A 143,537-nucleotide genomic window follows, 5' to 3' on the forward strand; every position below is an offset into this window, starting at 1 on the left:
GTGGACTCTGTATCCCCACCACCAGAACACACATGAAGAAGTTTTCTGCTATCCTGAGTGTGGGCTGGCAATTTCAGGTGACAGAAGCGGCTGGGTTCTAATAGAATCCCTTAGCTTGTAATTCCTGAGTGTTTCCCTAGGACTGACTCTGAGAGAAACCTGGGGGTTGGGCTTTGAGGCCAAATAGTAGCGAGTGTCCCCGATGGACTGAGGAAGTATTTAGATGAATTCTCCATAAAGGGAAACACCTGAGCACCCATTCATCTGCGTGGAGTGGGGCTTCAAATCTCCCCACCACACAAGGTTGGGTTCCAGTATCCTGAGGGTGGGGTAGTTCCTCCAACTGACATCAGCGTCTTGGTTTGAATAGAATCCCTTTGCTTGTCTTCCCTGATGGTTTGCCTAGGCCAGTGTGTGGTTGAAAGTGGGATTTGGGATCTAAAACTAAGTATTAGCGTGTGCCTCTCCATGGGTAGTGGAGATGTTTAAACTACAACCCACAACTTGGGAATTACTGTGACCCCTGAAAAATGCGTGTGCTATGTTTCCCCACGTCCAGCACACACAGGAAGAAGTGTTCTGGGGTTGTGAGTGTGGGGAGGTTCCTCCAACAGACAGCAGCACCTGGGTTGTAATAGAATCCCTTAGCTTGACTTCCCTAAGTGTTTTCCTAGGCCTAGCAGTAAGCGATGGTGGGGGATGGGCTCTAAAGCCAAGTATTAGCGAGTGCATCTCTGTGGGTACTGGAGGGTTTTAAACTACTTCCCCAACCTTGGAACACCTGTGCCCCATAAAGATGCGTGGAATCTGTTTCCCCACCTCCAGCACACACACGGAGACGTGCTCAGGTATCCTAATTGTGGGGAGGCTCCTCCAAATGACAGCAGGGCCTGGGTTCTAAAAGAATCCCTTAGCTTGACTTTCCTGATGGCATGCCTAGGCTGGAGAGTGGGGGAAAGTGGGGGTTGGGCTCTTAACCAAGTTATAGCGAGAGCCTATCCATGGGATGTGGGTTTTTAACCTACAACCCACAACCATGGAATAAATGTGCCCCCTGAAAGATGCTTTGACTGTTTCCCTACATCCAGCACACACACGAAGATGTGTTCTGGTATTCTGAGTGTGGGGAAGATCCTCAAACTGACAGCAGCACCTGGATCCTATTAGTATCCCTTAGCTTCTGTACCCTGAGTGTTTTCTTAGACCAGGCCATGAGGGAAAGATGGGGGTTGGGCTTGGAGGCCACGTAGCATTGAGTGCCCCCTGATCCATTGAGGAAGTACTTAGAGGACTTCTCCCTAAACGGAACACCTTTTCCTGCATTCATCTGGGTGCAGTGGGGCTGCACATCTCTCCCACACCTAAGAATGTGTTCTGGAATTCTGAGTGCAGGGAAGTTCCTCCAACTGACAGCAGCGCCTGGGTTCTAATTGAATTCCTTTGCTTGTCTTCCCTGATGGAAAGCCTAGGCGGGAGTGCGGGGGAAAGTGTGGTTTGGGCTCCAAAACCAAGTATTTGCGATGACCTCTCTATGGTTTGTGGAGGTGTTTAAACTACATCCCTAACCTGGGAACACCTGTGCCCCCATAAAGATCTGTGGAGTCTGTTTCCACACCTCCAGCACACACACGAACACTTGCACAGTTATCCTGAGAGTGGGCAGCCTCCTCCAACTGAGAGCAGGGCCTTGGTTCTTATAAAATCGCTTAACTTGTCTACCCTGTTTGGTTGCCTGATACGGAGTGCTGGGGAAAGGGTGGGTTGGGCTCTAAATCCAAGTATTAGCGAGTGCTTCTCCATGGGATTTGGAGGTTATTAACCAAAAGCCCACAACATGGGAATACCTGTGCTCCTTGAAAAAAGCGTGGACTCTGTATCCCCACCACCAGAACACACATGAAGAAGTTTTCTGCTATCCTGAGTGTGGGCTGGCAATTTCAGGTGACAGAAGCGGCTGGGTTCTAATAGAATCCCTTAGCTTGTAATTCCTGAGTGTTTCCCTAGGTCTGACTCTGAGAGAAACCTGGGGGTTGGGCTTTGAGGCCAAATAGTAGCGAGTGTCCCCGATGGACTGAGGAAGTATTTAGATGAATTCTCCATAAAGGGAAACACCTGAGCACCCATTCATCTGCGTGGAGTGGGGCTTCAAATCTCCCCACCACACAAGGTTGGGTTCCAGTATCCTGAGGGTGGGGTAGTTCCTCCAACTGACATCAGCGTCTTGGTTTGAATAGAATCCCTTTGCTTGTCTTCCCTGATGGTTTGCCTAGGCCAGTGTGTGGTTGAAAGTGGGATTTGGGATCTAAAACTAAGTATTAGCGTGTGCCTCTCCATGGGTAGTGGAGATGTTTAAACTACAACCCACAACTTGGGAATTACTGTGACCCCTGAAAAATGCGTGTGCTATGTTTCCCCACGTCCAGCACACACAGGAAGAAGTGTTCTGGGGTTGTGAGTGTGGGGAGGTTCCTCCAACAGACAGCAGCACCTGGGTTGTAATAGAATCCCTTAGCTTGACTTCTCTAAGTGTTTTCCTAGGCCTAGCAGTAAGCGATGGTGGGGGATGGGCTCTAAAGCCAAGTATTAGCGAGTGCATCTCTGTGGGTAGTGGAGGGTTTTAAACTACTTCCCCAACCTTGGAACACCTGTGCCCCATAAAGATGCGTGGAATCTGTTTCCCCACCTCCAGCACACACACGGAGACGTGCTCAGGTATCCTAATTGTGGGGAGGCTCCTCCAAATGACAGCAGGGCCTGGGTTCTAAAAGAATCCCTTAGCTTGACTTTCCTGATGGCATGCCTAGGCTGGAGAGTGGGGGAAAGTGGGGGTTGGGCTCTTAACCAAGTTATAGCGAGAGCCTATCCATGGGATGTGGGTTTTTAACCTACAACCCACAACCATGGAATAAATGTGCCCCCTGAAAGATGCTTTGACTGTTTCCCTACATCCAGCACACACACGAAGATGTGTTCTGGTATTCTGAGTGTGGGGAAGATCCTCAAACTGACAGCAGCACCTGGATCCTATTAGTATCCCTTAGCTTCTGTACCCTGAGTGTTTTCTTAGACCAGGCCATGAGGGAAAGATGGGGGTTGGGCTTGGAGGCCACGTAGCATTGAGTGCCCCCTGATCCATTGAGGAAGTACTTAGAGGACTTCTCCCTAAACGGAACACCTTTTCCTGCATTCATCTGGGTGCAGTGGGGCTGCACATCTCTCCCACACCTAAGAATGTGTTCTGGAATTCTGAGTGCAGGGAAGTTCCTCCAACTGACAGCAGCGCCTGGGTTCTAATTGAATTCCTTTGCTTGTCTTCCCTGATGGAAAGCCTAGGCGGGAGTGCGGGGGAAAGTGTGGTTTGGGCTCCAAAACCAAGTATTTGCGATGACCTCTCTATGGTTTGTGGAGGTGTTTAAACTACATCCCTAACCTGGGAACACCTGTGCCCCCATAAAGATCTGTGGAGTCTGTTTCCACACCTCCAGCACACACACGAACACTTGCACAGTTATCCTGAGAGTGGGCAGCCTCCTCCAACTGAGAGCAGGGCCTTGGTTCTTATAAAATCGCTTAACTTGTCTACCCTGTTTGGTTGCCTGATACGGAGTGCTGGGGAAAGGGTGGGTTGGGCTCTAAATCCAAGTATTAGCGAGTGCTTCTCCATGGGATTTGGAGGTTATTAACCAAAAGCCCACAACATGGGAATACCTGTGCTCCTTGAAAAAAGCGTGGACTCTGTATCCCCACCACCAGAACACACATGAAGAAGTTTTCTGCTATCCTGAGTGTGGGCTGGCAATTTCAGGTGACAGAAGCGGCTGGGTTCTAATAGAATCCCTTAGCTTGTAATTCCTGAGTGTTTCCCTAGGACTGACTCTGAGAGAAACCTGGGGGTTGGGCTTTGAGGCCAAATAGTAGCGAGTGTCCCCGATGGACTGAGGAAGTATTTAGATGAATTCTCCATAAAGGGAAACACCTGAGCACCCATTCATCTGCGTGGAGTGGGGCTTCAAATCTCCCCACCACACAAGGTTGGGTTCCAGTATCCTGAGGGTGGGGTAGTTCCTCCAACTGACATCAGCGTCTTGGTTTGAATAGAATCCCTTTGCTTGTCTTCCCTGATGGTTTGCCTAGGCCAGTGTGTGGTTGAAAGTGGGATTTGGGATCTAAAACTAAGTATTAGCGTGTGCCTCTCCATGGGTAGTGGAGATGTTTAAACTACAACCCACAACTTGGGAATTACTGTGACCCCTGAAAAATGCGTGTGCTATGTTTCCCCACGTCCAGCACACACAGGAAGAAGTGTTCTGGGGTTGTGAGTGTGGGGAGGTTCCTCCAACAGACAGCAGCACCTGGGTTGTAATAGAATCCCTTAGCTTGACTTCCCTAAGTGTTTTCCTAGGCCTAGCAGTAAGCGATGGTGGGGGATGGGCTCTAAAGCCAAGTATTAGCGAGTGCATCTCTGTGGGTACTGGAGGGTTTTAAACTACTTCCCCAACCTTGGAACACCTGTGCCCCATAAAGATGCGTGGAATCTGTTTCCCCACCTCCAGCACACACACGGAGACGTGCTCAGGTATCCTAATTGTGGGGAGGCTCCTCCAAATGACAGCAGGGCCTGGGTTCTAAAAGAATCCCTTAGCTTGACTTTCCTGATGGCATGCCTAGGCTGGAGAGTGGGGGAAAGTGGGGGTTGGGCTCTTAACCAAGTTATAGCGAGAGCCTATCCATGGGATGTGGGTTTTTAACCTACAACCCACAACCATGGAATAAATGTGCCCCCTGAAAGATGCTTTGACTGTTTCCCTACATCCAGCACACACACGAAGATGTGTTCTGGTATTCTGAGTGTGGGGAAGATCCTCAAACTGACAGCAGCACCTGGATCCTATTAGTATCCCTTAGCTTCTGTACCCTGAGTGTTTTCTTAGACCAGGCCATGAGGGAAAGATGGGGGTTGGGCTTGGAGGCCACGTAGCATTGAGTGCCCCCTGATCCATTGAGGAAGTACTTAGAGGACTTCTCCCTAAACGGAACACCTTTTCCTGCATTCATCTGGGTGCAGTGGGGCTGCACATCTCTCCCACACCTAAGAATGTGTTCTGGAATTCTGAGTGCAGGGAAGTTCCTCCAACTGACAGCAGCGCCTGGGTTCTAATTGAATTCCTTTGCTTGTCTTCCCTGATGGAAAGCCTAGGCGGGAGTGCGGGGGAAAGTGTGGTTTGGGCTCCAAAACCAAGTATTTGCGATGACCTCTCTATGGTTTGTGGAGGTGTTTAAACTACATCCCTAACCTGGGAACACCTGTGCCCCCATAAAGATCTGTGGAGTCTGTTTCCACACCTCCAGCACACACACGAACACTTGCACAGTTATCCTGAGAGTGGGCAGCCTCCTCCAACTGAGAGCAGGGCCTTGGTTCTTATAAAATCGCTTAACTTGTCTACCCTGTTTGGTTGCCTGATACGGAGTGCTGGGGAAAGGGTGGGTTGGGCTCTAAATCCAAGTATTAGCGAGTGCTTCTCCATGGGATTTGGAGGTTATTAACCAAAAGCCCACAACATGGGAATACCTGTGCTCCTTGAAAAAAGCGTGGACTCTGTATCCCCACCACCAGAACACACATGAAGAAGTTTTCTGCTATCCTGAGTGTGGGCTGGCAATTTCAGGTGACAGAAGCGGCTGGGTTCTAATAGAATCCCTTAGCTTGTAATTCCTGAGTGTTTCCCTAGGACTGACTCTGAGAGAAACCTGGGGGTTGGGCTTTGAGGCCAAATAGTAGCGAGTGTCCCCGATGGACTGAGGAAGTATTTAGATGAATTCTCCATAAAGGGAAACACCTGAGCACCCATTCATCTGCGTGGAGTGGGGCTTCAAATCTCCCCACCACACAAGGTTGGGTTCCAGTATCCTGAGGGTGGGGTAGTTCCTCCAACTGACATCAGCGTCTTGGTTTGAATAGAATCCCTTTGCTTGTCTTCCCTGATGGTTTGCCTAGGCCAGTGTGTGGTTGAAAGTGGGATTTGGGATCTAAAACTAAGTATTAGCGTGTGCCTCTCCATGGGTAGTGGAGATGTTTAAACTACAACCCACAACTTGGGAATTACTGTGACCCCTGAAAAATGCGTGTGCTATGTTTCCCCACGTCCAGCACACACAGGAAGAAGTGTTCTGGGGTTGTGAGTGTGGGGAGGTTCCTCCAACAGACAGCAGCACCTGGGTTGTAATAGAATCCCTTAGCTTGACTTCCCTAAGTGTTTTCCTAGGCCTAGCAGTAAGCGATGGTGGGGGATGGGCTCTAAAGCCAAGTATTAGCGAGTGCATCTCTGTGGGTACTGGAGGGTTTTAAACTACTTCCCCAACCTTGGAACACCTGTGCCCCATAAAGATGCGTGGAATCTGTTTCCCCACCTCCAGCACACACACGGAGACGTGCTCAGGTATCCTGATTGTGGGGAGGCTCCTCCAAATGACAGCAGGGCCTGGGTTCTAAAAGAATCCCTTAGCTTGACTTTCCTGATGGCATGCCTAGGCTGGAGAGTGGGGGAAAGTGGGGGTTGGGCTCTAAACCAAGGATTAGCGAGAGCCTATCCATGGGATGTGGGTTTTTAACCTACAACCCACAACCATGGAATAAATGTGCCCCCTGAAAGATGCTTTGACTGTTTCCCTACATCCAGCACACACACGAAGTTGTGTTCTGGTATTCTGAGTGTGGGGAAGATCCTCAAACTGACAGCAGCACCTGGATTCTATTAGTATCCCTTAGCTTCTGTTCCCTGAGTGTTTTCTTAGACCAGGCCATGAGGGAAAGCTGGGGGTTGGGCTTGGAGGCCACTTAGCAGTGAGTTCCCCCTGATCCATTGAGGAACTACTTAGAGGACTTCTCCCTAAAGGGAACACCTTTTCCTGCATTCATCTGGGTGCAGTGGGGCTGCACATCTCTCCCACACCTAAGAATGTGTTCTGGAATTCTGAGTGCAGGGAAGTTCCTCCAACTGACAGCAGCGCCTGGGTTCTAATTGAATCCCTTTGCTTGTCTTCCCTGATGGAAAGCCTAGGCGGGAGTGCGGGGGAAAGTGTGGTTTGGGCTCCAAAACCAAGTATTTGCGATGACCTCTCTATGGTTTGTGGAGTTGTTTAAACTACATCCCTAACCTGGGAACACCTGTGCCCCCATAAAGATCCGTGGAGTCTGTTTCCACACCTCCAGCACACACACGAACACTTGCACAGTTATCCTGAGAGTGGGCAGCCTCCTCCAACTGAGAGCAGGGCCTTGGTTCTTATAAAATCGCTTAACTTGTCTACCCTGTTTGGTTGCCTGATACGGAGTGCTGGGGAAAGGGTGGGTTGGGCTCTAAATCCAAGTATTAGCGAGTGCTTCTCCATGGGATTTGGAGGTTATTAACCAAAAGCCCACAACATGGGAATACCTGTGCTCCTTGAAAAAAGCGTGGACTCTGTATCCCCACCACCAGAACACACATGAAGAAGTTTTCTGCTATCCTGAGTGTGGGCTGGCAATTTCAGGTGACAGAAGCGGCTGGGTTCTAATAGAATCCCTTAGCTTGTAATCCCTGAGTGTTTCCCTAGGACTGACTCTGAGAGAAACCTGGGGGTTGGCCTTTGAGGCCAAATAGTAGCGAGTGTCCCCGATGGACTGAGGAAGTATTTAGATGAATTCTCCATAAAGGGAAACACCTGAGCACCCATTCATCTGCGTGGAGTGGGGCTTCAAATCTCCCCACCACACAAGGTTGGGTTCCAGTATCCTGAGGGTGGGGTAGTTCCTCCAACTGACATCAGCGTCTTGGTTTGAATAGAATCCCTTTGCTTGTCTTCCCTGATGGTTTGCCTAGGCCAGTGTGTGGTTGAAAGTGGGATTTGGGATCTAAAACTAAGTATTAGCGTGTGCCTCTCCATGTGTAGTGGAGATGTTTAAACAACAACCCACAACTTGGGAATTACTGTGACCCCTGAAAAATGCGTGTGCTATGTTTCCCCACGTCCAGCACACACAGGAAGAAGTGTTCTGGGGTTGTGAGTGTGGGGAGGTTCCTCCAACAGACAGCAGCACCTGGGTTGTAATAGAATCCCTTAGCTTGACTTCCCTAAGTGTTTTCCTAGGCCTAGCAGTAAGCGATGGTGGGGGATGGGCTCTAAAGCCAAGTATTAGCGAGTGCATCTCTGTGGGTAGTGGAGGGTTTTAAACTCCTTCCCTAACCTTGGAACACCTGTGCCCCATAAAGATGAATGGAATCTGTTTCCCCACTTCCAGCACACATACGGAGACGTGCTCTGGTATCCTGATTGTGGGGAGGATCCTCCAAATGACAGCAGCGCCTGGGTTCTAAAAGAATCCCTTAGCTTGTCTTCCCTGATGGCATGCCTAGGCTGGAGAGTTGGGGAAAGTGGGGGTTGGGCTCTAAACCAAGTATTAGCGAGAGCCTATCCATGGGATGTGGGTTTTTAACCTACAACCCACAACCATGGAATAAATGTGCCCCCTGAAAGATGCTTTGACTGTTTCCCTACATCCAGCACACACACGAAGATGTGTTCTGGTATTCTGAGTGTGGGGAAGATCCTCAAACTGACAGCAGCACCTGGATTCTATTACTATCCCTTAGCTTCTGTTCCCTGAGTGTTTTCTTAGACCAGGCCATGAGGGAAAGCTGGGGGTTGGGCTTGGAGGCCACTTAGCAGTGAGTGCCCCCTGATCCATTGAGGAAGTACTTAGAGGACTTCTCCCTAAACGGAACACCTTTTCCTGCATTCATCTGGGTGCAGTGGGGCTGCACATCTCTCCCACACCTAAGAATGTGTTCTGGAATTCTGAGTGCAGGGAAGTTCCTCCAACTGACAGCAGCGCCTGGGTTCTAATTGAATTCCTTTGCTTGTCTTCCCTGATGGAAAGCCTAGGCGGGAGTGCGGGGGAAAGTGTGGTTTGGGCTCAAAAACCAAGTATTTGCGATGACCTCTCTATGGTTTGTGGAGTTGTTTAAACTACATCCCTAACCTGGGAACACCTGTGCCCCCATAAAGATCCGTGGAGTCTGTTTCCACACCTCCAGCACACACACGAACAGTTGCACAGTTATCCTGAGATTGGGCAGCCTCCTCCAACTGAGAGCAGGGCCTTGGTTCTTATAAAATCGCTTAACTTGTCTACCCTGTTTGGTTGCCTGATACGGAGTGCTGGGGAAAGGGTGGGTTGGGCTCTAAATCCAAGTATTAGCGAGTGCTTCTCCATGGGATTTGGAGGTTATTAACCAAAAGCCCACAACATGGGAATACCTGTGCTCCTTGAAAAAAGCGTGGACTCTGTATACCCACCACCAGAACACACATGAAGAAGTTTTCTGCTATCCTGAGTGTGGGCTGGCAATTTAAGGTGACAGAAGCGGCTGGGTTCTAATAGAATCCCTTAGCCTGTAATTCCTGAGTGTTTCCCTAGGACTGACTCTGAGAGAAACCTGGGGGTTGGGCTTTGAGGCCAAATAGTAGCGAGTGTCCCCGATGGACTGAGGAAGTATTTAGATGAATTCTCCATAAAGGGAAACACCTGAGCACCCATTCATCTGCGTGGAGTGGGGCTTCAAATCTCCCCACCACACAAGGTTGGGTTCCAGTATCCTGAGGGTGGGGTAGTTCCTCCAACTGACATCAGCGTCTTGGTTTGAATAGAATCCCTTTGCTTGTCTTCCCTGATGGTTTGCCTAGGCCAGTGTGTGGTTGAAAGTGGGATTTGGGATCTAAAACTAAGTATTAGCGTGTGCCTCTCCATGGGTAGTGGAGATGTTTAAACTACAACCCACAACTTGGGAATTACTGTGACCCCTGAAAAATGCGTGTGCTATGTTTCCCCACGTCCAGCACACACAGGAAGAAGTGTTCTGGGGTTGTGAGTGTGGGGAGGTTCCTCCAACAGACAGCAGCACCTGGGTTGTAATAGAATCCCTTAGCTTGACTTCCCTAAGTGTTTTCCTAGGCCTAGCAGTAAGCGATGGTGGGGGATGGGCTCTAAAGCCAAGTATTAGCGAGTGCATCTCTGTGGGTAGTGGAGGGTTTTAAACTCCTTCCCCAACCTTGGAACACTTGTGCCCCATAAAGATGAATGGAATCTGTTTCCCCACTTCCAGCACACACACGGAGACGTGCTCAGGTATCCTGATTGTGGGGAGGCTCCTCCAAATGACAGCAGCGCCTGGGTTCTAAAAGAATCCCTTAGCTTGTCTTCCCTGATGGCATGCCTAGGCTGGAGAGTTGGGGAAAGTGGGGGTTGGGCTCTAAACCAAGTATTAGCGAGAGCCTATCCATGGGATGTGGGTTTTTAACCTACAACCCACAAGCATGGAATAAATGTGCCCCCTGAAAGATGCTTTGACTGTTTCCCTACATCCAGCACACACACGAAGATGTGTTCTGGTATTCTGAGTGTGGGGAAGATCCTCAAACTGACAGCAGCACCTGGATTCTATTAGTATCCCTTAGCTTCTGTTCCCTGAGTGTTTTCTTAGACCAGGCCATGAGGGAAAGCTGGGGGTTGGGCTTGGAGGCCACTTTGCAGTGAGTGCCCCCTGATCCATTGAGGAAGTACTTAGAGGACTTCTCCCTAAAGGGAACACCTTTTCCTGCATTCATCTGGGTGCAGTGGGGCTGCACATCTCTCCCACACCTAAGAATGTGTTCTGGAATTCTGAGTGCAGGGAAGTTCCTCCAACTGACTGCAGCGCCTGGGTTCTAATTGAATCCCTTTGCTTGTCTTCCCTGATGGAAAGCCTAGGCGGGAGTGCGGGGGAAAGTGTGGTTTGGGCTCCAAAACCAAGTATTTGCGATGACCTCTCTATGGTTTGTGGAGGTGTTTAAACTACATCCCTAACCTGGGAACACCTGTGCCCCCATAAAGATCCGTGGAGTCTGTTTCCACACCTCCAGCACACACACGAACACTTGCACAGTTATCCTGAGAGTGGGCAGCCTCCTCCAACTGAGAGCAGGGCCTTGGTTCTTATAAAATCGCTTAACTTGTCTACCCTGTTTGGTTGCCTGATACGGAGTGCTGGGGAAAGGGTGGGTTGGGCTCTAAATCCAAGTATTAGCGAGTGCTTCTCCATGGGATTTGGAGGTTATTAACCAAAAGCCCACAACATGGGAATACCTGTGCTCCTTGAAAAAAGCGTGGACTCTGTATCCCCACCACCAGAACACACATGAAGAAGTTTTCTGCTATCCTGAGTGTGGGCTGGCAATTTCAGGTGACAGAAGCGGCTGGGTTCTAATAGAATCCCTTAGCTTGTAATCCCTGAGTGTTTCCCTAGGACTGACTCTGAGAGAAACCTGGGGGTTGGGCTTTGAGGCCAAATAGTAGCGAGTGTCCCCGATGGACTGAGGAAGTATTTAGATGAATTCTCCATAAAGGGAAACACCTGAGCACCCATTCATCTGCGTGGAGTGGGGCTTCAAATCTCCCCACCACACAAGGTTGGGTTCCAGTATCCTGAGGGTGGGGTAGTTCCTCCAACTGACATCAGCGTCTTGGTTTGAATAGAATCCCTTTGCTTGTCTTCCCTGATGGTTTGCCTAGGCCAGTGTGTGGTTGAAAGTGGGATTTGGGATCTAAAACTAAGTATTAGCGTGTGCCTCTCCATGGGTAGTGGAGATGTTTAAACTACAACCCACAACTTGGGAATTACTGTGACCCCTGAAAAATGCGTGTGCTATGTTTCCCCACGTCCAGCACACACAGGAAGAAGTGTTCTGGGGTTCTGAGTGTGGGGAGGTTCCTCCAACAGACAGCAGCACCTGGGTTGTAATAGAATCCCTTAGCTTGACTTCCCTAAGTGTTTTCCTAGGCCTAGCAGTAAGCGATGGTGGGGGATGGGCTCTAAAGCCAAGTATTAGCGAGTGCATCTCTGTGGGTAGTGGAGGGTTTTAAACTCCTTCCCCAACCTTGGAACACCTGTGCCCCATAAAGATGAATGGAATCTGTTTCCCCACTTCCAGCACACACACGGAGACGTGCTCTGGTATCCTGATTGTGGGGAGGCTCCTCCAAATGACAGCAGCGCCTGGGTTCTAAAAGAATCCCTTAGCTTGTCTTCCCTGATGGCATGCCTAGGCTGGAGAGTTGGGGAAAGTGGGGGTTGGGCTCTAAACCAAGTATTAGCGAGAGCCTATCCATGGGATGTGGGTTTTTAACCTACAACCCACAACCATGGAATAAATGTGCCCCCTGAAAGATGCTTTGACTGTTTCCCTACATCCAGCACACACACGAAGATGTGTTCTGGTATTCTGAGTGTGGGGAAGATCCTCAAACTGACAGCAGCACCTGGATTCTATTAGTATCCCTTAGCTTCTGTTCCCTGAGTGTTCTTTTAGGCCAGGCCATGAGGGAAACCTGGGGGTTGGGCTTGGAGGCCACGTAGCAGTGAGTGCCCCCTGATCCATTGAGGAAGTTCTTAGAGGACTTCTCCCTAAAGGGAACACCTTTTCCTGCATTCATCTGGGTGCAGTGGGGCTGCACATCTCTCCCACTCCTAAGAATGTGTTCTGGAATTCTGAGTGCAGGGAAGTTCCTCCAACTGACAGCAGCGCCTGGGTTCTAATTGAATCCCTTTGCTTGTCTTCCCTGATGGAAAGCCTAGGCGGGAGTGCGGGGGAAAGTGTGGTTTGGGCTCCAAAACCAAGTATTTGCGATGACCTCTCTATGGTTTGTGGAGGTGTTTAAACTACATCCCTAACCTGGGAACACCTGTGCCCCCATAAAGATCCGTGGAGTCTGTTTCCACACCTCCAGCACACACACAAACACTTACACAGTTATCCTGAGAGTGGGCAGCCTCCTCCAACTGAGAGCAGGGCCTTGGTTCTTATAAAATCGCTTAACTTGTCTACCCTGTTTGGTTGCCTGATACGGAGTGCTGGGGAAAGGGTGGGTTGGGCTCTAAATCCAAGTATTAGCGAGTGCTTCTCCATGGGATTTGGAGGTTATTAACCAAAATCCCACAACATGGGAATACCTGTGCTCCTAGAAAAAAGCGTGGACTTTGTATCCCCACCACCAGAACACACATGAAGGAGTTTTCTGCTATCCTGAATGTGGGCTGGCAATTTCAGGTGACAGAAGCGGCTGGGTTCTAATAGAATCCCTTAGCTTGTAATCCCTGAGTGTTTCCCTAGGACTGACTCTGAGAGAAACCTGGGGGTTGGGCTTTGAGGCCAAATAGTAGCGAGTGTCCCCGATGGACTGAGGAAGTATTTAGATGAATTCTCCATAAAGGGAAACACCTGAGCACCCATTCATCTGCGTGGAGTGGGGCTTCAAATCTCCCCACCACACAAGGTTGGGTTCCAGTATCCTGAGGGTGGGGTAGTTCCTCCAACTGATATCAGCGTCTTGGTTTGAATAGAATCCCTTTGCTTGTCTTCCCTGATGGTTTGCCTAGGCCAGTGTGTGGTTGAAAGTGGGATTTGGGATCTAAAACTAAGTATTAGCGTGTGCCTCTCCATGGGTAGTGGAGATGTTTAAACTACAACCCACAACTTGGGAATTACTGTGACCCCTGAAAAATGCGTGTGCTATGTTTCCCCACGTCCAGCACACACAGGAAGAAGTGTTCTGGGGTTGTGAGTGTGGGGAGGTTCCTCCAACAGACAGCAGCACCTGGGTTGTAATAGAATCCCTTCGCTTGACTTCCCTAAGTGTTTTCCTAGGCCTAGCAGTAAGCGATGGTGGGGGATGGGCTCTAAAGCCAAGTATTAACGAGTGCATCTCTGTGGGTAGTGGAGGGTTTTAAACTCCTTCCCCAACCTTGGAACACCTGTGCCCAATAAAGATGAATGGAATCTGTTTCCCCACTTCCAGCACACACACGGAGACGTGCTCTGGTATCCTGATTGTGGGGAGGCTCCTCCAAATGACAGCAGCGCCTGGGTTCTAAAAAAATCCCTTTGCTTGTCTTCCCTGATGGCATGCCTAGGCTGGAGAGTTGGGGAAAGTGGGGGTTGGGCTCTAAACCAAGTATTAGCGAGAGCCTATCCATGGGATGTGGGTTTTTAACCTACAACCCACAACCATGGAATAAATGTGCCCCCTGAAAGATGCTTTGACTGTTTCCCTACATCCAGCACACACACGAAGATGTGTTCTGGTATTCTGAGTGTGGGGAAGATCCTCAAACTGACAGCAGCACCTGGATTCTATTAGTATCCCTTAGCTTCTGTTCCCTGAGTGTTTTCTTAGACCAGGCCATGAGGGAAAGCTGGGGGTTGGGCTTGGAGGCCACTTAGCAGTGAGTGCCCCCTGATCCATTGAGGAAGTACTTAGAGGACTTCTCCCTAAAGGGAACACCTTTTCCTGCATTCATCTGGGTGCAGTGGGGCTGCACATCTCTCCCACACCTAAGAATGTGTTCTGGAATTCTGAGTGCAGGGAAGTTCCTCCAACTGACAGCAGCGCCTGGGTTCTAATTGAATCCCTTTGCTTGTCTTCCCTGATGGAAAGCCTAGGCGGGAGTGCGGGGGAAAGTGTGGTTTGGGCTCCAAAACCAAGTATTTGTGATGACCTCTCTATGGTTTGTGGAGGTGTTTAAACTACATCCCTAACCTGGGAACACCTGTGCCCCCATAAAGATCCGTGGAGTCTGTTTCCACACCTCCAGCACACACACGAACACTTGCACAGTTATCCTGAGAGTGGGCAGCCTCCTCCAACTGAGAGCAGGGCCTTGGTTCTTATAAAATCGCTTAACTTGTCTACCCTGTTTGGTTGCCTGATACGGAGTGCTGGGGAAAGGGTGGGTTGGGCTCTAAATCCAAGTATTAGCGAGTGCTTCTCCATGGGATTTGGAGGTTATAAACCAAAAGCCCACAACATGGGAATACCTGTGCTCCTTGAAAAAAGCGTCGACTCTGTATCCCCACCACCAGAACACACATGAAGAAGTTTTCTGCTATCCTGAGTGTGGGCTGGCAATTTCAGGTGACAGAAGCGGCTGGGTTCTAATAGAATCCCTTAGCTTGTAATCCCTGAGTGTTTCCCTAGGACTGACTCTGAGAGAAACCTGGGGGTTGGGCTTTGAGGCCAAATAGTAGCGAGTGTCCCCGATGGACTGAGGAAGTATTTAGATGAATTCTCCATAAAGGGAAACACCTGAGCACCCATTCATCTGCGTGGAGTGGGGCTTCAAATCTCCCCACCACACAAGGTTGGGTTCCAGTATCCTGAGGGTGGGGTAGTTCCTCCAACTGACATCAGCGTCTTGGTTTGAATAGAATCCCTTTGCTTGTCTTCCCTGATGGTTTGCCTAGGCCAGTGTGTGGTTGAAAGTGGGATTTGGGATCTAAAACTAAGTATTAGCGTGTGCCTCTCCATGGGTAGTGGAGATGTTTAAACTACAACCCACAACTTGGGAATTACTGTGACCCCTGAAAAATGCGTGTGCTATGTTTCCCCATGTCCAGCACACACAGGAAGAAGTGTTCTGGGGTTGTGAGTGTGGGGAGGTTCCTCCAACAGACAGCAGCACCTGGGTTGTAATAGAATCCCTTAGCTTGACTTCCCTAAGTGTTTTCCTAGGCCTAGCAGTAAGCGATGGTGGGGGATGGGCTCTAAAGCCAAGTATTAGCGAGTGCATCTCTGTGGGTAGTGGAGGGTTTTAAACTCCTTCCCCAACCTTGGAACACCTGTGCCCCATAAAGATGAATGGAATCTGTTTCCCCACTTCCAGCACACACACGGAGACGTGCTCTGGTATCCTGATTGTGGGGAGGCTCCTCCAAATGACAGCAGCGCCTGGGTTCTAAAAAAATCCCTTTGCTTGTCTTCCCTGATGGCATGCCTAGGCTGGAGAGTTGGGGAAAGTGGGGGTTGGGCTCTAAACCAAGTATTAGCGAGAGCCTATCCATGGGATGTGGGTTTTTAACCTACAACCCACAACCATGGAATAAATGTGCCCCCTGAAAGATGCTTTGACTGTTTCCCTACAACCAGCACACACACGAAGACGTGTTCTGGTATTCTGAGTGTGGGGAAGATCCTCAAACTGACAGCAGCACCTGGATTCTATTAGTATCCCTTAGCTTCTGTTCCCTGAGTGTTTTCTTAGACCAGGCCATGAGGGAAAGCTGGGGGTTGGGCTTGGAGGCCACTTAGCAGTGAGTGCCCCCTGATCCATTGAGGAAGTACTTAGAGGACTTCTCCCTAAAGGGAACACCTTTTCCTGCATTCATCTGGGTGCAGTGGGGCTGCACATCTCTCCCACACCTAAGAATGTGTTCTGGAATTCTGAGTGCAGGGAAGTTCCTCCAACTGACTGCAGCGCCTGGGTTCTAATTGAATCCCTTTGCTTGTCTTCCCTGATGGAAAGCCTAGGCGGGAGTGCGGGGGAAAGTGTGGTTTGGGCTCCAAAACCAAGTATTTGTGATGACCTCTCTATGGTTTGTGGAGGTGTTTAAACTACATCCCTAACCTGGGAACACCTGTGCCCCCATAAAGATCCGTGGAGTCTGTTTCCACACCTCCAGCACACACACGAACACTTGCACAGTTATCCTGAGAGTGGGCAGCCTCCTCCAACTGAGAGCAGGGCCTTGGTTCTTATAAAATCGCTTAACTTGTCTACCCTGTTTGGTTGCCTGATACGGAGTGCTGGGGAAAGGGTGGGTTGGGCTCTAAATCCAAGTATTAGCGAGTGCTTCTCCATGGGATTTGGAGGTTATTAACCAAAAGCCCACAACATGGGAATACCTGTGCTCCTTGAAAAAAGCGTGGACTCTGTATCCCCACCACCAGAACACACATGAAGAAGTTTTCTGCTATCCTGAGTGTGGGCTGGCAATTTCAGGTGACAGAAGCGGCTGGGTTCTAATAGAATCCCTTAGCTTGTAATCCCTGAGTGTTTCCCTAGGACTGACTCTGAGAGAAACCTGGGGGTTGGGCTTTGAGGCCAAATAGTAGCGAGTGTCCCCGATGGACTGAGGAAGTATTTAGATGAATTCTCCATAAAGGGAAACACCTGAGCACCCATTCATCTGCGTGGAGTGGGGCTTCAAATCTCCCCACCACACAAGGTTGGGTTCCAGTATCCTGAGGGTGGGGTAGTTCCTCCAACTGACATCAGCGTCTTGGTTTGAATAGAATCCCTTTGCTTGTCTTCCCTGATGGTTTGCCTAGGCCAGTGTGTGGTTGAAAGTGGGATTTGGGATCTAAAACTAAGTATTAGCGTGTGCCTCTCCATGGGTAGTGGAGATGTTTAAACTACAACCCACAACTTGGGAATTACTGTGACCCCTGAAAAATGCGTGTGCTATGTTTCCCCACGTCCAGCACACACAGGAAGAAGTGTTCTGGGGTTGTGAGTGTGGGGAGGTTCCTCCAACAGACAGCAGCACCTGGGTTGTAATAGAATCCCTTAGCTTGACTTCCCTAAGTGTTTTCCTAGGCCTAGCAGTAAGCGATGGTGGGGGATGGGCTCTAAAGCCAAGTATTAGCGAGTGCATCTCTGTGGGTAGTGGAGGGTTTTAAACTCCTTCCCCAACCTTGGAACACTTGTGCCCCATAAAGATGAATGGAATCTGTTTCCCCACTTCCAGCACACACACGGAGACGTGCTCAGGTATCCTGATTGTGGGGAGGCTCCTCCAAATGACAGCAGCGCCTGGGTTCTAAAAGAATCCCTTAGCTTGTCTTCCCTGATGGCATGCCTAGGCTGGAGAGTTGGGGAAAGTGGGGGTTGGGCTCTAAACCAAGTATTAGCGAGAGCCTATCCATGGGATGTGGGTTTTTAACCTACAACCCACAAGCATGGAATAAATGTGCCCCCTGAAAGATGCTTTGACTGTTTCCCTACATCCAGCACACACACGAAGATGTGTTCTGGTATTCTGAGTGTGGGGAAGATCCTCAAACTGACAGCAGCACCTGGATTCTATTAGTATCCCTTAGCTTCTGTTCCCTGAGTGTTTTCTTAGACCAGGCCATGAGGGAAAGCTGGGGGTTGGGCTTGGAGGCCACTTTGCAGTGAGTGCCCCCTGATCCATTGAGGAAGTACTTAGAGGACTTCTCCCTAAAGGGAACACCTTTTCCTGCATTCATCTGGGTGCAGTGGGGCTGCACATCTCTCCCACACCTAAGAATGTGTTCTGGAATTCTGAGTGCAGGGAAGTTCCTCCAACTGACTGCAGCGCCTGGGTTCTAATTGAATCCCTTTGCTTGTCTTCCCTGATGGAAAGCCTAGGCGGGAGTGCGGGGGAAAGTGTGGTTTGGGCTCCAAAACCAAGTATTTGCGATGACCTCTCTATGGTTTGTGGAGGTGTTTAAACTACATCCCTAACCTGGGAACACCTGTGCCCCCATAAAGATCCGTGGAGTCTGTTTCCACACCTCCAGCACACACACGAACACTTGCACAGTTATCCTGAGAGTGGGCAGCCTCCTCCAACTGAGAGCAGGGCCTTGGTTCTTATAAAATCGCTTAACTTGTCTACCCTGTTTGGTTGCCTGATACGGAGTGCTGGGGAAAGGGTGGGTTGGGCTCTAAATCCAAGTATTAGCGAGTGCTTCTCCATGGGATTTGGAGGTTATTAACCAAAAGCCCACAACATGGGAATACCTGTGCTCCTTGAAAAAAGCGTGGACTCTGTATCCCCACCACCAGAACACACATGAAGAAGTTTTCTGCTATCCTGAGTGTGGGCTGGCAATTTCAGGTGACAGAAGCGGCTGGGTTCTAATAGAATCCCTTAGCTTGTAATCCCTGAGTGTTTCCCTAGGACTGACTCTGAGAGAAACCTGGGGGTTGGGCTTTGAGGCCAAATAGTAGCGAGTGTCCCCGATGGACTGAGGAAGTATTTAGATGAATTCTCCATAAAGGGAAACACCTGAGCACCCATTCATCTGCGTGGAGTGGGGCTTCAAATCTCCCCACCACACAAGGTTGGGTTCCAGTATCCTGAGGGTGGGGTAGTTCCTCCAACTGACATCAGCGTCTTGGTTTGAATAGAATCCCTTTGCTTGTCTTCCCTGATGGTTTGCCTAGGCCAGTGTGTGGTTGAAAGTGGGATTTGGGATCTAAAACTAAGTATTAGCGTGTGCCTCTCCATGGGTAGTGGAGATGTTTAAACTACAACCCACAACTTGGGAATTACTGTGACCCCTGAAAAATGCGTGTGCTATGTTTCCCCACGTCCAGCACACACAGGAAGAAGTGTTCTGGGGTTCTGAGTGTGGGGAGGTTCCTCCAACAGACAGCAGCACCTGGGTTGTAATAGAATCCCTTAGCTTGACTTCCCTAAGTGTTTTCCTAGGCCTAGCAGTAAGCGATGGTGGGGGATGGGCTCTAAAGCCAAGTATTAGCGAGTGCATCTCTGTGGGTAGTGGAGGGTTTTAAACTCCTTCCCCAACCTTGGAACACCTGTGCCCCATAAAGATGAATGGAATCTGTTTCCCCACTTCCAGCACACACACGGAGACGTGCTCTGGTATCCTGATTGTGGGGAGGCTCCTCCAAATGACAGCAGCGCCTGGGTTCTAAAAGAATCCCTTAGCTTGTCTTCCCTGATGGCATGCCTAGGCTGGAGAGTTGGGGAAAGTGGGGGTTGGGCTCTAAACCAAGTATTAGCGAGAGCCTATCCATGGGATGTGGGTTTTTAACCTACAACCCACAACCATGGAATAAATGTGCCCCCTGAAAGATGCTTTGACTGTTTCCCTACATCCAGCACACACACGAAGATGTGTTCTGGTATTCTGAGTGTGGGGAAGATCCTCAAACTGACAGCAGCACCTGGATTCTATTAGTATCCCTTAGCTTCTGTTCCCTGAGTGTTCTTTTAGGCCAGGCCATGAGGGAAACCTGGGGGTTGGGCTTGGAGGCCACGTAGCAGTGAGTGCCCCCTGATCCATTGAGGAAGTTCTTAGAGGACTTCTCCCTAAAGGGAACACCTTTTCCTGCATTCATCTGGGTGCAGTGGGGCTGCACATCTCTCCCACTCCTAAGAATGTGTTCTGGAATTCTGAGTGCAGGGAAGTTCCTCCAACTGACAGCAGCGCCTGGGTTCTAATTGAATCCCTTTGCTTGTCTTCCCTGATGGAAAGCCTAGGCGGGAGTGCGGGGGAAAGTGTGGTTTGGGCTCCAAAACCAAGTATTTGCGATGACCTCTCTATGGTTTGTGGAGGTGTTTAAACTACATCCCTAACCTGGGAACACCTGTGCCCCCATAAAGATCCGTGGAGTCTGTTTCCACACCTCCAGCACACACACAAACACTTACACAGTTATCCTGAGAGTGGGCAGCCTCCTCCAACTGAGAGCAGGGCCTTGGTTCTTATAAAATCGCTTAACTTGTCTACCCTGTTTGGTTGCCTGATACGGAGTGCTGGGGAAAGGGTGGGTTGGGCTCTAAATCCAAGTATTAGCGAGTGCTTCTCCATGGGATTTGGAGGTTATTAACCAAAATCCCACAACATGGGAATACCTGTGCTCCTAGAAAAAAGCGTGGACTTTGTATCCCCACCACCAGAACACACATGAAGGAGTTTTCTGCTATCCTGAATGTGGGCTGGCAATTTCAGGTGACAGAAGCGGCTGGGTTCTAATAGAATCCCTTAGCTTGTAATCCCTGAGTGTTTCCCTAGGACTGACTCTGAGAGAAACCTGGGGGTTGGGCTTTGAGGCCAAATAGTAGCGAGTGTCCCCGATGGACTGAGGAAGTATTTAGATGAATTCTCCATAAAGGGAAACACCTGAGCACCCATTCATCTGCGTGGAGTGGGGCTTCAAATCTCCCCACCACACAAGGTTGGGTTCCAGTATCCTGAGGGTGGGGTAGTTCCTCCAACTGATATCAGCGTCTTGGTTTGAATAGAATCCCTTTGCTTGTCTTCCCTGATGGTTTGCCTAGGCCAGTGTGTGGTTGAAAGTGGGATTTGGGATCTAAAACTAAGTATTAGCGTGTGCCTCTCCATGGGTAGTGGAGATGTTTAAACTACAACCCACAACTTGGGAATTACTGTGACCCCTGAAAAATGCGTGTGCTATGTTTCCCCACGTCCAGCACACACAGGAAGAAGTGTTCTGGGGTTGTGAGTGTGGGGAGGTTCCTCCAACAGACAGCAGCACCTGGGTTGTAATAGAATCCCTTCGCTTGACTTCCCTAAGTGTTTTCCTAGGCCTAGCAGTAAGCGATGGTGGGGGATGGGCTCTAAAGCCAAGTATTAACGAGTGCATCTCTGTGGGTAGTGGAGGGTTTTAAACTCCTTCCCCAACCTTGGAACACCTGTGCCCAATAAAGATGAATGGAATCTGTTTCCCCACTTCCAGCACACACACGGAGACGTGCTCTGGTATCCTGATTGTGGGGAGGCTCCTCCAAATGACAGCAGCGCCTGGGTTCTAAAAAAATCCCTTTGCTTGTCTTCCCTGATGGCATGCCTAGGCTGGAGAGTTGGGGAAAGTGGGGGTTGGGCTCTAAACCAAGTATTAGCGAGAGCCTATCCATGGGATGTGGGTTTTTAACCTACAACCCACAACCATGGAATAAATGTGCCCCCTGAAAGATGCTTTGACTGTTTCCCTACATCCAGCACACACACGAAGATGTGTTCTGGTATTCTGAGTGTGGGGAAGATCCTCAAACTGACAGCAGCACCTGGATTCTATTAGTATCCCTTAGCTTCTGTTCCCTGAGTGTTTTCTTAGACCAGGCCATGAGGGAAAGCTGGGGGTTGGGCTTGGAGGCCACTTAGCAGTGAGTGCCCCCTGATCCATTGAGGAAGTACTTAGAGGACTTCTCCCTAAAGGGAACACCTTTTCCTGCATTCATCTGGGTGCAGTGGGGCTGCACATCTCTCCCACACCTAAGAATGTGTTCTGGAATTCTGAGTGCAGGGAAGTTCCTCCAACTGACAGCAGCGCCTGGGTTCTAATTGAATCCCTTTGCTTGTCTTCCCTGATGGAAAGCCTAGGCGGGAGTGCGGGGGAAAGTGTGGTTTGGGCTCCAAAACCAAGTATTTGTGATGACCTCTCTATGGTTTGTGGAGGTGTTTAAACTACATCCCTAACCTGGGAACACCTGTGCCCCCATAAAGATCCGTGGAGTCTGTTTCCACACCTCCAGCACACACACGAACACTTGCACAGTTATCCTGAGAGTGGGCAGCCTCCTCCAACTGAGAGCAGGGCCTTGGTTCTTATAAAATCGCTTAACTTGTCTACCCTGTTTGGTTGCCTGATACGGAGTGCTGGGGAAAGGGTGGGTTGGGCTCTAAATCCAAGTATTAGCGAGTGCTTCTCCATGGGATTTGGAGGTTATTAACCAAAAGCCCACAACATGGGAATACCTGTGCTCCTTGAAAAAAGCGTCGACTCTGTATCCCCACCACCAGAACACACATGAAGAAGTTTTCTGCTATCCTGAGTGTGGGCTGGCAATTTCAGGTGACAGAAGCGGCTGGGTTCTAATAGAATCCCTTAGCTTGTAATCCCTGAGTGTTTCCCTAGGACTGACTCTGAGAGAAACCTGGGGGTTGGGCTTTGAGGCCAAATAGTAGCGAGTGTCCCCGATGGACTGAGGAAGTATTTAGATGAATTCTCCATAAAGGGAAACACCTGAGCACCCATTCATCTGCGTGGAGTGGGGCTTCAAATCTCCCCACCACACAAGGTTGGGTTCCAGTATCCTGAGGGTGGGGTAGTTCCTCCAACTGACATCAGCGTCTTGGTTTGAATAGAATCCCTTTGCTTGTCTTCCCTGATGGTTTGCCTAGGCCAGTGTGTGGTTGAAAGTGGGATTTGGGATCTAAAACTAAGTATTAGCGTGTGCCTCTCCATGGGTAGTGGAGATGTTTAAACTACAACCCACAACTTGGGAATTACTGTGACCCCTGAAAAATGCGTGTGCTATGTTTCCCCATGTCCAGCACACACAGGAAGAAGTGTTCTGGGGTTGTGAGTGTGGGGAGGTTCCTCCAACAGACAGCAGCACCTGGGTTGTAATAGAATCCCTTAGCTTGACTTCCCTAAGTGTTTTCCTAGGCCTAGCAGTAAGCGATGGTGGGGGATGGGCTCTAAAGCCAAGTATTAGCGAGTGCATCTCTGTGGGTAGTGGAGGGTTTTAAACTCCTTCCCCAACCTTGGAACACCTGTGCCCCATAAAGATGAATGGAATCTGTTTCCCCACTTCCAGCACACACACGGAGACGTGCTCTGGTATCCTGATTGTGGGGAGGCTCCTCCAAATGACAGCAGCGCCTGGGTTCTAAAAAAATCCCTTTGCTTGTCTTCCCTGATGGCATGCCTAGGCTGGAGAGTTGGGGAAAGTGGGGGTTGGGCTCTAAACCAAGTATTAGCGAGAGCCTATCCATGGGATGTGGGTTTTTAACCTACAACCCACAACCATGGAATAAATGTGCCCCCTGAAAGATGCTTTGACTGTTTCCCTACAACCAGCACACACACGAAGACGTGTTCTGGTATTCTGAGTGTGGGGAAGATCCTCAAACTGACAGCAGCACCTGGATTCTATTAGTATCCCTTAGCTTCTGTTCCCTGAGTGTTTTCTTAGACCAGGCCATGAGGGAAAGCTGGGGGTTGGGCTTGGAGGCCACTTAGCAGTGAGTGCCCCCTGATCCATTGAGGAAGTACTTAGAGGACTTCTCCCTAAAGGGAACACCTTTTCCTGCATTCATCTGGGTGCAGTGGGGCTGCACATCTCTCCCACACCTAAGAATGTGTTCTGGAATTCTGAGTGCAGGGAAGTTCCTCCAACTGACTGCAGCGCCTGGGTTCTAATTGAATCCCTTTGCTTGTCTTCCCTGATGGAAAGCCTAGGCGGGAGTGCGGGGGAAAGTGTGGTTTGGGCTCCAAAACCAAGTATTTGTGATGACCTCTCTATGGTTTGTGGAGGTGTTTAAACTACATCCCTAACCTGGGAACACCTGTGCCCCCATAAAGATCCGTGGAGTCTGTTTCCACACCTCCAGCACACACACGAACACTTGCACAGTTATCCTGAGAGTGGGCAGCCTCCTCCAACTGAGAGCAGGGCCTTGGTTCTTATAAAATCGCTTAACTTGTCTACCCTGTTTGGTTGCCTGATACGGAGTGCTGGGGAAAGGGTGGGTTGGGCTCTAAATCCAAGTATTAGCGAGTGCTTCTCCATGGGATTTGGAGGTTATTAACCAAAAGCCCACAACATGGGAATACCTGTGCTCCTTGAAAAAAGCGTGGACTCTGTATCCCCACCACCAGAACACACATGAAGAAGTTTTCTGCTATCCTGAGTGTGGGCTGGCAATTTCAGGTGACAGAAGCGGCTGGGTTCTAATAGAATCCCTTAGCTTGTAATCCCTGAGTGTTTCCCTAGGACTGACTCTGAGAGAAACCTGGGGGTTGGGCTTTGAGGCCAAATAGTAGCGAGTGTCCCCGATGGACTGAGGAAGTATTTAGATGAATTCTCCATAAAGGGAAACACCTGAGCACCCATTCATCTGCGTGGAGTGGGGCTTCAAATCTCCCCACCACACAAGGTTGGGTTCCAGTATCCTGAGGGTGGGGTAGTTCCTCCAACTGACATCAGCGTCTTGGTTTGAATAGAATCCCTTTGCTTGTCTTCCCTGATGGTTTGCCTAGGCCAGTGTGTGGTTGAAAGTGGGATTTGGGATCTAAAACTAAGTATTAGCGTGTGCCTCTCCATGGGTAGTGGAGATGTTTAAACTACAACCCACAACTTGGGAATTACTGTGACCCCTGAAAAATGCGTGTGCTATGTTTCCCCACGTCCAGCACACACAGGAAGAAGTGTTCTGGGGTTGTGAGTGTGGGGAGGTTCCTCCAACAGACAGCAGCACCTGGGTTGTAATAGAATCCCTTAGCTTGACTTCCCTAAGTGTTTTCCTAGGCCTAGCAGTAAGCGATGGTGGGGGATGGGCTCTAAAGCCAAGTATTAGCGAGTGCATCTCTGTGGGTAGTGGAGGGTTTTAAACTCCTTCCCCAACCTTGGAACACCTGTGCCCCATAAAGATGAATGGAATCTGTTTCCCCACTTCCAGCACACACACGGAGACGTGCTCAGGTATCCTGATTGTGGGGAGGCTCCTCCAAATGACAGCAGCGCCTGGGTTCTAAAAGAATCCCTTAGCTTGTCTTCCCTGATGGCATGCCTAGGCTGGAGAGTTGGGGAAAGTGGGGGTTGGGCTCTAAACCAAGTATTAGCGAGAGCCTATCCATGGGATGTGGGTTTTTAACCTACAACCCACAACCATGGAATAAATGTGCCCCCTGAAAGATGCTTTGACTGTTTCCCTACATCCAGCACACACACGAAGATGTGTTCTGGTATTCTGAGTGTGGGGAAGATCCTCAAACTGACAGCAGCACCTGGATTCTATTAGTATCCCTTAGCTTCTGTTCCCTGAGTGTTTTCTTAGACCAGGCCATGAGGGAAAGCTGGGGGTTGGGCTTGGAGGCCACTTAGCAGTGAGTGCCCCCTGATCCATTGAGGAAGTACTTAGAGGACTTCTCCCTAAAGGGAACACCTTTTCCTGCATTCATCTGGGTGCAGTGGGGCTGCACATCTCTCCCACACCTAAGAATGTGTTCTGGAATTCTGAGTGCAGGGAAGTTCCTCCAACTGACTGCAGCGCCTGGGTTCTAATTGAATCCCTTTGCTTGTCTTCCCTGATGGAAAGCCTAGGCGGGAGTGCGGGGGAAAGTGTGGTTTGGGCTCCAAAACCAAGTATTTGCGATGACCTCTCTATGGTTTGTGGAGGTGTTTAAACTACATCCCTAACCTGGGAACACCTGTGCCCCCATAAAGATCCGTGGAGTCTGTTTCCACACCTCCAGCACACACACGAACACTTGCACAGTTATCCTGAGAGTGGGCAGCCTCCTCCAACTGAGAGCAGGGCCTTGGTTCTTATAAAATCGCTTAACTTGTCTACCCTGTTTGGTTGCCTGATACGGAGTGCTGGGGAAAGGGTGGGTTGGGCTCTAAATCCAAGTATTAGCGAGTGCTTCTCCATGGGATTTGGAGGTTATTAACCAAAAGCCCACAACATGGGAATACCTGTGCTCCTTGAAAAAAGCGTGGACTCTGTATCCCCACCACCAGAACACACATGAAGAAGTTTTCTGCTATCCTGAGTGTGGGCTGGCAATTTCAGGTGACAGAAGCGGCTGGGTTCTAATAGAATCCCTTAGCTTGTAATCCCTGAGTGTTTCCCTAGGACTGACTCTGAGAGAAACCTGGGGGTTGGGCTTTGAGGCCAAATAGTAGCGAGTGTCCCCGATGGACTGAGGAAGTATTTAGATGAATTCTCCATAAAGGGAAACACCTGAGCACCCATTCATCTGCGTGGAGTGGGGCTTCAAATCTCCCCACCACACAAGGTTGGGTTCCAGTATCCTGAGGGTGGGGTAGTTCCTCCAACTGACATCAGCGTCTTGGTTTGAATAGAATCCCTTTGCTTGTCTTCCCTGATGGTTTGCCTAGGCCAGTGTGTGGTTGAAAGTGGGATTTGGGATCTAAAACTAAGTATTAGCGTGTGCCTCTCCATGGGTAGTGGAGATGTTTAAACTACAACCCACAACTTGGGAATTACTGTGACCCCTGAAAAATGCGTGTGCTATGTTTCCCCACGTCCAGCACACACAGGAAGAAGTGTTCTGGGGTTCTGAGTGTGGGGAGGTTCCTCCAACAGACAGCAGCACCTGGGTTGTAATAGAATCCCTTAGCTTGTCTTCCCTAAGTGTTTTCCTAGGCCTAGCAGTAAGCGATGGTGGGGGATGGGCTCTAAAGCCAAGTATTAGCGAGTGCATCTCTGTGGGTAGTGGAGGGTTTTAAACTCCTTCCCCAACCTTGGAACACCTGTGCCCCATAAAGATGAATGGAATCTGTTTCCCCACTTCCAGCACACACACGGAGACGTGCTCTGGTATCCTGATTGTGGGGAGGCTCCTCCAAATGACAGCAGCGCCTGGGTTCTAAAAGAATCCCTTAGCTTGTCTTCCCTGATGGCATGCCTAGGCTGGAGAGTTGGGGAAAGTGGGGGTTGGGCTCTAAACCAAGTATTAGCGAGAGCCTATCCATGGGATGTGGGTTTTTAACCTACAACCCACAACCATGGAATAAATGTGCCCCCTGAAAGATGCTTTTACTGTTTCCCTACATCCAGCACACACACGAAGATGTGTTCTGGTATTCTGAGTGTGGGGAAGATCCTCAAACTGACAGCAGCACCTGGATTCTATTAGTATCCCTTAGCTTCTGTTCCCTGAGTGTTCTTTTAGGCCAGGCCATGAGGGAAACCTGGGGGTTGGGCTTGGAGGCCACGTAGCAGTGAGTGCCCCCTGATCCATTGAGGAAGTTCTTAGAGGACTTCTCCCTAAAGGGAACACCTTTTCCTGCATTCATCTGGGTGCAGTGGGGCTGCACATCTCTCCCACACCTAAGAATGTGTTCTGGAATTCTGAGTGCAGGGAAGTTCCTCCAACTGACAGCAGCGCCTGGGTTCTAATTGAATCCCTTTGCTTGTCTTCCCTGATGGAAAGCCTAGGCGGGAGTGCGGGGGAAAGTGTGGTTTGGGCTCCAAAACCAAGTATTTGCGATGACCTCTCTATGGTTTGTGGAGGTGTTTAAACTACATCCCTAACCTGGGAACACCTGTGCCCCCATAAAGATCCGTGGAGTCTGTTTCCACACCTCCAGCACACACACAAACACTTACACAGTTATCCTGAGAGTGGGCAGCCTCCTCCAACTGAGAGCAGGGCCTTGGTTCTTATAAAATCGCTTAACTTGTCTACCCTGTTTGGTTGCCTGATACGGAGTGCTGGGGAAAGGGTGGGTTGGGCTCTAAATCCAAGTATTAGCGAGTGCTTCTCCATGGGATTTGGAGGTTATTAACCAAAATCCCACAACATGGGAATACCTGTGCTCCTTGAAAAAAGCGTCGACTCTGTATCCCCACCACCAGAACACACATGAAGGAGTTTTCTGCTATCCTGAATGTGGGCTGGCAATTTCAGGTGACAGAAGTGGCTGGGTTCTAATAGAATCCCTTAGCTTGTAATCCCTGAGTGTTTCCCTAGGACTGACTCTGAGAGAAACCTGGGGGTTGGGCTTTGAGGCCAAATAGTAGCGAGTGTCCCCGATGGACTGAGGAAGTATTTAGATGAATTCTCCATAAAGGGAAACACCTGAGCACCCATTCATCTGCGTGGAGTGGGGCTTCAAATCTCCCCACCACACAAGGTTGGGTTCCAGTATCCTGAGGGTGGGGTAGTTCCTCCAACTGATATCAGCGTCTTGGTTTGAATAGAATCCCTTTGCTTGTCTTCCCTGATGGTTTGCCTAGGCCAGTGTGTGGTTGAAAGTGGGATTTGGGATCTAAAACTAAGTATTAGCGTGTGCCTCTCCATGGGTAGTGGAGATGTTTAAACTACAACCCACAACTTGGGAATTACTGTGACCCCTGAAAAATGCGTGTGCTATGTTTCCCCACGTCCAGCACACACAGGAAGTAGTGTTCTGGGGTTGTGAGTGTGGGGAGGTTCCTCCAACAGACAGCAGCACCTGGGTTGTAATAGAATCCCTTCGCTTGACTTCCCTAAGTGTTTTCCTAGGCCTAGCAGTAAGCGATGGTGGGGGATGGGCTCTAAAGCCAAGTATTAACGAGTGCATCTCTGTGGGTAGTGGAGGGTTTTAAACTCCTTCCCCAACCTTGGAACACCTGTGCCCAATAAAGATGAATGGAATCTGTTTCCCCACTTCCAGCACACACACGGAGACGTGCTCTGGTATCCTGATTGTGGGGAGGCTCCTCCAAATGACAGCAGCGCCTGGGTTCTAAAAAAATCCCTTAGCTTGTCTTCCCTGATGGCATGCCTAGGCTGGAGAGTTGGGGAAAGTGGGGGTTGGGCTCTAAACCAAGTATTAGCGAGAGCCTATCCATGGGATGTGGGTTTTTAACCTACAACCCACAACCATGGAATAAATGTGCCCCCTGAAAGATGCTTTGACTGTTTCCCTACATCCAGCACACACACGAAGATGTGTTCTGGTATTCTGAGTGTGGGGAAGATCCTCAAACTGACAGCAGCACCTGGATTCTATTAGTATCCCTTAGCTTCTGTTCCCTGAGTGTTTTCGTAGACCAGGCCATGAGGGAAAGCTGGGGGTTGGGCTTGGAGGCCACTTAGCAGTGAGTGCCCCCTGATCCATTGAGGAAGTACTTAGAGGACTTCTCCCTAAAGGGAACACCTTTTCCTGCATTCATCTGGGTGCAGTGGGGCTGCACATCTCTCCCACACCTAAGAATGTGTTCTGGAATTCTGAGTGCAGGGAAGTTCCTCCAACTGACAGCAGCGCCTGGGTTCTAATTGAATCCCTTTGCTTGTCTTCCCTGATGGAAAGCCTAGGCGGGAGTGCGGGGGAAAGTGTGGTTTGGGCTCCAAAACCAAGTATTGGCGATGACCTCTCTATGGTTTGTGGAGGTGTTTAAACTACATCCCTAACCTGGGAACACCTGTGCCCCCATAAAGATCCGTGGAGTCTGTTTCCACACCTCCAGCACACACACGAACACTTGCACAGTTATCCTGAGAGTGGGCAGCCTCCTCCAACTGAGAGCAGGGCCTTGGTTCTTATAAAATCGCTTAACTTGTCTACCCTGTTTGGTTGCCTGATACGGAGTGCTGGGGAAAGGGTGGGTTGGGCTCTAAATCCAAGTATTAGCGAGTGCTTCTCCATGGGATTTGGAGGTTATTAACCAAAAGCCCACAACATGGGAATACCTGTGCTCCTTGAAAAAAGCGTGGACTCTGTATCCCCACCACCAGAACACACATGAAGAAGTTTTCTGCTATCCTGAGTGTGGGCTGGCAATTTCAGGTGACAGAAGCGGCTGGGTTCTAATAGAATCCCTTAGCTTGTAATCCCTGAGTGTTTCCCTAGGACTGACTCTGAGAGAAACCTGGGGGTTGGGCTTTGAGGCCAAATAGTAGCGAGTGTCCCCGATGGACTGAGGAAGTATTTAGATGAATTCTCCATAAAGGGAAACACCTGAGCACCCATTCATCTGCGTGGAGTGGGGCTTCAAATCTCCCCACCACACAAGGTTGGGTTCCAGTATCCTGAGGGTGGGGTAGTTCCTCCAACTGACATCAGCGTCTTGGTTTGAATAGAATCCCTTTGCTTGTCTTCCCTGATGGTTTGCCTAGGCCAGTGTGTGGTTGAAAGTGGGATTTGGGATCTAAAACTAAGTATTAGCGTGTGCCTCTCCATGGGTAGTGGAGATGTTTAAACTACAACCCACAACTTGGGAATTACTGTGACCCCTGAAAAATGCGTGTGCTATGTTTCCCCACGTCCAGCACACACAGGAAGAAGTGTTCTGGGGTTGTGAGTGTGGGGAGGTTCCTCCAACAGACAGCAGCACCTGGGTTGTAATAGAATCCCTTAGCTTGACTTCCCTAAGTGTTTTCCTAGGCCTAGCAGTAAGCGATGGTGGGGGATGGGCTCTAAAGCCAAGTATTAGCGAGTGCATCTCTGTGGGTAGTGGAGGGTTTTAAACTCCTTCCCCAACCTTGGAACACCTGTGCCCCATAAAGATGAATGGAATCTGTTTCCCCACTTCCAGCACACACACGGAGACGTGCTCAGGTATCCTGATTGTGGGGAGGCTCCTCCAAATGACAGCAGCGCCTGGGTTCTAAAAGAATCCCTTAGCTTGTCTTCCCTGATGGCATGCCTAGGCTGGAGAGTTGGGGAAAGTGGGGGTTGGGCTCTAAACCAAGTATTAGCGAGAGCCTATCCATGGGATGTGGGTTTTTAACCTACAACCCACAACCATGGAATAAATGTGCCCCCTGAAAGATGCTTTGACTGTTTCCCTACATCCAGCACACACACGAAGATGTGTTCTGGTATTCTGAGTGTGGGGAAGATCCTCAAACTGACAGCAGCACCTGGATTCTATTAGTATCCCTTAGCTTCTGTTCCCTGAGTGTTTTCTTAGACCAGGCCATGAGGGAAAGCTGGGGGTTGGGCTTGGAGGCCACTTAGCAGTGAGTGCCCCCTGATCCATTGAGGAAGTACTTAGAGGACTTCTCCCTAAAGGGAACACCTTTTCCTGCATTCATCTGGGTGCAGTGGGGCTGCACATCTCTCCCACACCTAAGAATGTGTTCTGGAATTCTGAGTGCAGGGAAGTTCCTCCAACTGACTGCAGCGCCTGGGTTCTAATTGAATCCCTTTGCTTGTCTTCCCTGATGGAAAGCCTAGGCGGGAGTGCGGGGGAAAGTGTGGTTTGGGCTAAAAAACCAAGTATTTGCGATGACCTCTCTATGGTTTGTGGAGGTGTTTAAACTACATCCCTAACCTGGGAACACCTGTGCCCCCATAAAGATCCGTGGAGTCTGTTTCCACACCTCCAGCACACACACGAACACTTGCACAGTTATCCTGAGAGTGGGCAGCCTCCTCCAACTGAGAGCAGGGCCTTGGTTCTTATAAAATCGCTTAACTTGTCTACCCTGTTTGGTTGCCTGATACGGAGTGCTGGGGAAAGGGTGGGTTGGGCTCTAAATCCAAGTATTAGCGAGTGCTTCTCCATGGGATTTGGAGGTTATTAACCAAAAGCCCACAACATGGGAATACCTGTGCTCCTTGAAAAAAGCGTGGACTCTGTATCCCCACCACCAGAACACACATGAAGAAGTTTTCTGCTATCCTGAGTGTGGGCTGGCAATTTCAGGTGACAGAAGCGGCTGGGTTCTAATAGAATCCCTTAGCTTGTAATCCCTGAGTGTTTCCCTAGGACTGACTCTGAGAGAAACCTGGGGGTTGGGCTTTGAGGCCAAATAGTAGCGAGTGTCCCCGATGGACTGAGGAAGTATTTAGATGAATTCTCCATAAAGGGAAACACCTGAGCACCCATTCATCTGCGTGGAGTGGGGCTTCAAATCTCCCCACCACACAAGGTTGGGTTCCAGTATCCTGAGGGTGGGGTAGTTCCTCCAACTGATATCAGCGTCTTGGTTTGAATAGAATCCCTTTGCTTGTCTTCCCTGATGGTTTGCCTAGGCCAGTGTGTGGTTGAAAGTGGGATTTGGGATCTAAAACTAAGTATTAGCGTGTGCCTCTCCATGGGTAGTGGAGATGTTTAAACTACAACCCACAACTTGGGAATTACTGTGACCCCTGAAAAATGCGTGTGCTATGTTTCCCCACGTCCAGCACACACAGGAAGAAGTGTTCTGGGGTTGTGAGTGTGGGGAGGTTCCTCCAACAGACAGCAGCACCTGGGTTGTAATAGAATCCCTTCGCTTGACTTCCCTAAGTGTTTTCCTAGGCCTAGCAGTAAGCGATGGTGGGGGATGGGCTCTAAAGCCAAGTATTAACGAGTGCATCTCTGTGGGTAGTGGAGGGTTTAAAACTCCTTCCCCAACCTTGGAACACCTGTGCCCAATAAAGATGAATGGAATCTGTTTCCCCACTTCCAGCACACACACGGAGACGTGCTCTGGTATCCTGATTGTGGGGAGGCTCCTCCAAATGACAGCAGCGCCTGGGTTCTAAAAAAATCCCTTTGCTTGTCTTCCCTGATGGCATGCCTAGGCTGGAGAGTTGGGGAAAGTGGGGGTTGGGCTCTAAACCAAGTATTAGCGAGAGCCTATCCATGGGATGTGGGTTTTTAACCTACAACCCACAACCATGGAATAAATGTGCCCCCTGAAAGATGCTTTGACTGTTTCCCTACATCCAGCACACACACGAAGATGTGTTCTGGTATTCTGAGTGTGGGGAAGATCCTCAAACTGACAGCAGCACCTGGATTCTATTAGTATCCCTTAGCTTCTGTTCCCTGAGTGTTTTCTTAGACCAGGCCATGAGGGAAAGCTGGGGGTTGGGCTTGGAGGCCACTTAGCAGTGAGTGCCCCCTGATCCATTGAGGAAGTACTTAGAGGACTTCTCCCTAAAGGGAACACCTTTTCCTGCATTCATCTGGGTGCAGTGGGGCTGCACATCTCTCCCACACCTAAGAATGTGTTCTGGAATTCTGAGTGCAGGGAAGTTCCTCCAACTGACAGCAGCGCCTGGGTTCTAATTGAATCCCTTTGCTTGTCTTCCCTGATGGAAAGCCTAGGCGGGAGTGCGGGGGAAAGTGTGGTTTGGGCTCCAAAACCAAGTATTTGTGATGACCTCTCTATGGTTTGTGGAGGTGTTTAAACTACATCCCTAACCTGGGAACACCTGTGCCCCCATAAAGATCCGTGGAGTCTGTTTCCACACCTCCAGCACACACACGAACACTTGCACAGTTATCCTGAGAGTGGGCAGCCTCCTCCAACTGAGAGCAGGGCCTTGGTTCTTATAAAATCGCTTAACTTGTCTACCCTGTTTGGTTGCCTGATACGGAGTGCTGGGGAAAGGGTGGGTTGGGCTCTAAATCCAAGTATTAGCGAGTGCTTCTCCATGGGATTTGGAGGTTATTAACCAAAAGCCCACAACATGGGAATACCTGTGCTCCTTGAAAAAAGCGTCGACTCTGTATCCCCACCACCAGAACACACATGAAGAAGTTTTCTGCTATCCTGAGTGTGGGCTGGCAATTTCAGGTGACAGAAGCGGCTGGGTTCTAATAGAATCCCTTAGCTTGTAATCCCTGAGTGTTTCCCTAGGACTGACTCTGAGAGAAACCTGGGGGTTGGGCTTTGAGGCCAAATAGTAGCGAGTGTCCCCGATGGACTGAGGAAGTATTTAGATGAATTCTCCATAAAGGGAAACACCTGAGCACCCATTCATCTGCGTGGAGTGGGGCTTCAAATCTCCCCACCACACAAGGTTGGGTTCCAGTATCCTGAGGGTGGGGTAGTTCCTCCAACTGACATCAGCGTCTTGGTTTGAATAGAATCCCTTTGCTTGTCTTCCCTGATGGTTTGCCTAGGCCAGTGTGTGGTTGAAAGTGGGATTTGGGATCTAAAACTAAGTATTAGCGTGTGCCTCTCCATGGGTAGTGGAGATGTTTAAACTACAACCCACAACTTGGGAATTACTGTGACCCCTGAAAAATGCGTGTGCTATGTTTCCCCATGTCCAGCACACACAGGAAGAAGTGTTCTGGGGTTGTGAGTGTGGGGAGGTTCCTCCAACAGACAGCAGCACCTGGGTTGTAATAGAATCCCTTAGCTTGACTTCCCTAAGTGTTTTCCTAGGCCTAGCAGTAAGCGATGGTGGGGGATGGGCTCTAAAGCCAAGTATTAGCGAGTGCATCTCTGTGGGTAGTGGAGGGTTTTAAACTCCTTCCCCAACCTTGGAACACCTGTGCCCCATAAAGATGAATGGAATCTGTTTCCCCACTTCCAGCACACACACGGAGACGTGCTCTGGTATCCTGATTGTGGGGAGGCTCCTCCAAATGACAGCAGCGCCTGGGTTCTAAAAAAATCCCTTTGCTTGTCTTCCCTGATGGCATGCCTAGGCTGGAGAGTTGGGGAAAGTGGGGGTTGGGCTCTAAACCAAGTATTAGCGAGAGCCTATCCATGGGATGTGGGTTTTTAACCTACAACCCACAACCATGGAATAAATGTGCCCCCTGAAAGATGCTTTGACTGTTTCCCTACAACCAGCACACACACGAAGACGTGTTCTGGTATTCTGAGTGTGGGGAAGATCCTCAAACTGACAGCAGCACCTGGATTCTATTAGTATCCCTTAGCTTCTGTTCCCTGAGTGTTTTCTTAGACCAGGCCATGAGGGAAAGCTGGGGGTTGGGCTTGGAGGCCACTTAGCAGTGAGTGCCCCCTGATCCATTGAGGAAGTACTTAGAGGACTTCTCCCTAAAGGGAACACCTTTTCCTGCATTCATCTGGGTGCAGTGGGGCTGCACATCTCTCCCACACCTAAGAATGTGTTCTGGAATTCTGAGTGCAGGGAAGTTCCTCCAACTGACTGCAGCGCCTGGGTTCTAATTGAATCCCTTTGCTTGTCTTCCCTGATGGAAAGCCTAGGCGGGAGTGCGGGGGAAAGTGTGGTTTGGGCTCCAAAACCAAGTATTTGTGATGACCTCTCTATGGTTTGTGGAGGTGTTTAAACTACATCCCTAACCTGGGAACACCTGTGCCCCCATAAAGATCCGTGGAGTCTGTTTCCACACCTCCAGCACACACACGAACACTTGCACAGTTATCCTGAGAGTGGGCAGCCTCCTCCAACTGAGAGCAGGGCCTTGGTTCTTATAAAATCGCTTAACTTGTCTACCCTGTTTGGTTGCCTGATACGGAGTGCTGGGGAAAGGGTGGGTTGGGCTCTAAATCCAAGTATTAGCGAGTGCTTCTCCATGGGATTTGGAGGTTATTAACCAAAAGCCCACAACATGGGAATACCTGTGCTCCTTGAAAAAAGCGTGGACTCTGTATCCCCACCACCAGAACACACATGAAGAAGTTTTCTGCTATCCTGAGTGTGGGCTGGCAATTTCAGGTGACAGAAGCGGCTGGGTTCTAATAGAATCCCTTAGCTTGTAATCCCTGAGTGTTTCCCTAGGACTGACTCTGAGAGAAACCTGGGGGTTGGGCTTTGAGGCCAAATAGTAGCGAGTGTCCCCGATGGACTGAGGAAGTATTTAGATGAATTCTCCATAAAGGGAAACACCTGAGCACCCATTCATCTGCGTGGAGTGGGGCTTCAAATCTCCCCACCACACAAGGTTGGGTTCCAGTATCCTGAGGGTGGGGTAGTTCCTCCAACTGACATCAGCGTCTTGGTTTGAATAGAATCCCTTTGCTTGTCTTCCCTGATGGTTTGCCTAGGCCAGTGTGTGGTTGAAAGTGGGATTTGGGATCTAAAACTAAGTATTAGCGTGTGCCTCTCCATGGGTAGTGGAGATGTTTAAACTACAACCCACAACTTGGGAATTACTGTGACCCCTGAAAAATGCGTGTGCTATGTTTCCCCACGTCCAGCACACACAGGAAGAAGTGTTCTGGGGTTGTGAGTGTGGGGAGGTTCCTCCAACAGACAGCAGCACCTGGGTTGTAATAGAATCCCTTAGCTTGACTTCCCTAAGTGTTTTCCTAGGCCTAGCAGTAAGCGATGGTGGGGGATGGGCTCTAAAGCCAAGTATTAGCGAGTGCATCTCTGTGGGTAGTGGAGGGTTTTAAACTCCTTCCCCAACCTTGGAACACCTGTGCCCCATAAAGATGAATGGAATCTGTTTCCCCACTTCCAGCACACACACGGAGACGTGCTCAGGTATCCTGATTGTGGGGAGGCTCCTCCAAATGACAGCAGCGCCTGGGTTCTAAAAGAATCCCTTAGCTTGTCTTCCCTGATGGCATGCCTAGGCTGGAGAGTTGGGGAAAGTGGGGGTTGGGCTCTAAACCAAGTATTAGCGAGAGCCTATCCATGGGATGTGGGTTTTTAACCTACAACCCACAACCATGGAATAAATGTGCCCCCTGAAAGATGCTTTGACTGTTTCCCTACATCCAGCACACACACGAAGATGTGTTCTGGTATTCTGAGTGTGGGGAAGATCCTCAAACTGACAGCAGCACCTGGATTCTATTAGTATCCCTTAGCTTCTGTTCCCTGAGTGTTTTCTTAGACCAGGCCATGAGGGAAAGCTGGGGGTTGGGCTTGGAGGCCACTTAGCAGTGAGTGCCCCCTGATCCATTGAGGAAGTACTTAGAGGACTTCTCCCTAAAGGGAACACCTTTTCCTGCATTCATCTGGGTGCAGTGGGGCTGCACATCTCTCCCACACCTAAGAATGTGTTCTGGAATTCTGAGTGCAGGGAAGTTCCTCCAACTGACTGCAGCGCCTGGGTTCTAATTGAATCCCTTTGCTTGTCTTCCCTGATGGAAAGCCTAGGCGGGAGTGCGGGGGAAAGTGTGGTTTGGGCTCCAAAACCAAGTATTTGCGATGACCTCTCTATGGTTTGTGGAGGTGTTTAAACTACATCCCTAACCTGGGAACACCTGTGCCCCCATAAAGATCCGTGGAGTCTGTTTCCACACCTCCAGCACACACACGAACACTTGCACAGTTATCCTGAGAGTGGGCAGCCTCCTCCAACTGAGAGCAGGGCCTTGGTTCTTATAAAATCGCTTAACTTGTCTACCCTGTTTGGTTGCCTGATACGGAGTGCTGGGGAAAGGGTGGGTTGGGCTCTAAATCCAAGTATTAGCGAGTGCTTCTCCATGGGATTTGGAGGTTATTAACCAAAAGCCCACAACATGGGAATACCTGTGCTCCTTGAAAAAAGCGTGGACTCTGTATCCCCACCACCAGAACACACATGAAGAAGTTTTCTGCTATCCTGAGTGTGGGCTGGCAATTTCAGGTGACAGAAGCGGCTGGGTTCTAATAGAATCCCTTAGCTTGTAATCCCTGAGTGTTTCCCTAGGACTGACTCTGAGAGAAACCTGGGGGTTGGGCTTTGAGGCCAAATAGTAGCGAGTGTCCCCGATGGACTGAGGAAGTATTTAGATGAATTCTCCATAAAGGGAAACACCTGAGCACCCATTCATCTGCGTGGAGTGGGGCTTCAAATCTCCCCACCACACAAGGTTGGGTTCCAGTATCCTGAGGGTGGGGTAGTTCCTCCAACTGACATCAGCGTCTTGGTTTGAATAGAATCCCTTTGCTTGTCTTCCCTGATGGTTTGCCTAGGCCAGTGTGTGGTTGAAAGTGGGATTTGGGATCTAAAACTAAGTATTAGCGTGTGCCTCTCCATGGGTAGTGGAGATGTTTAAACTACAACCCACAACTTGGGAATTACTGTGACCCCTGAAAAATGCGTGTGCTATGTTTCCCCACGTCCAGCACACACAGGAAGAAGTGTTCTGGGGTTCTGAGTGTGGGGAGGTTCCTCCAACAGACAGCAGCACCTGGGTTGTAATAGAATCCCTTAGCTTGTCTTCCCTAAGTGTTTTCCTAGGCCTAGCAGTAAGCGATGGTGGGGGATGGGCTCTAAAGCCAAGTATTAGCGAGTGCATCTCTGTGGGTAGTGGAGGGTTTTAAACTCCTTCCCCAACCTTGGAACACCTGTGCCCCATAAAGATGAATGGAATCTGTTTCCCCACTTCCAGCACACACACGGAGACGTGCTCTGGTATCCTGATTGTGGGGAGGCTCCTCCAAATGACAGCAGCGCCTGGGTTCTAAAAGAATCCCTTAGCTTGTCTTCCCTGATGGCATGCCTAGGCTGGAGAGTTGGGGAAAGTGGGGGTTGGGCTCTAAACCAAGTATTAGCGAGAGCCTATCCATGGGATGTGGGTTTTTAACCTACAACCCACAACCATGGAATAAATGTGCCCCCTGAAAGATGCTTTTACTGTTTCCCTACATCCAGCACACACACGAAGATGTGTTCTGGTATTCTGAGTGTGGGGAAGATCCTCAAACTGACAGCAGCACCTGGATTCTATTAGTATCCCTTAGCTTCTGTTCCCTGAGTGTTCTTTTAGGCCAGGCCATGAGGGAAACCTGGGGGTTGGGCTTGGAGGCCACGTAGCAGTGAGTGCCCCCTGATCCATTGAGGAAGTTCTTAGAGGACTTCTCCCTAAAGGGAACACCTTTTCCTGCATTCATCTGGGTGCAGTGGGGCTGCACATCTCTCCCACACCTAAGAATGTGTTCTGGAATTCTGAGTGCAGGGAAGTTCCTCCAACTGACAGCAGCGCCTGGGTTCTAATTGAATCCCTTTGCTTGTCTTCCCTGATGGAAAGCCTAGGCGGGAGTGCGGGGGAAAGTGTGGTTTGGGCTCCAAAACCAAGTATTTGCGATGACCTCTCTATGGTTTGTGGAGGTGTTTAAACTACATCCCTAACCTGGGAACACCTGTGCCCCCATAAAGATCCGTGGAGTCTGTTTCCACACCTCCAGCACACACACAAACACTTACACAGTTATCCTGAGAGTGGGCAGCCTCCTCCAACTGAGAGCAGGGCCTTGGTTCTTATAAAATCGCTTAACTTGTCTACCCTGTTTGGTTGCCTGATACGGAGTGCTGGGGAAAGGGTGGGTTGGGCTCTAAATCCAAGTATTAGCGAGTGCTTCTCCATGGGATTTGGAGGTTATTAACCAAAATCCCACAACATGGGAATACCTGTGCTCCTTGAAAAAAGCGTCGACTCTGTATCCCCACCACCAGAACACACATGAAGGAGTTTTCTGCTATCCTGAATGTGGGCTGGCAATTTCAGGTGACAGAAGTGGCTGGGTTCTAATAGAATCCCTTAGCTTGTAATCCCTGAGTGTTTCCCTAGGACTGACTCTGAGAGAAACCTGGGGGTTGGGCTTTGAGGCCAAATAGTAGCGAGTGTCCCCGATGGACTGAGGAAGTATTTAGATGAATTCTCCATAAAGGGAAACACCTGAGCACCCATTCATCTGCGTGGAGTGGGGCTTCAAATCTCCCCACCACACAAGGTTGGGTTCCAGTATCCTGAGGGTGGGGTAGTTCCTCCAACTGATATCAGCGTCTTGGTTTGAATAGAATCCCTTTGCTTGTCTTCCCTGATGGTTTGCCTAGGCCAGTGTGTGGTTGAAAGTGGGATTTGGGATCTAAAACTAAGTATTAGCGTGTGCCTCTCCATGGGTAGTGGAGATGTTTAAACTACAACCCACAACTTGGGAATTACTGTGACCCCTGAAAAATGCGTGTGCTATGTTTCCCCACGTCCAGCACACACAGGAAGTAGTGTTCTGGGGTTGTGAGTGTGGGGAGGTTCCTCCAACAGACAGCAGCACCTGGGTTGTAATAGAATCCCTTCGCTTGACTTCCCTAAGTGTTTTCCTAGGCCTAGCAGTAAGCGATGGTGGGGGATGGGCTCTAAAGCCAAGTATTAACGAGTGCATCTCTGTGGGTAGTGGAGGGTTTTAAACTCCTTCCCCAACCTTGGAACACCTGTGCCCAATAAAGATGAATGGAATCTGTTTCCCCACTTCCAGCACACACACGGAGACGTGCTCTGGTATCCTGATTGTGGGGAGGCTCCTCCAAATGACAGCAGCGCCTGGGTTCTAAAAAAATCCCTTAGCTTGTCTTCCCTGATGGCATGCCTAGGCTGGAGAGTTGGGGAAAGTGGGGGTTGGGCTCTAAACCAAGTATTAGCGAGAGCCTATCCATGGGATGTGGGTTTTTAACCTACAACCCACAACCATGGAATAAATGTGCCCCCTGAAAGATGCTTTGACTGTTTCCCTACATCCAGCACACACACGAAGATGTGTTCTGGTATTCTGAGTGTGGGGAAGATCCTCAAACTGACAGCAGCACCTGGATTCTATTAGTATCCCTTAGCTTCTGTTCCCTGAGTGTTTTCGTAGACCAGGCCATGAGGGAAAGCTGGGGGTTGGGCTTGGAGGCCACTTAGCAGTGAGTGCCCCCTGATCCATTGAGGAAGTACTTAGAGGACTTCTCCCTAAAGGGAACACCTTTTCCTGCATTCATCTGGGTGCAGTGGGGCTGCACATCTCTCCCACACCTAAGAATGTGTTCTGGAATTCTGAGTGCAGGGAAGTTCCTCCAACTGACAGCAGCGCCTGGGTTCTAATTGAATCCCTTTGCTTGTCTTCCCTGATGGAAAGCCTAGGCGGGAGTGCGGGGGAAAGTGTGGTTTGGGCTCCAAAACCAAGTATTGGCGATGACCTCTCTATGGTTTGTGGAGGTGTTTAAACTACATCCCTAACCTGGGAACACCTGTGCCCCCATAAAGATCCGTGGAGTCTGTTTCCACACCTCCAGCACACACACGAACACTTGCACAGTTATCCTGAGAGTGGGCAGCCTCCTCCAACTGAGAGCAGGGCCTTGGTTCTTATAAAATCGCTTAACTTGTCTACCCTGTTTGGTTGCCTGATACGGAGTGCTGGGGAAAGGGTGGGTTGGGCTCTAAATCCAAGTATTAGCGAGTGCTTCTCCATGGGATTTGGAGGTTATTAACCAAAAGCCCACAACATGGGAATACCTGTGCTCCTTGAAAAAAGCGTGGACTCTGTATCCCCACCACCAGAACACACATGAAGAAGTTTTCTGCTATCCTGAGTGTGGGCTGGCAATTTCAGGTGACAGAAGCGGCTGGGTTCTAATAGAATCCCTTAGCTTGTAATCCCTGAGTGTTTCCCTAGGACTGACTCTGAGAGAAACCTGGGGGTTGGGCTTTGAGGCCAAATAGTAGCGAGTGTCCCCGATGGACTGAGGAAGTATTTAGATGAATTCTCCATAAAGGGAAACACCTGAGCACCCATTCATCTGCGTGGAGTGGGGCTTCAAATCTCCCCACCACACAAGGTTGGGTTCCAGTATCCTGAGGGTGGGGTAGTTCCTCCAACTGACATCAGCGTCTTGGTTTGAATAGAATCCCTTTGCTTGTCTTCCCTGATGGTTTGCCTAGGCCAGTGTGTGGTTGAAAGTGGGATTTGGGATCTAAAACTAAGTATTAGCGTGTGCCTCTCCATGGGTAGTGGAGATGTTTAAACTACAACCCACAACTTGGGAATTACTGTGACCCCTGAAAAATGCGTGTGCTATGTTTCCCCACGTCCAGCACACACAGGAAGAAGTGTTCTGGGGTTGTGAGTGTGGGGAGGTTCCTCCAACAGACAGCAGCACCTGGGTTGTAATAGAATCCCTTAGCTTGACTTCCCTAAGTGTTTTCCTAGGCCTAGCAGTAAGCGATGGTGGGGGATGGGCTCTAAAGCCAAGTATTAGCGAGTGCATCTCTGTGGGTAGTGGAGGGTTTTAAACTCCTTCCCCAACCTTGGAACACCTGTGCCCCATAAAGATGAATGGAATCTGTTTCCCCACTTCCAGCACACACACGGAGACGTGCTCAGGTATCCTGATTGTGGGGAGGCTCCTCCAAATGACAGCAGCGCCTGGGTTCTAAAAGAATCCCTTAGCTTGTCTTCCCTGATGGCATGCCTAGGCTGGAGAGTTGGGGAAAGTGGGGGTTGGGCTCTAAACCAAGTATTAGCGAGAGCCTATCCATGGGATGTGGGTTTTTAACCTACAACCCACAACCATGGAATAAATGTGCCCCCTGAAAGATGCTTTGACTGTTTCCCTACATCCAGCACACACACGAAGATGTGTTCTGGTATTCTGAGTGTGGGGAAGATCCTCAAACTGACAGCAGCACCTGGATTCTATTAGTATCCCTTAGCTTCTGTTCCCTGAGTGTTTTCTTAGACCAGGCCATGAGGGAAAGCTGGGGGTTGGGCTTGGAGGCCACTTAGCAGTGAGTGCCCCCTGATCCATTGAGGAAGTACTTAGAGGACTTCTCCCTAAAGGGAACACCTTTTCCTGCATTCATCTGGGTGCAGTGGGGCTGCACATCTCTCCCACACCTAAGAATGTGTTCTGGAATTCTGAGTGCAGGGAAGTTCCTCCAACTGACTGCAGCGCCTGGGTTCTAATTGAATCCCTTTGCTTGTCTTCCCTGATGGAAAGCCTAGGCGGGAGTGCGGGGGAAAGTGTGGTTTGGGCTAAAAAACCAAGTATTTGCGATGACCTCTCTATGGTTTGTGGAGGTGTTTAAACTACATCCCTAACCTGGGAACACCTGTGCCCCCATAAAGATCCGTGGAGTCTGTTTCCACACCTCCAGCACACACACGAACACTTGCACAGTTATCCTGAGAGTGGGCAGCCTCCTCCAACTGAGAGCAGGGCCTTGGTTCTTATAAAATCGCTTAACTTGTCTACCCTGTTTGGTTGCCTGATACGGAGTGCTGGGGAAAGGGTGGGTTGGGCTCTAAATCCAAGTATTAGCGAGTGCTTCTCCATGGGATTTGGAGGTTATTAACCAAAAGCCCACAACATGGGAATACCTGTGCTCCTTGAAAAAAGCGTGGACTCTGTATCCCCACCACCAGAACACACATGAAGAAGTTTTCTGCTATCCTGAGTGTGGGCTGGCAATTTCAGGTGACAGAAGCGGCTGGGTTCTAATAGAATCCCTTAGCTTGTAATCCCTGAGTGTTTCCCTAGGACTGACTCTGAGAGAAACCTGGGGGTTGGGCTTTGAGGCCAAATAGTAGCGAGTGTCCCCGATGGACTGAGGAAGTATTTAGATGAATTCTCCATAAAGGGAAACACCTGAGCACCCATTCATCTGCGTGGAGTGGGGCTTCAAATCTCCCCACCACACAAGGTTGGGTTCCAGTATCCTGAGGGTGGGGTAGTTCCTCCAACTGACATCAGCGTCTTGGTTTGAATAGAATCCCTTTGCTTGTCTTCCCTGATGGTTTGCCTAGGCCAGTGTGTGGTTGAAAGTGGGATTTGGGATCTAAAACTAAGTATTAGCGTGTGCCTCTCCATGGGTAGTGGAGATGTTTAAACTAAAACCCACAACTTGGGAATTACTGTGACCCCTGAAAAATGCGTGTGCTATGTTTCCCCACGTCCAGCACACACAGGAAGAAGTGTTCTGGGGTTCTGAGTGTGTGGAGGTTCCTCCAACAGACAGCAGCACCTGGGTTGTAATAGAATCCCTTAGCTTGACTTCCCTAAGTGTTTTCCTAGGCCTAGCAGTAAGCGATGGTGGGGGATGGGCTCTAAAGCCAAGTATTAGCGAGTGCATCTCTGTGGGTAGTGGAGGGTTTTAAACTCCTTCCCCAACCTTGGAACACCTGTGCCCCATAAAGTTGAAAGGAATCTGTTTCCCCACTTCCAGCACACACACGGAGACGTGCTCTGGTATCCTGATTGTGGGGAGGCTCCTCCAAATGACAGCAGCGCCTGGGTTCTAAAAGAATCCCTTAGCTTGTCTTCCCTGATGGCATGCCTAGGCTGGAGAGTTGGGGAAAGTGGGGGTTGGGCTCTAAACCAAGTATTAGCGAGAGCCTATCCATGGGATGTGGGTTTTTAACCTACAACCCACAACCATGGAATAAATGTGCCCCCTGAAAGATGCTTTGACTGTTTCCCTACATCCAGCACACACACGAAGATGTGTTCTGGTATTCTGAGTGTGGGGAAGATCCTCAAACTGACAGCAGCACCTGGATTCTATTAGTATCCCTTAGCTTCTGTTCCCTGAGTGTTCTTTTAGGCCAGGCCATGAGGGAAACCTGGGGGTTGGGCTTGGAGGCCACGTAGCAGTGAGTGCCCCCTGATCCATTGAGGAAGTTCTTAGAGGACTTCTCCCTAAAGGGAACACCTTTTCCTGCATTCATCTGGGTGCAGTGGGGCTGCACATCTCTCCCACTCCTAAGAATGTGTTCTGGAATTCTGAGTGCAGGGAAGTTCCTCCAACTGACAGCAGCGCCTGGGTTCTAATTGAATCCCTTTGCTTGTCTTCCCTGATGGAAAGCCTAGGCGGGAGTGCGGGGGAAAGTGTGGTTTGGGCTAAAAAACCAAGTATTTGCGATGACCTCTCTATGGTTTGTGGAGGTGTTTAAACTACATCCCTAACCTGGGAACACCTGTGCCCCCATAAAGATCCGTGGAGTCTGTTTCCACACCTCCAGCACACACACGAACACTTGCACAGTTATCCTGAGAGTGGGCAGCCTCCTCCAACTGAGAGCAGGGCCTTGGTTCTTATAAAATCGCTTAACTTGTCTACCCTGTTTGGTTGCCTGATACGGAGTGCTGGGGAAAGGGTGGGTTGGGCTCTAAATCCAAGTATTAGCGAGTGCTTCTCCATGGGATTTGGAGGTTATTAACCAAAAGCCCACAACATGGGAATACCTGTGCTCCTTGAAAAAAGCGTGGACTCTGTATCCCCACCACCAGAACACACATGAAGAAGTTTTCTGCTATCCTGAGTGTGGGCTGGCAATTTCAGGTGACAGAAGCGGCTGGGTTCTAATAGAATCCCTTAGCTTGTAATCCCTGAGTGTTTCCCTAGGACTGACTCTGAGAGAAACCTGGGGGTTGGGCTTTGAGGCCAAATAGTAGCGAGTGTCCCCGATGGACTGAGGAAGTATTTAGATGAATTCTCCATAAAGGGAAACACCTGAGCACCCATTCATCTGCGTGGAGTGGGGCTTCAAATCTCCCCACCACACAAGGTTGGGTTCCAGTATCCTGAGGGTGGGGTAGTTCCTCCAACTGACATCAGCGTCTTGGTTTGAATAGAATCCCTTTGCTTGTCTTCCCTGATGGTTTGCCTAGGCCAGTGTGTGGTTGAAAGTGGGATTTGGGATCTAAAACTAAGTATTAGCGTGTGCCTCTCCATGGGTAGTGGAGATGTTTAAACTACAACCCACAACTTGGGAATTACTGTGACCCCTGAAAAATGCGTGTGCTATGTTTCCCCACGTCCAGCACACACAGGAAGAAGTGTTCTGGGGTTGTGAGTGTGGGGAGGTTCCTCCAACAGACAGCAGCACCTGGGTTGTAATAGAATCCCTTCGCTTGACTTCCCTAAGTGTTTTCCTAGGCCTAGCAGTAAGCGATGGTGGGGGATGGGCTCTAAAGCCAAGTATTAACGAGTGCATCTCTGTGGGTAGTGGAGGGTTTTAAACTCCTTCCCCAACCTTGGAACACCTGTGCCCAATAAAGATGAATGGAATCTGTTTCCCCACTTCCAGCACACACACGGAGACGTGCTCTGGTATCCTGATTGTGGGGAGGCTCCTCCAAATGACAGCAGCGCCTGGGTTCTAAAAGAATCCCTTAGCTTGTCTTCCCTGATGGCATGCCTAGGCTGGAGAGTTGGGGAAAGTGGGGGTTGGGCTCTAAACCAAGTATTAGCGAGAGCCTATCCATGGGATGTGGGTTTTTAACCTACAACCCACAACCATGGAATAAATGTGCCCCCTGAAAGATGCTTTGACTGTTTCCCTACATCCAGCACACACACGAAGATGTGTTCTGGTATTCTGAGTGTGGGGAAGATCCTCAAACTGACAGCAGCACCTGGATTCTATTAGTATCCCTTAGCTTCTCTTCCCTGAGTGTTTTCTTAGACCAGGCCATGAGGGAAAGCTGGGGGTTGGGCTTGGAGGCCACTTAGCAGTGAGTTCCCCCTGATCCATTGAGGAACTACTTAGAGGACTTCTCCCTAAAGGGAACACCTTTTTCTGCATTCATCTGGGTGCAGTGGGGCTGCACAACTCTTCCACACCTAAGAATGTGTTCTGGAATTCTGAGTGCAGGGAAGTTCCTCCAACTGACAGCAGCGCCTGGGTTCTAATTGAATCCCTTTGCTTGTCTTCCCTGATGGAAAGCCTAGGCGGGAGTGCGGGGGAAAGTGTGGTTTGGGCTCCAAAACCAAGTATTTGCGATGACCTCTCTATGGTTTGTGGAGGTGTTTAAACTACATCCCTAACCTGGGAACACCTGTGCCCCCATAAAGATCCGTGGAGTCTGTTTCCACACCTCCAGCACACACACGAACACTTGCACAGTTATCCTGAGAGTGGGCAGCCTCCTCCAACTGAGAGCAGGGCCTTGGTTCTTATAAAATCGCTTAACTTGTCTACCCTGTTTGGTTGCCTGATACGGAGTGCTGGGGAAAGGGTGGGTTGGGCTCTAAATCCAAGTATTAGCAAGTGCTTCTCCATGGGATTTGGAGGTTATTAACCAAAATCCCACAACATGGGAATACCTGTGCTCCTTGAAAAAAGCGTCGACTCTGTATCCCCACCACCAGAACACACATGAAGAAGTTTTCTGCTATCCTGAGTGTGGGCTGGCAATTTCAGGTGACAGAAGCGGCTGGGTTCTAATAGAATCCCTTAGCTTGTAATCCCTGAGTGTTTCCCTAGGACTGACTCTGAGAGAAACCTGGGGGTTGGGCTTTGAGGCCAAATAGTAGCGAGTGTCCCCGATGGACTGAGGAAGTATTTAGATGAATTCTCCATAAAGGGAAACACCTGAGCACCCATTCATCTGCGTGGAGTGGGGCTTCAAATCTCCCCACCACACAAGGATGGGTTCCAGTATCCTGAGGGTGGGGTAGTTCCTCCAACTGACATCAGCGTCTTGGTTTGAATAGAATCCCTTTGCTTGTCTTCCCTGATGGTTTGCCTAGGCCAGTGTGTGGTTGAAAGTGGGATTTGGGATCTAAAACTAAGTATTAGCGTGTGCCTCTCCATGGGTAGTGGAGATGTTTAAACTACAACCCACAACTTGGGAATTACTGTGACCCCTGAAAAATGCGTGTGCTGTGTTTCCCCACGTCCAGCACACACAGGAAGAAGTGTTCTGGGGTTGTGAGTGTGGGGAGGTTCCTCCAACAGACAGCAGCACCTGGGTTGTAATAGAATCCCTTAGCTTGACTTCCCTAAGTGTTTTCCTAGGCCTAGCAGTAAGCAATGGTGGGGGATGGGCTCTAAAGCCAAGTATTAGCGAGTGCATCTCTGTGGGTAGTGGAGGGTTTTAAACTCCTTCCCCAACCTTGGAACACCTGTGCCCCATAAAGTTGAATGGAATCTGTTTCCCCACTTCCAGCACACACACGGAGACGTGCTCAGGTATCCTGATTGTGGGGAGGCTCCTCCAAATGACAGCAGCGCCTGGGTTCTAAAAGAATCCCTTAGCTTGTCTTCCCTGATGGCATGCCTAGGCTGGAGAGTTGGGGAAAGTGGGGGTTGGGCTCTAAACCAAGTATTAGCGAGAGCCTATCCATGGGATGTGGGTTTTTAACCTACAACCCACAACCATGGAATAAATGTGCCCCCTGAAAGATGCTTTGACTGTTTCCCTACATCCAGCACACACACGAAGATGTGTTCTGGTATTCTGAGTGTGGGGAAGATCCTCAAACTGACAGCAGCACCTGGATTCTATTAGTATCCCTTAGCTTCTGTTCCCTGAGTGTTTTCTTAGACCAGGCCATGAGGGAAAGCTGGGGGTTGGGCTTGGAGGCCACTTAGCAGTGAGTGCCCCCTGATCCATTGAGGAAGTACTTAGAGGACTTCTCCCTAAAGGGAACACCTTTTCCTGCATTCATCTGGGTGCAGTGGGGCTGCACATCTCTCCCACACCTAAGAATGTGTTCTGGAATTCTGAGTGCAGGGAAGTTCCTCCAACTGACTGCAGCGCCTGGGTTCTAATTGAATCCCTTTGCTTGTCTTCCCTGATGGAAAGCCTAGGCGGGAGTGCGGGGGAAAGTGTGGTTTGGGCTAAAAAACCAAGTATTTGCGATGACCTCTCTATGGTTTGTGGAGGTGTTTAAACTACATCCCTAACCTGGGAACACCTGTGCCCCCATAAAGATCCGTGGAGTCTGTTTCCACACCTCCAGCACACACACGAACACTTGCACAGTTATCCTGAGAGTGGGCAGCCTCCTCCAACTGAGAGCAGGGCCTTGGTTCTTATAAAATCGCTTAACTTGTCTACCCTGTTTGGTTGCCTGATACGGAGTGCTGGGGAAAGGGTGGGTTGGGCTCTAAATCCAAGTATTAGCGAGTGCTTCTCCATGGGATTTGGAGGTTATTAACCAAAAGCCCACAACATGGGAATACCTGTGCTCCTTGAAAAAAGCGTGGACTCTGTATCCCCACCACCAGAACACACATGAAGAAGTTTTCTGCTATCCTGAGTGTGGGCTGGCAATTTCAGGTGACAGAAGCGGCTGGGTTCTAATAGAATCCCTTAGCTTGTAATCCCTGAGTGTTTCCCTAGGACTGACTCTGAGAGAAACCTGGGGGTTGGGCTTTGAGGCCAAATAGTAGCGAGTGTCCCCGATGGACTGAGGAAGTATTTAGATGAATTCTCCATAAAGGGAAACACCTGAGCACCCATTCATCTGCGTGGAGTGGGGCTTCAAATCTCCCCACCACACAAGGTTGGGTTCCAGTATCCTGAGGGTGGGGTAGTTCCTCCAACTGACATCAGCGTCTTGGTTTGAATAGAATCCCTTTGCTTGTCTTCCCTGATGGTTTGCCTAGGCCAGTGTGTGGTTGAAAGTGGGATTTGGGATCTAAAACTAAGTATTAGCGTGTGCCTCTCCATGGGTAGTGGAGATGTTTAAACTACAACCCACAACTTGGGAATTACTGTGACCCCTGAAAAATGCGTGTGCTATGTTTCCCCACGTCCAGCACACACAGGAAGAAGTGTTCTGGGGTTCTGAGTGTGGGGAGGTTCCTCCAACAGACAGCAGCACCTGGGTTGTAATAGAATCCCTTCGCTTGACTTCCCTAAGTGTTTTCCTAGGCCTAGCAGTAAGCGATGGTGGGGGATGGGCTCTAAAGCCAAGTATTAACGAGTGCATCTCTGTGGGTAGTGGAGGGTTTTAAACTCCTTCCCCAACCTTGGAACACCTGTGCCCAATAAAGATGAATGGAATCTGTTTCCCCACTTCCAGCACACACACGGAGACGTGCTCTGGTATCCTGATTGTGGGGAGGCTCCTCCAAATGACAGCAGCGCCTGGGTTCTAAAAGAATCCCTTAGCTTGTCTTCCCTGATGGCATGCCTAGGCTGGAGAGTTGGGGAAAGTGGGGGTTGGGCTCTAAAACAAGTATTAGCGAGAGCCTATCCATGGGATGTGGGTTTTTAACCTACAACCCACAACCATGGAATAAATGTGCCCCCTGAAAGATGCTTTGACTGTTTCCCTACATCCAGCACACACACGAAGATGTGTTCTGGTATTCTGAGTGTGGGGAAGATCCTCAAACTGACAGCAGCACCTGGATTCTATTAGTATCCCTTAGCTTCTGTTCCCTGAGTGTTTTCTTAGACCAGGCCATGAGGGAAAGCTGGGGGTTGGGCTTGGAGGCCACTTAGCAGTGAGTGCCCCCTGATCCATTGAGGAACTACTTAGAGGACTTCTCCCTAAAGGGAACACCTTTTTCTGCATTCATCTGGGTGCAGTGGGGCTGCACAACTCTCCCACACCTAAGAATGTGTTCTGGAATTCTGAGTGCAGGGAAGTTCCTCCAACTGACAGCAGCGCCTGGGTTCTAATTGAATCCCTTTGCTTGTCTTCCCTGATGGAAAGCCTAGGCGGGAGTGCGGGGGAAAGTGTGGTTTGGGCTCCAAAACCAAGTATTTGCGATGACCTCTCTATGGTTTGTGGAGGTGTTTAAACTACATCCCTAACCTGGGAACACCTGTGCCCCCATAAAGATCCGTGGAGTCTGTTTCCACACCTCCAGCACACACACGAACACTTGCACAGTTATCCTGAGAGTGGGCAGCCTCCTCCAACTGAGAGCAGGGCCTTGGTTCTTATAAAATCGCTTAACTTGTCTACCCTGTTTGGTTGCCTGATACGGAGTGCTGGGGAAAGGGTGGGTTGGGCTCTAAATCCAAGTATTAGCAAGTGCTTCTCCATGGGATTTGGAGGTTATTAACCAAAAGCCCACAACATGGGAATACCTGTGCTCCTTGAAAAAAGCGTGGACTCTGTATCCCCACCACCAGAACACACATGAAGAAGTTTTCTGCTATCCTGAGTGTGGGCTGGCAATTTCAGGTGACAGAAGCGGCTGGGTTCTAATAGAATCCCTTAGCTTGTAATCCCTGAGTGTTTCCCTAGGACTGACTCTGAGAGAAACCTGGGGGTTGGGCTTTGAGGCCAAATAGTAGCGAGTGTCCCCGATTGACTGAGGAAGTATTTAGATGAATTCTCCATAAAGGGAAACACCTGAGCACCCATTCATCTGCGTGGAGTGGGGCTTCAAATCTCCCCACCACACAAGGTTGGGTTCCAGTATCCTGAGGGTGGGGTAGTTCCTCCAACTGACATCAGCGTCTTGGTTTGAATAGAATCCCTTTGCTTGTCTTCCCTGATGGTTTGCCTAGGCCAGTGTGTGGTTGAAAGTGGGATTTGGGATCTAAAACTAAGTATTAGCGTGTGCCTCTCCATGGGTAGTGGAGATGTTTAAACTACAACCCACAACTTGGGAATTACTGTGACCCCTGAAAAATGCGTGTGCTATGTTTCCCCACGTCCAGCACACACAGGAAGAAGTGTTCTGGGGTTGTGAGTGTGGGGAGGTTCCTCCAACAGACAGCAGCACCTGGGTTGTAATAGAATCCCTTAGCTTGACTTCCCTAAGTGTTTTCCTAGGCCTAGCAGTAAGCGATGGTGGGGGATGGGCTCTAAAGCCAAGTATTAGCGAGTGCATCTCTGTGGGTAGTGGAGGGTTTTAAACTCCTTCCCCAACCTTGGAACACCTGTGCCCCATAAAGATGAATGGAATCTGTTTCCCCACTTCCAGCACACACACGGAGACGTGCTCTGGTATCCTGATTGTGGGGAGGCTCCTCCAAATGACAGCAGCGCCTGGGTTCTAAAAGAATCCCTTAGCTTGTCTTCCCTGATGGCATGCCTAGGCTGGAGAGTTGGGGAAAGTGGGGGTTGGGCTCTAAACCAAGTATTAGCGAGAGCCTATCCATGGGATGTGGGTTTTTAACCTACAACCCACAACCATGGAATAAATGTGCCCCCTGAAAGATGCTTTGACTGTTTCCCTACATCCAGCACACACACGAAGATGTGTTCTGGTATTCTGAGTGTGGGGAAGATCCTCAAACTGACAGCAGCACCTGGATTCTATTAGTATCCCTTAGCTTCTGTTCCCTGAGTGTTCTTTTAGGCCAGGCCATGAGGGAAACCTGGGGGTTGGGCTTGGAGGCCACGTAGCAGTGAGTGCCCCCTGATACATTGAGGAAGTTCTTAGAGGACTTCTCCCTAAAGGGAACACCTTTTCCTGCATTCATCTGGGTGCAGTGGGGCTGCACATCTCTCCCACTCCTAAGAATGTGTTCTGGAAATCTGAGTGCAGGGAAGTTCCTCCAACTGACAGCAGCGCCTGGGTTCTAATTGAATCCCTTTGCTTGTCTTCCCTGATGGAAAGCCTAGGCGGGAGTGCGGGGGAAATTGTGGTTTGGGCTCCAAAACCAAGTATTTGCGATGACCTCTCTATGGTTTGTGGAGGTGTTTAAACTACATCCCTAACCTGGGAACACCTGTGCCCCCATAAAGATCCGTGGAGTCTGTTTCCACACCTCCAGCACACACACGAACACTTGCACAGTTATCCTGAGAGTGGGCAGCCTCCTCCAACTGAGAGCAGGGCCTTGGTTCTTATAAAATCGCTTAACTTGTCTACCCTGTTTGGTTGCCTGATACGGAGTGCTGGGGAAAGGGTGGGTTGGGCTCTAAATCCAAGTATTAGCGAGTGCTTCTCCATGGGATTTTGAGGTTATTAACCAAAAGCCCACAACATGGGAATACCTGTGCTCCTTGAAAAAAGCGTGGACTCTGTATCCCCACCACCAGAACACACATGAAGAAGTTTTCTGCTATCCTGAGTGTGGGCTGGCAATTTCAGGTGACAGAAGCGGCTGGGTTCTAATAGAATCCCTTAGCTTGTAATCCCTGAGTGTTTCCCTAGGACTGACTCTGAGAGAAACCTGGGGGTTGGGCTTTGAGGCCAAATAGTAGCGAGTGTCCCCGATGGACTGAGGAAGTATTTAGATGAATTCTCCATAAAGGGAAACACCTGAGCACCCATTCATCTGAGTGGAGTGGGGCTTCAAATCTCCCCACCACACAAGGATGGGTTCCAGTATCCTGAGGGTGGGGTAGTTCCTCCAACTGACATCAGCGTCTTGGTTTGAATAGAATCCCTTTGCTTGTCTTCCCTGATGGTTTGCCTAGGCCAGTGTGTGGTTGAAAGTGGGATTTGGGATCTAAAACTAAGTATTAGCGTGTGCCTCTCCATGGGTAGTGGAGATGTTTAAACTACAACCCACAACTTGGGAATTACTGTGACCCCTGAAAAATGCGTGTGCTATGTTTCCCCACGTCCAGCACACACAGGAAGAAGTGTTCTGGGGTTGTGAGTGTGGGGAGGTTCCTCCAACAGACAGCAGCACCTGGGTTGTAATAGAATCCCTTAGCTTGACTTCCCTAAGTGTTTTCCTAGGCCTAGCAGTAAGCGATGGTGGGGGATGGGCTCTAAAGCCAAGTATTAGCGAGTGCATCTCTGTGGGTAGTGGAGGGTTTTAAACTCCTTCCCCAACTTTGGAACACCTGTGCCCCATAAAGATGAATGGAATCTGTTTCCCCACTTACAGCACACACACGGAGACGTGGTCTGGTGTCCTGATTGTGGTGAGGATCCTCCAAATGACAGCAGCGCCTGGGTTCTAAAAGAATCCCTTAGCTTGTGTTCCCTGATGGCATGCCTAGGCTGGAGAGTTGGGGAAAGTGGGGGTTGGGCTCTAAACCAAGTATTAGCGAGAGCCTATCCATGGGATGTGGGTTTTTAACCTACAACCCACAACCATGGAATAAATGTGCCCCCTGAAAGATGCTTTGACTGTTTCCCTACATCCAGCACACACATGAAGATGTGTTCTGGTATTCTGAGTGTGGGGAAGATCCTCAAACTGACAGCAGCACCTGGATTCTATTAGTATCCCTTAGCTTCTGTTCCCTGAGTGTTTTCTTAGACCAGGCCATGAGGGAAAGCTGGGGGTTGGGCTTGGAGGCCACTTAGCAGTGAGTGCCCCCTGATCCATTGAGGAAGTACTTAGAGGACTTCTCCCTAAACGGAACACCTTTTCCTGCATTCATCTGGGTGCAGTGGGGCTGCACATCTCTCCCACACCTAAGAATGTGTTCTGGAATTCTGTGTGCAGGGAAGTTCCTCCAACTGACAGCAGCGCCTGGGTTCTAATTGAATTCCTTTGCTTGTCTTCCCTGATGGAAAGCCTAGGCGGGAGTGCGGGGGAAAGTGTGGTTTGGGCTCCAAAACCAAGTATTTGCGATGACCTCTCTATGGTTTGTGGAGGTGTTTAAACTACATCCCTAACCTGGGAACACCTGTGCCCCCATAAAGATCCGTGGAGTCTGTTTCCACACCTCCAGCACACACACGAACAGTTGCACAGTTATCCTGAGATTGGGCAGCCTCCTCCAACTGAGAGCAGGGCCTTGGTTCTTATAAAATCGCTTAACTTGTCTACCCTGTTTGGTTGCCTGATACGGAGTGCTGGGGAAAGGTTGGGTTGGGCTCTAAATCCAAGTATTAGCGAGTGCTTCTCCATGGGATTTGGAGGTTATTAACCAAAAGCCCACAACATGGGAATACCTGTGCTCCTTGAAAAAAGCGTGGACTCTGTATCCCCACTACCAGAACACACATGAAGAAGTTTTCTGCTATCCTGAGTGTGGGCTGGCAATTTCAGGTGACAGAAGCGGCTGGGTTCTAATAGAATCCCTTAGCGTGTAATCCCTGAGTGTTTCCCTAGGACTGACTCTGAGAGAAACCTGGGGGTTGGGCTTTGAGGCCAAATAGTAGCGAGTGTCCCCGATGGACTGAGGAAGTATTTAGATGAATTCTCCATAAAGGGAAACACCTGAGCACCCATTCATCTGCGTGGAGTGGGGCTTCAAATCTCCCCACCACACAAGGTTGGGTTCCAGTATCCTGAGGGTGGGGTAGTTCCTCCAACTGACATCAGCGTCTTGGTTTGAATAGAATCCCTTTGCTTGTGTTCCCTGATGGTTTGCCTAGGCCAGTGTGTGGTTGAAAGTGGGATTTGGGATCTAAAACTAAGTATTAGCGTGTGCCTCTCCATGGGTAGTGGAGATGTTTAAACTACAACCCACAACTTGGGAATTACTGTGACCCCTGAAAAATGCGTGTGCTATGTTTCCCCACGTCCAGCACACACAGGAAGAAGTGTTCTGGGGTTGTGAGTGTGGGGAGGTTCCTCCAACAGACAGCAGCACCTGGGTTGTAATAGAATCCCTTAGCTTGACTTCCCTAAGTGTTTTCCTAGGCCTAGCAGTAAGCGATGGTGGGGGATGGGCTCTAAAGCCAAGTATTAGCGAGTGCATCTCTGTGGGTAGTGGAGGGTTTTAAACTACTTCCCCAACCTTGGAACACCTGTGCCCCATAAAGATGCGTGGAATCTGTTTCCCCACCTCCAGCACACACACGGAGACGTGCTCAGGTATCCTGATTGTGGGGAGGCTCCTCCAAATGACAGCAGGGCCTGGGTTCTAAAAGAATCCCTTAGCTTGACTTTCCTGATGGCATGCCTAGGCTGGAGAGTGGGGGAAAGTGGGGGTTGGGCTCTAAACCAAGTATAAGCGAGAGCCTATCCATGGGATGTGGGTTTTTAACCTACAACCCACAACCATGGAATAAATGTGCCCCCTGAAAGATGCTTTGACTCTTTCCCTACATCCAGCACACACACGAAGATGTGTTCTTGTATTCTGAGTGTGGGGATGTTCCTCAAACTGACAGCAGCACCTGGATTCTATTAGTATCCCTTAGCTTCTGTTCCCTGAGAGTTCTTTTAGGCCAGGCCATGAGGGAAAGCTGGGGGTTGGGCTTGGAGGCCACGTAGCAGTGTGTCCCCCCTGATCCATTGAGGAAGTTCTTAGAGGACTTCTCCCTAAAGGGAACACCTTTTCCTGCATTCATCTGGGTGCAGTGGGGCTGCACATCTCTCCCACTCCTAAGAATGTGTTCTGGAATTCTGAGTGCAGGGAAGTTCCTCCAACTGACAGCAGCGCCTGGGTTCTAATTGAATCCCTTTGCTTGTCTTCCCTGATGGAAAGCCTAGGCGGGAGTGCGGGGGAAAGTGTGGTTTGGGCTCCAAAACCAAGTATTTGCGATGACCTCTCTATGGTTTGTGGAGGTGTTTAAACTACATCCCTAACCTGGGAACACCTGTGCCCCCATAAAGATCCGTGGAGTCTGTTTCCACACCTCCAGCACACACACAAACACTTACACAGTTATCCTGAGAGTGGGCAGCCTCTTCCAACTGAGAGCAGGGCCTTGGTTCTTATAAAATCGCTTAACTTGTCTACCCTGTTTGGTTGCCTGATACGGAGTGCTGGGGAAAGGGTGGGTTGGGCTCTAAATCCAAGTATTAGCGAGTGCTTCTCCATGGGATTTGGAGGTTATTAACCAAAATCCCACAATATGGGAATACCTGTGCTCCTTGAAAAAAGCGTCGACTCTGTATCCCCACCACCAGAACACACATGAAGGAGTTTTCTGCTATCCTGAGTGTGGGCTGGCAATTTCAGGTGACAGAAGCGGCTGGGTTCTAATAGAATCCCTTAGCTTGTAATCCCTGAGTGTTTCCCTAGGACTGACTCTGAGAGAAACCTGGGGGTTGGGCTTTGAGGCCAAATAGTAGCGAGTGTCCCCGATGGACTGAGGAAGTATTTAGATGAATTCTCCATAAAGGGAAACACCTGAGCACCCATTCATCTGCGTGGAGTGGGGCTTCAAATCTCCCCACCACACAAGGTTGGGTTCCAGTATCCTGAGGGTGGGGTAGTTCCTCCAACTGACATCAGCGTCTTGGTTTGAATAGAATCCCTTTGCTTGTCTTCCCTGATGGTTTGCCTAGGCCAGTGTGTGGTTGAAAGTGGGATTTGGGATCTAAAACTAAGTATTAGCGTGTGCCTCTCCATGGGTAGTGGAGATGTTTAAACTACAACCCACAACTTGGGAATTACTGTGACCCCTGAAAAATGCGTGTGCTATGTTTCCCCACGTCCAGCACACACAGGAAGAAGTGTTCTGGGGTTGTGAGTGTGGGGAGGTTCCTCCAACAGACAGCAGCACCTGGGTTGTAATAGAATCCCTTAGCTTGACTTCCCTAAGTGTTTTCCTAGGCCTAGCAGTAAGCGATGGTGGGGGATGGGCTCTAAAGCCAAGTATTAGCGAGTGCATCTCTGTGGGTAGTGGAGGGTTTTAAACTCCTTCCCCAACCTTGGAACACCTGTGCCCCATAAAGATGAATGGAATCTGTTTCCCCACTTCCAGCACACACACGGAGACGTGCTCTGGTATCCTGATTGTGGGGAGGCTCCTCCAAATGACAGCAGCGCCTGGGTTCTAAAAGAATCCCTTAGCTTGTCTTCCCTGATGGCATGCCTAGGCTGGAGAGTGGAGGAAAGTGGGGGTTGGGCTCTAAACCAAGTATAAGCGAGAGCCTATCCATGGGATGTGGGTTTTTAACCTACAACCCACAACCATGGAATAAATGTGCCCCCTGAAAGATGCTTTGACTGTTTCCCTACATCCAGCACACACACGAAGATGTGTTCTTGTATTCTGAGTGTGGGGATGTTCCTCAAACTGACAGCAGCACCTGGATTCTATTAGTATCCCTTAGCTTCTGTTCCCTGAGTGTTCTTTTAGGCCAGGCCATGAGGGAAAGCTGGGGGTTGGGCTTGGAGGCCACGTAGCAGTGATTCCCCCCTGATCCATTGAGGAAGTTCTTAGAGGACTTCTCCCTAAAGGGAACACCTTTTCCTGCATTCATCTGGGTGCAGTGGGGCTGCACATCTCTCCCACTCCTAAGAATGTGTTCTGGAATTCTGAGTGCAGGGAAGTTCCTCCAACTGACAGCAGCGCCTGGGTTCTAATTGAATTCCTTTGCTTGTCTTCCCTGATGGAAAGCCTAGGCGGGAGTGCGGGGGAAAGTGTGGTTTGGGCTCCAAAACCAAGTATTTGCGATGACCTCTCTATGGTTTGTGGAGGTGTTTAAACTACATCCCTAACCTGGGAACACCTGTGCCCCCATAAAGATCCGTGGAGTCTGTTTCCACACCTCCAGCACACACACGAACAGTTGCACAGTTATCCTGAGATTGGGCAGCCTCCTCCAACTGAGAGCAGGGCCTTGGTTCTTATAAAATCGCTTAACTTGTCTACCCTGTTTGGTTGCCTGATACGGAGTGCTGGGGAAAGGGTGGGTTGGGCTCTAAATCCAAGTATTAGCGAGTGCTTCTCCATGGGATTTGGAGGTTATTAACCAAAAGCCCACAACATGGGAATACCTGTGCTCCTTGAAAAAAGCGTGGACTCTGTATCCCCACCACCAGAACACACATGAAGAAGTTTTCTGCTATCCTGAGTGTGGGCTGGCAATTTCAGGTGACAGAAGCGGCTGGGTTCTAATAGAATCCCTTAGCGTGTAATCCCTGAGTGTTTCCCTAGGACTGACTCTGAGAGAAACCTGGGGGTTGGGCTTTGAGGCCAAATAGTAGCGAGTGTCCCCGATGGACTGAGGAAGTATTTAGATGAATTCTCCATAAAGGGAAACACCTGAGCACCCATTCATCTGCGTGGAGTGGGGCTTCAAATCTCCCCACCACACAAGGTTGGGTTCCAGTATCCTGAGGGTGGGGTAGTTCCTCCAACTGACATCAGCGTCTTGGTTTGAATAGAATCCCTTTGCTTGTGTTCCCTGATGGTTTGCCTAGGCCAGTGTGTGGTTGAAAGTGGGATTTGGGATCTAAAACTAAGTATTAGCGTGTGCCTCTCCATGGGTAGTGGAGATGTTTAAACTACAACCCACAACTTGGGAATTACTGTGACCCCTGAAAAATGCGTGTGCTATGTTTCCCCACGTCCAGCACACACAGGAAGAAGTGTTCTGGGGTTGTGAGTGTGGGGAGGTTCCTCCAACAGACAGCAGCACCTGGGTTGTAATAGAATCCCTTAGCTTGACTTCCCTAAGTGTTTTCCTAGGCCTAGCAGTAAGCGATGGTGGGGGATGGGCTCTAAAGCCAAGTATTAGCGAGTGCATCTCTGTGGGTAGTGGAGGGTTTTAAACTACTTCCCCAACCTTGGAACACCTGTGCCCCATAAAGATGCGTGGAATCTGTTTCCCCACTTCCAGCACACACACGGAGACGTGCTCAGGTATCCTGATTGTGGGGAGGCTCCTCCAAATGACAGCAGGGCCTGGGTTCTAAAAGAATCCCTTAGCTTGTCTTCCCTGATGGCATGCCTAGGCTGGAGAGTGGAGGAAAGTGGGGGTTGGGCTCTAAACCAAGTATAAGCGAGAGCCTATCCATGGGATGTGGGTTTTTAACCTACAACCCACAACCATGGAATAAATGTGCCCCCTGAAAGATGCTTTGACTGTTTCCCTACATCCAGCACACACACGAAGATGTGTTCTTGTATTCTGAGTGTGGGGATGTTCCTCAAACTGACAGCAGCACCTGGATTCTATTAGTATCCCTTAGCTTCTGTTCCCTGAGTGTTCTTTTAGGCCAGGCCATGAGGGAAAGCTGGGGGTTGGGCTTGGAGGCCACGTAGCAGTGATTCCCCCCTGATCCATTGAGGAAGTTCTTAGAGGACTTCTCCCTAAAGGGAACACCTTTTCCTGCATTCATCTGGGTGCAGTGGGGCTGCACATCTCTCCCACTCCTAAGAATGTGTTCTGGAATTCTGAGTGCAGGGAAGTTCCTCCAACTGACAGCAGCGCCTGGGTTCTAATTGAATTCCTTTGCTTGTCTTCCCTGATGGAAAGCCTAGGCGGGAGTGCGGGGGAAAGTGTGGTTTGGGCTCCAAAACCAAGTATTTGCGATGACCTCTCTATGGTTTGTGGAGGTGTTTAAACTACATCCCTAACCTGGGAACACCTGTGCCCCCATAAAGATCCGTGGAGTCTGTTTCCACACCTCCAGCACACACACGAACAGTTGCACAGTTATCCTGAGATTGGGCAGCCTCCTCCAACTGAGAGCAGGGCCTTGGTTCTTATAAAATCGCTTAACTTGTCTACCCTGTTTGGTTGCCTGATACGGAGTGCTGGGGAAAGGGTGGGTTGGGCTCTAAATCCAAGTATTAGCGAGTGCTTCTCCATGGGATTTGGAGGTTATTAACCAAAAGCCCACAACATGGGAATACCTGTGCTCCTTGAAAAAAGCGTGGACTCTGTATCCCCACCACCAGAACACACATGAAGAAGTTTTCTGCTATCCTGAGTGTGGGCTGGCAATTTCAGGTGACAGAAGCGGCTGGGTTCTAATAGAATCCCTTAGCGTGTAATCCCTGAGTGTTTCCCTAGGACTGACTCTGAGAGAAACCTGGGGGTTGGGCTTTGAGGCCAAATAGTAGCGAGTGTCCCCGATGGACTGAGGAAGTATTTAGATGAATTCTCCATAAAGGGAAACACCTGAGCACCCATTCATCTGCGTGGAGTGGGGCTTCAAATCTCCCCACCACACAAGGTTGGGTTCCAGTATCCTGAGGGTGGGGTAGTTCCTCCAACTGACATCAGCGTCTTGGTTTGAATAGAATCCCTTTGCTTGTGTTCCCTGATGGTTTGCCTAGGCCAGTGTGTGGTTGAAAGTGGGATTTGGGATCTAAAACTAAGTATTAGCGTGTGCCTCTCCATGGGTAGTGGAGATGTTTAAACTACAACCCACAACTTGGGAATTACTGTGACCCCTGAAAAATGCGTGTGCTATGTTTCCCCACGTCCAGCACACACAGGAAGAAGTGTTCTGGGGTTGTGAGTGTGGGGAGGTTCCTCCAACAGACAGCAGCACCTGGGTTGTAATAGAATCCCTTAGCTTGACTTCCCTAAGTGTTTTCCTAGGCCTAGCAGTAAGCGATGGTGGGGGATGGGCTCTAAAGCCAAGTATTAGCGAGTGCATCTCTGTGGGTAGTGGAGGGTTTTAAACTACTTCCCCAACCTTGGAACACCTGTGCCCCATAAAGATGCGTGGAATCTGTTTCCCCACTTCCAGCACACACACGGAGACGTGCTCAGGTATCCTGATTGTGGGGAGGCTCCTCCAAATGACAGCAGGGCCTGGGTTCTAAAAGAATCCCTTAGCTTGACTTTCCTGATGGCATGCCTAGGCTGGAGAGTGGCGGAAAGTGGGGGTTGGGCTCTAAACCAAGTATAAGCGAGAGCCTATCCATGGGATGTGGGTTTTTAACCTACAACCCACAACCATGGAATAAATGTGCCCCCTGAAAGATGCTTTGACTCTTTCCCTACATCCAGCACACACACGAAGATGTGTTCTTGTATTCTGAGTGTGGGGATGTTCCTCAAACTGACAGCAGCACCTGGATTCTATTAGTATCCCTTAGCTTCTGTTCCCTGAGTGTTCTTTTAGGCCAGGCCATGAGGGAAAGCTGGGGTCTTGGAGGCCACGTAGCAGTGAGTCCCCCCTGATCCATTGAGGAAGTTCTTAGAGGACTTCTCCCTAAAGGGAACACCTTTTCCTGCATTCATCTGGGTGCAGTGGGGCTGCACATCTCTCCCACTCCTAAGAATGTGTTCTGGAATTCTGAGTGCAGGGAAGTTCCTCCAACTGACAGCAGCGCCTGGGTTCTAATTGAATCCCTTTGCTTGTCTTCCCTGATGGAAAGCCTAGGCGGGAGTGCGGGGGAAAGTGTGGTTTGGGCTCCAAAACCAAGTATTTGCGATGACCTCTCTATGGTTTGTGGAGGTGTTTAAACTACATCCCTAACCTGGGAACACCTGTGCCCCCATAAAGATCCGTGGAGTCTGTTTCCACACCTCCAGCACACACACAAACACTTACACAGTTATCCTGAGAGTGGGCAGCCTCCTCCAACTGAGAGCAGGGCCTTGGTTCTTATAAAATCGCTTAACTTGTCTACCCTGTTTGGTTGCCTGATACGGAGTGCTGGGGAAAGGGTGGGTTGGGCTCTAAATCCAAGTATTAGCGAGTGCTTCTCCATGGGATTTGGAGGTTATTAACCAAAAGCCCACAACATGGGAATACCTGTGCTCCTAGAAAAAAGCGTGGACTCTGTATCCCCACCACCAGAACACACATGAAGAAGTTTTCTGCTATCCTGAGTGTGGGCTGGCAATTTCAGGTGACAGAAGCGGCTGGGTTCTAATAGAATCCCTTAGCTTGTAATTCCTGAGTGTTTCCCTAGGTCTGACTCTGAGAGAAACCTGGGGGTTGGGCTTTGAGGCCAAATAGTAGCGAGTGTCCCCGATGGACTGAGGAAGTATTTAGATGAATTCTCCATAAAGGGAAACACCTGAGCACCCATTCATCTGCGTGGAGTGGGGCTTCAAATCTCCCCACCACACAAGGTTGGGTTCCAGTATCCTGAGGGTGGGGTAGTTCCTCCAACTGACATCAGCGTCTTGGTTTGAATAGAATCCCTTTGCTTGTCTTCCCTGATGGTTTGCCTAGGCCAGTGTGTGGTTGAAAGTGGGATTTGGGATCTAAAACTAAGTATTAGCGTGTGCCTCTCCATGGGTAGTGGAGATGTTTAAACTACAACCCACAACTTGGGAATTACTGTGACCCCTGAAAAATGCGTGTGCTATGTTTCCCCACGTCCAGCACACACAGGAAGAAGTGTTCTGGGGTTGTGAGTGTGGGGAGGTTCCTCCAACAGACAGCAGCACCTGGGTTGTAATAGAATCCCTTAGCTTGACTTCTCTAAGTGTTTTCCTAGGCCTAGCAGTAAGCGATGGTGGGGGATGGGCTCTAAAGCCAAGTATTAGCGAGTGCATCTCTGTGGGTAGTGGAGGGTTTTAAACTACTTCCCCAACCTTGGAACACCTGTGCCCCATAAAGATGCGTGGAATCTGTTTCCCCACCTCCAGCACACACACGGAGACGTGCTCAGGTATCCTAATTGTGGGGAGGCTCCTCCAAATGACAGCAGGGCCTGGGTTCTAAAAGAATCCCTTAGCTTGACTTTCCTGATGGCATGCCTAGGCTGGAGAGTGGGGGAAAGTGGGGGTTGGGCTCTTAACCAAGTTATAGCGAGAGCCTATCCATGGGATGTGGGTTTTTAACCTACAACCCACAACCATGGAATAAATGTGCCCCCTGAAAGATGCTTTGACTGTTTCCCTACATCCAGCACACACACGAAGATGTGTTCTGGTATTCTGAGTGTGGGGAAGATCCTCAAACTGACAGCAGCACCTGGATCCTATTAGTATCCCTTAGCTTCTGTACCCTGAGTGTTTTCTTAGACCAGGCCATGAGGGAAAGATGGGGGTTGGGCTTGGAGGCCACGTAGCATTGAGTGCCCCCTGATCCATTGAGGAAGTACTTAGAGGACTTCTCCCTAAACGGAACACCTTTTCCTGCATTCATCTGGGTGCAGTGGGGCTGCACATCTCTCCCACACCTAAGAATGTGTTCTGGAATTCTGAGTGCAGGGAAGTTCCTCCAACTGACAGCAGCGCCTGGGTTCTAATTGAATTCCTTTGCTTGTCTTCCCTGATGGAAAGCCTAGGCGGGAGTGCGGGGGAAAGTGTGGTTTGGGCTCCAAAACCAAGTATTTGCGATGACCTCTCTATGGTTTGTGGAGGTGTTTAAACTACATCCCTAACCTGGGAACACCTGTGCCCCCATAAAGATCTGTGGAGTCTGTTTCCACACCTCCAGCACACACACGAACACTTGCACAGTTATCCTGAGAGTGGGCAGCCTCCTCCAACTGAGAGCAGGGCCTTGGTTCTTATAAAATCGCTTAACTTGTCTACCCTGTTTGGTTGCCTGATACGGAGTGCTGGGGAAAGGGTGGGTTGGGCTCTAAATCCAAGTATTAGCGAGTGCTTCTCCATGGGATTTGGAGGTTATTAACCAAAAGCCCACAACATGGGAATACCTGTGCTCCTTGAAAAAAGCGTGGACTCTGTATCCCCACCACCAGAACACACATGAAGAAGTTTTCTGCTATCCTGAGTGTGGGCTGGCAATTTCAGGTGACAGAAGCGGCTGGGTTCTAATAGAATCCCTTAGCTTGTAATTCCTGAGTGTTTCCCTAGGACTGACTCTGAGAGAAACCTGGGGGTTGGGCTTTGAGGCCAAATAGTAGCGAGTGTCCCCGATGGACTGAGGAAGTATTTAGATGAATTCTCCATAAAGGGAAACACCTGAGCACCCATTCATCTGCGTGGAGTGGGGCTTCAAATCTCCCCACCACACAAGGTTGGGTTCCAGTATCCTGAGGGTGGGGTAGTTCCTCCAACTGACATCAGCGTCTTGGTTTGAATAGAATCCCTTTGCTTGTCTTCCCTGATGGTTTGCCTAGGCCAGTGTGTGGTTGAAAGTGGGATTTGGGATCTAAAACTAAGTATTAGCGTGTGCCTCTCCATGGGTAGTGGAGATGTTTAAACTACAACCCACAACTTGGGAATTACTGTGACCCCTGAAAAATGCGTGTGCTATGTTTCCCCACGTCCAGCACACACAGGAAGAAGTGTTCTGGGGTTGTGAGTGTGGGGAGGTTCCTCCAACAGACAGCAGCACCTGGGTTGTAATAGAATCCCTTAGCTTGACTTCCCTAAGTGTTTTCCTAGGCCTAGCAGTAAGCGATGGTGGGGGATGGGCTCTAAAGCCAAGTATTAGCGAGTGCATCTCTGTGGGTACTGGAGGGTTTTAAACTACTTCCCCAACCTTGGAACACCTGTGCCCCATAAAGATGCGTGGAATCTGTTTCCCCACCTCCAGCACACACACGGAGACGTGCTCAGGTATCCTAATTGTGGGGAGGCTCCTCCAAATGACAGCAGGGCCTGGGTTCTAAAAGAATCCCTTAGCTTGACTTTCCTGATGGCATGCCTAGGCTGGAGAGTGGGGGAAAGTGGGGGTTGGGCTCTTAACCAAGTTATAGCGAGAGCCTATCCATGGGATGTGGGTTTTTAACCTACAACCCACAACCATGGAATAAATGTGCCCCCTGAAAGATGCTTTGACTGTTTCCCTACATCCAGCACACACACGAAGATGTGTTCTGGTATTCTGAGTGTGGGGAAGATCCTCAAACTGACAGCAGCACCTGGATCCTATTAGTATCCCTTAGCTTCTGTACCCTGAGTGTTTTCTTAGACCAGGCCATGAGGGAAAGATGGGGGTTGGGCTTGGAGGCCACGTAGCATTGAGTGCCCCCTGATCCATTGAGGAAGTACTTAGAGGACTTCTCCCTAAACGGAACACCTTTTCCTGCATTCATCTGGGTGCAGTGGGGCTGCACATCTCTCCCACACCTAAGAATGTGTTCTGGAATTCTGAGTGCAGGGAAGTTCCTCCAACTGACAGCAGCGCCTGGGTTCTAATTGAATTCCTTTGCTTGTCTTCCCTGATGGAAAGCCTAGGCGGGAGTGCGGGGGAAAGTGTGGTTTGGGCTCCAAAACCAAGTATTTGCGATGACCTCTCTATGGTTTGTGGAGGTGTTTAAACTACATCCCTAACCTGGGAACACCTGTGCCCCCATAAAGATCCGTGGAGTCTGTTTCCACACCTCCAGCACACACACGAACACTTGCACAGTTATCCTGAGAGTGGGCAGCCTCCTCCAACTGAGAGCAGGGCCTTGGTTCTTATAAAATCGCTTAACTTGTCTACCCTGTTTGGTTGCCTGATACGGAGTGCTGGGGAAAGGGTGGGTTGGGCTCTAAATCCAAGTATTAGCGAGTGCTTCTCCATGGGATTTGGAGGTTATTAACCAAAAGCCCACAACATGGGAATACCTGTGCTCCTTGAAAAAAGCGTGGACTCTGTATCCCCACCACCAGAACACACATGAAGAAGTTTTCTGCTATCCTGAGTGTGGGCTGGCAATTTCAGGTGACAGAAGCGGCTGGGTTCTAATAGAATCCCTTAGCTTGTAATTCCTGAGTGTTTCCCTAGGACTGACTCTGAGAGAAACCTGGGGGTTGGGCTTTGAGGCCAAATAGTAGCGAGTGTCCCCGATGGACTGAGGAAGTATTTAGATGAATTCTCCATAAAGGGAAACACCTGAGCACCCATTCATCTGCGTGGAGTGGGGCTTCAAATCTCCCCACCACACAAGGTTGGGTTCCAGTATCCTGAGGGTGGGGTAGTTCCTCCAACTGACATCAGCGTCTTGGTTTGAATAGAATCCCTTTGCTTGTCTTCCCTGATGGTTTGCCTAGGCCAGTGTGTGGTTGAAAGTGGGATTTGGGATCTAAAACTAAGTATTAGCGTGTGCCTCTCCATGGGTAGTGGAGATGTTTAAACTACAACCCACAACTTGGGAATTACTGTGACCCCTGAAAAATGCGTGTGCTATGTTTCCCCACGTCCAGCACACACAGGAAGAAGTGTTCTGGGGTTGTGAGTGTGGGGAGGTTCCTCCAACAGACAGCAGCACCTGGGTTGTAATAGAATCCCTTAGCTTGACTTCTCTAAGTGTTTTCCTAGGCCTAGCAGTAAGCGATGGTGTGGGATGGGCTCTAAAGCCAAGTATTAGCGAGTGCATCTCTGTGGGTACTGGAGGGTTTTAAACTACTTCCCCAACCTTGGAACACCTGTGCCCCATAAAGATGCGTGGAATCTGTTTCCCCACCTCCAGCACACACACGGAGACGTGCTCAGGTATCCTAATTGTGGGGAGGCTCCTCCAAATGACAGCAGCGCCTGGGTTCTAAAAGAATCCCTTAGCTTGACTTTCCTGATGGCATGCCTAGGCTGGAGAGTGGGGGAAAGTGGGGGTTGGGCTCTAAACCAAGTATTAGCGAGAGCCTATCCATGGGATGTGGGTTTTTAACCTACAACCCACAACCATGGAATAAATGTGCCCCCTGAAAGATGCTTTGACTGTTTCCCTACATCCAGCACACACACGAAGATGTGTTCTGGTATTCTGAGTGTGGGGAAGATCCTCAAACTGACAGCAGCACCTGGATTCTATTAGTATCCCTTAGCTTCTGTTCCCTGAGTGTTTTCTTAGACCAGGCCATGAGCGAAAGCTGGGGGTTGGGCTTGGAGTCCACGTAGCAGTGAGTACCACCTGATCCATTGAGGAAGTACTTAGAGGACTTGTCCCTAAACGGAACACCTTTTCCTGCATTCATCTGGGTGCAGTGGGGCTGCACATCTCTCCCACACCTAAGAATGTGTTCTGGAATTCTGAGTGCAGGGAAGTTCCTCCAACTGACAGCAGCGCCTGGGTTCTAATTGAATCCCTTTGCTTGTCTTCCCTGATGGAAAGCCTAGGCGGGAGTGCAGGGGAAAGTGTGGTTTGGGCTCCGAAACCAAGTGTTTGCGATGACCTCTCTATGGTTTGTGGAGGTGTTTAAACTACATCCCTAACCTGGGAACACCTGTGCCCCCATAAAGATCCGTGGAGTCTGTTTCCACACCTCCAGCACACACACGAACACTTGCACAGTTATCCTGAGAGTGGGCAGCCTCCTCCAACTGAGAGCAGGGCCTTGGTTCTTATAAAATCGCTTAACTTGTCTACCCTGTTTGGTTGCCTGATACGGAGTGCTGGGGAAAGGGTGGGTTGGGCTCTAAATCCAAGTATTAGCGAGTGCTTCTCCATGGGATTTGGAGGTTATTAACCAAAAGCCCACAACATGGGAATACCTGTGCTCCTTGAAAAAAGCGTCGACTCTGTATCCCCACCACCAGAACACACATGAAGAAGTTTTCTGCTATCCTGAGTGTGGGCTGGCAATTTCAGGTGACAGAAGCGGCTGGGTTCTAATAGAATCCCTTAGCTTGTAATTCCTGAGTGTTTCCCTAGGACTGACTCTGAGAGAAACCTGGGGGTTGGGCTTTGAGGCCAAATAGTAGCGAGTGTCCCCGATGGACTGAGGAAGTATTTAGATGAATTCTCCATAAAGGGAAACACCTGAGCACCCATTCATCTGCGTGGAGTGGGGCTTCAAATCTCCCCACCACACAAGGTTGGGTTCCAGTATCCTGAGGGTGGGGTAGTTCCTCCAACTGACATCAGCGTCTTGGTTTGAATAGAATCCCTTTGCTTGTCTTCCCTGATGGTTTGCCTAGGCCAGTGTGTGGTTGAAAGTGGGATTTGGGATCTAAAACTAAGTATTAGCGTGTGCCTCTCCATGGGTAGTGGAGATGTTTAAACTACAACCCACAACTTGGGAATTACTGTGACCCCTGAAAAATGCGTGTGCTATGTTTCCCCACGTCCAGCACACACAGGAAGAAGTGTTCTGGGGTTGTGAGTGTGGGGAGGTTCCTCCAACAGACAGCAGCACCTGGGTTGTAATAGAATCCCTTAGCTTGACTTCCCTAAGTGTTTTCCTAGGCCTAGCAGTAAGCGATGGTGGGGGATGGGCTCTAAAGCCAAGTATTAGCGAGTGCATCTCTGTGGGTACTGGAGGGTTTTAAACTACTTCCCCAACCTTGGAACACCTGTGCCCCATAAAGATGCGTGGAATCTGTTTCCCCACCTCCAGCACACACACGGAGACGTGCTCAGGTATCCTGATTGTGGGGAGGCTCCTCCAAATGACAGCAGGGCCTGGGTTCTAAAAGAATCCCTTAGCTTGACTTTCCTGATGGCATGCCTAGGCTGGAGAGTGGGGGAAAGTGGGGGTTGGGCTCTAAACCAAGTATTAGCGAGAGCCTATCCATGGGATGTGGGTTTTTAACCTACAACCCACAACCATGGAATAAATGTGCCCCCTGAAAGATGCTTTGACTGTTTCCCTACATCCAGCACACACACGAAGTTGTGTTCTGGTATTCTGAGTGTGGGGAAGATCCTCAAACTGACAGCAGCACCTGGATTCTATTAGTATCCCTTAGCTTCTGTTCCCTGAGTGTTTTCTTAGACCAGGCCATGAGGGAAAGCTGGGGGTTGGGCTTGGAGGCCACTTAGCAGTGAGTTCCCCCTGATCCATTGAGGAACTACTTAGAGGACTTCTCCCTAAAGGGAACACCTTTTCCTGCATTCATCTGGGTGCAGTGGGGCTGCACATCTCTCCCACACCTAAGAATGTGTTCTGGAATTCTGAGTGCAGGGAAGTTCCTCCAACTGACAGCAGCGCCTGGGTTCTAATTGAATCCCTTTGCTTGTCTTCCCTGATGGAAAGCCTAGGCGGGAGTGCGGGGGAAAGTGTGGTTTGGGCTCCAAAACCAAGTATTTGCGATGACCTCTCTATGGTTTGTGGAGGTGTTTAAACTACATCCCTAACCTGGGAACACCTGTGCCCCCATAAAGATCCGTGGAGTCTGTTTCCACACCTCCAGCACACACACGAACACTTGCACAGTTATCCTGAGAGTGGGCAGCCTCCTCCAACTGAGAGCAGGGCCTTGGTTCTTATAAAATCGCTTAACTTGTCTACCCTGTTTGGTTGCCTGATACGGAGTGCTGGGGAAAGGGTGGGTTGGGCTCTAAATCCAAGTATTAGCGAGTGCTTCTCCATGGGATTTGGAGGTTATTAACCAAAAGCCCACAACATGGGAATACCTGTGCTCCTTGAAAAAAGCGTGGACTCTGTATCCCCACCACCAGAACACACATGAAGAAGTTTTCTGCTATCCTGAGTGTGGGCTGGCAATTTCAGGTGACAGAAGCGGCTGGGTTCTAATAGAATCCCTTAGCTTGTAATCCCTGAGTGTTTCCCTAGGACTGACTCTGAGAGAAACCTGGGGGTTGGCCTTTGAGGCCAAATAGTAGCGAGTGTCCCCGATGGACTGAGGAAGTATTTAGATGAATTCTCCATAAAGGGAAACACCTGAGCACCCATTCATCTGCGTGGAGTGGGGCTTCAAATCTCCCCACCACACAAGGTTGGGTTCCAGTATCCTGAGGGTGGGGTAGTTCCTCCAACTGACATCAGCGTCTTGGTTTGAATAGAATCCCTTTGCTTGTCTTCCCTGATGGTTTGCCTAGGCCAGTGTGTGGTTGAAAGTGGGATTTGGGATCTAAAACTAAGTATTAGCGTGTGCCTCTCCATGTGTAGTGGAGATGTTTAAACAACAACCCACAACTTGGGAATTACTGTGACCCCTGAAAAATGCGTGTGCTATGTTTCCCCACGTCCAGCACACACAGGAAGAAGTGTTCTGGGGTTGTGAGTGTGGGGAGGTTCCTCCAACAGACAGCAGCACCTGGGTTGTAATAGAATCCCTTAGCTTGACTTCCCTAAGTGTTTTCCTAGGCCTAGCAGTAAGCGATGGTGGGGGATGGGCTCTAAAGCCAAGTATTAGCGAGTGCATCTCTGTGGGTAGTGGAGGGTTTTAAACTCCTTCCCTAACCTTGGAACACCTGTGCCCCATAAAGATGAATGGAATCTGTTTCCCCACTTCCAGCACACATACGGAGACGTGCTCTGGTATCCTGATTGTGGGGAGGATCCTCCAAATGACAGCAGCGCCTGGGTTCTAAAAGAATCCCTTAGCTTGTCTTCCCTGATGGCATGCCTAGGCTGGAGAGTTGGGGAAAGTGGGGGTTGGGCTCTAAACCAAGTATTAGCGAGAGCCTATCCATGGGATGTGGGTTTTTAACCTACAACCCACAACCATGGAATAAATGTGCCCCCTGAAAGATGCTTTGACTGTTTCCCTACATCCAGCACACACACGAAGATGTGTTCTGGTATTCTGAGTGTGGGGAAGATCCTCAAACTGACAGCAGCACCTGGATTCTATTAGTATCCCTTAGCTTCTGTTCCCTGAGTGTTTTCTTAGACCAGGCCATGAGGGAAAGCTGGGGGTTGGGCTTGGAGGCCACTTAGCAGTGAGTGCCCCCTGATCCATTGAGGAAGTACTTAGAGGACTTCTCCCTAAACGGAACACCTTTTCCTGCATTCATCTGGGTGCAGTGGGGCTGCACATCTCTCCCACACCTAAGAATGTGTTCTGGAATTCTGAGTGCAGGGAAGTTCCTCCAACTGACAGCAGCGCCTGGGTTCTAATTGAATTCCTTTGCTTGTCTTCCCTGATGGAAAGCCTAGGCGGGAGTGCGGGGGAAAGTGTGGTTTGGGCTCCAAAACCAAGTATTTGCGATGACCTCTCTATGGTTTGTGGAGGTGTTTAAACTACATCCCTAACCTGGGAACACCTGTGCCCCCATAAAGATCCATGGAGTCTGTTTCCACACCTCCAGCACACACACGAACAGTTGCACAGTTATCCTGAGATTGGGCAGCCTCCTCCAACTGAGAGCAGGGCCTTGGTTCTTATAAAATCGCTTAACTTGTCTACCCTGTTTGGTTGCCTGATACGGAGTGCTGGGGAAAGGGTGGGTTGGGCTCTAAATCCAAGTATTAGCGAGTGCTTCTCCATGGGATTTGGAGGTTATTAACCAAAAGCCCACAACATGGGAATACCTGTGCTCCTTGAAAAAAGCGTGGACTCTGTATACCCACCACCAGAACACACATGAAGAAGTTTTCTGCTATCCTGAGTGTGGGCTGGCAATTTAAGGTGACAGAAGCGGCTGGGTTCTAATAGAATCCCTTAGCCTGTAATTCCTGAGTGTTTCCCTAGGACTGACTCTGAGAGAAACCTGGGGGTTGGGCTTTGAGGCCAAATAGTAGCGAGTGTCCCCGATGGACTGAGGAAGTATTTAGATGAATTCTCCATAAAGGGAAACACCTGAGCACCCATTCATCTGCGTGGAGTGGGGCTTCAAATCTCCCCACCACACAAGGTTGGGTTCCAGTATCCTGAGGGTGGGGTAGTTCCTCCAACTGACATCAGCGTCTTGGTTTGAATAGAATCCCTTTGCTTGTCTTCCCTGATGGTTTGCCTAGGCCAGTGTGTGGTTGAAAGTGGGATTTGGGATCTAAAACTAAGTATTAGCGTGTGCCTCTCCATGGGTAGTGGAGATGTTTAAACTACAACCCACAACTTGGGAATTACTGTGACCCCTGAAAAATGCGTGTGCTATGTTTCCCCACGTCCAGCACACACAGGAAGAAGTGTTCTGGGGTTGTGAGTGTGGGGAGGTTCCTCCAACAGACAGCAGCACCTGGGTTGTAATAGAATCCCTTAGCTTGACTTCCCTAAGTGTTTTCCTAGGCCTAGCAGTAAGCGATGGTGGGGGATGGGCTCTAAAGCCAAGTATTAGCGAGTGCATCTCTGTGGGTAGTGGAGGGTTTTAAACTCCTTCCCCAACCTTGGAACACTTGTGCCCCATAAAGATGAATGGAATCTGTTTCCCCACTTCCAGCACACACACGGAGACGTGCTCAGGTATCCTGATTGTGGGGAGGCTCCTCCAAATGACAGCAGCGCCTGGGTTCTAAAAGAATCCCTTAGCTTGTCTTCCCTGATGGCATGCCTAGGCTGGAGAGTTGGGGAAAGTGGGGGTTGGGCTCTAAACCAAGTATTAGCGAGAGCCTATCCATGGGATGTGGGTTTTTAACCTACAACCCACAACCATGGAATAAATGTGCCCCCTGAAAGATGCTTTGACTGTTTCCCTACATCCAGCACACACACGAAGATGTGTTCTGGTATTCTGAGTGTGGGGAAGATCCTCAAACTGACAGCAGCACCTGGATTCTATTAGTATCCCTTAGCTTCTGTTCCCTGAGTGTTTTCTTAGACCAGGCCATGAGGGAAAGCTGGGGGTTGGGCTTGGAGGCCACTTTGCAGTGAGTGCCCCCTGATCCATTGAGGAAGTACTTAGAGGACTTCTCCCTAAAGGGAACACCTTTTCCTGCATTCATCTGGGTGCAGTGGGGCTGCACATCTCTCCCACACCTAAGAATGTGTTCTGGAATTCTGAGTGCAGGGAAGTTCCTCCAACTGACTGCAGCGCCTGGGTTCTAATTGAATCCCTTTGCTTGTCTTCCCTGATGGAAAGCCTAGGCGGGAGTGCGGGGGAAAGTGTGGTTTGGGCTCCAAAACCAAGTATTTGCGATGACCTCTCTATGGTTTGTGGAGGTGTTTAAACTACATCCCTAACCTGGGAACACCTGTGCCCCCATAAAGATCCGTGGAGTCTGTTTCCACACCTCCAGCACACACACGAACACTTGCACAGTTATCCTGAGAGTGGGCAGCCTCCTCCAACTGAGAGCAGGGCCTTGGTTCTTATAAAATCGCTTAACTTGTCTACCCTGTTTGGTTGCCTGATACGGAGTGCTGGGGAAAGGGTGGGTTGGGCTCTAAATCCAAGTATTAGCGAGTGCTTCTCCATGGGATTTGGAGGTTATTAACCAAAATCCCACAACATGGGAATACCTGTGCTCCTTGAAAAAAGCGTGGACTTTGTATCCCCACCACCAGAACACACATGAAGGAGTTTTCTGCTATCCTGAATGTGGGCTGGCAATTTCAGGTGACAGAAGCGGCTGGGTTCTAATAGAATCCCTTAGCTTGTAATCCCTGAGTGTTTCCCTAGGACTGACTCTGAGAGAAACCTGGGGGTTGGGCTTTGAGGCCAAATAGTAGCGAGTGTCCCCGATGGACTGAGGAAGTATTTAGATGAATTCTCCATAAAGGGAAACACCTGAGCACCCATTCATCTGCGTGGAGTGGGGCTTCAAATCTCCCCACCACACAAGGTTGGGTTCCAGTATCCTGAGGGTGGGGTAGTTCCTCCAACTGATATCAGCGTCTTGGTTTTAATAGAATCCCTGTGCTTGTCTTCCCTGATGGTTTGCCTAGGCCAGTGTGTGGTTGAAAGTGGGATTTGGGATCTAAAACTAAGTATTAGCGTGTGCCTCTCCATGGGTAGTGGAGATGTTTAAACTACAACCCACAACTTGGGAATTACTGTGACCCCTGAAAAATGCGTGTGCTATGTTTCCCCACGTCCAGCACACACAGGAAGAAGTGTTCTGGGGTTGTGAGTGTGGGGAGGTTCCTCCAACAGACAGCAGCACCTGGGTTGTAATAGAATCCCTTCGCTTGACTTCCCTAAGTGTTTTCCTAGGCCTAGCAGTAAGCGATGGTGGGGGATGGGCTCTAAAGCCAAGTATTAACGAGTGCATCTCTGTGGGTAGTGGAGGGTTTTAAACTCCTTCCCCAACCTTGGAACACCTGTGCCCAATAAAGATGAATGGAATCTGTTTCCCCACTTCCAGCACACACACGGAGACGTGCTCTGGTATCCTGATTGTGGGGAGGCTCCTCCAAATGACAGCAGCGCCTGGGTTCTAAAAAAATCCCTTTGCTTGTCTTCCCTGATGGCATGCCTAGGCTGGAGAGTTGGGGAAAGTGGGGGTTGGGCTCTAAACCAAGTATTAGCGAGAGCCTATCCATGGGATGTGGGTTTTTAACCTACAACCCACAACCATGGAATAAATGTGCCCCCTGAAAGATGCTTTGACTGTTTCCCTACAACCAGCACACACACGAAGATGTGTTCTGGTATTCTGAGTGTGGGGAAGATCCTCAAACTGACAGCAGCACCTGGATTCTATTAGTATCCCTTAGCTTCTGTTCCCTGAGTGTTTTCTTAGACCAGGCCATGAGGGAAAGCTGGGGGTTGGGCTTGGAGGCCACTTAGCAGTGAGTGCCCCCTGATCCATTGAGGAAGTACTTAGAGGACTTCTCCCTAAAGGGAACACCTTTTCCTGCATTCATCTGGGTGCAGTGGGGCTGCACATCTCTCCCACACCTAAGAATGTGTTCTGGAATTCTGAGTGCAGGGAAGTTCCTCCAACTGACAGCAGCGCCTGGGTTCTAATTGAATCCCTTTGCTTGTCTTCCCTGATGGAAAGCCTAGGCGGGAGTGCGGGGGAAAGTGTGGTTTGGGCTAAAAAACCAAGTATTTGTGATGACCTCTCTATGGTTTGTGGAGGTGTTTAAACTACATCCCTAACCTGGGAACACCTGTGCCCCCATAAAGATCCGTGGAGTCTGTTTCCACACCTCCAGCACACACACGAACACTTGCACAGTTATCCTGAGAGTGGGCAGCCTCCTCCAACTGAGAGCAGGGCCTTGGTTCTTATAAAATCGCTTAACTTGTCTACCCTGTTTGGTTGCCTGATACGGAGTGCTGGGGAAAGGGTGGGTTGGGCTCTAAATCCAAGTATTAGCGAGTGCTTCTCCATGGGATTTGGAGGTTATTAACCAAAAGCCCACAACATGGGAATACCTGTGCTCCTTGAAAAAAGCGTGGACTCTGTATCCCCACCACCAGAACACACATGAAGAAGTTTTCTGCTATCCTGAGTGTGGGCTGGCAATTTCAGGTGACAGAAGCGGCTGGGTTCTAATAGAATCCCTTAGCTTGTAATCCCTGAGTGTTTCCCTAGGACTGACTCTGAGAGAAACCTGGGGGTTGGGCTTTGAGGCCAAATAGTAGCGAGTGTCCCCGATGGACTGAGGAAGTATTTAGATGAATTCTCCATAAAGGGAAACACCTGAGCACCCATTCATCTGCGTGGAGTGGGGCTTCAAATCTCCCCACCACACAAGGTTGGGTTCCAGTATCCTGAGGGTGGGGTAGTTCCTCCAACTGACATCAGCGTCTTGGTTTGAATAGAATCCCTTTGCTTGTCTTCCCTGATGGTTTGCCTAGGCCAGTGTGTGGTTGAAAGTGGGATTTGGGATCTAAAACTAAGTATTAGCGTGTGCCTCTCCATGGGTAGTGGAGATGTTTAAACTACAACCCACAACTTGGGAATTACTGTGACCCCTGAAAACTGCGTGTGCTATGTTTCCCCATGTCCAGCACACACAGGAAGAAGTGTTCTGGGGTTGTGAGTGTGGGGAGGTTCCTCCAACAGACAGCAGCACCTGGGTTGTAATAGAATCCCTTAGCTTGACTTCACTAAGTGTTTTCCTAGGCCTAGCAGTAAGCGATGGTGGGGGATGGGCTCTAAAGCCAAGTATTAGCGAGTGCATCTCTGTGGGTAGTGGAGGGTTTTAAACTCCTTCCCCAACCTTGGAACACCTGTGCCCCATAAAGATGAATGGAATCTGTTTCCCCACTTCCAGCACACACACGGAGACGTGCTCTGGTATCCTGATTGTGGGGAGGCTCCTCCAAATGACAGCAGCGCCTGGGTTCTAAAAAAATCCCTTTGCTTGTCTTCCCTGATGGCATGCCTAGGCTGGAGAGTTGGGGAAAGTGGGGGTTGGGCTCTAAACCAAGTATTAGCGAGAGCCTATCCATGGGATGTGGGTTTTTAACCTACAACCCACAACCATGGAATAAATGTGCCCCCTGAAAGATGCTTTGACTGTTTCCCTACAACCAGCACACACACGAAGATGTGTTCTGGTATTCTGAGTGTGGGGAAGATCCTCAAACTGACAGCAGCACCTGGATTCTATTAGTATCCCTTAGCTTCTGTTCCCTGAGTGTTTTCTTAGACCAGGCCATGAGGGAAAGCTGGGGGTTGGGCTTGGAGGCCACTTAGCAGTGAGTGCCCCCTGATCCATTGAGGAAGTACTTAGAGGACTTCTCCCTAAAGGGAACACCTTTTCCTGCATTCATCTGGGTGCAGTGGGGCTGCACATCTCTCCCACACCTAAGAATGTGTTCTGGAATTCTGAGTGCAGGAAAGTTCCTCCAACTGACAGCAGCGCCTGGGTTCTAATTGAATCCCTTTGCTTGTCTTCCCTGATGGAAAGCCTAGGCGGGAGTGCGGGGGAAAGTGTGGTTTGGGCTCCAAAACCAAGTATTTGTGATGACCTCTCTATGGTTTGTGGAGGTGTTTAAACTACATCCCTAACCTGGGAACACCTGTGCCCCCATAAAGATCCGTGGAGTCTGTTTCCACACCTCCAGCACACACACGAACACTTGCACAGTTATCCTGAGAGTGGGCAGCCTCCTCCAACTGAGAGCAGGGCCTTGGTTCTTATAAAATCGCTTAACTTGTCTACCCTGTTTGGTTGCCTGATACGGAGTGCTGGGGAAAGGGTGGGTTGGGCTCTAAATCCAAGTATTAGCGAGTGCTTCTCCATGGGATTTGGAGGTTATTAACCAAAAGCCCACAACATGGGAATACCTGTGCTCCTTGAAAAAAGCGTCGACTCTGTATCCCCACCACCAGAACACACATGAAGAAGTTTTCTGCTATCCTGAGTGTGGGCTGGCAATTTCAGGTGACAGAAGCGGCTGGGTTCTAATAGAATCCCTTAGCTTGTAATCCCTGAGTGTTTCCCTAGGACTGACTCTGAGAGAAACCTGGGGGTTGGGCTTTGAGGCCAAATAGTAGCGAGTGTCCCCGATGGACTGAGGAAGTATTTAGATGAATTCTCCATAAAGGGAAACACCTGAGCACCCATTCATCTGCGTGGAGTGGGGCTTCAAATCTCCCCACCACACAAGGTTGGGTTCCAGTATCCTGAGGGTGGGGTAGTTCCTCCAACTGACATCAGCGTCTTGGTTTGAATAGAATCCCTTTGCTTGTCTTCCCTGATGGTTTGCCTAGGCCAGTGTGTGGTTGAAAGTGGGATTTGGGATCTAAAACTAAGTATTAGCGTGTGCCTCTCCATGGGTAGTGGAGATGTTTAAACTACAACCCACAACTTGGGAATTACTGTGACCCCTGAAAAATGCGTGTGCTATGTTTCCCCACGTCCAGCACACACAGGAAGAAGTGTTCTGGGGTTGTGAGTGTGGGGAGGTTCCTCCAACAGACAGCAGCACCTGGGTTGTAATAGAATCCCTTCGCTTGACTTCCCTAAGTGTTTTCCTAGGCCTAGCAGTAAGCGATGGTGGGGGATGGGCTCTAAAGCCAAGTATTAACGAGTGCATCTCTGTGGGTAGTGGAGGGTTTTAAACTCCTTCCCCAACCTTGGAACACCTGTGCCCAATAAAGATGAATGGAATCTGTTTCCCCACTTCCAGCACACACACGGAGACGTGCTCTGGTATCCTGATTGTGGGGAGGCTCCTCCAAATGACAGCAGCGCCTGGGTTCTAAAAAAATCCCTTTGCTTGTCTTCCCTGATGGCATGCCTAGGCTGGAGAGTTGGGGAAAGTGGGGGTTGGGCTCTAAACCAAGTATTAGCGAGAGCCTATCCATGGGATGTGGGTTTTTAACCTACAACCCACAACCATGGAATAAATGTGCCCCCTGAAAGATGCTTTGACTGTTTCCCTACAACCAGCACACACACGAAGATGTGTTCTGGTATTCTGAGTGTGGGGAAGATCCTCAAACTGACAGCAGCACCTGGATTCTATTAGTATCCCTTAGCTTCTGTTCCCTGAGTGTTTTCTTAGACCAGGCCATGAGGGAAAGCTGGGGGTTGGGCTTGGAGGCCACTTAGCAGTGAGTGCCCCCTGATCCATTGAGGAAGTACTTAGAGGACTTCTCCCTAAAGGGAACACCTTTTCCTGCATTCATCTGGGTGCAGTGGGGCTGCACATCTCTCCCACACCTAAGAATGTGTTCTGGAATTCTGAGTGCAGGGAAGTTCCTCCAACTGACAGCAGCGCCTGGGTTCTAATTGAATCCCTTTGCTTGTCTTCCCTGATGGAAAGCCTAGGCGGGAGTGCGGGGGAAAGTGTGGTTTGGGCTAAAAAACCAAGTATTTGTGATGACCTCTCTATGGTTTGTGGAGGTGTTTAAACTACATCCCTATCCTGGGAACACCTGTGCCCCCATAAAGATCCGTGGAGTCTGTTTCCACACCTCCAGCACACACACGAACACTTGCACAGTTATCCTGAGAGTGGGCAGCCTCCTCCAACTGAGAGCAGGGCCTTGGTTCTTATAAAATCGCTTAACTTGTCTACCCTGTTTGGTTGCCTGATACGGAGTGCTGGGGAAAGGGTGGGTTGGGCTCTAAATCCAAGTATTAGCGAGTGCTTCTCCATGGGATTTGGAGGTTATTAACCAAAAGCCCACAACATGGGAATACCTGTGCTCCTTGAAAAAAGCGTCGACTCTGTATCCCCACCACCAGAACACACATGAAGAAGTTTTCTGCTATCCTGAGTGTGGGCTGGCAATTTCAGGTGACAGAAGCGGCTGGGTTCTAATAGAATCCCTTAGCTTGTAATCCCTGAGTGTTTCCCTAGGACTGACTCTGAGAGAAACCTGGGGGTTGGGCTTTGAGGCCAAATAGTAGCGAGTGTCCCCGATGGACTGAGGAAGTATTTAGATGAATTCTCCATAAAGGGAAACACCTGAGCACCCATTCATCTGCGTGGAGTGGGGCTTCAAATCTCCCCACCACACAAGGTTGGGTTCCAGTATCCTGAGGGTGGGGTAGTTCCTCCAACTGACATCAGCGTCTTGGTTTGAATAGAATCCCTTTGCTTGTCTTCCCTGATGGTTTGCCTAGGCCAGTGTGTGGTTGAAAGTGGGATTTGGGATCTAAAACTAAGTATTAGCGTGTGCCTCTCCATGGGTAGTGGAGATGTTTAAACTACAACCCACAACTTGGGAATTACTGTGACCCCTGAAAAATGCGTGTGCTATGTTTCCCCATGTCCAGCACACACAGGAAGAAGTGTTCTGGGGTTGTGAGTGTGGGGAGGTTCCTCCAACAGACAGCAGCACCTGGGTTGTAATAGAATCCCTTAGCTTGACTTCACTAAGTGTTTTCCTAGGCCTAGCAGTAAGCGATGGTGGGGGATGGGCTCTAAAGCCAAGTATTAGCGAGTGCATCTCTGTGGGTAGTGGAGGGTTTTAAACTCCTTCCCCAACCTTGGAACACCTGTGCCCCATAAAGATGAATGGAATCTGTTTCCCCACTTCCAGCACACACACGGAGACGTGCTCTGGTATCCTGATTGTGGGGAGGCTCCTCCAAATGACAGCAGCGCCTGGGTTCTAAAAAAATCCCTTTGCTTGTCTTCCCTGATGGCATGCCTAGGCTGGAGAGTTGGGGAAAGTGGGGGTTGGGCTCTAAACCAAGTATTAGCGAGAGCCTATCCATGGGATGTGGGTTTTTAACCTACAACCCACAACCATGGAATAAATGTGCCCCCTGAAAGATGCTTTGACTGTTTCCCTACAACCAGCACACACACGAAGATGTGTTCTGGTATTCTGAGTGTGGGGAAGATCCTCAAACTGACAGCAGCACCTGGATTCTATTAGTATCCCTTAGCTTCTGTTCCCTGAGTGTTTTCTTAGACCAGGCCATGAGGGAAAGCTGGGGGTTGGGCTTGGAGGCCACTTAGCAGTGAGGGCCCCTGATCCATTGAGGAAGTACTTAGAGGACTTCTCCCTAAAGGGAACACCTTTTCCTGCATTCATCTGGGTGCAGTGGGGCTGCACATCTCTCCCACACCTAAGAATGTGTTCTGGAATTCTGAGTGCAGGGAAGTTCCTCCAACTGACAGCAGCGCCTGGGTTCTAATTGAATCCCTTTGCTTGTCTTCCCTGATGGAAAGCCTAGGCGGGAGTGCGGGGGAAAGTGTGGTTTGGGCTCCAAAACCAAGTATTTGTGATGACCTCTCTATGGTTTGTGGAGGTGTTTAAACTACATCCCTAACCTGGGAACACCTGTGCCCCCATAAAGATCCGTGGAGTCTGTTTCCACACCTCCAGCACACACACGAACACTTGCACAGTTATCCTGAGAGTGGGCAGCCTCCTCCAACTGAGAGCAGGGCCTTGGTTCTTATAAAATCGCTTAACTTGTCTACCCTGTTTGGTTGCCTGATACGGAGTGCTGGGGAAAGGGTGGGTTGGGCTCTAAATCCAAGTATTAGCGAGTGCTTCTCCATGGGATTTGGAGGTTATTAACCAAAAGCCCACAACATGGGAATACCTGTGCTCCTTGAAAAAAGCGTCGACTCTGTATCCCCACCACCAGAACACACATGAAGAAGTTTTCTGCTATCCTGAGTGTGGGCTGGCAATTTCAGGTGACAGAAGCGGCTGGGTTCTAATAGAATCCCTTAGCTTGTAATCCCTGAGTGTTTCCCTAGGACTGAATCTGAGAGAAACCTGGGGGTTGGGCTTTGAGGCCAAATAGTAGCGAGTGTCCCCGATGGACTGAGGAAGTATTTAGATGAATTCTCCATAAAGGGAAACACCTGAGCACCCATTCATCTGCGTGGAGTGGGGCTTCAAATCTCCCCACCACACAAGGTTGGGTTCCAGTATCCTGAGGGTGGGGTAGTTCCTCCAACTGACATCAGCGTCTTGGTTTGAATAGAATCCCTTTGCTTGTCTTCCCTGATGGTTTGCCTAGGCCAGTGTGTGGTTGAAAGTGGGATTTGGGATCTAAAACTAAGTATTAGCGTGTGCCTCTCCATGGGTAGTGGAGATGTTTAAACTACAACCCACAACTTGGGAATTACTGTGACCCCTGAAAAATGCGTGTGCTATGTTTCCCCACGTCCAGCACACACAGGAAGAAGTGTTCTGGGGTTGTGAGTGTGGGGAGGTTCCTCCAACAGACAGCAGCACCTGGGTTGTAATAGAATCCCTTAGCTTGACTTCCCTAAGTGTTTTCCTAGGCCTAGCAGTAAGCGATGGTGGGGGATGGGCTCTAAAGCCAAGTATTAGCGAGTGCATCTCTGTGGGTAGTGGAGGGTTTTAAACTCCTTCCCCAACCTTGGAACACCTGTGCCCCATAAAGATGAATGGAATCTGTTTCCCCACTTCCAGCACACACACGGAGACGTGCTCAGGTATCCTGATTGTGGGGAGGCTCCTCCAAATGACAGCAGCGCCTGGGTTCTAAAAGAATCCCTTAGCTTGTCTTCCCTGATGGCATGCCTAGGCTGGAGAGTTGGGGAAAGTGGGGGTTGGGCTCTAAACCAAGTATTAGCGAGAGCCTATCCATGGGATGTGGGTTTTTAACCTACAACCCACAACCATGGAATAAATGTGCCCCCTGAAAGATGCTTTGACTGTTTCCCTACATCCAGCACACACACGAAGATGTGTTCTGGTATTCTGAGTGTGGGGAAGATCCTCAAACTGACAGCAGCACCTGGATTCTATTAGTATCCCTTAGCTTCTGTTCCCTGAGTGTTTTCTTAGACCAGGCCATGAGGGAAAGCTGGGGGTTGGGCTTGGAGGCCACTTAGCAGTGAGTGCCCCCTGATCCATTGAGGAAGTACTTAGAGGACTTCTCCCTAAAGGGAACACCTTTTCCTGCATTCATCTGGGTGCAGTGGGGCTGCACATCTCTCCCACACCTAAGAAAGTGTTCTGGAATTCTGAGTGCAGGGAAGTTCCTCCAACTGACTGCAGCGCCTGGGTTCTAATTGAATCCCTTTGCTTGTCTTCCCTGATGGAAAGCCTAGGCGGGAGTGCGGGGGAAAGTGTGGTTTGGGCTCCAAAACCAAGTATTTGCGATGACCTCTCTATGGTTTGTGGAGGTGTTTAAACTACATCCCTAACCTGGGAACACCTGTGCCCCCATAAAGATCCGTGGAGTCTGTTTCCACACCTCCAGCACACACACGAACACTTGCACAGTTATCCTGAGAGTGGGCAGCCTCCTCCAACTGAGAGCAGGGCCTTGGTTCTTATAAAATCGCTTAACTTGTCTACCCTGTTTGGTTGCCTGATACGGAGTGCTGGGGAAAGGGTGGGTTGGGCTCTAAATCCAAGTATTAGCGAGTGCTTCTCCATGGGATTTGGAGGTTATTAACCAAAAGCCCACAACATGGGAATACCTGTGCTCCTTGAAAAAAGCGTGGACTCTGTATCCCCACCACCAGAACACACATGAAGAAGATTTCTGCTATCCTGAGTGTGGGCTGGCAATTTCAGGTGACAGAAGCGGCTGGGTTCTAATAGAATCCCTTAGCTTGTAATCCCTGAGTGTTTCCCTAGGACTGACTCTGAGAGAAACCTGGGGGTTGGGCTTTGAGGCCAAATAGTAGCGAGTGTCCCCGATGGACTGAGGAAGTATTTAGATGAATTCTCCATAAAGGGAAACACCTGAGCACCCATTCATCTGCGTGGAGTGGGGCTTCAAATCTCCCCACCACACAAGGTTGGGTTCCAGTATCCTGAGGGTGGGGTAGTTCCTCCAACTGACATCAGCGTCTTGGTTTGAATAGAATCCCTTTGCTTGTCTTCCCTGATGGTTTGCCTAGGCCAGTGTGTGGTTGAAAGTGGGATTTGGGATCTAAAACTAAGTATTAGCGTGTGCCTCTCCATGGGTAGTGGAGATGTTTAAACTACAACCCACAACTTGGGAATTACTGTGACCCCTGAAAAATGCGTGTGCTATGTTTCCCCACGTCCAGCACACACAGGAAGAAGTGTTCTGGGGTTCTGAGTGTGGGGAGGTTCCTCCAACAGACAGCAGCACCTGGGTTGTAATAGAATCCCTTAGCTTGTCTTCCCTAAGTGTTTTCCTAGGCCTAGCAGTAAGCGATGGTGGGGGATGGGCTCTAAAGCCAAGTATTAGCGAGTGCATCTCTGTGGGTAGTGGAGGGTTTTAAACTCCTTCCCCAACCTTGGAACACCTGTGCCCCATAAAGATGAATGGAATCTGTTTCCCCACTTCCAGCACACACACGGAGACGTGCTCTGGTATCCTGATTGTGGGGAGGCTCCTCCAAATGACAGCAGCGCCTGGGTTCTAAAAGAATCCCTTAGCTTGTCTTCCCTGATGGCATGCCTAGGCTGGAGAGTGGGGGAAAGTGGGGGTTGGGCTCTAAACCAAGTATTAGCGAGAGCCTATCCATGGGATGTGGGTTTTTAACCTACAACCCACAACCATGGAATAAATGTGCCCCCTGAAAGATGCTTTTACTGTTTCCCTACATCCAGCACACACACGAAGATGTGTTCTGGTATTCTGAGTGTGGGGAAGATCCTCAAACTGACAGCAGCACCTGGATTCTATTAGTATCCCTTAGCTTCTGTTCCCTGAGTGTTCTTTTAGGCCAGGCCATGAGGGAAACCTGGGGGTTGGGCTTGGAGGCCACGTAGCAGTGAGTGCCCCCTGATCCATTGAGGAAGTTCTTAGAGGACTTCTCCCTAAAGGGAACACCTTTTCCTGCATTCATCTGGGTGCAGTGGGGCTGCACATCTCTCCCACACCTAAGAATGTGTTCTGGAATTCTGAGTGCAGGGAAGTTCCTCCAACTGACAGCAGCGCCTGGGTTCTAATTGAATCCCTTTGCTTGTCTTCCCTGATGGAAAGCCTAGGCGGGAGTGCGGGGGAAAGTGTGGTTTGGGCTCCAAAACCAAGTATTTGCGATGACCTCTCTATGGTTTGTGGAGGTGTTTAAACTACATCCCTAACCTGGGAACACCTGTGCCCCCATAAAGATCCGTGGAGTCTGTTTCCACACCTCCAGCACACACACAAACACTTACACAGTTATCCTGAGAGTGGGCAGCCTCCTCCAACTGAGAGCAGGGCCTTGGTTCTTATAAAATCGCTTAACTTGTCTACCCTGTTTGGTTGCCTGATACGGAGTGCTGGGGAAAGGGTGGGTTGGGCTCTAAATCCAAGTATTAGCGAGTGCTTCTCCATGGGATTTGGAGGTTATTAACCAAAATCCCACAACATGGGAATACCTGTGCTCCTTGAAAAAAGCGTCGACTCTGTATCCCCACCACCAGAACACACATGAAGGAGTTTTCTGCTATCCTGAATGTGGGCTGGCAATTTCAGGTGACAGAAGTGGCTGGGTTCTAATAGAATCCCTTAGCTTGTAATCCCTGAGTGTTTCCCTAGGACTGACTCTGAGAGAAACCTGGGGGTTGGGCTTTGAGGCCAAATAGTAGCGAGTGTCCCCGATGGACTGAGGAAGTATTTAGATGAATTCTCCATAAAGGGAAACACCTGAGCACCCATTCATCTGCGTGGAGTGGGGCTTCAAATCTCCCCACCACACAAGGTTGGGTTCCAGTATCCTGAGGGTGGGGTAGTTCCTCCAACTGATATCAGCGTCTTGGTTTGAATAGAATCCCTTTGCTTGTCTTCCCTGATGGTTTGCCTAGGCCAGTGTGTGGTTGAAAGTGGGATTTGGGATCTAAAACTAAGTATTAGCGTGTGCCTCTCCATGGGTAGTGGAGATGTTTAAACTACAACCCACAACTTGGGAATTACTGTGACCCCTGAAAAATGCGTGTGCTATGTTTCCCCACGTCCAGCACACACAGGAAGAAGTGTTCTGGGGTTGTGAGTGTGGGGAGGTTCCTCCAACAGACAGCAGCACCTGGGTTGTAATAGAATCCCTTCGCTTGACTTCCCTAAGTGTTTTCCTAGGCCTAGCAGTAAGCGATGGTGGGGGATGGGCTCTAAAGCCAAGTATTAACGAGTGCATCTCTGTGGGTAGTGGAGGGTTTTAAACTCCTTCCCCAACCTTGGAACACCTGTGCCCAATAAAGATGAATGGAATCTGTTTCCCCACTTCCAGCACACACACGGAGACGTGCTCTGGTATCCTGATTGTGGGGAGGCTCCTCCAAATGACAGCAGCGCCTGGGTTCTAAAAAAATCCCTTAGCTTGTCTTCCCTGATGGCATGCCTAGGCTGGAGAGTTGGGGAAAGTGGGGGTTGGGCTCTAAACCAAGTATTAGCGAGAGCCTATCCATGGGATGTGGGTTTTTAACCTACAACCCACAACCATGGAATAAATGTGCCCCCTGAAAGATGCTTTGACTGTTTCCCTACATCCAGCACACACACGAAGATGTGTTCTGGTATTCTGAGTGTGGGGAAGATCCTCAAACTGACAGCAGCACCTGGATTCTATTAGTATCCCTTAGCTTCTGTTCCCTGAGTGTTTTCTTAGACCAGGCCATGAGGGAAAGCTGGGGGTTGGGCTTGGAGGCCACTTAGCAGTGAGTGCCCCCTGATCCATTGAGGAAGTACTTAGAGGACTTCTCCCTAAAGGGAACACCTTTTACTGCATTCATCTGGGTGCAGTGGGGCTGCACAACTCTCCCACACCTAAGAATGTGTTCTGGAATTCTGAGTGCAGGGAAGTTCCTCCAACTGACAGCAGCGCCTGGGTTCTAATTGAATCCCTTTGCTTGTCTTCCCTGATGGAAAGCCTAGGCGGGAGTGCGGGGGAAAGTGTGGTTTGGGCTCCAAAACCAAGTATTGGCGATGACCTCTCTATGGTTTGTGGAGGTGTTTAAACTACATCCCTAACCTGGGAACACCTGTGCCCCCATAAAGATCCGTGGAGTCTGTTTCCACACCTCCAGCACACACACGAACACTTGCACAGTTATCCTGAGAGTGGGCAGCCTCCTCCAACTGAGAGCAGGGCCTTGGTTCTTATAAAATCGCTTAACTTGTCTACCCTGTTTGGTTGCCTGATACGGAGTGCTGGGGAAAGGGTGGGTTGGGCTCTAAATCCAAGTATTAGCGAGTGCTTCTCCATGGGATTTGGAGGTTATTAACCAAAAGCCCACAACATGGGAATACCTGTGCTCCTTGAAAAAAGCGTCGACTCTGTATCCCCACCACCAGAACACACATGAAGAAGTTTTCTGCTATCCTGAGTGTGGGCTGGCAATTTCAGGTGACAGAAGCGGCTGGGTTCTAATAGAATCCCTTAGCTTGTAATCCCTGAGTGTTTCCCTAGGACTGACTCTGAGAGAAACCTGGGGGTTGGGCTTTGAGGCCAAATAGTAGCGAGTGTCCCCGATGGACTGAGGAAGTATTTAGATGAATTCTCCATAAAGGGAAACACCTGAGCACCCATTCATCTGCGTGGAGTGGGGCTTCAAATCTCCCCACCACACAAGGTTGGGTTCCAGTATCCTGAGGGTGGGGTAGTTCCTCCAACTGACATCAGCGTCTTGGTTTGAATAGAATCCCTTTGCTTGTCTTCCCTGATGGTTTGCCTAGGCCAGTGTGTGGTTGAAAGTGGGATTTGGGATCTAAAACTAAGTATTAGCGTGTGCCTCTCCATGGGTAGTGGAGATGTTTAAACTACAACCCACAACTTGGGAATTACTGTGACCCCTGAAAAATGCGTGTGCTATGTTTCCCCACGTCCAGCACACACAGGAAGAAGTGTTCTGGGGTTGTGAGTGTGGGGAGGTTCCTCCAACAGACAGCAGCACCTGGGTTGTAATAGAATCCCTTAGCTTGACTTCCCTAAGTGTTTTCCTAGGCCTAGAAGTAAGCGATGGTGGGGGATGGGCTCTAAAGCCAAGTATTAGCGAGTGCATCTCTGTGGGTAGTGGAGGGTTTTAAACTCCTTCCCCAACCTTGGAACACCTGTGCCCCATAAAGATGAATGGAATCTGTTTCCCCACTTCCAGCACACACACGGAGACGTGCTCAGGTATTCTGATTGTGGGGAGGCTCCTCCAAATGACAGCAGCGCCTGGGTTCTAAAAGAATCCCTTAGCTTGTCTTCCCTGATGGCATGCCTAGGCTGGAGAGTTGGGGAAAGTGGGGGTTGGGCTCTAAACCAAGTATTAGCGAGAGCCTATCCATGGGATGTGGGTTTTTAACCTACAACCCACAACCATGGAATAAATGTGCCCCCTGAAAGATGCTTTGACTGTTTCCCTACATCCAGCACACACACGAAGATGTGTTCTGGTATTCTGAGTGTGGGGAAGATCCTCAAACTGACAGCAGCACCTGGATTCTATTAGTATCCCTTAGCTTCTGTTCCCTGAGTGTTTTCTTAGACCAGGCCATGAGGGAAAGCTGGGGGTTGGGCTTGGAGGCCACTTAGCAGTGAGTGCCCCCTGATCCATTGAGGAAGTACTTAGAGGACTTCTCCCTAATGGGAACACCTTTTCCTGCATTCATCTGGGTGCAGTGGGGCTGCACATCTCTCCCACACCTAAGAATGTGTTCTGGAATTCTGAGTGCAGGGAAGTTCCTCTAACTGACTGCAGCGCCTGGGTTCTAATTGAATCCCTTTGCTTGTCTTCCCTGATGGAAAGCCTAGGCGGGAGTGCGGGGGAAAGTGTGGTTTGGGCTAAAAAACCAAGTATTTGCGATGACCTCTCTATGGTTTGTGGAGGTGTTTAAACTACATCCCTAACCTGGGAACACCTGTGCCCCCATAAAGATCCGTGGAGTCTGTTTCCACACCTCCAGCACACACACGAACACTTGCACAGTTATCCTGAGAGTGGGCAGCCTCCTCCAACTGAGAGCAGGGCCTTGGTTCTTATAAAATCGCTTAACTTGTCTACCCTGTTTGGTTGCCTGATACGGAGTGCTGGGGAAAGGGTGGGTTGGGCTCTAAATCCAAGTATTAGCGAGTGCTTCTCCATGGGATTTGGAGGTTATTAACCAAAAGCCCACAACATGGGAATACCTGTGCTCCTTGAAAAAAGCGTGGACTCTGTATCCCCACCACCAGAACACACATGAAGAAGTTTTCTGCTATCCTGAGTGTGGGCTGGCAATTTCAGGTGACAGAAGCGGCTGGGTTCTAATAGAATCCCTTAGCTTGTAATCCCTGAGTGTTTCCCTAGGACTGACTCTGAGAGAAACCTGGGGGTTGGGCTTTGAGGCCAAATAGTAGCGAGTGTCCCCGATGGACTGAGGAAGTATTTAGATGAATTCTCCATAAAGGGAAACACCTGAGCACCCATTCATCTGCGTGGAGTGGGGCTTCAAATCTCCCCACCACACAAGGTTGGGTTCCAGTATCCTGAGGGTGGGGTAGTTCCTCCAACTGACATCAGCGTCTTGGTTTGAATAGAATCCCTTTGCTTGTCTTCCCTGATGGTTTGCCTAGGCCAGTGTGTGGTTGAAAGTGGGATTTGGGATCTAAAACTAAGTATTAGCGTGTGCCTCTCCATGGGTAGTGGAGATGTTTAAACTAAAACCCACAACTTGGGAATTACTGTGACCCCTGAAAAATGCGTGTGCTATGTTTCCCCACGTACAGCACACACAGGAAGAAGTGTTCTGGGGTTCTGAGTGTGGGGAGGTTCCTCCAACAGACAGCAGCACCTGGGTTGTAATAGAATCCCTTAGCTTGACTTCCCTAAGTGTTTTCCTAGGCCTAGCAGTAAGCGATGGTGGGGGATGGGCTCTAAAGCCAAGTATTAGCGAGTGCATCTCTGTGGGTAGTGGAGGGTTTTAAACTCCTTCCCCAACCTTGGAACACCTGTGCCCCATAAAGTTGAAAGGAATCTGTTTCCCCACTTCCAGCACACACACGGAGACGTGCTCTGGTATCCTGATTGTGGGGAGGCTCCTCCAAATGACAGCAGCGCCTGGGTTCTAAAAGAATCCCTTAGCTTGTCTTCCCTGATGGCATGCCTAGGCTGGAGAGTTGGGGAAAGTGGGGGTTGGGCTCTAAACCAAGTATTAGCGAGAGCCTATCCATGGGATGTGGGTTTTTAACCTACAACCCACAACCATGGAATAAATGTGCCCCCTGAAAGATGCTTTGACTGTTTCCCTACATCCAGCACACACACGAAGATGTGTTCTGGTATTCTGAGTGTGGGGAAGATCCTCAAACTGACAGCAGCACCTGGATTCTATTAGTATCCCTTAGCTTCTGTTCCCTGAGTGTTCTCTTAGGCCAGGCCATGAGGGAAACCTGGGGGTTGGGCTTGGAGGCCACGTAGCAGTGAGTGCCCCCTGATCCATTGAGGAAGTTCTTAGAGGACTTCTCCCTAAAGGGAACACCTTTTCCTGCATTCATCTGGGTGCAGTGGGGCTGCACATCTCTCCCACTCCTAAGAATGTGTTCTGGAATTCTGAGTGCAGGGAAGTTCCTCCAACTGACAGCAGCGCCTGGGTTCTAATTGAATCCCTTTGCTTGTCTTCCCTGATGGAAAGCCTAGGCGGGAGTGCGGGGGTAAGTGTGGTTTGGGCTCCAAAACCAAGTATTTGCGATGACCTCTCTATGGTTTGTGGAGGTGTTTAAACTACATCCCTAACCTGGGAACACCTGTGCCCCCATAAAGATCCGTGGAGTCTGTTTCCACACCTCCAGCACACACACAAACACTTACACAGTTATCCTGAGAGTGGGCAGCCTCCTCCAACTGAGAGCAGGGCCTTGGTGCTTATAAAATCGCTTAACTTGTCTACCCTGTTTGGTTGCCTGATACGGAGTGCTGGGGAAAGGGTGGGTTGGGCTCTAAATCCAAGTATTAGCAAGTGCTTCTCCATGGGATTTGGAGGTTATTAACCAAAAGCCCACAACATGGGAATACCTGTGCTCCTTGAAAAAAGCGTCGACTCTGTATCCCCACCACCAGAACACACATGAAGAAGTTTTCTGCTATCCTGAGTGTGGGCTGGCAATTTCAGGTGACAGAAGCGGCTGGGTTCTAATAGAATCCCTTAGCTTGTAATCCCTGAGTGTTTCCCTAGGACTGACTCTGAGAGAAACCTGGGGGTTGGGCTTTGAGGCCAAATAGTAGCGAGTGTCCCCGATGGACTGAGGAAGTATTTAGATGAATTCTCCATAAAGGGAAACACCTGAGCACCCATTCATCTGCGTGGAGTGGGGCTTCAAATCTCCCCACCACACAAGGTTGGGTTCCAGTATCCTGAGGGTGGGGTAGTTCCTCCAACTGACATCAGCGTCTTGGTTTGAATAGAATCCCTTTGCTTGTCTTCCCTGATGGTTTGCCTAGGCCAGTGTGTGGTTGAAAGTGGGATTTGGGATCTAAAACTAAGTATTAGAGTGTGCCTCTCCATGGGTAGTGGAGATGTTTAAACTACAACCCACAACTTGGGAATTACTGTGACCCCTGAAAAATGCGTGTGCTATGTTTCCCCACGTCCAGCACACACAGGAAGAAGTGTTCTGGGGTTCTGAGTGTGGGGAGGTTCCTCCAACAGACAGCAGCACCTGGGTTGTAATAGAATCCCTTCGCTTGACTTCCCTAAGTGTTTTCCTAGGCCTAGCAGTAAGCGATGGTGGGGGATGGGCTCTAAAGCCAAGTATTAACGAGTGCATCTCTGTGGGTAGTGGAGGGTTTTAAACTCCTTCCCCAACCTTGGAACACCTGTGCCCAATAAAGATGAATGGAATCTGTTTCCCCACTTCCAGCACACACACGGAGACGTGCTCTGGTATCCTGATTGTGGGGAGGCTCCTCCAAATGACAGCAGCGCCTGGGTTCTAAAAGAATCCCTTAGCTTGTCTTCCCTGATGGCATGCCTAGGCTGGAGAGTTGGGGAAAGTGGGGGTTGGGCTCTAAACCAAGTATTAGCGAGAGCCTATCCATGGGATGTGGGTTTTTAACCTACAACCCACAACCATGGAATAAATGTGCCCCCTGAAAGATGCTTTGACTGTTTCCCTACATCCAGCACACACACGAAGATGTGTTCTGGTATTCTGAGTGTGGGGAAGATCCTCAAACTGATAGCAGCACCTGGATTCTATTAGTATCCCTTAGCTTCTGTTCCCTGAGTGTTTTCTTAGACCAGGCCATGAGGGAAAGCTGGGGGTTGGGCTTGGAGGCCACTTAGCAGTGAGTGCCCCCTGATCCATTGAGGAACTACTTAGAGGACTTCTCCCTAAAGGGAACACCTTTTTCTGCATTCATCTGGGTGCAGTGGGGCTGCACAACTCTCCCACACCTAAGAATGTGTTCTGGAATTCTGAGTGCAGGGAAGTTCCTCCAACTGACAGCAGCGCCTGGGTTCTAATTGAATCCCTTTGCTTGTCTTCCCTGATGGAAAGCCTAGGCGGGAGTGCGGGGGAAAGTGTGGTTTGGGCTCCAAAACCAAGTATTTGCGATGACCTCTCTATGGTTTGTGGAGGTGTTTAAACTACATCCCTAACCTGGGAACACCTGTGCCCCCATAAAGATCCGTGGAGTCTGTTTCCACACCTCCAGCACACACACGAACACTTGCACAGTTATCCTGAGAGTGGGCAGCCTCCTCCAACTGAGAGCAGGGCCTTGGTTCTTATAAAATCGCTTAACTTGTCTACCCTGTTTGGTTGCCTGATACGGAGTGCTGGGGAAAGGGTGGGTTGGGCTCTAAATCCAAGTATTAGCAAGTGCTTCTCCATGGGATTTGGAGGTTATTAACCAAAATCCCACAACATGGGAATACCTGTGCTCCTTGAAAAAAGCGTCGACTCTGTATCCCCACCACCAGAACACACATGAAGAAGTTTTCTGCTATCCTGAGTGTGGGCTGGCAATTTCAGGTGACAGAAGCGGCTGGGTTCTAATAGAATCCCTTAGCTTGTAATCCCTGAGTGTTTCCCTAGGACTGACTCTGAGAGAAACCTGGGGGTTGGGCTTTGAGGCCAAATAGTAGCGAGTGTCCCCGATGGACTGAGGAAGTATTTAGATGAATTCTCCATAAAGGGAAACACCTGAGCACCCATTCATCTGCGTGGAGTGGGGCTTCAAATCTCCCCACCACACAAGGATGGGTTCCAGTATCCTGAGGGTGGGGTAGTTCCTCCAACTGACATCAGCGTCTTGGTTTGAATAGAATCCCTTTGCTTGTCTTCCCTGATGGTTTGCCTAGGCCAGTGTGTGGTTGAAAGTGGGATTTGGGATCTAAAACTAAGTATTAGCGTGTGCCTCTCCATGGGTAGTGGAGATGTTTAAACTACAACCCACAACTTGGGAATTACTGTGACCCCTGAAAAATGCGTGTGCTGTGTTTCCCCACGTCCAGCACACACAGGAAGAAGTGTTCTGGGGTTGTGAGTGTGGGGAGGTTCCTCCAACAGACAGCAGCACCTGGGTTGTAATAGAATCCCTTAGCTTGACTTCCCTAAGTGTTTTCCTAGGCCTAGCAGTAAGCAATGGTGGGGGATGGGCTCTAAAGCCAAGTATTAGCGAGTGCATCTCTGTGGGTAGTGGAGGGTTTTAAACTCCTTCCCCAACCTTGGAACACCTGTGCCCCATAAAGATGAATGGAATCTGTTTCCCCACTTCCAGCACACACACGGAGACGTGCTCAGGTATCCTGATTGTGGGGAGGCTCCTCCAAATGACAGCAGCGCCTGGGTTCTAAAAGAATCCCTTAGCTTGTCTTCCCTGATGGCATGCCTAGGCTGGAGAGTTGGGGAAAGTGGGGGTTGGGCTCTAAACCAAGTATTAGCGAGAGCCTATCCATGGGATGTGGGTTTTTAACCTACAACCCACAACCATGGAATAAATGTGCCCCCTGAAAGATGCTTTGACTGTTTCCCTACATCCAGCACACACACGAAGATGTGTTCTGGTATTCTGAGTGTGGGGAAGATCCTCAAACTGACAGCAGCACCTGGATTCTATTAGTATCCCTTAGCTTCTGTTCCCTGAGTGTTTTCTTAGACCAGGCCATGAGGGAAAGCTGGGGGTTGGGCTTGGAGGCCACTTAGCAGTGAGTGCCCCCTGATCCATTGAGGAAGTACTTAGAGGACTTCTCCCTAAAGGGAACACCTTTTCCTGCATTCATCTGGGTGCAGTGGGGCTGCACATCTCTCCCACACCTAAGAATGTGTTCTGGAATTCTGAGTGCAGGGAAGTTCCTCCAACTGACTGCAGCGCCTGGGTTCTAATTGAATCCCTTTGCTTGTCTTCCCTGATGGAAAGCCTAGGCGGGAGTGCGGGGGAAAGTGTGGTTTGGGCTAAAAAACCAAGTATTTGCGATGACCTCTCTATGGTTTGTGGAGGTGTTTAAACTACATCCCTAACCTGGGAACACCTGTGCCCCCATAAAGATCCGTGGAGTCTGTTTCCACACCTCCAGCACACACACGAACACTTGCACAGTTATCCTGAGAGTGGGCAGCCTCCTCCAACTGAGAGCAGGGCCTTGGTTCTTATAAAATCGCTTAACTTGTCTACCCTGTTTGGTTGCCTGATACGGAGTGCTGGGGAAAGGGTGGGTTGGGCTCTAAATCCAAGTATTAGCGAGTGCTTCTCCATGGGATTTGGAGGTTATTAACCAAAAGCCCACAACATGGGAATACCTGTGCTCCTTGAAAAAAGCGTGGACTCTGTATCCCCACCACCAGAACACACATGAAGAAGTTTTCTGCTATCCTGAGTGTGGGCTGGCAATTTCAGGTGACAGAAGCGGCTGGGTTCTAATAGAATCCCTTAGCTTGTAATCCCTGAGTGTTTCCCTAGGACTGACTCTGAGAGAAACCTGGGGGTTGGGCTTTGAGGCCAAATAGTAGCGAGTGTCCCCGATGGACTGAGGAAGTATTTAGATGAATTCTCCATAAAGGGAAACACCTGAGCACCCATTCATCTGCGTGGAGTGGGGCTTCAAATCTCCCCACCACACAAGGTTGGGTTCCAGTATCCTGAGGGTGGGGTAGTTCCTCCAACTGACATCAGCGTCTTGGTTTGAATAGAATCCCTTTGCTTGTCTTCCCTGATGGTTTGCCTAGGCCAGTGTGTGGTTGAAAGTGGGATTTGGGATCTAAAACTAAGTATTAGCGTGTGCCTCTCCATGGGTAGTGGAGATGTTTAAACTACAACCCACAACTTGGGAATTACTGTGACCCCTGAAAAATGCGTGTGCTATGTTTCCCCACGTCCAGCACACACAGGAAGAAGTGTTCTGGGGTTCTGAGTGTGGGGAGGTTCCTCCAACAGACAGCAGCACCTGGGTTGTAATAGAATCCCTTCGCTTGACTTCCCTAAGTGTTTTCCTAGGCCTAGCAGTAAGCGATGGTGGGGGATGGGCTCTAAAGCCAAGTATTAACGAGTGCATCTCTGTGGGTAGTGGAGGGTTTTAAACTCCTTCCCCAACCTTGGAACACCTGTGCCCAATAAAGATGAATGGAATCTGTTTCCCCACTTCCAGCACACACACGGAGACGTGCTCTGGTATCCTGATTGTGGGGAGGCTCCTCCAAATGACAGCAGCGCCTGGGTTCTAAAAGAATCCCTTAGCTTGTCTTCCCTGATGGCATGCCTAGGCTGGAGAGTTGGGGAAAGTGGGGGTTGGGCTCTAAACCAAGTATTAGCGAGAGCCTATCCATGGGATGTGGGTTTTTAACCTACAACCCACAACCATGGAATAAATGTGCCCCCTGAAAGATGCTTTGACTGTTTCCCTACATCCAGCACACACACGAAGATGTGTTCTGGTATTCTGAGTGTGGGGAAGATCCTCAAACTGACAGCAGCACCTGGATTCTATTAGTATCCCTTAGCTTCTGTTCCCTGAGTGTTCTTTTAGGCCAGGCCATGAGGGAAACCTGGGGGTTGGGCTTGGAGGCCACGTAGCAGTGAGTGCCCCCTGATACATTGAGGAAGTTCTTAGAGGACTTCTCCCTAAAGGGAACACCTTTTCCTGCATTCATCTGGGTGCAGTGGGGCTGCACATCTCTCCCACTCCTAAGAATGTGTTCTGGAAATCTGAGTGCAGGGAAGTTCCTCCAACTGACAGCAGCGCCTGGGTTCTAATTGAATCCCTTTGCTTGTCTTCCCTGATGGAAAGCCTAGGCGGGAGTGCGGGGGAAATTGTGGTTTGGGCTCCAAAACCAAGTATTTGCGATGACCTCTCTATGGTTTGTGGAGGTGTTTAAACTACATCCCTAACCTGGGAACACCTGTGCCCCCATAAAGATCCGTGGAGTCTGTTTCCACACCTCCAGCACACACACGAACACTTGCACAGTTATCCTGAGAGTGGGCAGCCTCCTCCAACTGAGAGCAGGGCCTTGGTTCTTATAAAATCGCTTAACTTGTCTACCCTGTTTGGTTGCCTGATACGGAGTGCTGGGGAAAGGGTGGGTTGGGCTCTAAATCCAAGTATTAGCGAGTGCTTCTCCATGGGATTTGGAGGTTATTAACCAAAAGCCCACAACATGGGAATACCTGTGCTCCTTGAAAAAAGCGTGGACTCTGTATCCCCACCACCAGAACACACATGAAGAAGTTTTCTGCTATCCTGAGTGTGGGCTGGCAATTTCAGGTGACAGAAGCGGCTGGGTTCTAATAGAATCCCTTAGCTTGTAATCCCTGAGTGTTTCCCTAGGACTGACTCTGAGAGAAACCTGGGGGTTGGGCTTTGAGGCCAAATAGTAGCGAGTGTCCCCGATGGACTGAGGAAGTATTTAGATGAATTCTCCATAAAGGGAAACACCTGAGCACCCATTCATCTGAGTGGAGTGGGGCTTCAAATCTCCCCACCACACAAGGATGGGTTCCAGTATCCTGAGGGTGGGGTAGTTCCTCCAACTGACATCAGCGTCTTGGTTTGAATAGAATCCCTTTGCTTGTCTTCCCTGATGGTTTGCCTAGGCCAGTGTGTGGTTGAAAGTGGGATTTGGGATCTAAAACTAAGTATTAGCGTGTGCCTCTCCATGGGTAGTGGAGATGTTTAAACTACAACCCACAACTTGGGAATTACTGTGACCCCTGAAAAATGCGTGTGCTATGTTTCCCCACGTCCAGCACACACAGGAAGAAGTGTTCTGGGGTTGTGAGTGTGGGGAGGTTCCTCCAACAGACAGCAGCACCTGGGTTGTAATAGAATCCCTTAGCTTGACTTCCCTAAGTGTTTTCCTAGGCCTAGCAGTAAGCGATGGTGGGGGATGGGCTCTAAAGCCAAGTATTAGCGAGTGCATCTCTGTGGGTAGTGGAGGGTTTTAAACTCCTTCCCCAACTTTGGAACACCTGTGCCCCATAAAGATGAATGGAATCTGTTTCCCCACTTACAGCACACACACGGAGACGTGGTCTGGTGTCCTGATTGTGGTGAGGATCCTCCAAATGACAGCAGCGCCTGGGTTCTAAAAGAATCCCTTAGCTTGTGTTCCCTGATGGCATGCCTAGGCTGGAGAGTTGGGGAAAGTGGGGGTTGGGCTCTAAACCAAGTATTAGCGAGAGCCTATCCATGGGATGTGGGTTTTTAACCTACAACCCACAACCATGGAATAAATGTGCCCCCTGAAAGATGCTTTGACTGTTTCCCTACATCCAGCACACACATGAAGATGTGTTCTGGTATTCTGAGTGTGGGGAAGATCCTCAAACTGACAGCAGCACCTGGATTCTATTAGTATCCCTTAGCTTCTGTTCCCTGAGTGTTTTCTTAGACCAGGCCATGAGGGAAAGCTGGGGGTTGGGCTTGGAGGCCACTTAGCAGTGAGTGCCCCCTGATCCATTGAGGAAGTACTTAGAGGACTTCTCCCTAAACGGAACACCTTTTCCTGCATTCATCTGGGTGCAGTGGGGCTGCACATCTCTCCCACACCTAAGAATGTGTTCTGGAATTCTGAGTGCAGGGAAGTTCCTCCAACTGACAGCAGCGCCTGGGTTCTAATTGAATCCCTTTGCTGGTCTTCCCTGATGGAAAGCCTAGGCGGGATTGCGGGGGAAAGTGTGGTTTGGGCTCTGAAACCAAGTATTTGCGATGACCTCTCTATGGTTTGTGGAGGTGTTTAAACTACATCCCTAACCTGGGAACACCTGTGCCCCCATAAAGATCCGTGGAGTCTGTTTCCACACCTCCAGCACACACACGAACAGTTGCACAGTTATCCTGAGATTGGGCAGCCTCCTCCAACTGAGAGCAGGGCCTTGGTTCTTATAAAATCGCTTAACTTGTCTACCCTGTTTGGTTGCCTGATACGGAGTGCTGGGGAAAGGTTGGGTTGGGCTCTAAATCCAAGTATTAGCGAGTGCTTCTCCATGGGATTTGGAGGTTATTAACCAAAAGCCCACAACATGGGAATACCTGTGCTCCTTGAAAAAAGCGTGGACTCTGTATCCCCACTACCAGAACACACATGAAGAAGTTTTCTGCTATCCTGAGTGTGGGCTGGCAATTTCAGGTGACAGAAGCGGCTGGGTTCTAATAGAATCCCTTAGCGTGTAATCCCTGAGTGTTTCCCTAGGACTGACTCTGAGAGAAACCTGGGGGTTGGGCTTTGAGGCCAAATAGTAGCGAGTGTCCCCGATGGACTGAGGAAGTATTTAGATGAATTCTCCATAAAGGGAAACACCTGAGCACCCATTCATCTGCGTGGAGTGGGGCTTCAAATCTCCCCACCACACAAGGTTGGGTTCCAGTATCCTGAGGGTGGGGTAGTTCCTCCAACTGACATCAGCGTCTTGGTTTGAATAGAATCCCTTTGCTTGTGTTCCCTGATGGTTTGCCTAGGCCAGTGTGTGGTTGAAAGTGGGATTTGGGATCTAAAACTAAGTATTAGCGTGTGCCTCTCCATGGGTAGTGGAGATGTTTAAACTACAACCCACAACTTGGGAATTACTGTGACCCCTGAAAAATGCGTGTGCTATGTTTCCCCACGTCCAGCACACACAGGAAGAAGTGTTCTGGGGTTGTGAGTGTGGGGAGGTTCCTCCAACAGACAGCAGCACCTGGGTTGTAATAGAATCCCTTAGCTTGACTTCCCTAAGTGTTTTCCTAGGCCTAGCAGTAAGCGATGGTGGGGGATGGGCTCTAAAGCCAAGTATTAGCGAGTGCATCTCTGTGGGTAGTGGAGGGTTTTAAACTACTTCCCCAACCTTGGAACACCTGTGCCCCATAAAGATGCGTGGAATCTGTTTCCCCACCTCCAGCACACACACGGAGACGTGCTCAGGTATCCTGATTGTGGGGAGGCTCCTCCAAATGACAGCAGGGCCTGGGTTCTAAAAGAATCCCTTAGCTTGACTTTCCTGATGGCATGCCTAGGCTGGAGAGTGGGGGAAAGTGGGGGTTGGGCTCTAAACCAAGTATAAGCGAGAGCCTATCCATGGGATGTGGGTTTTTAACCTACAACCCACAACCATGGAATAAATGTGCCCCCTGAAAGATGCTTTGACTCTTTCCCTACATCCAGCACACACACGAAGATGTGTTCTTGTATTCTGAGTGTGGGGATGTTCCTCAAACTGACAGCAGCACCTGGATTCTATTAGTATCCCTTAGCTTCTGTTCCCTGAGAGTTCTTTTAGGCCAGGCCATGAGGGAAAGCTGGGGGTTGGGCTTGGAGGCCACGTAGCAGTGTGTCCCCCCTGATCCATTGAGGAAGTTCTTAGAGGACTTCTCCCTAAAGGGAACACCTTTTCCTGCATTCATCTGGGTGCAGTGGGGCTGCACATCTCTCCCACTCCTAAGAATGTGTTCTGGAATTCTGAGTGCAGGGAAGTTCCTCCAACTGACAGCAGCGCCTGGGTTCTAATTGAATCCCTTTGCTTGTCTTCCCTGATGGAAAGCCTAGGCGGGAGTGCGGGGGAAAGTGTGGTTTGGGCTCCAAAACCAAGTATTTGCGATGACCTCTCTATGGTTTGTGGAGGTGTTTAAACTACATCCCTAACCTGGGAACACCTGTGCCCCCATAAAGATCCGTGGAGTCTGTTTCCACACCTCCAGCACACACACAAACACTTACACAGTTATCCTGAGAGTGGGCAGCCTCTTCCAACTGAGAGCAGGGCCTTGGTTCTTATAAAATCGCTTAACTTGTCTACCCTGTTTGGTTGCCTGATACGGAGTGCTGGGGAAAGGGTGGGTTGGGCTCTAAATCCAAGTATTAGCGAGTGCTTCTCCATGGGATTTGGAGGTTATTAACCAAAATCCCACAATATGGGAATACCTGTGCTCCTTGAAAAAAGCGTCGACTCTGTATCCCCACCACCAGAACACACATGAAGGAGTTTTCTGCTATCCTGAGTGTGGGCTGGCAATTTCAGGTGACAGAAGCGGCTGGGTTCTAATAGAATCCCTTAGCTTGTAATCCCTGAGTGTTTCCCTAGGACTGACTCTGAGAGAAACCTGGGGGTTGGGCTTTGAGGCCAAATAGTAGCGAGTGTCCCCGATGGACTGAGGAAGTATTTAGATGAATTCTCCATAAAGGGAAACACCTGAGCACCCATTCATCTGCGTGGAGTGGGGCTTCAAATCTCCCCACCACACAAGGTTGGGTTCCAGTATCCTGAGGGTGGGGTAGTTCCTCCAACTGACATCAGCGTCTTGGTTTGAATAGAATCCCTTTGCTTGTCTTCCCTGATGGTTTGCCTAGGCCAGTGTGTGGTTGAAAGTGGGATTTGGGATCTAAAACTAAGTATTAGCGTGTGCCTCTCCATGGGTAGTGGAGATGTTTAAACTACAACCCACAACTTGGGAATTACTGTGACCCCTGAAAAATGCGTGTGCTATGTTTCCCCACGTCCAGCACACACAGGAAGAAGTGTTCTGGGGTTGTGAGTGTGGGGAGGTTCCTCCAACAGACAGCAGCACCTGGGTTGTAATAGAATCCCTTAGCTTGACTTCCCTAAGTGTTTTCCTAGGCCTAGCAGTAAGCGATGGTGGGGGATGGGCTCTAAAGCCAAGTATTAGCGAGTGCATCTCTGTGGGTAGTGGAGGGTTTTAAACTCCTTCCCCAACCTTGGAACACCTGTGCCCCATAAAGATGAATGGAATCTGTTTCCCCACTTCCAGCACACACACGGAGACGTGCTCTGGTATCCTGATTGTGGGGAGGCTCCTCCAAATGACAGCAGCGCCTGGGTTCTAAAAGAATCCCTTAGCTTGTCTTCCCTGATGGCATGCCTAGGCTGGAGAGTGGGGGAAAGTGGGGGTTGGGCTCTAAACCAAGTATAAGCGAGAGCCTATCCATGGGATGTGGGTTTTTAACCTACAACCCACAACCATGGAATAAATGTGCCCCCTGAAAGATGCTTTGACTCTTTCCCTACATCCAGCACACACACGAAGATGTGTTCTTGTATTCTGAGTGTGGGGATGTTCCTCAAACTGACAGCAGCACCTGGATTCTATTAGTATCCCTTAGCTTCTGTTCCCTGAGTGTTCTTTTAGGCCAGGCCATGAGGGAAAGCTGGGGGTTGGGCTTGGAGGCCACGTAGCAGTGATTCCCCCCTGATCCATTGAGGAAGTTCTTAGAGGACTTCTCCCTAAAGGGAACACCTTTTCCTGCATTCATCTGGGTGCAGTGGGGCTGCACATCTCTCCCACTCCTAAGAATGTGTTCTGGAATTCTGAGTGCAGGGAAGTTCCTCCAACTGACAGCAGCGCCTGGGTTCTAATTGAATTCCTTTGCTTGTCTTCCCTGATGGAAAGCCTAGGCGGGAGTGCGGGGGAAAGTGTGGTTTGGGCTCCAAAACCAAGTATTTGCGATGACCTCTCTATGGTTTGTGGAGGTGTTTAAACTACATCCCTAACCTGGGAACACCTGTGCCCCCATAAAGATCCGTGGAGTCTGTTTCCACACCTCCAGCACACACACAAACACTTACACAGTTATCCTGAGAGTGGGCAGCCTCTTCCAACTGAGAGCAGGGCCTTGGTTCTTATAAAATCGCTTAACTTGTCTACCCTGTTTGGTTGCCTGATACGGAGTGCTGGGGAAAGGGTGGGTTGGGCTCTAAATCCAAGTATTAGCGAGTGCTTCTCCATGGGATTTGGAGGTTATTAACCAAAATCCCACAATATGGGAATACCTGTGCTCCTTGAAAAAAGCGTCGACTCTGTATCCCCACCACCAGAACACACATGAAGGAGTTTTCTGCTATCCTGAGTGTGGGCTGGCAATTTCAGGTGACAGAAGCGGCTGGGTTCTAATAGAATCCCTTAGCTTGTAATCCCTGAGTGTTTCCCTAGGACTGACTCTGAGAGAAACCTGGGGGTTGGGCTTTGAGGCCAAATAGTAGCGAGTGTCCCCGATGGACTGAGGAAGTATTTAGATGAATTCTCCATAAAGGGAAACACCTGAGCACCCATTCATCTGCGTGGAGTGGGGCTTCAAATCTCCCCACCACACAAGGTTGGGTTCCAGTATCCTGAGGGTGGGGTAGTTCCTCCAACTGACATCAGCGTCTTGGTTTGAATAGAATCCCTTTGCTTGTCTTCCCTGATGGTTTGCCTAGGCCAGTGTGTGGTTGAAAGTGGGATTTGGGATCTAAAACTAAGTATTAGCGTGTGCCTCTCCATGGGTAGTGGAGATGTTTAAACTACAACCCACAACTTGGGAATTACTGTGACCCCTGAAAAATGCGTGTGCTATGTTTCCCCACGTCCAGCACACACAGGAAGAAGTGTTCTGGGGTTGTGAGTGTGGGGAGGTTCCTCCAACAGACAGCAGCACCTGGGTTGTAATAGAATCCCTTAGCTTGACTTCCCTAAGTGTTTTCCTAGGCCTAGCAGTAAGCGATGGTGGGGGATGGGCTCTAAAGCCAAGTATTAGCGAGTGCATCTCTGTGGGTAGTGGAGGGTTTTAAACTCCTTCCCCAACCTTGGAACACCTGTGCCCCATAAAGATGAATGGAATCTGTTTCCCCACTTCCAGCACACACACGGAGACGTGCTCTGGTATCCTGATTGTGGGGAGGCTCCTCCAAATGACAGCAGCGCCTGGGTTCTAAAAGAATCCCTTAGCTTGTCTTCCCTGATGGCATGCCTAGGCTGGAGAGTGGGGGAAAGTGGGGGTTGGGCTCTAAACCAAGTATAAGCGAGAGCCTATCCATGGGATGTGGGTTTTTAACCTACAACCCACAACCATGGAATAAATGTGCCCCCTGAAAGATGCTTTGACTCTTTCCCTACATCCAGCACACACACGAAGATGTGTTCTTGTATTCTGAGTGTGGGGATGTTCCTCAAACTGACAGCAGCACCTGGATTCTATTAGTATCCCTTAGCTTCTGTTCCCTGAGTGTTCTTTTAGGCCAGGCCATGAGGGAAAGCTGGGGGTTGGGCTTGGAGGCCACGTAGCAGTGATTCCCCCCTGATCCATTGAGGAAGTTCTTAGAGGACTTCTCCCTAAAGGGAACACCTTTTCCTGCATTCATCTGGGTGCAGTGGGGCTGCACATCTCTCCCACTCCTAAGAATGTGTTCTGGAATTCTGAGTGCAGGGAAGTTCCTCCAACTGACAGCAGCGCCTGGGTTCTAATTGAATTCCTTTGCTTGTCTTCCCTGATGGAAAGCCTAGGCGGGAGTGCGGGGGAAAGTGTGGTTTGGGCTCCAAAACCAAGTATTTGCGATGACCTCTCTATGGTTTGTGGAGGTGTTTAAACTACATCCCTAACCTGGGAACACCTGTGCCCCCATAAAGATCCGTGGAGTCTGTTTCCACACCTCCAGCACACACACGAACAGTTGCACAGTTATCCTGAGATTGGGCAGCCTCCTCCAACTGAGAGCAGGGCCTTGGTTCTTATAAAATCGCTTAACTTGTCTACCCTGTTTGGTTGCCTGATACGGAGTGCTGGGGAAAGGGTGGGTTGGGCTCTAAATCCAAGTATTAGCGAGTGCTTCTCCATGGGATTTGGAGGTTATTAACCAAAAGCCCACAACATGGGAATACCTGTGCTCCTTGAAAAAAGCGTGGACTCTGTATCCCCACCACCAGAACACACATGAAGAAGTTTTCTGCTATCCTGAGTGTGGGCTGGCAATTTCAGGTGACAGAAGCGGCTGGGTTCTAATAGAATCCCTTAGCGTGTAATCCCTGAGTGTTTCCCTAGGACTGACTCTGAGAGAAACCTGGGGGTTGGGCTTTGAGGCCAAATAGTAGCGAGTGTCCCCGATGGACTGAGGAAGTATTTAGATGAATTCTCCATAAAGGGAAACACCTGAGCACCCATTCATCTGCGTGGAGTGGGTCTTCAAATCTCCCCACCACACAAGGATGGGTTCCAATATCCTGAGGGTGGGGTAGTTCCTCCAACTGACATCAGCGTCTTGGTTTGAATAGAATCCCTTTGCTTGTGTTCCCTGATGGTTTGCCTAGGCCAGTGTGTGGTTGAAAGTGGGATTTGGGATCTAAAACTAAGTATTAGCGTGTGCCTCTCCATGGGTAGTGGAGATGTTTAAACTACAACCCACAACTTGGGAATTACTGTGACCCCTGAAAAATGCGTGTGCTATGTTTCCCCACGTCCAGCACACACAGGAAGAAGTGTTCTGGGGTTGTGAGTGTGGGGAGGTTCCTCCAACAGACAGCAGCACCTGGGTTGTAATAGAATCCCTTAGCTTGACTTCCCTAAGTGTTTTCCTAGGCCTAGCAGTAAGCGATGGTGGGGGATGGGCTCTAAAGCCAAGTATTAGCGAGTGCATCTCTGTGGGTAGTGGAGGGTTTTAAACTACTTCCCCAACCTTGGAACACCTGTGCCCCATAAAGATGCGTGGAATCTGTTTCCCCACTTCCAGCACACACACGGAGACGTGCTCAGGTATCCTGATTGTGGGGAGGCTCCTCCAAATGACAGCAGGGCCTGGGTTCTAAAAGAATCCCTTAGCTTGACTTTCCTGATGGCATGCCTAGGCTGGAGAGTGGCGGAAAGTGGGGGTTGGGCTCTAAACCAAGTATAAGCGAGAGCCTATCCATGGGATGTGGGTTTTTAACCTACAACCCACAACCATGGAATAAATGTGCCCCCTGAAAGATGCTTTGACTCTTTCCCTACATCCAGCACACACACGAAGATGTGTTCTTGTATTCTGAGTGTGGGGATGTTCCTCAAACTGACAGCAGCACCTGGATTCTATTAGTATCCCTTAGCTTCTGTTCCCTGAGTGTTCTTTTAGGCCAGGCCATGAGGGAAAGCTGGGGTCTTGGAGGCCACGTAGCAGTGAGTCCCCCCTGATCCATTGAGGAAGTTCTTAGAGGACTTCTCCCTAAAGGGAACACCTTTTCCTGCATTCATCTGGGTGCAGTGGGGCTGCACATCTCTCCCACTCCTAAGAATGTGTTCTGGAATTCTGAGTGCAGGGAAGTTCCTCCAACTGACAGCAGCGCCTGGGTTCTAATTGAATCCCTTTGCTTGTCTTCCCTGATGGAAAGCCTAGGCGGGAGTGCGGGGGAAAGTGTGGTTTGGGCTCCAAAACCAAGTATTTGCGATGACCTCTCTATGGTTTGTGGAGGTGTTTAAACTACATCCCTAACCTGGGAACACCTGTGCCCCCATAAAGATCCGTGGAGTCTGTTTCCACACCTCCAGCACACACACAAACACTTACACAGTTATCCTGAGAGTGGGCAGCCTCCTCCAACTGAGAGCAGGGCCTTGGTTCTTATAAAATCGCTTAACTTGTCTACCCTGTTTGGTTGCCTGATACGGAGTGCTGGGGAAAGGGTGGGTTGGGCTCTAAATCCAAGTATTAGCGAGTGCTTCTCCATGGGATTTGGAGGTTATTAACCAAAATCCCACAATATGGGAATACCTGTGCTCCTTGAAAAAAGCGTCGACTCTGTATCCCCACCACCAGAACACACATGAAGGAGTTTTCTGCTATCCTGAGTGTGGGCTGGCAATTTCAGGTGACAGAAGCGGCTGGGTTCTAATAGAATCCCTTAGCTTGTAATCCCTGAGTGTTTCCCTAGGACTGACTCTGAGAGAAAGCTGGGGGTTGGGCTTTGAGGCCAAATAGTAGCGAGTGTCCCCGATGGACTGAGGAAGTATTTAGATGAATTCTCCATAAAGGGAAACACCTGAGCACCCATTCATCTGCGTGGAGTGGGGCTTCAAATCTCCCCACCACACAAGGTTGGGTTCCAGTATCCTGAGGGTGGGGTAGTTCCTCCAACTGACATCAGCGTCTTGGTTTGAACAGAATCCCTTTGCTTGTCTTCCCTGATGGTTTGCCTAGGCCAGTGTGTGGTTGAAAGTGGGATTTGGGATCTAAAACTAAGTATTAGCGTGTGCCTCTCCATGGGTAGTGGAGATGTTTAAACTACAACCCACAACTTGGGAATTACTGTGACCCCTGAAAAATGCGTGTGCTATGTTTCCCCACGTCCAGCACACACAGGAAGAAGTGTTCTGGGGTTGTGAGTGTGGGGAGGTTCCTCCAACAGACAGCAGCACCTGGGTTGTAATAGAATCCCTTAGCTTGACTTCCCTAAGTGTTTTCCTAGGCCTAGCAGTAAGCGATGGTGGGGGATGGGCTCTAAAGCCAAGTATTAGCGAGTGCATCTCTGTGGGTAGTGGAGGGTTTTAAACTCCTTCCCCAACCTTGGAACACCTGTGCCCCATAAAGATGAATGGAATCTGTTTCCCCACTTCCAGCACACACACGGAGACGTGCTCTGGTATCCTGATTGTGGGGAGGCTCCTCCAAATGACAGCAGCGCCTGGGTTCTAAAAGAATCCCTTAGCTTGTCTTCCCTGATGGCATGCCTAGGCTGGAGAGTGGGGGAAAGTGGGGGTTGGGCTCTAAACCAAGTATAAGCGAGAGCCTATCCATGGGATGTGGGTTTTTAATCTACAACCCACAACCATGGAATAAATGTGCCCCCTGAAAGATGCTTTGACTGTTTCCCTACATCCAGCACACACACGAAGATGTTTTCTGGTATTCTGAGTGTGGGGAAGATCCTCAAACTGACAGCAGCACCTGGATTCTATTAGTATCCCTTAGCTTCTGTTCCCTGAGTGTTTTCTTAGACCAGGCCATGAGGGAAAGCTGGGGGTTGGGCTTGGAGGCCACTTAGCAGTGAGTGCCCCCTGATCCATTGAGGAAGTACTTAGAGGACTTCTCCCTAAAGGGAACACCTTTTCCTGCATTCATCTGGGTGCAGTGGGGCTGCACATCTCTCCCACACCTAAGAATGTGTTCTGGAATTCTGAGTGCAGGGAAGTTCCTCCAACTGACAGCAGCGCCTGGGTTCTAATTGAATCCCTTTGCTTGTCTTCCCTGATGGAAAGCCTAGGCGGGAGTGCGGGGGAAAGTGTGGTTTGGGCTCCAAAACCAAGTATTTGCGATGACCTCTCTATGGTTTGTGGAGGTGTTTAAACTACATCCCTAACCTGGGAACACCTGTGCCCCCATAAAGATCCGTGGAGTCTGTTTCCACACCTCCAGCACACACACGAACACTTGCACAGTTATCCTGAGAGTGGGCAGCCTCCTCCAACTGAGAGCAGGGCCTTGGTTCTTATAAAATCGCTTAACTTGTCTACCCTGTTTGGTTGCCTGATACGGAGTGCTGGGGAAAGGGTGGGTTGGGCTCTAAATCCAAGTATTAGCGAGTGCTTCTCCATGGGATTTGGAGGTTATTAACCAAAAGCCCACAACATGGGAATACCTGTGCTCCTTGAAAAAAGCGTGGACTCTGTATCCCCACCACCAGAACACACATGAAGAAGTTTTCTGCTATCCTGAGTGTGGGCTGGCATTTTCAGGTGACAGAAGCGGCTGGGTTCTAATAGAATCCCTTAGCTTGTAATCCCTGAGTGTTTCCCTAGGACTGACTCTGAGAGAAACCTGGGGGTTGGGCTTTGAGGCCAAATAGTAGCGAGTGTCCCCGATGGACTGAGGAAGTATTTAGATGAATTCTCCATAAAGGGAAACACCTGAGCACCCATTCATCTGCGTGGAGTGGGGCTTCAAATCTCCCCACCACACAAGGTTGGGTTCCAGTATCCTGAGGGTGGGGTAGTTCCTCCAACTGACATCAGCGTCTTGGTTTGAATAGAATCCCTTTGCTTGTGTTCCCTGATGGTTTGCCTAGGCCAGTGTGTGGTTGAAAGTGGGATTTGGGATCTAAAACTAAGTATTAGCGTGTGCCTCTCCATGGGTAGTGGAGATGTTTAAACTACAACCCACAACTTGGGAATTACTGTGACCCCTGAAAAATGCGTGTGCTATGTTTCCCCACGTCCAGCACACACAGGAAGAAGTGTTCTGGGGTTGTGAGTGTGGGGAGGTTCCTCCAACAGACAGCAGCACCTGGGTTGTAATAGAATCCCTTAGCTTGACTTCCCTAAGTGTTTTCCTAGGCCTAGCAGTAAGCGATGGTGTGGGATGGGCTCTAAAGCCAAGTATTAGCGAGTGCATCTCTGTGGGTAGTGGAGGGTTTTAAACTCCTTCCCCAACCTTGGAACACCTGTGCCCCATAAAGATGAATGGAATCTGTTTCCCCACTTCCAGCACACACACGGAGACGTGCTCAGGTATCCTGATTGTGGGGAGGCTCCTCCAAATGACAGCAGCGCCTGGGTTCTAAAAGAATCCCTTAGCTTGTCTTCCCTGATGGCATGCCTAGGCTGGAGAGTGGGGGAAAGTGGGGGTTGGGCTGTAAACCAAGTATAAGCGAGAGCCTATCCATGGGATGTGGGTTTTAACCTACAACCCACAACCATGGAATAAATGTGCCCCCTGAAAGATGATTTGACTCTTTCCCTACATCCAGCACACACACGAAGATGTGTTCTTGTATTGTGAGTGTGGGGATGTTCCTCAAACTGACAGCAGCACCTGGATTCTATTAGTATCCCTTAGCTTCTGTTCCCTGAGTGTTCTTTTAGGCCAGGCCATGAGGGAAAGCTGGGGGTTGGGCTTGGAGGCCACGTAGCAGTGAGTCCCCCCTGATCCATTGAGTAAGTTCTTAGAGGACTTCTCCCTAAAGGGAACACCTTTTCCTGCATTCATCTGGGTGCAGTGGGGCTGCACATCTCTCCCACTCCTAAGAATGTGTCCTGGAATTCTGAGTGCAGGGAAGTTCCTCCAACTGACAGCAGCGCCTGGGTTCTAATTGAATCCCTTTGCTTGTCTTCCCTGATGGAAAGCCTAGGCGGGAGTGCGGGGGAAAGTGTGGTTTGGGCTCCAAATCCAAGTATTTGCGATGACCTCTCTATGGTTTGTGGAGGTGTTTAAACTACATCCCTAACCTGGGAACACCTGTGCCCCCATAAAGATCCGTGGAGTCTGTTTCCACACCTCCAGCACACACACAAACACTTACACAGTTATCCTGAGAGTGGGCAGCCTCCTCCAACTGAGAGCAGGGCCTTGGTTCTTATAAAATCGCTTAACTTGTCTACCCTGTTTGGTTGCCTGATACGGAGTGCTGGGGAAAGGGTGGGTTGGGCTCTAAATCCAAGTATTAGCGAGTGCTTCTCCATGGGATTTGGAGGTTATTAACCAAAACCCCACAACATGGGAATACCTGTGCTCCTTGAAAAAAGCGTGGACTCTGTATCCCCACCACCAGAACAAACATGAAGGAGTTTTCTGCTATCCTGAGTGTGGGCTGGCAATTTCAGGTGACAGAAGCGGCTGGGTTCTAATAGAATCCCTTAGCTTGTAATCCCTGAGTGTTTCCCTAGGACTGACTCTGAGAGAAACCTGGGGGTTGGGCTTTGAGGCCAAATAGTAGCGAGTGTCCCCGATGGACTGAGGAAGTATTTAGATGAATTCTCCATAAAGGGAAACACCTGAGCACCCATTCATCTGCGTGGAGTGGGGCTTCAAATCTCCCCACCACACAAGGTTGGGTTCCAGTATCCTGAGGGTGGGGTAGTTCCTCCAACTGACATCAGCGTCTTGGTTTGAATAGAATCCCTTTGCTTGTGTTCCCTGATGGTTTGCCTAGGCCAGTGTGTGGTTGAAAGTGGGATTTGGGATCTAAAACTAAGTATTAGCGTGTGCCTCTCCATGGGTAGTGGAGATGTTTAAACTACAACCCACAACTTGGGAATTACTGTGACCCCTGAAAAATGCGTGTGCTATGTTTCCCCACGTCCAGCACACACAGGAAGAAGTGTTCTGGGGTTGTGAGTGTGGGGAGGTTCCTCCAACAGACAGCAGCACCTGGGTTGTAATAGAATCCCTTCGCTTGACTTCCCTAAGTGTTTTCCATCGCCTAGCAGTAAGCGATTGTGGGGGATGGGCTCTAAAGCCAAGTATTAGCGAGTGCATCTCTGTGGGTAGTGGAGGGTTTTAAACTACTTCCCCAACCTTGGAACACCTGTGCCCCATAAAGATGCGTGGAATCTGTTTCCCCACCACCAGCACACACACGGAGACGTGCTCAGGTATCCTGATTGTGGGGAGGCTCCTCCAAATGACAGCAGGGCCTGGGTTCTAAAAGAATCCCTTAGCTTGACTTTCCTGATGGCATGCCTAGGCTGGAGAGTGGGGGAAAGTGGGGGTTGGGCTGTAAACCAAGTATAAGCGAGAGCCTATCCATGGGATGTGGGTTTTTAACCTACAACCCACAACCATGGAATAAATGTGCCCCCTGAAAGATGATTTGACTCTTTCCCTACATCCAGCACACACACGAAGATGTGTTCTTGTATTGTGAGTGTGGGGATGTTCCTCAAACTGACAGCAGCACCTGGATTCTATTAGTATCCCTTAGCTTCTGTTCCCTGAGTGTTCTTTTAGGCCAGGCCATGAGGGAAAGCTGGGGGTTGGGCTTGGAGGCCACGTAGCAGTGAGTCCCCCCTGATCCATTGAGTAAGTTCTTAGAGGACTTCTCCCTAAAGGGAACACCTTTTCCTGCATTCATCTGGGTGCAGTGGGGCTGCACATCTCTCCCACTCCTAAGAATGTGTTCTGGAATTCTGAGTGCAGGGAAGTTCCTCCAACTGACAGCAGCGCCTGGGTTCTAATTGAATCCCTTTGCTTGTCTTCCCTGATGGAAAGCCTAGGCGGGAGTGCGGGGGAAAGTGTGGTTTGGGCTCCAAATCCAAGTATTTGCGATGACCTCTCTATGGTTTGTGGAGGTGTTTAAACTACATCCCTAACCTGGGAACACCTGTGCCCCCATAAAGATCCGTGGAGTCTGTTTCCACACCTCCAGCACACACACAAACACTTACACAGTTATCCTGAGAGTGGGCAGCCTCCTCCAACTGAGAGCAGGGCCTTGGTTCTTATAAAATCGCTTAACTTGTCTACCCTGTTTGGTTGCCTGATACGGAGTGCTGGGGAAAGGGTGGGTTGGGCTCTAAATCCAAGTATTAGCGAGTGCTTCTCCATGGGATTTGGAGGTTATTAACCAAAAGCCCACAACATGGGAATACCTGTGCTCCTTGAAAAAAGCGTGGACTCTGTATCCCCACCACCAGAACAAACATGAAGGAGTTTTCTGCTATCCTGAGTGTGGGCTGGCAATTTCAGGTGACAGAAGCGGCTGGGTTCTAATAGAATCCCTTAGCTTGTAATCCCTGAGTGTTTCCCTAGGACTGACTCTGAGAGAAACCTGGGGGTTGGGCTTTGAGGCCAAATAGTAGCGAGTGTCCCCGATGGACTGAGGAAGTATTTAGATGAATTCTCCATAAAGGGAAACACCTGAGCACCCATTCATCTGCGTGGAGTGGGGCTTCAAATCTCCCCACCACACAAGGTTGGGTTCCAGTATCCTGAGGGTGGGGTAGTTCCTCCAACTGATATCAGCGTCTTGGTTTTAATAGAATCCCTTTGCTTGTCTTCCCTGATGGTTTGCCTAGGCCAGTGTGTGGTTGAAAGTGGGATTTGGGATCTAAAACTAAGTATTAGCGTGTGCCTCTCCATGGGTAGTGGAGATGTTTAAACTACAACCCACAACTTGGGAATTACTGTGACCCCTGAAAAATGCGTGTGCTATGTTTCCCCACGTCCAGCACACACAGGAAGAAGTGTTCTGGGGTTGTGAGTGTGGGGTGGTTCCTCCAACAGACAGCAGCACCTGGGTTGTAATAGAATCCCTTAGCTTGACTTCCCTAAGTGTTTTCCTAGGCCTAGCAGTAAGCGATGGTGGGGGATGGGCTCTAAAGCCAAGTATTAACGAGTGCATCTCTGTGGGTAGTGGAGGGTTTTAAACTCCTTCCCCAACCTTGGAACACCTGTGCCCAATAAAGATGAATGGAATCTGTTTCCCCACTTCCAGCACACACACGGAGACGTGCTCTGGTATCCTGATTGTGGGGAGGCTCCTCCAAATGACAGCAGCGCCTGGGTTCTAAAAGAATCCCTTAGCTTGTCTTCCCTGATGGCATGCCTGGGCTGGAGAGTTGGGGAAAGTGGGGGTTGGGCTCTAAACCAAGTATTAGCGAGAGCCTATCCATGGGATGTGGGTTTTTAACCTACAACCCACAACCATGGAATAAATGTGCCCCCTGAAAGATGCTTTGACTGTTTCCCTACATCCAGCACACACACGAAGATGTGTTCTGGTATTCTGAGTGTGGGGAAGATCCTCAAACTGACAGCAGCACCTGGATTCTATTAGTATCCCTTAGCTTCTGTTCCCTGAGTGTTTCCTTAGACCAGGCCATGAGGGAAAGCTGGGGGTTGGGCTTGGAGGCCACTTAGCAGTGAGTGCCCCCTGATCCATTGAGGAAGTACTTAGAGGACTTCTTCCTAAAGGGAACACCTTTTCCTGCATTCATCTGGGTGCAGTGGGGCTGCACATCTCTCCCACACCTAAGAATGTGTTCTGGAATTCTGAGTGCAGGGAAGTTCCTCCAACTGACAGCAGCGCCTGGGTTCTAATTGAATCCCTTTGCTTGTCTTCCCTGATGGAAAGCCTAGGCGGGAGTGCGGGGGAAAGTGTGGTTTGGGCTCCAAAACCAAGTATTTGCGATGACCTCTCTATGGTTTGTGGAGGTGTTTAAACTACATCCCTAACCTGGGAACACCTGTGCCCCCATAAAGATCCGTGGAGTCTGTTTCCACACCTCCAGCACACACACGAACACTTGCACAGTTATCCTGAGAGTGGGCAGCCTCCTCCAACTGAGAGCAGGGCCTTGGTTCTTATAAAATCGCTTAACTTGTCTACCCTGTTTGGTTGCCTGATACGGAGTGCTGGGGAAAGGGTGGGTTGGGCTCTAAATCCAAGTATTAGCGAGTGCTTCTCCATGGGATTTGGAGGTTATTAACCAAAAGCCCACAACATGGGAATACCTGTGCTCCTTGAAAAAAGCGTGGACTCTGTATCCCCACCACCAGAACACACATGAAGAAGTTTTCTGCTATCCTGAGTGTGGGCTGGCAATTTCAGGTGACAGAAGCGGCTGGGTTCTAATAGAATCCCTTAGCTTGTAATCCCTGAGTGTTTCCCTAGGACTGACTCTGAGAGAAACCTGGGGGTTGGGCTTTGAGGCCAAATAGTAGCGAGTGTCCCCGATGGACTGAGGAAGTATTTAGATGAATTCTCCATAAAGGGAAACACCTGAGCACCCATTCATCTGCGTGGAGTGGGGCTTCAAATCTCCCCACCACACAAGGTTGGGTTCCAGTATCCTGAGGGTGGGGTAGTTCCTCCAACTGACATCAGCGTCTTGGTTTGAATAGAATCCCTTTGCTTGTCTTCCCTGATGGTTTGCCTAGGCCAGTGTGTGGTTGAAAGTGGGATTTGGGATCTAAAACTAAGTATTAGCGTGTGCCTCTCCATGGGTAGTGGAGATGTTTAAACTACAACCCACAACTTGGGAATTACTGTGACCCCTGAAAAATGCGTGTGCTATGTTTCCCCACGTCCAGCACACACAGGAAGAAGTGTTCTGGGGTTGTGAGTGTGGGGAGGTTCCTCCAACAGACAGCAGCACCTGGGTTGTAATAGAATCCCTTCGCTTGACTTCCCTAAGTGTTTTCCTAGGCCTAGCAGTAAGCGATGGTGGGGGATGGGCTCTAAAGCCAAGTATTAGCGAGTGCATCTCTGTGGGTAGTGGAGGGTTTTAAACTCCTTCCCCAACCTTGGAACACCTGTGCCCCATAAGATGAATGGAATCTGTTTCCCCACTTCCAGCACACACACGGAGACGTGCTCTGGTATCCTGATTGTGGGGAGGCTCCTCCAAATGACAGCAGCGCCTGGGTTCTAAAAGAATCCCTTAGCTTGTCTTCCCTGATGGCATGCCTGGGCTGGAGAGTTGGGGAAAGTGGGGGTTGGGCTCTAAACCAAGTATTAGCGAGAGCCTATCCATGGGATGTGGGTTTTTAACCTACAACCCACAACCATGGAATAAATGTGCCCCCTGAAAGATGCTTTGACTGTTTCCCTACATCCAGCACACACACGAAAATGTGTTCTGGTATTCTGAGTGTGGGGAAGATCCTCAAACTGACAGCAGCACCTGGATTCTATTAGTATCCCTTAGCTTCTGTTCCCTGAGTGTTTTCTTAGACCAGGCCATGAGGGAAAGCTGGGGGTTGGGCTTGGAGGCCACTTAGCAGTGAGTGCCCCTGATCCATTGAGGAAGTACTTAGAGGACTTCTCCCTAAAGGGAACACCTTTTCCTGCATTCATCTGGGTGCAGTGGGGCTGCACATCTCTCCCACACCTAAGAATGTGTTCTGGAATTCTGAGTGCAGGAAAGTTCCTCCAACTGACAGCAGCGCCTGGGTTCTAATTGAATCCCTTTGCTTGTCTTCCCTGATGGAAAGCCTAGGCGGGAGTGCGGGGGAAAGTGTGGTTTGGGCTCCAAAACCAAGTATTTGCGATGACCTCTCTATGGTTTGTGGAGGTGTTTAAACTACATCCCTAACCTGGGAACACCTGTGCCCCCATAAAGATCCGTGGAGTCTGTTTCCACACCTCCAGCACACACACGAACACTTGCACAGTTATCCTGAGAGTGGGCAGCCTCCTCCAACTGAGAGCAGGGCCTTGGTTCTTATAAAATCGCTTAACTTGTCTACCCTGTTTGGTTGCCTGATACGGAGTGCTGGGGAAAGGGTGGGTTGGGCTCTAAATCCAAGTATTAGCGAGTGCTTCTCCATGGGATTTGGAGGTTATTAACCAAAAGCCCACAACATGGGAATACCTGTGCTCCTTGAAAAAAGCGTGGACTCTGTATCCCCACCACCAGAACACACATGAAGAAGTTTTCTGCTATCCTGAGTGTGGGCTGGCAATTTCAGGTGACAGAAGCGGCTGGGTTCTAATAGAATCCCTTAGCTTGTAATCCCTGAGTGTTTCCCTAGGACTGACTCTGAGAGAAACCTGGGGGTTGGGCTTTGAGGCCAAATAGTAGCGAGTGTCCCCGATGGACTGAGGAAGTATTTAGATGAATTCTCCATAAAGGGAAACACCTGAGCACCCATTCATCTGCGTGGAGTGGGGCTTCAAATCTCCCCACCACACAAGGTTGGGTTCCAGTATCCTGAGGGTGGGGTAGTTCCTCCAACTGACATCAGCGTCTTGGTTTGAATAGAATCCCTTTGCTTGTCTTCCCTGATGGTTTGCCTAGGCCAGTGTGTGGTTGAAAGTGGGATTTGGGATCTAAAACTAAGTATTAGCGTGTGCCTCTCCATGGGTAGTGGAGATGTTTAAACTACAACCCACAACTTGGGAATTACTGTGACCCCTGAAAAATGCGTGTGCTATGTTTCCCCACGTCCAGCACACACAGGAAGAAGTGTTCTGGGGTTGTGAGTGTGGGGAGGTTCCTCCAACAGACAGCAGCACCTGGGTTGTAATAGAATCCCTTCGCTTGACTTCCCTAAGTGTTTTCCTAGGCCTAGCAGTAAGCGATGGTGGGGGATGGGCTCTAAAGCCAAGTATTAGCGAGTGCATCTCTGTGGGTAGTGGAGGGTTTTAAACTCCTTCCCCAACCTTGGAACACCTGTGCCCCATAAGATGAATGGAATCTGTTTCCCCACTTCCAGCACACACACGGAGACGTGCTCTGGTATCCTGATTGTGGGGAGGCTCCTCCAAATGACAGCAGCGCCTGGGTTCTAAAAGAATCCCTTAGCTTGTCTTCCCTGATGGCATGCCTGGGCTGGAGAGTTGGGGAAAGTGGGGGTTGGGCTCTAAACCAAGTATTAGCGAGAGCCTATCCATGGGATGTGGGTTTTTAACCTACAACCCACAACCATGGAATAAATGTGCCCCCTGAAAGATGCTTTGACTGTTTCCCTACATCCAGCACACACACGAAAATGTGTTCTGGTATTCTGAGTGTGGGGAAGATCCTCAAACTGACAGCAGCACCTGGATTCTATTAGTATCCCTTAGCTTCTGTTCCCTGAGTGTTTTCTTAGACCAGGCCATGAGGGAAAGCTGGGGGTTGGGCTTGGAGGCCACTTAGCAGTGAGTGCCCCTGATCCATTGAGGAAGTACTTAGAGGACTTCTCCCTAAAGGGAACACCTTTTCCTGCATTCATCTGGGTGCAGTGGGGCTGCACATCTCTCCCACACCTAAGAATGTGTTCTGGAATTCTGAGTGCAGGAAAGTTCCTCCAACTGACAGCAGCGCCTGGGTTCTAATTGAATCCCTTTGCTTGTCTTCCCTGATGGAAAGCCTAGGCGGGAGTGCGGGGGAAAGTGTGGTTTGGGCTCCAAAACCAAGTATTTGCGATGACCTCTCTATGGTTTGTGGAGGTGTTTAAACTACATCCCTAACCTGGGAACACCTGTGCCCCCATAAAGATCCGTGGAGTCTGTTTCCACACCTCCAGCACACACACGAACACTTGCACAGTTATCCTGAGAGTGGGCAGCCTCCTCCAACTGAGAGCAGGGCCTTGGTTCTTATAAAATCGCTTAACTTGTCTACCCTGTTTGGTTGCCTGATACGGAGTGCTGGGGAAAGGGTGGGTTGGGCTCTAAATCCAAGTATTAGTGAGTGCTTCTCCATGGGATTTGGAGGTTATTAACCAAAAGCCCACAACATGGGAATACCTGTGCTCCTTGAAAAAAGCGTGGACTCTGTATCCCCACCACCAGAACACACATGAAGAAGTTTTCTGCTATCCTGAGTGTGGGCTGGCAATTTCAGGTGACAGAAGCGGCTGGGTTCTAATAGAATCCCTTAGATTGTAATCCCTGAGTGTTTCCCTAGGACTGACTCTGAGAGAAACCTGGGGGTTGGGCTTTGAGGCCAAATAGTAGCGAGTGTCCCCGATGGACTGAGGAAGTATTTAGATGAATTCTCCATAAAGGGAAACACCTGAGCACCCATTCATCTGCGTGGAGTGGGGCTTCAAATCTCCCCACCACACAAGGTTGGGTTCCAGTATCCTGAGGGTGGGGTAGTTCCTCCAACTGACATCAGCGTCTTGGTTTGAATAGAATCCCTTTGCTTGTCTTCCCTGATGGTTTGCCTAGGCCAGTGTGTGGTTGAAAGTGGGATTTGGGATCTAAAACTAAGTATTAGCGTGTGCCTCTCCATGGGTAGTGGAGATGTTTAAACTACAACCCACAACTTGGGAATTACTGTGACCCCTGAAAAATGCGTGTGCTATGTTTCCCCACGTCCAGCACACACAGGAAGAAGTGTTCTGGGGTTGTGAGTGTGGGGAGGTTCCTCCAACAGACAGCAGCACCTGGGTTGTAATAGAATCCCTTAGCTTGACTTCCCTAAGTGTTTTCCTAGGCCTAGCAGTAAGCGATGGTGGGGGATGGGCTCTAAAGCCAAGTATTAGCGAGTGCATCTCTGTGGGTAGTGGAGGGTTTTAAACTCCTTCCCCAACCTTGGAACACCTGTGCCCCATAAAGATGAATGGAATCTGTTTCCCCACTTCCAGCACACACACGGAGACGTGCTCAGGTATCCTGATTGTGGGGAGGCTCCTCCAAATGACAGCAGCGCCTGGGTTCTAAAAGAATCCCTTAGCTTGTCTTCCCTGATGGCATGCCTAGGCTGGAGAGTTGGGGAAAGTGGGGGTTGGGCTCTAAACCAAGTATTAGCGAGAGCCTATCCATGGGATGTGGGTTTTTAACCTACAACCCACAACCATGGAATAAATGTGCCCCCTGAAAGATGCTTTGACTCTTTCCCTACATCCAGCACACACACGAAGATGTGTTCTTGTATTCTGAGTGTGGGGATGTTCCTCAAACTGACAGCAGCACCTGGATTCTATTAGTATCCCTTAGCTTCTGTTCCCTGAGTGTTCTTTTAGGCCAGGCCATGAGGGAAACCTGGGGGTTGGGCTTGGAGGCCACGTAGCAGTGAGTGCCCCCTGATCCATTGAGGAAGTTCTTAGAGGACTTCTCCCTAAAGGGAACACCTTTTCCTGCATTCATCTGGGTGCAGTGGGGCTGCACATCTCTCCCACTCCTAAGAATGTGTTCTGGAATTCTGAGTGCAGGGAAGTTCCTCCAACTGACAGCAGCGCCTGGGTTCTAATTGAATCCCTTTTCTTGTCTTCCCTGATGGAAAGCCTAGGCGGGAGTGCGGGGGAAAGTGTGGTTTGGGCTCCAAAACCAAGTATTTGCGATGACCTCTCTATGGTTTGTGGAGGTGTTTAAACTACATCCCTAACCTGGGAACACCTGTGCCCCCATAAAGATCCGTGGAGTCTGTTTCCACACCTCCAGCACACACACAAACACTTACACAGTTATCCTGAGAGTGGGCAGCCTCCTCCAACTGAGAGCAGGGCCTTGGTTCTTATAAAATCGCTTAACTTGTCTACCCTGTTTGGTTGCCTGATACGGAGTGCTGGGGAAAGGGTGGGTTGGGCTCTAAATCCAAGTATTAGCGAGTGCTTCTCCATGGGATTTGGAGGTTATTAACCAAAAGCCCACAACATGGGAATACCTGTGCTCCTTGAAAAATGGGTGGACTCTGTATCCCCACCACCAGAACACACATGAAGAAGTTTTCTGCTATCCTGAGTGTGGGCTGGCAATTTCAGGTGACAGAAGCGGCTGGGTTCTAATAGAATCCCTTAGCTTGTAATCCCTGAGTGTTTCCCTAGGACTGACTCTGAGAGAAAGCTGGGGGTTGGGCTTTGAGGCCAAATAGTAGCGAGTGTCCCCGATGGACTGAGGAAGTATTTAGATGAATTCTCCATAAAGGGAAACACCTGAGCACCCATTCATCTGCGTGGAGTGGGGCTTCAAATGTCCCCACCACACAAGGTTGGGTTCCAGTATCCTGAGGGTGGGGTAGTTCCTCCAACTGACATCAGCGTCTTGGTTTGAATAGAATCCCTTTGCTTGTCTTCCCTGATGGTTTGCCTAGGCCAGTGTGTGGTTGAAAGTGGGATTTGGGATCTAAAACTAAGTATTAGCGTGTGCCTCTCCATGGGTAGTGGAGATGTTTAAACTACAACCCACAACTTGGGAATTACTGTGACCCCTGAAAAATGCGTGTGCTATGTTTCCCCACGTCCAGCACACACAGGAAGAAGTGTTCTGGGGTTGTGAGTGTGGGGAGGTTCCTCCAACAGACAGCAGCACCTGGGTTGTAATAGAATCCCTTAGCTTGACTTCCCTAAGTGTTTTCCTAGGCCTAGCAGTAAGCGATGGTGGGGGATGGGCTCTAAAGCCAAGTATTAACGAGTGCATCTCTGTGGGTAGTGGAGGGTTTTAAACTCCTTCCCCAACCTTGAAACACCTGTGCCCAATTAAGATGAATGGAATCTGTTTCCCCACTTCCAGCACACACACGGAGACGTGCTCTGGTATTCTGATTGTGGGGAGGCTCCTCCAAATGACAGCAGCCCCTGGGTTCTAAAAGAATCAATTAGCTTGTCTTCCCTGATGGCATGCCTAGGCTGGAGAGTTTGGGAAAGTGGGGGTTGGGCTCTAAACCAAGTATTAGCGAGAGCCTATCCATGGGATGTGGGTTTTTAACCTACAACCCACAACCATGGAATAAATGTGCCCCCTGAAAGATGCTTTGACTGTTTCCCTACATCCAGCACACACACGAAGATGTGTTCTGGTATTCTGAGTGTGGGGAAGATCCTCAAACTGACAGCAGCACCTGGATTCTATTAGTATCCCTTAGCTTCTGTTCCCTGAGTGTTTTCTTAGACCAGGCCATGAGGGAAAGCTGGGGGTTGGGCTTGGAGGCCACTTAGCAGTGAGTTCCCCCTGATCCACTGAGGAACTACTTAGAGGACTTCTCCCTAAAGGGAACACCTTTTTCTGCATTCATCTGGGTGCAGTGGGGCTGCACATCTCTCCCACACCTAAGAATGTGTTCTGGAATTCTGAGTGCAGGGAAGTTCCTCCAACTGACAGCAGCGCCTGGGTTCTAATTGAATCCCTTTGCTTGTCTTCCCTGATGGAAAGCCTAGGCGGGAGTGCGGGGGAAAGTGTGGTTTGGGCTCCAAAACCAAGTATTTGCGATGACCTCTCTATGGTTTGTGGAGGTGTTTAAACTACATCCCTAACCTGGGAACACCTGTGCCCCCATAAAGATCCGTGGAGTCTGTTTCCACACCTAGAGCACACACACGAACACTTGCACAGTTATCCTGAGAGTGGGCAGCCTCCTCCAACTGAGAGCAGGGCCTTGGTTCTTATAAAATCGCTTAACTTGTCTACCCTGTTTGGTTGCCTGATACGGAGTGCTGGGGAAAGGGTGGGTTGGGCTCTAAATCCAAGTATTAGCGAGTGCTTCTCCATGGGATTTGGAGGTTATTAACCAAAAGCCCACAACATGGGAATACCTGTGCTCCTTGAAAAAAGCGTGGACTCTGTATCCCCACCACCAGAACACACATGAAGAAGTATTCTGCTATCCTGAGTGTGGGCTGGCAATTTCAGGTGACAGAAGCGGCTGGGTTCTAATAGAATCCCTTAGCTTGTAATCCCTGAGTGTTTCCCTAGGACTGACTCTGAGAGAAACCTGGGGGTTGGGCTTTGAGGCCAAATAGTAGCGAGTGTCCCCGAAGGACTGAGGAAGTATTTAGATGAATTCTCCATAAAGGGAAACACCTGAGCACCCATTCATCTGCGTGGAGTGGGGCTTCAAATCTCCCCACCACACAAGGTTGGGTTCCAGTATCCTGAGGGTGGGGTAGTTCCTCCAACTGACATCAGCGTCTTGGTTTGAATAGAATCCCTTTGCTTGTCTTCCCTGATGGTTTGCCTAGGCCAGTGTGTGGTTGAAAGTGGGATTTGGGATCTAAAACTAAGTATTAGCGTGTGCCTCTCCATGGGTAGTGGAGATGTTTAAACTACAACCCACAACTTGGGAATTACTGTGACCCCTGAAAAATGCGTGTGCTATGTTTCCCCACGTCCAGCACACACAGGAAGAAGTGTTCTGGGGTTGTGAGTGTGGGGAGGTTCCTCCAACAGACAGCAGCACCTGGGTTGTAATAGAATCCCTTAGCTTGACTTCCCTAAGTGTTTTCCTAGGCCTAGCAGTAAGCGATGGTGGGGGATGGGCTCTAAAGCCAAGTATTAGCGAGTGCATCTCTGTGGGTAGTGGAGGGTTTTAAACTCCTTCCCCAACCTTGGAACACCTGTGCCCCATAAAGATGAATGGAATCTGTTTCCCCACTTCCAGCACACACACGGAGACGTGCTCAGGTATCCTGATTGTGGGGAGGCTCCTCCAAATGACAGCAGCGCCTGGGTTCTAAAAGAATCCCTTAGCTTGTCTTCCCTGATGTCATGCCTAGGCTGGAGAGTTGGGGAAAGTGGGGGTTGGGCTCTAAACCAAGTATTAGCGAGAGCCTATCCATGGGATGTGGGTTTTTAACCTACAACCCACAACCATGGAATAAATGTGCCCCCTGAAAGATGCTTTGACTGTTTCCCTACATCCAGCACACACACAAAGATGTGTTCTGGTATTCTGAGTGTGGGGAAGATCCTCAAACTGACAGCAGCACCTGGATTCTATTAGTATCCCTTAGCTTCTGTTCCCTGAGTGTTTTCTTAGACCAGGCCATGAGGGAAAGCTGGGGGTTGGGCTTGGAGGCCACTTAGCAGTGAGTGCCCCCTGATCCATTGAGGAAGTACTTAGAGGACTTCTCCCTAAAGGGAACACCTTTTCCTGCATTCATCTGGGTGCAGTGGGGCTGCACATCTCTCCCACACCTAAGAATGTGTTCTGGAATTCTGAGTGCAGGGAAGTTCCTCCAACTGACAGCAGCGCCTGGGTTCTAATTGAATCCCTTTGCTTGTCTTCCCTGATGGAAAGCCTAGGCGGGAGTGCGGGGGAAAGTGTGGTTTGGGCTCCAAAACCAAGTATTTGCGATGACCTCTCTATGGTTTGTGGAGGTGTTTAAATTACATCCCTAACCTGGGAACACCTGTGCCCCCATAAAGATCCGTGGAGTCTGTTTCCACACCTCCAGCACACACACGAACACTTGCACAGTTATCCTGAGAGTGGGCAGCCTCCTCCAACTGAGAGCAGGGCCTTGGTTCTTATAAAATCGCTTAACTTGTCTACCCTGTTTGGTTGCCTGATACGGAGTGCTGGGGAAAGGGTGGGTTGGGCTCTAAATCCAAGTATTAGCGAGTGCTTCTCCATGGGATTTGGAGTTTATTAACCAAAAGCCCACAACATGGGAATACCTGTGCTCCTTGAAAAAAGCGTGGACTCTGTATCCCCACCACCAGAACACACATGAAGAAGTTTTCTGCTATCCTGAGTGTGGGCTGGCAATTTCAGGTGACAGAAGCGGCTGGGTTCTAATAGAATCCCTTAGCTTGTAATCCCTGAGTGTTTCCCTAGGACTGACTCTGAGAGAAACCTGGGGGTTGGGCTTTGAGGCCAAATAGTAGCGAGTGTCCCCGATGGACTGAGGAAGTATTTAGATGAATTCTCCATAAAGGGAAACACCTGAGCACCCATTCATCTGCGTGGAGTGGGGCTTCAAATCTCCCCACCACACAAGGTTGGGTTCCAGTATCCTGAGGGTGGGGTAGTTCCTCCAACTGACATCAGCGTCTTGGTTTGAATAGAATCCCTTTGCTTGTGTTCCCTGATGGTTTGCCTAGGCCAGTGTGTGGTTGAAAGTGGGATTTGGGATCTAAAACTAAGTATTAGCGTGTGCCTCTCCATGGGTAGTGGAGATGTTTAAACTACAACCCACAACTTGGGAATTACTGTGACCCCTGAAAAATGCGTGTGCTATGTTTCCCCACGTCCAGCACACACAGGAAGAAGTGTTCTGGGGTTGTGAGTGTGGGGAGGTTCCTCCAACAGACAGCAGCACCTGGGTTGTAATAGAATCCCTTAGCTTGACTTCCCTAAGTGTTTTCCTAGGCCTAGCAGTAAGCGATGGTGGGGAATGGGCTCTAAAGCCAAGTATTAGCGAGTGCATCTCTGTGGGTAGTGGAGGGTTTTAAACTCCTTCCCCAACCTTGGAACACCTGTGCCCCATAAAGATGAATGGAATCTGTTTCCCCATTTCCAGCACACACACGGAGACGTGCTCTGGTATCCTGATTGTGGGGAGGCTCCTCCAAATGACAGCAGCGCCTGGGTTCTAAAAGAATCCCTTAGCTTGTCTTCCCTGATGGCATGCCTAGGCTGGAGAGTTGGGGAATGTGGGGGTTGGGCTCTAAACCAAGTATTAGCGAGAGCCTATCCATGGGATGTGGGTTTTTAACCTACAACCCACAACCATGGAATAAATGTGCCCCCTGAAAGATGCTTTGACTCTTTCCCTACATCCAGCACACACACGAAGATGTGTTCTTGTATTCTGAGTGTGGGGATGTTCCTCAAACTGACAGCAGCACCTGGATTCTATTAGTATCCCTTAGCTTCTGTTCCCTGAGTGTTCTTTTAGGCCAGGCCATGAGGGAAAACTGGGGGTTGGGCTTGGAGGCCACGTAGCAGTGAGTGCCCCCTGATCCATTGAGGAAGTTCTTAGAGGACTTCTCCCTAAAGGGAACACCTTTTCCTGCATTCATCTGGGTGCAGTGGGGCTGCACATCTCTCCCACTCCTAAGAATGTGTTCTGGAATTCTGAGTGCAGGGAAGTTCCTCCAACTGACAGCAGCGCCTGGGTTCTAATTGAATCCCTTTTCTTGTCTTCCCTGATGGAAAGCCTAGGCGGGAGTGCGGGGGAAAGTGTGGTTTGGGCTCCAAAACCAAGTATTTGCGATGACCTCTCTATGGTTTGTGGAGGTGTTTAAACTACATCCCTAACCTGGGAACACCTGTGCCCCCATAAAGATCCGTGGAGTCTGTTTCCACACCTCCAGCACACACACAAACACTTACACAGTTATCCTGATAGTGGGCAGCCTCCTCCAACTGAGAGCAGGGCCTTGGTTCTTATAAAATCGCTTAACTTGTCTACCCTGTTTGGTTGCCTGATACGGAGTGCTGGGGAAAGGGTGGGTTGGGCTCTAAATCCAAGTATTAGCGAGTGCTTCTCCATGGGATTTGGAGGTTATTAACCAAAAGCCCACAACATGGGAATACCTGTGCTCCTTGAAAAATGGGTGGACTCTGTATCCCCACCACCAGAACACACATGAAGAAGTTTTCTGCTATCCTGAGTGTGGGCTGGCAATTTCAGGTGACAGAAGCGGCTGGGTTCTAATAGAATCCCTTAGATTGTAATCCCTGAGTGTTTCCCTAGGACTGACTCTGAGAGAAAGCTGGGGGTTGGGCTTTGAGGCCAAATAGTAGCGAGTGTCCCCGATGGACTGAGGAAGTATTTAGATGAATTCTCCATAAAGGGAAACACCTGAGCACCCATTCATCTGCGTGGAGTGGGGCTTCAAATGTCCCCACCACACAAGGTTGGGTTCCAGTATCCTGAGGGTGGGGTAGTTCCTCCAACTGACATCAGCGTCTTGGTTTGAATAGAATCCCTTTGCTTGTCTTCCCTGATGGTTTGCCTAGGCCAGTGTGTGGTTGAAAGTGGGATTTGGGATCTAAAACTAAGTATTAGCGTGTGCCTCTCCATGGGTAGTGGAGATGTTTAAACTACAACCCACAACTTGGGAATTACTGTGACCCCTGAAAAATGCGTGTGCTATGTTTCCCCACGTCCAGCACACACAGGAAGAAGTGTTCTGGGGTTGTGAGTGTGGGGAGGTTCCTCCAACAGACAGCAGCACCTGGGTTGTAATAGAATCCCTTAGCTTGACTTCCCTAAGTGTTTTCCTAGGCCTAGCAGTAAGCGATGGTGGGGGATGGGCTCTAAAGCCAAGTATTAACGAGTGCATCTCTGTGGGTAGTGGAGGGTTTTAAACTCCTTCCCCAACCTTGGAACACCTGTGCCCAATTAAGATGAATGGAATCTGTTTCCCCACTTCCAGCACACACACGGAGACGTGCTCTGGTATCCTGATTGTGGGGAGGCTCCTCCAAATGACAGCAGCCCCTGGGTTCTAAAAGGATCAATTAGCTTGTTTTCCCTAATGGCATGCCTAGGCTGGAGAGTTGGGGAAAGTGGGGGTTGGGCTCTAAACCAAGAATTAGCGAGAGCCTATCCATGGGATGTGGGTTTTTAACCTACAACCCACAACCATGGAATAAATGTGCCCCCTGAAAGATGCTTTGACTGTTTCCCTACATCCAGCACACACACGAAGATGTGTTCTGGTATTCTGAGTGTGGGGAAGATCCTCAAACTGACAGCAGCACCTGGATTCTATTAGTATCCCTTAGCTTCTGTTCCCTGAGTGTTTTCTTAGACCAGGCCATGAGGGAAAGCTGGGGGTTGGGCTTGGAGGCCACTTAGCAGTGAGTTCCCCCTGATCCACTGAGGAACTACTTAGAGGACTTCTCCCTAAAGGGAACACCTTTTTCTGCATTCATCTGGGTGCAGTGGGGCTGCACATCTCTCCCACACCTAAGAATGTGTTCTGGAATTCTGAGTGCAGGGAAGTTCCTCCAACTGACAGCAGCGCCTGGGTTCTAATTGAATCCCTTTGCTTGTCTTCCCTGATGGAAAGCCTAGGCGGGAGTGCGGGGGAAAGTGTGGTTTGGGCTCCAAAACCAAGTATTTGCGATGACCTCTCTATGGTTTGTGGAGGTGTTTAAACTACATCCCTAACCTGGGAACACCTGTGCCCCCATAAAGATCCGTGGAGTCTGTTTCCACACCTCCAGCACACACACGAACACTTGCACAGTTATCCTGAGAGTGGGCAGCCTCCTCCAACTGAGAGCAGGGCCTTGGTTCTTATAAAATCGCTTAACTTGTCTACCCTGTTTGGTTGCCTGATACGGAGTGCTGGGGAAAGGGTGGGTTGGGCTCTAAATCCAAGTATTAGCGAGTGCTTCTCCATGGGATTTGGAGGTTATTAACCAAAAGCCCACAACATGGGAATACCTGTGCTCCTTGAAAAAAGCGTGGACTCTGTATCCCCACCACCAGAACACACATGAAGAAGTTTTCTGCTATCCTGAGTGTGGGCTGGCAATTTCAGGTGACAGAAGCGGCTGGGTTCTAATAGAATCCCTTAGCTTGTAATCCCTGAGTGTTTCCCTAGGACTGACTCTGAGAGAAACCTGGGGGTTGGGCTTTGAGGCCAAATAGTAGCGAGTGTCCCCGATGGACTGAGGAAGTATTTAGATGAATTCTCCATAAAGGGAAACACCTGAGCACCCATTCATCTGCGTGGAGTGGGGCTTCAAATCTCCCCACCACACAAGGTTGGGTTCCAGTATCCTGAGGGTGGGGTAGTTCCTCCAACTGACATCAGCGTCTTGGTTTGAATAGAATCCCTTTTCTTGTCTTCCCTGATGGTTTGCCTAGGCCAGTGTGTGGTTGAAAGTGGGATTTGGGATCTAAAACTAAGTATTAGCGTGTGCCTCTCCATGGGTAGTGGAGATGTTTAAACTACAACCCACAACTTGGGAATTACTGTGACCCCTGAAAAATGCGTGTGCTATGTTTCCCCACGTCCAGCACACACAGGAAGAAGTGTTCTGGGGTTGTGAGTGTGGGGAGGTTCCTCCAACAGACAGCAGCACCTGGGTTGTAATAGAATCCCTTAGCTTGACTTCCCTAAGTGTTTTCCTAGGCCTAGCAGTAAGCGATGGTGGGGGATGGGCTCTAAAGCCAAGTATTAGCGAGTGCATCTCTGTGGGTAGTGGAGGGTTTTAAACTCCTTCCCCAACCTTGGAACACCTGTGCCCCATAAGATGAATGTAATCTGTTTCCCCACTTCCAGCACACACACGGTGACGTGCTCTGGTATCCTGATTGTGGGGAGGCTCCTCCAAATGACAGCAGCGCCTGGGTTCTAAAAGAATCCCTTAGCTTGTCTTCCCTGATGGCATGCCTGGGCTGGAGAGTTGGGGAAAGTGGGGGTTGGGCTCTAAACCAAGTATTAGCGAGAGCGTATCCATGGGATGTGGGTTTTTAACCTACAACCCACAACCATGGAATAAATGTGCCCCCTGAAAGATGCTTTGACTGTTTCCCTACATCCAGCACACACACGAAAATGTGTTCTGGTATTCTGAGTGTGGGGAAGATCCTCAAACTGACAGCAGCACCTGGATTCTATTAGTATCCCTTAGCTTCTGTTCCCTGAGTGTATTCTTAGACCAGGCCATGAGGGAAAGCTGGGGGTTGGGCTTGGAGGCCACTTAGCAGTGAGTGCCCCCTGATCCATTGAGGAAGTACTTAGAGGACTTCTCCCTAAAGGGAACACCTTTTCCTGCATTCATCTGGGTGCAGTGGGGCTGCACATCTCTCCCACACCTAAGAATGTGTTCTGGAATTCTGAGTGCAGGGAAGTTCCTCCAACTGACAGCAGCGCCTGGGTTCTAATTGAATCCCTTTGCTTGTCTTCCCTGATGGAAAGCCTAGGCGGGAGTGCGGGGGAAAGTGTGGTTTGGGCTCCAAAACCAAGTATTTGCGATGACCTCTCTATGCTTTGTGGAGGTGTTTAAACTACATCCCTAACCTGGGAACACCTGTGCCCCCATAAAGATCCGTGGAGTCTGTTTCCACACCTCCAGCACACACACGAACACTTGCACAGTTATCCTGAGAGTGGGCAGCCTCCTCCAACTGAGAGCAGGGCCTTGGTTCTTATAAAATCGCTTAACTTGTCTACCCTGTTTGGTTGCCTGATACGGAGTGCTGGGGAAAGGGTGGGTTGGGCTCTAAATCCAAGTATTAGCGAGTGCTTCTCCATGGGATTTGGAGGTTATTAACCAAAAGCCCACAACATGGGAATACCTGTGCTCCTTGAAAAAAGCGTGGACTCTGTATCCCCACCACCAGAACACACATGAAGAAGTTTTCTGCTATCCTGAGTGTGGGCTGGCAATTTCAGGTGACAGAAGCGGCTGGGTTCTAATAGAATCCCTTAGCTTGTAATCCCTGAGTGTTTCCCTAGGACTGACTCTGAGAGAAACCTGGGGGTTGGGCTTTGAGGCCAAATAGTAGCGAGTGTCCCCGATGGACTGAGGAAGTATTTAGATGAATTCTCCATAAAGGGAAACACCTGAGCACCCATTCATCTGCGTGGAGTGGGGCTTCAAATCTCCCCACCACACAAGGTTGGGTTCCAGTATCCTGAGGGTGGGGTAGTTCCTCCAACTGACATCAGCGTCTTGGTTTGAATAGAATCCCTTTGCTTGTGTTCCCTGATGGTTTGCCTAGGCCAGTGTGTGGTTGAAAGTGGGATTTGGGATCTAAAACTAAGTATTAGCGTGTGCCTCTCCATGGGTAGTGGAGATGTTTAAACTACAACCCACAACTTGGGAATTACTGTGACCCCTGAAAAATGCGTGTGCTATGTTTCCCCACGTCCAGCACACACAGGAAGAAGTGTTCTGGGGTTCTGAGTGTGGGGAGGTTCCTCCAACAGACAGCAGCACCTGGGTTGTAATAGAATCCCTTAGCTTGACTTCCCTAAGTGTTTTCCTAGGCCTAGCAGTAAGCGATGGTGGGGAATGGGCTCTAAAGCCAAGTATTAGCGAGTGCATCTCTGTGGGTAGTGGAGGGTTTTAAACTCCTTCCCCAACCTTGGAACACCTGTGCCCCATAAAGATGAATGGAATCTGTTTCCCCACTTCCAGCACACACACGGAGACGTGCTCTGGTATCCTGATTGTGGGGAGGCTCCTCCAAATGACAGCAGCGCCTGGGTTCTAAAAGAATCCCTTAGCTTGTCTTCCCTGATGGCATGCCTGGGCTGGAGAGTTGGGGAAAGTGGGGGTTGGGCTCTAAACCAAGTATTAGCGAGAGCCTATCCATGGGATGTGGGTTTTTAACCTACAACCCACAACCATGGAATAAATGTGCCCCCTGAAAGATGCTTTGACTGTTTCCCTACATCCAGCACACACACGAAAATGTGTTCTGGTATTCTGAGTGTGGGGAAGATCCTCAAACTGACAGCAGCACCTGGATTCTATTAGTATCCCTTAGCTTCTGTTCCCTGAGTGTTTTCTTAGACCAGGCCATGAGGGAAAGCTGGGGGTTGGGCTTGGAGGCCACTTAGCAGTGAGTGCCCCCTGATCCATTGAGGAAGTACTTAGAGGACTTCTCCCTAAAGGGAACACCTTTTCCTGCATTCATCTGGGTGCAGTGGGGCTGCACATCTCTCCCACACCTAAGAATGTGTTCTGGAATTCTGAGTGCAGGGAAGTTCCTCCAACTGACAGCAGCGCCTGGGTTCTAATTGAATCCCTTTGCTTGTCTTCCCTGATGGAAAGCCTAGGCGGGAGTGCGGGGGAAAGTGTGGTTTGGGCTCCAAAACCAAGTATTTGCGATGACCTCTCTATGCTTCGTGGAGGTGTTTAAACTACATCCCTAACCTGGGAACACCTGTGCCCCCATAAAGATCCGTGGAGTCTGTTTCCACACCTCCAGCACACACACGAACACTTGCACAGTTATCCTGAGAGTGGGCAGCCTCCTCCAACTGAGAGCAGGGCCTTGGTTCTTATAAAATCGCTTAACTTGTCTACCCTGTTTGGTTGCCTGATACGGAGTGCTGGGGAAAGGGTGGGTTGGGCTCTAAATCCAAGTATTAGCGAGTGCTTCTCCATGGGATTTGGAGGTTATTAACCAAAAGCCCACAACATGGGAATACCTGTGCTCCTTGAAAAAAGCGTGGACTCTGTATCCCCACCACCAGAACACACATGAAGAAGTTTTCTGCTATCCTGAGTGTGGGCTGGCAATTTCAGGTGACAGAAGCGGCTGGGTTCTAATAGAATCCCTTAGCTTGTAATCCCTGAGTGTTTCCCTAGGACTGACTCTGAGAGAAAGCTGGGGGTTGGGCTTTGAGGCCAAATAGTAGCGAGTGTCCCCGATGGACTGAGGAAGTATTTAGATGAATTCTCCATAAAGGGAAACACCTGAGCACCCATTCATCTGCGTGGAGTGGGGCTTCAAATGTCCCCACCACACAAGGTTGGATTCCAGTATCCTGAGGGTGGGGTAGTTCCTCCAAGTGACATCAGCGTCTTGGTTTGAATAGAATCCCTTTGCTTGTCTTCCCAGATGGTTTGCCTAGGCCAGTGTGTGGTTGAAAGTGGGATTTGGGATCTAAAACTAAGTATTAGCGTGTGCCTCTCCATGGGTAGTGGAGATGTTTAAACTACAACCCACAACTTGGGAATTACTGTGACCCCTGAAAAATGCGTGTGCTATGTTTCCCCACGTCCAGCACACACAGGAAGAAGTGTTCTGGGGTTGTGAGTGTGGGGAGGTTCCTCCAACAGACAGCAGCACCTGGGTTGTAATAGAATCCCTTAGCTTGACTTCCCTAAGTGTTTTCCTAGGCCTAGCAGTAAGCGATGGTGGGGGATGGGCTCTAAAGCCAAGTATTAACGAGTGCATCTCTGTGGGTAGTGGAGGGTTTTAAACTCCTTCCCCAACCTTGGAACACCTGTGCCCAATAAAGATGAATGGAATCTGTTTCCCCACTTCCAGCACACACACGGAGACGTGCTCTGGTATCCTGATTGTGGGGAGGCTCCTCCAAATGACAGCAGCCCCTGGGTTCTAAAAGAATACCTTAGCTTGTCTTCCCTGATGGCATGCCTAGGCTGGAGAGTTGGGGAAAGTGGGGGTTGGGCTCTAAACCAAGTATTAGCGAGAGCCTATCCATGGGATGTGGGTTTTTAACCTACAACCCACAACCATGGAATAAATGTGCCCCCTGAAAGATGCTTTGACTGTTTCCCTACATCCAGCACACACACGAAGATGTGTTCTGGTATTCTGAGTGTGGGGAAGATCCTCAAACTGACAGCAGCACCTGGATTCTATTAGTATCCCTTAGCTTCTGTTCCCTGAGTGTTTTCTTAGACCAGGCCATGAGGGAAAGCTGGGGGTTGGGCTTGGAGGCCACTTAGCAGTGAGTTCCCCCTGATCCATTGAGGAAGTACTTAGAGGACTTCTCCCTAAAGGGAACACCTTTTTCTGCATTCATCTGGGTGCAGTGGGGCTGCACATCTCTCCCACACCTAAGAATGTGTTCTGGAATTCTGAGTGCAGGGAAGTTCCTCCAACTGACAGCAGCGCCTGGGTTCTAATTGAATCCCTTTGCTTGTCTTCCCTGATGGAAAGCCTAGGCGGGAGTGCGGGGGAAAGTGTGGTTTGGGCTCCAAAACCAAGTATTTGCGATGACCTCTCTATGGTTTGTGGAGGTGTTTAAACTACATCCCTAACCTGGGAACACCTGTGCCCCCATAAAGATCCGTGGAGTCTGTTTCCACACCTCCAGCACACACACGAACACTTGCACAGTTATCCTGAGAGTGGGCAGCCTCCTCCAACTGAGAGCAGGGCCTTGGTTCTTATAAAATCGCTTAACTTGTCTACCCTGTTTGGTTGCCTGATACGGAGTGCTGGGGAAAGGGTGGGTTGGGCTCTAAATCCAAGTATTAGCGAGTGCTTCTCCATGGGATTTGGAGGTTATTAACCAAAAGCCCACAACATGGGAATACCTGTGCTCCTTGAAAAAAGCGTGGACTCTGTATCCCCACCACCAGAACACACATGAAGAAGTTTTCTGCTATCCTGAGTGTGGGCTGGCAATTTCAGGTGACAGAAGCGGCTGGGTTCTAATAGAATCCCTTAGCTTGTAATCCCTGAGTGTTTCCCTAGGACTGACTCTGAGAGAAAGCTGGGGGTTGGGCTTTGAGGCCAAATAGTAGCGAGTGTCCCCGATGGACTGAGGAAGTATTTAGATGAATTCTCCATAAAGGGAAACACCTGAGCACCCATTCATCTGCGTGGAGTGGGGCTTCAAATCTCCCCACCACACAAGGTTGGGTTCCAGTATCCTGAGGGTGGGGTAGTTCCTCCAACTGACATCAGCGTCTTGGTTTGAATAGAATCCCTTTGCTTGTCTTCCCTGATGGTTTGCCTAGGCCAGTGTGTGGTTGAAAGTGGGATTTGGGATCTAAAACTAAGTATTAGCGTGTGCCTCTCCATGGGTAGTGGAGATGTTTAAACTACAACCCACAACTTGGGAATTACTGTGACCCCTGAAAAATGCGTGTGCTATGATTCCCCACGTCCAGCACACACAGGAAGAAGTGTTCTGGGGTTGTGAGAGTGGGGAGGTTCCTCCAACAGACAGCAGCACCTGGGTTGTAATAGAATCCCTTAGCTTGCCTTCCCTAAGTGTTTTCCTAGGCCTAGCAGTAAGCGATGGTGGGGGATGGGCTCTAAAGCCAAGTATTAGCGAGTGCATCTCTGTGGGTAGTGGAGGGTTTTAAACTCCTTCCCCAACCTTGGAACACCTGTGCCCCATAAAGATGAATGGAATCTGTTTCCCCACTTCCAGCACACACACGGAGACGTGCTCTGGTATCCTGATTGTGGGGAGGATCCTCCAAATGACAGCAGCGCCTGGGTTCTAAAAGAATCCCTTAGCTTGTCTTCCCTGATGGCATGCCTAGGCTGGAGAGTTGGGGAAAGTGGGGGTTGGGCTCTAAACCAAGTATTAGCGAGAGCCTATCCATGGGATGTGGGTTTTTAACCTACAACCCACAACCATGGAATAAATGTGCCCCCTGAAAGATGCTTTGACTCTTTCCCTACATCCAGCACACACACGAAGATGTGTTCTTGTATTCTGAGTGTGGGGATGTTCCTCAAACTGACAGCAGCACCTGGATTCTATTAGTATCCCTTAGCTTCTGTTACCTGAGTGTTCGTTTAGGCCAGGCCATGAGGGAAAGCTGGGGGTTGGGCTTGGAGGCCACGTAGCAGTGAGTCCCCCCTGATCCATTGAGGAAGTTCTTAGAGGACTTCTCCCTAAAGGGAACACCTTTTCCTGCATTCATCTGGGTGCAGTGGGGCTGCACATCTCTCCCACTCCTAAGAATGTGTTCTGGAATTCTGAGTGCAGGGAAGTTCCTCCAACTGACAGCAGCGCCTGGGTTCTAATTGAATCCCTTTGCTTGTCTTCCCTGATGGAAAGCCTAGGCGGGAGTGCGGGGGAAAGTGTGGTTTGGGCTCCAAATCCAAGTATTTGCGATGACCTCTCTATGGTTTGTGGAGGTGTTTAAACTACATCCCTAACCTGGGAACACCTGTGCCCCCATAAAGATCCGTGGAGTCTGTTTCCACACCTCCAGCACACACACGAACACTTGCACAGTTATCCTGAGAGTGGGCAGCCTCCTCCAACTGAGAGCAGGGCCTTGGTTCTTATAAAATCGCTTAACTTGTCTACCCTGTTTGGTTGCCTGATACGGAGTGCTGGGGAAAGGGTGGGTTGGGCTCTAAATCCAAGTATTAGCGAGTGCTTCTCCATGGGATTTGGAGGTTATTAACCAAAAGCCCACAACATGGGAATACCTGTGCTCCTTGAAAAAAGCGTGGACTCTGTATCCCCACCACCAGAACACACATGAAGAAGTTTTCTGCTATCCTGAGTGTGGGCTGGCAATTTCAGGTGACAGAAGCGGCTGGGTTCTAATAGAATCCCTTAGCTTGTAATCCCTGAGTGTTTCCCTAGGACTGACTCTGAGAGAAACCTGGGGGTTGGGCTTTGAGGCCAAATAGTAGCGAGTGTCCCCGATGGACTGAGGAAGTATTTAGATGAATTCTCCATAAAGGGAAACACCTGAGCACCCATTCATCTGCGTGGAGTGGGGCTTCAAATCTCCCCACCACACAAGGTTGGGTTCCAGTATCCTGAGGGTGGGGTAGTTCCTCCAACTGACATCAGCGTCTTGGTTTGAATAGAATCCCTTTGCTTGTCTTCCCTGATGGTTTGCCTAGGCCAGTGTGTGGTTGAAAGTGGGATTTGGGATCTAAAACTAAGTATTAGCGTGTGCCTCTCCATGGGTAGTGGAGATGTTTAAACTACAACCCACAACTTGGGAATTACTGTGACCCCTGAAAAATGCGTGTGCTATGTTTCCCCACGTCCAGCACACACAGGAAGAAGTGTTCTGGGGTTGTGAGTGTGGGGAGGTTCCTCCAACAGACAGCAGCACCTGGGTTGTAATAGAATCCCTTAGCTTGACTTCCCTAAGTGTTTTCCTAGGCCTAGCAGTAAGCGATGGGGGGGATGGGCTCTAAAGCCAAGTAATAGCGAGTGCATCTCTGTGGGTAGTGGAGGGTTTTAAACTCCTTCCCCAACCTTGGAACACCTGTGCCCCATAAAGATGAATGGAATCTGTTTCCCCATTTCCAGCACACACACGGAGACGTGCTCTGGTATCCTGATTGTGGGGAGGCTCCTCCAAATGACAGCAGCGCCTGGGTTCTAAAAGAATCCCTTAGCTTGTCTTCCCTGATGGCATGCCTAGGCTGGAGAGTGGGGGAAAGTGTGGGTTGGGCTCTTAACCAAGTTTTAGTGAGAGCCTATCCATGGGATGTGGGTTTTTAACCTACAACCCAAAACCATGGAATAAATGTGCCCCCTGAAAGATGCTTTGACTGTTTCCCTACATCCAGCACACACACGAAGATGTGTTCTGGTATTCTGAGTGTGGGGAAGATCCTCAAACTGACAGCAGCACCTGGATTCTATTAGTATCCCTTAGCTTCTGTTCCCTGAGTGTTTTCTTAGACCAGGCCATGAGGGAAAGCTGGGGGTTGGGCTTGGAGGCCACGTAGCAGTGAGTGCCCCCTGATCCATTGAGGAAGTACTTAGAGGACTTCTCCCTAAACGGAACACCTTTTCCTGCATTCATCTGGGTGCAGTGGGGCTGCACATCTCTCCCACACCTAAGAATGTGTTCTGGAATTCTGAGTGCAGGGAAGTTCCTCCAACTGACAGCAGCGCCTGGGTTCTAATTGAATCCCTTTGCTTGTCTTCCCTGATGGAAAGCCTAGGCGGGAGTGCGGGGGAAAGTGTGGTTTGGGCTCCGAAACCAAGTGTTTGCGATGACATCTCTATGGTTTGTGGAGGTGTTTAAACTACATCCCTAACCTGGGAACACCTGTGCCCCCATAAAGATCCGTGGAGTCTGTTTCCACACCTCCAGCACACACACGAACACTTGCACAGTTATCCTGAGGGTGGGCAGCCTCCTCCAACTGAGAGCAGGGCCTTGGTTCTTATAAAATCGCTTAACTTGTCTACCCTGTTTGGTTGCCTGATACGGAGTGCTGGGGAAAGGGTGGGTTGGGCTCTAAATCCAAGTATTAGCGAGTGCTTCTCCATGGGATTTGGAGGTTATTAACCAAAAGCCCACAACATGGGAATACCTGTGCTCCTTGAAAAAAGCGTGGACTCTCTATCCCCACCACCAGAACACACATGAAGAAGTTTTCTGCTATCCTGGGTGTGGGCTGGCAATTTCAGGTGACAGAAGCGGCTGGGTTCTAATAGAATCCCTTAGCTTGTAATCCCTGAGTGTTTCCCTAGGACTGACTCTGAGAGAAACCTGGGGGTTGGGCTTTGAGGCCAAATAGTAGCGAGTGTCCCCGATGGACTGAGGAAGTATTTAGATGAATTCTCCATAAAGGGAAACACCTGAGCACCCATTCATCTGCGTGGAGTGGGGCTTCAAATCTCCCCACCACACAAGGTTGGGTTCCAGTATCCTGAGGGTGGGGTAGTTCCTCCAAGTGACATCAGCGTCTTGGTTTGAATAGAATCCCTTTGCTTGTCTTCCCTGATGGTTTGCCTAGGCCAGTGTGTGGTTGAAAGTGGGATTTGGGATCTAAAACTAAGTATTAGCGTGTGCCTCTCCATGGGTAGTGGAGATGTTTAAACTACAACCCACAACTTGGGAATTACTGTGACCCCTGAAAAATGCGTGTGCTATGTTTCCCCACGTCCAGCACACACAGGAAGAAGTGTTCTGGGGTTGTGAGTGTGGGGAGGTTCCTCCAACAGACAGCAGCACCTGGGTTGTAATAGAATCCCTTAGCTTGACTTCCCTAAGTGTTTTCCTAGGCATAGCAGTAAGCGATGGGGGGGATGGGCTCTAAAGCCAAGTAATAGCGAGTGCATCTCTGTGGGTAGTGGAGGGTTTTAAACTCCTTCCCCAACCTTGGAACACCTGTGCCCCATAAAGATGAATGGAATCTGTTTCCCCATTTCCAGCACACACACGGAGACGTGCTCTGGTATCCTGATTGTGGGGAGGCTCCTCCAAATGACAGCAGCGCCTGGGTTCTAAAAGAATCCCTTAGCTTGTCTTCCCTGATGGCATGCCTAGGCTGGAGAGTGGGGGAAAGTGTGGGTTGGGCTCTTAACCAAGTTTTAGTGAGAGCCTATCCATGGGATGTGGGTTTTTAACCTACAACCCACAACCATGGAATAAATGTGCCCCATGTAAGATGCTTTGACTGTTTCCCTACATCCAGCACACACACGAAGATGTGTTCTGGTATTCTGAGTGTGGGGAAGATCCTCAAACTGACATCAGCACCTGGATTCTATTAGTATACCTTAGCTTCAGTTCCCTGGGTGTTTTCTTAGACCAGGCCATGAGGGAATGCTGGGGGTTGGGCTTGGAGTCCACGTAGCAGTGAGTGCCCCCTGATCCATTGAGGAAGTACTTAGAGGACTTGTCCCTAAACGGAACACATTTTCCTGCATTCATCTGGGTGCAGTGGGGCTGCACATCTCTCCCACACCTAAGAATGTGTTCTGGAATTCTGAGTGCAGGGAAGTTCCTCCAACTGACAGCAGCGCCTGGGTTCTAATTGAATCCCTTTGCTTGTCTTCCCTGATGGAAAGCCTAGGCGGGAGTGCGGGGGAAAGTGTGGTTTGGGCTCCAAAACCAAGTATTTGCGATGACCTCTCTATGGTTTGTGGAGGTGTTTAAACTACATCCCTAACCTGGGAACACCTGTGCCCCCATAAAGATCCGTGGAGTCTGTTTCCACACCTCCAGCACACACACGAACACTTGCACAGTTATCCTGAGAGTGGGCAGCCTCCTCCAACTGAGAGCAGGGCCTTGGTTCTTATAAAATCGCTTAACTTGTCTACCCTGTTTGGTTGCCTGATACGGAGTGCTGGGGATAGGGTGGGTTGGGCTCTAAATCCAAGTATTAGCGAGTGCTTCTCCATGGGATTTGGAGGTTATTAACCAAAAACCCACAACATGGGAATACCTGTGCTCCTTGAAAAAAGCGTGGACTCTGTATCCCCACCACCAGAACACACATGAAGATGTTTTCTGCTATCCTGAGTGTGGGCTGGCAATTTCAGGTGACAGAAGCGGCTGGGTTCTAATAGAATCCCTTAGCTTGTAATCCCTGAGTGTTTCCCTAGGACTGACTCTGAGAGAAACCTGGGGGTTGGGCTTTGAGGCCAAATAGTAGCGAGTGTCCCCGATGGGCTGAGGAAGTATTTAGATGAATTCTCCATAAAGGGAAACACCTGAGCACCCATTCATCTGCGTGGAGTGGGGCTTCAAATCTCCCCACCACACAAGGTTGGGTTCCAGTATCCTGAGGGTGGGGTAGTTCCTCCAACTGACATCAGCGTCTTGGTTTGAATAGAATCCCTTTGCTTGTCTTCCCTGATGGTTTGCCTAGGCCAGTGTGTGGTTGAAAGTGGGATTTGGGATCTAAAACTAAGTATTAGCGTGTGCCTCTCCATGGGTAGTGGAGATGTTTAAACTACAACCCACAACTTGGGAATTACTGTGAAACCTGAGAAATGCGTGTGCTATGTTTCCCCACGTCCAGCACACACAGGAAGAAGTGTTCTGGGGTTGTGAGTGTGGGGAGGTTCCTCCAACAGACAGCAGCACCTGGGTTGTAATAGAATCCCTTAGCTTGACTTCCCTAAGTGTTTTCCTAGGCCTAGCAGTAAGCGATGGTGGGGGATGGGCTCTAAAGCCAAGTATTAGCGAGTGCATCTCTGTGGGTAGTGGAGGGTTTTAAACTCCTTCCCCAAACTTGGAACACCTGTGCCCCATAAAGATGAATGGAATCTGTTTCCCCACTTCCAGCACACACACGGAGACGTGCTCAGGTATCCTGATTGTGGGGAGGCTCCTCCAAATGACAGCAGCGCCTGGGTTCTAAAAGAATCCCTTAGCTTGTCTTCCCTGATGGCATGCCTAGGCTGGAGAGTTGGGGAAAGTGGGGGTTGGGCTCTAAACCAAGTATTAGCGAGAGCCTATCCATGGGATGTGGGTTTTTAACCTACAACCCACAACCATGGAATAAATGTGCCCCCTGAAAGATGCTTTGACTGTTTCCCTACATCCAGCACACACACGAAGATGTGTTCTGGTATTCTGAGTGTGGGGAAGATCCTCAAACTGACAGCAGCACCTGGATTCTATTAGTATCCCTTAGCTTCTGTTCCCTGAGTGTTTTCTTAGACCAGGCCATGAGGGAAAGCTGGGGGTTGGGCTTGGAGGCCACTTAGCAGTGAGTGCCCCCTGATCCATTGAGGAAGTACTTAGAGGACTTCTCCCTAAAGGGAACACCTTTTCCTGCATTCATCTGGGTGCAGTGGGGCTGCACATCTCTCCCACACCTAAGAATGTGTTCTGGAATTCTGAGTGCAGGGAAGTTCCTCCAACTGACAGCAGCGCCTGGGTTCTAATTGAATCCCTTTGCTTGTCTTCCCTGCTGGAAAGCCTAGGCGGGAGTGCGGGGGAAAGTGTGGTTTGGGCTCCGAAACCAAGTGTTTGCGATGACATCTCTATGGTTTGTGGAGGTGTTTAAACTACATCCCTAACCTGGGAACACCTGTGCCCCCATAAAGATCCGTGGAGTCTGTTTCCACACCTCCAGCACACACACGAACACTTGCACAGTTATCCTGAGAGTGGGCAGCCTCCTCCAACTGAGAGCAGGGCCTTGGTTCTTATAAAATCGCTTAACTTGTCTACCCTGTTTGGTTGCCTGATACGGAGTGCTGGGGAAAGGGTGGGTTGGGCTCTAAATCCAAGTATTAGCGAGTGCTTCTCCATGGGATTTGGAGGTTATTAACCAAAAGCCCACAGCATGGGAATACCTGTGCTCCTTGAAAAAAGCGTGGACTCTGTATCCCCACCACCAGAACACACATGAAGAAGTTTTCTGCTATCCTGGGTGTGGGCTGGCAATTTCAGGTGACAGAAGCGGCTGGGTTCTAATAGAATCCCTTAGCTTGTAATCCCTGAGTGTTTCCCTAGGACTGACTCTGAGAGAAACCTGGGGGTTGGGCTTTGAGGCCAAATAGTAGCGAGTGTCCCCGATGGACTGAGGAAGTATTTAGATGAATTCTCCATAAAGGGAAACACCTGAGCACCCATTCATCTGCGTGGAGTGGGGCTTCAAATCTCCCCACCACACAAGGTTGGGTTCCAGTATCCTGAGGGTGGGGTAGTTCCTCCAACTGACATCAGCGTCTTGGTTTGAATAGAATCCCTTTGCTTGTCTTCCCTGATGGTTTGCCTAGGCCAGTGTGTGGTTGAAAGTGGGATTTGGGATCTAAAACTAAGTATTAGCGTGTGCCTCTCCATGGGTAGTGGAGATGTTTAAACTACAACCCACAACTTGGGAATTACTGTGACCCCTGATAAATGCGTGTGCTATGTTTCCCCACGTCCAGCACACACAGGAAGAAGTGTTCTGGGGTTGTGAGTGTGGGGAGGTTCCTCCAACAGACAGCAGCACCTGGGTTGTAATAGAATCCCTTAGCTTGACTTCCCTAAGTGTTTTCCTAGGCCTAGCAGTAAGCGATGGTGGGGGATGGGCTCTAAAGCCAAGTATTAGCGAGTGCATCTCTGTGGGTAGTGGAGGGTTTTAAAATCCTTCCCCAACCTTGGAACACCTGTGCCCCATAAAGTTGAATGGAATCTGTTTCCCCACTTCCAGGACACACACGGAGACGTGCTCAGGTATCCTGATTGTGGGGAGGCTCCTCCAAATGACAGCAGCGCCTGGGTTCTAAAAGAATCCCTTAGCTTGTCTTCCCTGATGGCATGCCTAGGCTGGAGAGTTGGGGAAAGTGGGGGTTGGGCTCTAAACCAAGTATTAGCGAGAGCCTATCCATGGGATGTGGGTTTTTAACCTACAACCCACAACCATGGAATAAATGTGCCCCATGAAAGATGCTTTGACTGTTTCCCTACATCCAGCACACACACGAAGATGTGTTCTGGTATTCTGAGTGTGGGGAAGATCCTCAAACTGACATCAGCACCTGGATTCTATTAGTATACCTTAGCTTCAGTTCCCTGGGTGTTTTCTTAGACCAGGCCATGAGGGAATGCTGGGGGTTGGGCTTGGAGTCCACGTAGCAGTGAGTGCCCCCTGATCCATTGAGGAAGTACTTAGAGGACTTGTCCCTAAACGGAACACCTTTTCCTGCATTCATCTGGGTGCAGTGGGGCTGCACATCTCTCCCACACCTAAGAATGTGTTCTGGAATTCTGAGTGCAGGGAAGTTCCTCCAACTGACAGCAGCGCCTGGGTTCTAATTGAATCCCTTTGCTTGTCTTCCCTGATGGAAAGCCTAGGCGGGAGTGCGGGGGAAAGTGTGGTTTGGGCTCCAAAACCAAGTATTTGCGATGACCTCTCTATGGTTTGTGGAGGTGTTTAAACTACATCCCTAACCTGGGAACACCTGTGCCCCCATAAAGATCCGTGGAGTCTGTTTCCACACCTCCAGCACACACACGAACACTTGCACAGTTATCCTGAGAGTGGGCAGCCTCCTCCAACTGAGAGCAGGGCCTTGGTTCTTATAAAATCGCTTAACTTGTCTACCCTGTTTGGTTGCCTGATACGGAGTGCTGGGGATAGGGTGGGTTGGGCTCTAAATCCAAGTATTAGCGAGTGCTTCTCCATGGGATTTGGAGGTTATTAACCAAAAACCCACAACATGGGAATACCTGTGCTCCTTGAAAAAAGCGTGGACTCTGTATCCCCACCACCAGAACACACATGAAGATGTTTTCTGCTATCCTGAGTGTGGGCTGGCAATTTCAGGTGACAGAAGCGGCTGGGTTCTAATAGAATCCCTTAGCTTGTAATCCCTGAGTGTTTCCCTAGGACTGACTCTGAGAGAAACCTGGGGGTTGGGCTTTGAGGCCAAATAGTAGCGAGTGTCCCCGATGGGCTGAGGAAGTATTTAGATGAATTCTCCATAAAGGGAAACACCTGCGCACCCATTCATCTGCGTGGAGTGGGGCTTCAAATCTCCCTACCACAAAAGGTTGGGTTACAGTATCCTGAGGGTGGGGTAGTTCCTCCAACTGACATCAGCTTCTTGGTTTGAATAGAATCCCTTTGCTTGTCTTCCCTGATGGTTTGCCTAGGCCAGTGTGTGGTTGAAAGTGGGATTTGGGATCTAAAACTAAGTATTAGCGTGTGCCTCTCCATGGGTAGTGGAGATGTTTAAACTACAACCCACAACTTGGGAATTACTGTGAAACCTGAGAAATGCGTGTGCTATGTTTCCCCACGTCCAGCACACTCAGGAAGAAGTGTTCTGGGGTTGTGAGTTTGTGGAGGTTCCTCCAACAGACAGCAGCACCTGGGTTGTAATAGAATCCCTTAGCTTGACTTCCCTATGTGTTTTCCTAGGCTTAGCAGTAAGCGATGGTGGGAGATGGGCTCTAAAGCCAAGTATTAGCGAGTGCATCTCTGTGGGTAGTGGAGGGTTTTAAACTACTTCCCGAACCTTGGAACACCTGTGCCCCATAAAGATGCGTGGAATCTGTTTCCCCACCTCCAGCACAAACACGGAGACGTGCTCAGGTATCCTGATTGTGGGGAGGCTCCTCCAAATGACAGCAGCACCTGGGTTCTATAAGAATCCCTTAGCTTGTCTTCCCTGATGGCATGCCTAGGCTGGAGAGTGGGGGAAAGTGTGGGTTGGGCTCTTAACCAAGTTTTTGCGAGAGCCTATCCATGGGATGTGGGTTTTTAACCTACAAACCATAACCATGGAATAAATGTGCCCCCTGAAAGATGCTTTGACTGTTTCCCTACATCCAGCACACACACGAAGATGTGTTCTGGTATTCTGAGTGTGGGGAATATCCTCAAACTGACAGCAGCACCTGGATTCTATTAGTATACCTTAGCTTCTGTACCCTGAGTGTTTTCTTAGACCAGGCCATGAGGGAAAGCTGGGGGTTGGGCTTGGAGGCCACGTAGCAGTGTGTGCCCCCTGATCCATTGAGGAAGTACTTAGAGGACTTCTCCCTAAACGGAACACCTTTTCCTGCATTCATCTGGGTGCAGTGGGGCTGCACATCTCTCCCACACCTAAGAATGTGTTCTGGAATTCTGAGTGCAGGGAAGTTCCTCCAACTGACAGCAGCGCCTGGGTTCTAATTGAATCCCTTTGCTTGTCTTCCCTGATGGAAAGCCTAGGCGGGAGTGCGGGGGAAAGTGTGGTTTGGGCTCCGAAACCAAGTGTTTGCGATGACATCTCTATGGTTTGTGGAGGTGTTTAAACTACATCCCTAACCTGGGAACACCTGTGCCCCCATAAAGTTCCGTGGAGTCTGTTTCCACACCTCCAGCACACACACGAACACTTGCACAGTTATCCTGAGAGTGGGCAGCCTCCTCCAACTGAGAGCAGGGCCTTGGTTCTTATAAAATCGCTTAACTTGTCTACCCTGTTTGGTTGCCTGATACGGAGTGCTGGGGAAAGGGTGGGTTGGGCTCTAAATCCAAGTATTAGCGAGTGCTTCTCCATGGGATTTGGAGGTTATTAACCAAAAACCCACAACATGGGAATACCTGTGCTCCTTGAAAAAAGCGTGGACTCTGTATCCCCACCACCAGAACACACATGAAGAAGTTTTCTGCTATCCTGAGTGTGGGCTGGCAATTTCAGGTGACAGAAGCGGCTGGGTTCTAATAGAATCCCTTAGCTTGTAATCCCTGAGTGTTTCCCTAGGACTGACTCTGAGAGAAACCTGGGGGTTGGGCTTTGAGGCCAAATAGTAGCGAGTGTCCCCGATGGACTGAGGAAGTATTTAGATGAATTCTCCATAAAGGGAAACACCTGAGCACCCATTCATCTGCGTGGAGTGGGGCTTCAAATCTCCCCACCACACAAGGTTGGGTTCCAGTATCCTGAGGGTGGGGTAGTTCCTCCAACTGACATCAGCGTCTTGGTTTGAATAGAATCCCTTTGCTTGTCTTCCCTGATGGTTTGCCTAGGCCAGTGTGTGGTTGAAAGTGGGATTTGGGATCTAAAACTAAGTATTAGCGTGTGCCTCTCCATGGGTAGTGGAGATGTTTAAACTACAACCCACAACTTGGGAATTACTGTGACCCCTGAAAAATGCGTGTGCTATGTTTCCCCACGTCCAGCACACTCAGGAAGAAGTGTTCTGGGGTTGTGAGTGTGGGGAGGTTCCTCCAACAGACAGCAGCACCTGGGTTGTAATAGAATCCCTTAGCTTGACTTCCCTAAGTGTTTTCCTAGGCCTAGCAGTAAGCGATGGTGTGGGATGGGCTCTAAAGCCAAGTATTAGCGAGTGCAACTCTGTGGGTAGTGGAGGGTTTTAAACTACTTCCCGAACCTTGGAACACCTGTGCCCCATAAAGATGCGTGGAATCTGTTTCCCCACCTCCAGCACACACACGGAGACGTGCTCAGGTATCCTGATTGTGGGGAGGCTCCTCCAAATGACAGCAGCACCTGGGTTCTATAAGAATCCCTTAGCTTGTCTTCCCTGATGGCATGCCTAGGCTGGAGAGTGGGGGAAAGTGTGGGTTGGGCTCTTAACCAAGTTTTAGTGAGAGCCTATCCATGGGATGTGGGTTTTTAACCTACAACCCACAACCATGGAATAAATGTGCCCCCTGAAAGATGCTTTGACTGTTTCCCTACATCCAGCACACACACGAAGATGTGTTCTGGTATTCTGAGTGTGGGGAAGATCCTCAAACTGACAGCAGCACCTGGATTCAATTAGTATACCTTAGCTTCTGTACCCTGAGTGTTTTCTTAGACCAGGCCATGAGGGAAAGCTGGGGGTTGGGCTTGGAGGCCACGTAGCAGTGAGTGCCCCCTGATCCATTGAGGAAGTACTTAGAGGACTTCTCCCTAAACGGAACACCTTTTCCTGCATTCATCTGGGTGCAGTGGGGCTGCACATCTCTCCCACACCTAAGAATGTGTTCTGGAATTCTGAGTGCAGGGAAGGTCCTCCAACTGACAGCAGCGCCTGGGTTCTAATTGAATCCCTTTGCTTGTCTTCCCTGATGGAAAGCCTAGGCGGGAGTGCGGGGGAAAGTGTGGTTTGGGCTCCGAAACCAAGTGTTTGCGATGACATCTCTATGGTTTGTGGAGGTGTTTAAACTACATCCCTAACCTGGGAACACCTGTGCCCCCATAAAGATCCGTGGAGTCTGTTTCCACACCTCCAGCACACACACGAACACTTGCACAGTTATCCTGAGAGTGGGCAGCCTCCTCCAACTGAGAGCAGGGCCTTGGTTCTTATAAAATCGCTTAACTTGTCTACCCTGTTTGGTTGCCTGATACGGAGTGCTGGGGAAAGGGTGGGTTGGGCTCTAAATCCAAGTATTAGCGAGTGCTTCTCCATGGGATTTGGAGGTTATTAACCAAAAGCCCACAACATGGGAATACCTGTGCTCCTTGAAAAAAGCGTGGACTCTGTATCCCCACCACCAGAAC

The sequence above is a fragment of the Vicugna pacos genome, unplaced genomic scaffold, assembly GCF_048564905.1.
Source record: "Vicugna pacos unplaced genomic scaffold, VicPac4 scaffold_19, whole genome shotgun sequence".
Taxonomy (NCBI): Eukaryota; Metazoa; Chordata; class Mammalia; order Artiodactyla; family Camelidae; genus Vicugna; species Vicugna pacos.